This window comes from Lytechinus variegatus, chromosome 11 (assembly GCF_018143015.1).
Source record: "Lytechinus variegatus isolate NC3 chromosome 11, Lvar_3.0, whole genome shotgun sequence".
Classification (NCBI taxonomy): domain Eukaryota; kingdom Metazoa; phylum Echinodermata; class Echinoidea; order Temnopleuroida; family Toxopneustidae; genus Lytechinus; species Lytechinus variegatus.
In genome coordinates, this window is record NC_054750.1 from 17,726,493 (window position 1) to 17,870,671 (window position 144,179).

General features: G+C 36.3%; 3 protein-coding genes across 3 annotated transcripts in view; 1 reads left to right on the forward strand and 2 right to left on the reverse strand.

Moving 5' to 3' along the window:
• Positions 1-11,958: 11,958 nt before the first annotated feature.
• On the reverse strand, positions 11,959-89,010 carry LOC121423459 (dual specificity testis-specific protein kinase 2-like). The gene is made up of 11 exons (XM_041618800.1): positions 88,879-89,010; positions 76,901-77,307; positions 71,979-72,100; positions 56,089-56,137; positions 34,434-34,583; positions 23,241-23,317; positions 20,882-20,966; positions 19,842-19,925; positions 15,920-16,006; positions 14,753-14,852; positions 11,959-13,873 (listed from the first exon to the last, which is right to left on the reverse strand). The coding sequence occupies exons 2-11, from the start codon at positions 77,243-77,245 to the stop codon at positions 13,239-13,241; spliced, it is 1,734 nt and encodes a 577-aa protein (XP_041474734.1). The 5' UTR covers positions 77,246-77,307; positions 88,879-89,010; the 3' UTR covers positions 11,959-13,238.
• A 6,034-nt stretch (positions 89,011-95,044) lies between these two features.
• On the reverse strand, positions 95,045-117,729 carry LOC121423648 (PHD finger protein 24-like). Its single transcript, XM_041619064.1, has 7 exons — positions 116,196-117,729; positions 102,781-102,966; positions 101,421-101,499; positions 100,703-100,902; positions 99,280-99,452; positions 98,566-98,670; positions 95,045-97,508 (listed from the first exon to the last, which is right to left on the reverse strand). The coding sequence occupies exons 1-7, from the start codon at positions 116,772-116,774 to the stop codon at positions 97,397-97,399; spliced, it is 1,434 nt and encodes a 477-aa protein (XP_041474998.1). The 5' UTR covers positions 116,775-117,729; the 3' UTR covers positions 95,045-97,396.
• Positions 117,730-121,092: 3,363 nt separating this feature from the next.
• LOC121424539 (transmembrane prolyl 4-hydroxylase-like) overlaps positions 121,093-144,179 on the forward strand; it is a 27,503-nt gene continuing 4,416 nt past the window's right edge. Inside the window, exons 1-6 of the mRNA XM_041620257.1 lie at positions 121,093-121,446; positions 122,242-122,323; positions 122,940-123,094; positions 126,403-126,464; positions 127,165-127,199; positions 141,212-141,377. Of these exons, the coding sequence (XP_041476191.1) occupies positions 121,171-121,446; positions 122,242-122,323; positions 122,940-123,094; positions 126,403-126,464; positions 127,165-127,199; positions 141,212-141,377 (776 nt within the window). The 5' untranslated portion in view covers positions 121,093-121,170. The remainder of the gene's footprint in view (positions 121,447-122,241; positions 122,324-122,939; positions 123,095-126,402; positions 126,465-127,164; positions 127,200-141,211; positions 141,378-144,179) is intronic.

Genomic DNA, 144,179 nt, shown 5'->3' on the forward strand with positions numbered 1-144,179 from the left:
TTTCCACCTTCATGTGTAAAAATAATAAAAATGTTTATTTACCATGTGTACAATTTAATCAAGCATTGATACATAAGGTGGGTCCCTTAAAAAGCTAAGAGCTTATCACCAGGGGCCCAAGCATATATAGCATAACATATGTATAAATTAACAATGAGAAATGATTACATTGAACAAGAAAACAAAATGGATTATAAGAAAATAAAAACAGTTAAACAAACAAGACTAACAAGAATTAAGAAGTTATTTTGAAATCACAAAGAGACACCTCTTAAGGTATTTTTTTTATATTTGTGAATATGTAAATCTTTTAGTTTTCTTTTAAATCTGTTAATTGTTGAGCATTCTTTAAGGTCTTCAGATATGTTATTTCATATTTTCGGGCGGTAGAATTATTATTAATAACTCTTCCGCTGGAACGCCATGAACTTTATTTTGATTTATTGATAACTCCAGCCTGAGGCTTTCTGTTCCAATTCCAGTGGAAGCAAAAATTATTATAATAAATCGTATAAGCCGAATAAACATAGGGTTACCAATTAAGCAATATACGTGTGTAAGTAAGTCTATTAGCTGGTCCGTCGGAAAGGACGCAATGCTGTTGTTCCTCTAAATACCTACAGTCATTATTTTAGAACACCCCCCCCCCCCTCTCTCTCTCTCACTCGCTCTCCTTCAAATTCTGCTTCTCTTCTTGTAGTCATTAATTTCAATTGTACTAAATTCATCCAATCACTTTTTTTTCCCAAATGAGCCTTATATTATTTTTTTCTTTACTGATGTTATTAGCTTTTCAATATTCCATCATGCATAAAAAGGTATGGAAGATTTTTGGTTAGATGAGCGTTCCTGGAGGTGTATATTTCTTTTGGTTTTTCTGTTTTCCTTTCAGATTTTATTGTCAATAATCCGAGAAACCCCCACCTTTCAAAGAAAATAAAGCTTTGATTTCAACGTAAAACTCAAATATATAAAAAAAAATGACAAGTTGTCAGTCATTATGAAATTATTTATAAAAAACGTCGTTATAATTTTAGTAGTCAGTTGTCCTGATTAGATTCACCCCAGAAAGCTTATACGCCCACTCTATTGGGAGTGAAATATGTACCGTCGAAGGATTAACTTTAATAAATTTAGTAGTATTGTGAGAAACTATAATCATGAGGAAATTTAAAATCATTTTATATAGTAGCACCCGCACCGCAGTGGGTGGCGTGCAAAGAGAAAATATAAAACGAACTTGAGGGGGAATAATAAGAAATTACGCTAACGCCCAGGAACCGGAAGGGATAGGAGGAAGAAGATTAGAATATTATGAATAAGGACGAATATGATGATGGAGGCGAGAGTGACGATGGTGATGTTGGTGAATATGGCGATGATAATGATGATAGTGATAGTGGGGGTGATGGTAGCGATGATGACGGTGACGATGAAGGTGACGAAGAAAGTGATGATGATGATGATGATGATGAAGGTGATGATGAAGGCGACGATGACGACGTCGACGATTGAGATGATGATTATGATGATTGTGGTGATAATGATTATGATCACAATGAGGAAGATGTTTGCAATGTCGGTTATGGTTATGGTGATGATGACGACGACAACGACGGTGGTGGTGGTGGTGGTGATGATTATGATAGAATGATATGGATAGACTGAAATTTTCACTTTCATACAATTGTTTGGGAGACATTGTTCTACTTCACATAAAAACAGCAATAAGTAAATCTTCATAAACAGATCACAATCAAAGTCATAATCTCAGTTTGCAAGAGTGAACAAAAATGCACCTTTTTATTATTAATGAAATTCATCAAAATCAAACTTCTTTGTAATAATCACCATATATGCTATAACAATGTATTGATTGCCCAAACTATATAGTCATATAAAGAAATACATAGATATTCCAAATCATCTTTGTGCACAGCACAAAGATGTGGCTTTATTTTTAATATTCTGTACATAATTAGATAATAAAGAAAACTTTCACAACATAAATAAAATCAATTAAATTTGTTTGACTCTGAACACACCGAAAAAAACTATTTGAAAAAACAACTCTATTAAAGATGACAATGAAAGTTAGATGTATCATATTCATTTGAGTAAAAGTAAAAGTTTCAGAAACAATAAACCACTGAATCTTCTACTTCATTTCATTTCATACATTATGACGATTGATTTTCTATCATTATTATTGTATTATTCATTTTCTTTAGTTATTTATTCTTGGCTGTAACAGCTTAAAAAGAAAAAGAGTGCTTTTTTAGTTTCACTCTCCTCTAAATACTTATATATTAAAACATACGTCATGTATTCAGAAAAGATAAAGATCTATTAGATCTGACACAAGAGGGCAGCATCCAAATAATTCTACAGGGCCATACCAGAATTGTCTTTAAATTCCTTCATGGCATCTGACATTCAGAGGGGGAATCCAGGTTATTTGACATCTATATATAAAAAAAAAAAAATCAAACATGATCACAAACAAAAAGTTTGATTCAACATATAGAGTATCTCACTCATGTAACTACTGAAATTGCGTCAACACAATTTTTTATGATACATGAATATAAAAAGAAAATGGTAAATTATCAAATACATCACAAATCAACCAGTGTAATGAAAAAATACTATTATTGCTTTACAATCTTAGCATGATCAAGATATTAATAAATCATAATTCTTTTGTGTGTGTATTGATATATATTTTATGAGTCAAAAGAAATTAGGCAGAAAATTTACAATGAGATGAGAAATAGAAAAAATATCTAGCAAATTATATACCATCAGAAAAAAAGAAGCATTTGGAAATTATGATTTGTGATGAAAATTATACATTTCTATAAGAAATAACAGAAGAAAGAAACTTGTAGACTGTGTGAAGCTGTTTAAATAAATCAATGAGATGAATTTTAAAGTTTTCGTAGAAAAGGTGATTCATATTAAAATATTCATATAAAATGTGATCTAATTATTAATATCCAATACTAGTATATCCCCATAACAACCTCCTTACACAGCTTTGTTTTATTTCTTTCATTCTTTCTGTTGATAAAGAAACAGTGTATGCCTCACTGATGTAAGATTTTGACACATTGGGGTTTCAATAGTGCACACATGGCTTACCATAGACTAGTTCACATATGGCTTACCATAAATTCTAACTCTTTGTAAGACATGGCAAAAAATATCTCTCACAAAGGAAAACAGAGTCATTCATTCAATAATTCATATATTCATTACCAATTGTTTCAAACAATCTTTAAGAAAATGCAAAGAAACAAATGTCATCAGGTAAAATAAACCGAATGCTGAAAGGTTTAGCAAGAATATATCAGAGTGGCATTTCCAATATCAAATAGTGTATATGTGGATTATATTTCATAAATAAAACATTAATAAAAAGAAATCATGCATCCCAATTTTTTTAGAAAAATTATTTCATATCTCACTTTTAAAGAAATTCTCTCCTTAATACTCTTTATCATAAAAATGTACAAACATTTATTCAAGCAAATTATACATACTGGTACACAAATTAATATTTACAAAACATTTTTGGCAAGATAAAACAAACAAATGGTATAGGTTAACTGCTTTAGCCCATCAGCCAATTTCATTAAACATTTAATGATTTGAAATATTTTCTACTTTTCTACAATTACCCAGAGGTACAGCGTGTTTTCTCATGTTAATAGTAACTGAAATCAAATTAAAACACAAAACTTGAGCTAAGTTGAGTTACAGCTAGTTGTGACAAAAAATACATTGTACATAATGAAAGATTCTCAATTTAGTGTATTCACTTTTTAGCTACAAGCAACAATTACACCTACAATATCCAGTGTTCTAATCAAATAGCAGTAATCATGTCCTTTGGTAAGCCATGTTTAGTAAATGTATACTCAATAGGAATGGATTCCTATAATACTCAAGTACCCAATCAGTGTAGCCATGCTAGATGCTTAGAGGTGGTTATTATACAAATGATGCATGGGTTAGAGTGGGTCAGTAGGAACTGTGTGCACAAGGTAACTTTGGCATGGTTTAACCCACGAGGCGCAGCCGAGTGGGTTTAGACCATAATGCCAAAGGTACCGCGTGCACACAGTTCCACTGACCCATGAAAGAAACCCATGCATCATCTGTTTTATAGAATGGAAAAAATTTATTGAATAAAATACAAAAATTAATGATTTACCGGATGCATGATAATTTCATGCGTCCGGTAAATTGAATTTACCGGACGCATGAAAAAATTTACCGGACGCATGATTTTTTTTACCGGACGTATGATTTATTTACCGGATGCATGAAAATTCCAAAATGTAATGCAGACACTTTGATAACCCTGGACAACATAAATATGGGCTTAACTGCATAATATGTTGGCACAAAGGCATTATTATACCCAAAATGCCAAATACAGCTTTGCATTGACAAGATCTTGAGGCAGCCTCCGACCTCCAATTTAGCTGTGTGTATGCCCGGGCCGCGCCGGAGGCCAGCGCTTGCAGCTGCCTGGGCCTGCAGTGCAGTGGAGCACTGGAGAATTAATTTGGCTGTTCACAGCTCAGGGCAGTAGATCTAACATTAGATCGTATGTCTGGACTTCTCAACTAACAAGTATGCGGGCAGTTTTAATCCCAATGACAATTACGGTACCAGATTTGTACTTACAGATCATTTTGCATCCTTTATTTGATTCATTCTGCCTTGATCGAAAATTCAAAATTTTGACGTAAACAAGCGTAACAGTACATGCGCGATGACATCACAATGACCTTTTCGGGCGATAGCTTGTTTACAGTGGATATCGTTTTGATTATCGGGATATCGTTCGTGCAGCCCAGTAAAAATTCTTGCATAGCTCTCAACCAATCAGATTGCGGGGATTTTCTCATCCATTCTATAATAAACGACTATAATTTTATCATTGTTATTATTAGTATTATTGTTATTATCATTATAATTATTATTAACATCATTATTATTATTATCATTATTGTTATTAATATCATTATTATCAGTATTATTATTATTACTATTATTATTTTTATTATTATTATCATCATTATCATTATTACTATTATTATTATTATTATTATATATTACTATAATTATGATTGTCATCATTAATCACTATCATTATTATTATCTTTATTATTTTATTATTGTCATTAATACCATCATTACAATAATCATTATTATCATTACAAATGGTATATATGCAGTAAATAGTGCGACATTAATCAATCATATGTAGGAACAATATGACTTATTTCCTTAGAATTGTATTTTAAATTTGCTCACTAACTCCAGAAGGATAAGGAGAAGTATACACCTACATGTATTATTTGCTGGATATGACATACGCTAATAAGTTCTACCTGTGTATCTACACCAACACAATATGCATGTACATATTTTTTGTATATCATAGACATGTCATAAAACAAACAATTATCCATTTATACCCTGCATCAGCTTGTGATGAATTTTGAGAGAGTTTTGATTAAGACTTAGTAACTTAAGAGGAAGGAAAATGAAAAAAACACAAAGACATTATCCATGATCACGACCACTTTACAGAGAAGACATGGAACATTAATTGTGGTCTGGATTGTCATTTAGGACGTTATGAATCTACATTGTCATTTAAGCTGAGTTCCCAAGTAATATATTGAGCCTTGCATGACTTTCTGAAATATTTTCCAGTTCCCTAGAAAAAATTAACACTGTACTGGGAGTGCAGGCATGTTAATAATGTTGAAGAAAGGTTAGAGAACTGAATTTGGACAAAAACCAACAGGATACTTAAATTTTCATCTGAAAAATATAATATTCAGATTGATTGGAAAAAAATGATTGAACACTTAATTGTATGATGATTGTAGTAAGAGATAAGCTGATTAATTTCAAAATAAGTAATACAATTCCTTATTTCAGTAACATTTAATCTTTAATAATGAATTATCCTCAAAATGAGAAAAAACATAGATTTTACAAAATATGGTTTCGATTGAATAATTCCTTTGTTCAATTTTTTGTATGCAAGCGGTTATTTTGGAATGATTGTCAGTTCATTGTAGTAGTATATAACTGATTGTATCATCATTTTATATTGTTTTTCATATATAATTTCAAATGAAATTCTTGTGGCGGAGAGATTGTCCTGGGAAAAATTGATACAGATGGCATTACTGAAAAATAAAAAGATGCAAAATCTTTCTTTTCTTCCGGCTCGTTCTATTACCAAGTGCAAGAGTTGAAACGGAAATTATATTTACAAGATTCCATTATCTGGGATTACACGGCCTAAATAAGTCCACCTCCATAGTATTAATCAGTATGAGCTATGCTACACAGCTTGATGAGATCTATTTAATTTCAAACATTGCCTCGTCTCATAAGCATATAAACCTAAATTACAAAGAAGAAATGTATATAGAGACCCTTTGATGATAAATCATATAATATGAAAATTATTTTAAGAGATATTGCACTTATTACACTAAATAATTTTTCTTTCATACAGTGTTTATCGATATAAAGATTATTGAATATTACAAAGTTAATCCACTCAATTATAAGAGAAAAAACATATTTTCATTAGCTTACTGGCTTAATTAACCGATCTGAAGAACACCTTGCACAGATTCTTTTTTTTCCAGTGTTGGGTGAAGTAAACAGCGCATACATTCGTAATTCCGAAGCTTCATTATTCCGAAGGTTGGGATATTCCGAAGGTTCGTTATTCCGAAGGTTCATATTTCTGAAGGTTCATAATTCCGAAGGTTCGTTAGTCTGAAAACGAAATGAGGTTCGTAATTCCAAAGGTTTGTTAGTCCGAAAACGAAGTGAGGTTCGTAATTCCGAAGGTTCGCTAGTCCGAAAACGAAATGCTTAACGAACCTTATTTCGTTTTCGGACTATCGATCCTTCGGAACAACAAACCTTATTTCCTTTTCGGATAAACGAACCTTCGGAACAACAAATCTTATTTCATTTTAGGATTAACGAACCTTATTTCGTTTTCGGATTATTGAACCTTCGGAATAACCAATCTTCAAAATAACGCCACAAACGTTCAGATTAACGAACCCTTTTACGTTTTCGGATTAACGAACATCGAGGTATAGGGAATTTCCGTGTTTCGGAATTACGAATCTTCGGAATAAAGAACCTTCGGAATTACGAAGTGTAACCGTAAACAGAACCTGAACAGAAAGTCATGATATGCGACATTTTCGGCCATTATCATAGCCTACAAAAGGCTATTCATATTTGAAATACCTAGTGACAAAACTTATCACTAGGCCAAATCATCAGAGAGGATCCAAGCCATAATCGCCAAAACTTGGAGAGGAAATGGAATTCTCATAAAATACCTGTCTTCAATGTCGATTAGTTAAGTCATGCGTGGTGTAAGAGGAACAATGGAGATATCATTGAAAATTTGAGGAGTTGCTCTTTCATATTCTAGTAAATTTCAAATGCAATATTCAAGTATATATTAATATCAGCCCTCTAGATTTGAATAATGTTTTTATATGCACACTGCTAGACCTTTTCCTATATGTAATCTGGGGGATGTTTCATGAAAGAACTTGTCGGACGTTTTATCCGACAAGTCCCATTTTATCCGACAGCTACCATAGGAACAGTGCCTCTCAGGCAATCAAAATCATGGAAAGATGTCAGATCTGACAACTTGTCGGATGAAAATATTGATGAAATGCTCCCCAGAGTTTCATACACGCATAGATTGTCGAGGGCATGCTTTAGAAACAAATCTTTGACCGCACAAAAAATTGAGTAAAAAATTCAGGTTACAGAAAATTCAAGAGTAAAATTTTTTTTTTAATAATTTTACAGAAAGAACAAAATATAAAACCTTTTCTTCAAATCAGTCTTTCTGACTTTTGGCAAAAGATTAGTATCTCTCTAGTATCTAAAGTTAGAGGATCCTCCTGATTTAATACATTTATCATGTGCTTACCCCGAACTGAATTATCATTTGGCAGAATCAAAATACTATTTGTTTATTCCTGATCACCAGTAACCAAAGTGGAATCAGCTGCTTTATCTCAATGTATCATCGAAAAATAAAGATAATCTATTAACACTCGAAGCACAAGATGCATCGTTCATACTTGGGGGCACTAGGCCTTATTCCTTTGTGTTGGCACACATTGCCCCATCCATATTCATGGCATAAAATGCCCCGTTCATACTTTGGGGACCTGTCTATAGTGACCCAATGAAGTCAACTGTCATTGAGGCAGATTACATACGGTGTGTATAAGAATCTGACTATAGCAGTATCTGCCTACAATGGCGACATTTTGTGTTTCCCCGAGGTGATCACTATAGACAGGCTTTACTTTTTTGTGAAGCGTAGTCAAGCCAAGCCTGAAGAAGACTAAAGAAAGCTGATGAATTAAAAATTATTGAAACAGGACATTTCTCACATGATAAATTCATATGGTGCTGGCCATGCAAAAGGTGACCGCAAGGATTGAAAGACAATACACTACACACGTGAAACCCATAGACCATGCGGCACTACGTCAGCGGTCACATGATTCTCCGAATGACATTCTGAGATTTTTTTGGTGGGCGGGGCACATTGGTTAAAAAATAGCCAAGACATTACCTTAAAGTTGGTTCTGAAATTAAAATGTGATATTTTCAAAGCGAAAAGTTAATGGTTTTGTCCTACAAGACCTCTTCACAAATGAGTAACAGTAAATCATTGAGGCCTTCATGGAACCTTTAAATCATCCTTTTACCACTTATACAGATTATTGCAAACAGAAATGAACATTGTTATGAAAAAAAAATAACTCAATTGATACATAATGTCATTGTGTTGTGCAGGTATCTCAAGTATTCCATGTTTTCCTTCTTCTTTTCTCTCAAATACTTGTAACTTGAAACTAAAAGCTATCTTCCCATGGCGTATTCCAACTGCTTGAGGTACGATGAATTAAATGAGTCTCCACTATTTTGTGAGGTACATGTACTACATTTAAAATATAAAAACACCACCATTTTTAGAAAATAAGCTCAAAAATATAAATCATCAACCAAATTAAGGTATCTACCCAGAGAACAGACGAAGCACACCGTATTAATGTTAGGTATTGAACAGATTTTGACATTTTGAGGTACATATACAGTAATATAAAATGAAATTCTCACCCGAAATATACCAGTAATACCCAAGTGTATGTTCTCTACATGACATATCATAAAAGGTAGGGAACCCTTTAAAAACCGTGTAAAAGTATATTAATTTTTTTTCTGCTGCCGCTGTTAATTTTGTTTTCTAGCACTATTTTTCCACACCTGACCATACTACAAAATTGAGATTTCTGTAGCCTATGTTTTCAACTGTTTGTGTCAAAAAGTTGATAGATGAGAAGTGAGATGTGAAAACTGTTCAACAGTTAAAATGCAAATATCTACCCACAAGTAAAAGGTCTTACTGATCAACCTGTTACAGATATCACTTACATAGATTATCAATTAAACAACTTACAGTTTTTCTTGAAATAATATTGCATTTACTACTGTTATTATAAAATTCTTTTCTTCTTTTTTTTGAGTTGTAATAAGATGCTGCATTTTTATGGACAATCATCAAGATCTCACAATAAATGCCAACATCAAGATCTCAACTTAGAGGGATGGTCGGGGCTGAAAATATTAGTATCTATATGAAATTCATATAATAAAATACGAAAGAACATGTGGGAATATGACATCATCAGCCCACTTCATGAATATTCATAAAGACATGCCTAGAACTGTTCCAACTGAATGATGCAAATCTTTAAATTTCAATAACTTTGTTATTTGTTACACGATTTTTGATCAAATTTTCAGCATTTTGCTCTGTGAATTTTACTTTATTTTCCAGCCTGGACCATCCCTTTAAAGGTCAACATCAAATCCATGAATAGGTACACAATGAAGTGTGATTATTTCATCCCTCAAGGGGCATGTTTCACAAATATTCAAGTGTGATTTAAAGTCACTCTTGTGGGGTAATACTGGCAATCAATAGCAAATTTATACTAAAATATAAAGATACGGGATGAAACTTTGGAACCTGAACTTTTTAACGAAGACACTGTTAAATAATTTGCTCTCCTTGTAGGTGTACTTATTGCTGGTTTAAAAAAACAATTCTTTAAATGCGTTTTCTGCAAAAGTAACTTTCGCATCGAAGTGCGCAGAGAGGACAGTTCGTGGTGCGTGCGACGATATGATCAACCTGGGAACCCCCAAACACATTTGTAATTGATTTTAAGTAACTTACATTCTACTTGCATGCTTTGGAACCTGAACTTTTTAACGAAGACACTGTTAAATAATTTGCTCTCCTTGTAGGTGCACTTATTGCTGGTTTTTAAAAAATCTTTTCTTTAAATACGTTTTCTGCAAAAGTAACTTTCGCATCGAAGTGCGCAGAGAGGACAGTTCGTGGTGCGTGCGACGATATGATCAACCTGGGAACCCCCAAACACATTTGTAATTGATTTTAAGTAACTATTCTACTTGCATGCCATATACAAGGAATCATCTACATTGGGCAGACAATCCTCAGAGAAAACTTGTTACTGCACCCAAGAACCTGTTGCAGAAAGAGTTGCTTTTAAACGCAAGTCAAAGTCTCAAGCTCAAGTCCCGAATACAGGTGCTTCATTGGCTGAAAATCAAGTTGCACAAGATTTTTTTAGTTACGTTTGATTACAACTCTTTCTGCAACGGACCCCGGGTCATCAATGGTGTTAAATGTTCAATTAATGTTGGCACTTCAGAGGATTGACTTGATTTCAAAGTCAGTGTTAGGATGATTTTAATTCACACTTGACGCTTTGTGAAACCCCCTCCAATTTAATACAAATAGCATACAAAACAAACGTACATTACCCATGGTATTCTGAATGTAAACCTTGGTGTCAGATACCTGGTAATAAAAAATATATTATGCAATGCCCTGCCATACCACTCTCTATGCCGATGTGGGGAAGAGAAGAAAAATATATTCCTCACATCCAATACATACATAAATATATATATACATTTTTTTTTTTCATTTGGTGAAATTTGCTTTCTATCTAAGGCATTTGTTTTTATTTGTATCTGTGTACATGAGAAAATATGTTGATTATAATGGAAGTTACTGGATGTGACAAAAGAACAAATGGCAGTTTCAATGATGATCATGAAATATGACCTTGGTTAATTCAAAAGTTGATTTACATTGGAAAAAAAAAATGGGAATCAAAGTCCTATTTGGTGAAGAGTAGAAGCTATCAACAACAAGAATATTTTCTTTTTTTTCTAATATTTTCTGATTTTGGAACTAGAATAATTTTGTTTTGGAACAAACATGAATTGGCTGTGGAACTAAGATAAGATGGTTTTGGAATTAATTGGGATTGGAACCAGGATAAATTGGTGATGAAACTAAGAGAAGTTGGTGTTTGATAAAAGATAAGTAGCCTCATTCAGGCTTTCAATACTCACATCCAAAACTGTACCAGAAGTAACCAACTAGCATTTTCAAAAAATTAAATTGAATAATCTGATCCTTTTTTGCGAATAATTGATATTAAACCCAACTTTTGAGTTGCTCCTTATGTAATTGATTATAATACCAGCTTCAAGCTGCTAAATTTTTTTTATGTGATCGTGGAATGAACTTCAGCATTAGATGAATGAGTCATGCAGGGGCCTGTTTCACAAAGCTGTTCGTAAGTTACGAATGACTTTAGGCACAACTGGTGATCATTTTTTGAGTTATATGATATATCCCTATGTAGCTGACTTATGTAAAAAACAACTCCAGTCAATCGTAAAGTTGTGCGTAACTTTAGGTACAGCTTTATGAAACACCACCCAGGTATGTTTGTGAGTTTGGTCCAATCTAACTTGGCGAGCACTGCTCTCTAGAAGGCGCTTGTACTTCCGTCTAAAGATACCATCTGCTTGTTCACGTCTTGCAATCTTCAACAGGAGCCCATTTCACAAAACTTGTTATAATACCAACTTTGCAAGAACAGTTAAAAGCTACTGAAATCTTTCAGTTTGATTGGCAGTTAGTACACTTGTCATTGAAATTTTGCATTTGTTATTATTTCAAGTCCTTGTGAACAGGACCCTCATGCTGTCAACTGCAACTGCAAATGCTTTCGTACCCATTCAATCACAAAATAAAATATACCTGTTAAGTGTTTCATTAAGCTGTTTGTAAGTTATGAGTGACTTAACGAATGACCGAGGAACCTTTCTTAGGAACTACATCCACACCAATGAAAATTTGGTGCACACAACTTACCTCAGAGAAAGGATCACCAGTCTTTCGTAAAGTCACTCAGAACTTACGAACAGCTTTATAAAACATCCCTCAGGGAGGTATACGTAACTGTCTTTGTCAATTTTTTCGCTGAAGTATTTTGCTTTACAGTACTCAGCCACCTACGGCAATCAGCCACCTACATGAATGGAGTCTGGCCTGCATGCAGTTTACATACGCACTCATACACACTGCACACAGGCAGATACATACTTTGAACGTTATTTGGCATTGGCTTTATGAGTCAGATTTGTTTTTGGTGATTGTAGCAATAAAATGATCAAGAGTTTGAATTCAGCCAGAGTTCATAATACTGGCTATCTAGTGCAGATATTTTTACAGCCATTATCAGTTGACTCTAATGCCAGACTCAAATATACTGAATAAGCAGAATGCACCAAATCATATGCAGCGGCTCTTCAGTTTGATGCATGAAAATTTACTTGAAAATTTCAGATGAGAACCCTCATGATTAATGTTCTAATACACGAGGTTATACCATAAGAGACTAGATAATTAGTCAAATACTTAATGACTAATGTCTGTCTCTATACAAAGATCTGCATATATTCATGTCAGTGGTAAAGACTTAACCTATGCCTGTCTGCATAGAAGATACACACACATAAAGTACATGTATAACCCTTGAAACTCCAAAGACTTATCCCTTAGATACGAACGTAACATGGTTAATTGCTTTTTTTAACATTTGGCAAATTTTGTTAGTAATTTCAGCCTAGATACAGGGTTATCATCGTGGATCTATAAATCCACTATCCATCCGTCTCTTGGTTGGCTCATCCAGGCCATAGTTTCCTCTGGTTAGAAGACATCTATTCCTCGAGTCCTACCTGATGTTGTTATTGACGTTTGGTCCCTTTCTATTGCTTTCATGAAACTCCCCTCCATCTGTGCTACTATTCAAAATGGTATCACCCTGTGCACTGCTACACGATGCAGACTCGGCCGACTCTCCCACTCCACACAGGGGTGACATGTCATCTGGAGGGGGAGGTGTTCTACTCGTACTGAGTTCAAAAGTGTCCGAAGAGCTTGGCCAGCTCATGAGGTCGTCGAAGAAGTCATCGTCCTCTATCGACATCTCCCGCCGATGGAGCTCCGGTGATGAAGGCAAGGAAACGGAAAGTCTTCTCTTTATTGGCTGTTCAAAGATATTCGTTATGTCCATCCTCCCAAACAGGGTGGACAACACTTGACCTATGTCCAGCGACACGTCCGGAGATAACTGCTTCAGCTGGTCCCGGCCCGAATTCACAAATTTTGTCCTGCCACCGTTCAATGACGGCGTATCAAAGGGATTTGTTTGGTTCATTTGGCGTGAATGTCTTCGATCGCGGGCGCCTCTGTCAGAGTTGCTTCTCACAAGAGGATGTTTCCGTGGTTGCTGAGCTGTTGGAGCATTAGGTGCTTCAGGAACGTTGAGATAAACAGTGTGACGCCGAGACCTCTTGCTTTTATCTCCTGGAAAAAAAAGAGTGCAAAGGTTTCAAATCAGTCTGTAGTCCAAAGTTTTTAATCTGGTTTTGTCCACATTGAACTATGGGTAGCCAGATTCTGCTCACACTAATAGCAATCAGTCTTACCCCCTCCCTCCACGATTCAAAGAGTGGTTTGATATATTCAAAGCTTCATCAGCTGTTCTTATTTAGGCAAAGGTTGCAAAGTCACCAATGCAAGACAAAGTCAAATTCTGTGATTAAGCCCAATAACTTTTGTTAAATCGGACAACAAAAAATTATTCCAATTATTTGCTGCCTACTTAGAAAAATTAATTTGGTCTATTTCATTATTCACAAGGAGATGTGGTATACCTCTCATTTTTGCTGAATACAAATTTTATTTCTTTAGAAAAAAATGATTCATTCCCTTATTTTAAAGTTACAACTCCCTTGGTCTTCCATCATGTTTTCTAAAGCATTTCATGAAACAAAGTAATCAGTGGTTATTCACTGAAGACTCTTATGAGTCGTGTGGTCCAGTGGTTAGAGCATTGGACTCATAATCGCAAGGTTGTGAGTTCAAATCTCAACTCTGCCATTGTCTCCACTTTAATAAAAAGGCCCATATCTGTCGTCTATTACGTCAGCCACTATGACTTATTAACCTAGACGTAGAATGTTTCCAAGGTAATTGGTTATATACCAGCTTGGCGTTTACCAGCAAAAATGCTATCCTGCTGAGTTCCTACGGGAGTTACCACAAACAGAAACACAAATAGAAACTACTTAAACACTTGCATTTGCTTGGCTCAGATTTAGTCAATGTAAATCACTGACTATTTTTGCTTCATAAAACAATCCCCCAATGTCGAATTAAGAAGATTTAAACAAATCCACAAACCCTTTCCTGTCATCAATCTGTCTTTCCTTCCAAGTTTGATCTTGATATGCTGCAGCTGAAACTCAATATCTACAAACGCCGGCCTAATCCTCTTATCCATCTGCATGGAAACGAATAGGAAAACAAATATGAAAACTCCCCAATAGGCATAACATACAGGGGGTTCGTTGCATAAAAACATTAAATGAACTTCTTGGATATCTCATAGACACCTGTGTCAAAGAACTAGCCAATCATATCTATGGGATGTGCACACATTCACACTTGGGATGGTTTTGTGGAACAGACTCCACAAGAGACACATCATTTCAGTTGCTTTAATACAGAGGAACCAGGTGGTTGTTGGATTTTTCTTCTTACTTCCCTTGAGAAAAGATCAATTTGGGCTGGATTTCACTTTGAAAGAACTTAAAGGAGAATAAAACCTTTAGAACAAGATAGCTTGTGTGGAAACAGAAAAATCAAAAGAAACAGACCAACGAAAGTTTGATAAAAATCTGACAAATAATGAGAAGAAGGTTATGAGCATTTGAATATTGCGATCACTAATGCTATGGAGATCCTCAGATTGGCAATGCGACAAAGATGTGTGATGTCACTTGTGAACAACTCTCCCCATTAGTTTAGTATATATTTCACTGAAATTGCCTCTTTTATCACATCTATCAGTAGATCATGTAATCTTTCTACAGGAAGGAATGTAATACAGGTTTTAAAGAATGCATCATGGATAAAGAGTTTGTATCAACATAAGAAAAAGCAAAAAGAGACATTTGGGGGTATTTCACAGTCTATCAAAGGGAAAGTTGTTCACACATCCTTGTCACATTGCCAGTGGGATGATCGACCTACTTATTCCAAAGGTTTCCCTTTAAGAATGTGTTACAATAATTCTTCATTTTGCATTTCTTCTACTTTAAAATCAATTCTTTACAGCAAATAGTATCCCCTAAAGTTGGTGCTTTATAAGTCTAGTTACCGTTATTCTCATTGATATTGCACATTTATTATTTATGCCATTGTTTATTGTATTCATGTTTGTAGCTTTATGCCCGAAAACAAATTTTGTGTATTTTTATGTATGACAATAAATTATCTTGAATCTTTTTCAAATCAAAACCATTTAACATCAATTGTGAATCAGTGAATGTATTACACGTTACTTACTTTGCAACATAAGAAAGCAAGCTCTAGCAGAGGTTCAGGACAATCTGAGCTGATGGCCTGGAAGCCCACTTCATCAAGACCAAAGTTCTGAAAGGTTAAAGAAATATTGAGAGTCAACACAAAGTATGATTTAGAATGGTATTTAAAGATATATTCCAGTTGTGGCAACGATTTCAAAATGAGTTCGTACAGAATCCAATGAAATGACCACCAAAGTGTCTGTTCGTATAAATAAAAAATATGTGCCAAAGGATTCTCGAAGAAATTGTGTAATTGCTGAGAAATTAGCAAATAAGCACAGGATTCAGGTCAAGCGTTGGGCCGACATTCAAAGCAATAATAATACACTGTCCCACGTGAGCTTATCTGTGTTGGTGATCTTCAGTGTGAACATTTTTCAGCGTAGATTTCAAGATTTCACAAAGTTCAGTTCGAATGTAACTACCAGATCTAGATCCTCGATGATATAGTGACATGAGTCCACTGTTTGAAGAGTGGACTCATAAATAAAATAGCGTATTTAACCATGGTAACAGGCGTCAATTTGGCGCACTGTGACAAATGCGCGCATCAGCATTAGACATATTTTATACATGCGCCCGATACGCGCTAAATTAAGCGTAATTTATACAGGAAATCTGCATAAACCATGGACTCAACCGTGGGTTTTCAAAACCATCTTTGTGAATTCGGGCCATTGTGTTCTACACTGAGAACACACTATGAACACATTGTGGGACACTGTGTTATTTTTAGCAGGACTACAGCATACCACGAAGCAAAGGGACTTTCCCTACATGTTGTCAAGGCCAGCTTCATCAACGCTTTGGTGTCCCCTTAAGGCCTTGACAGTGGCGGACCGTGACCCAGAGGAGACAAAGTATTGGAGGGGCACAGCATTGTTCACAAATAATACAGTGCCCCTCCAATGCTTTGTCTCCTCTGGGTCACGGTCAGCCACTGGGCCTTGAGAGTAAACTCCACAAGCAGTATTTTGGGTGACATGACATTTGCTCCTGCGACATTCGCTCCGGTCTTGATATCTAAGAGGGCATAGGGTCAGAGTTAGGATTGTCATAGAGTTTTTGGTTTCACAATAATGTAAAGATTAGCATTAGAGTTTTAGTTTTGGAGGTTAGGTTTTGTTTTGCTTAATGTGCAGAATTTCCATCGGAGCAATTGTCGCCAGAGCAAATGCCATGGAACCATAGTCTGTAATTCATTCTATTTTATACATATTATTTGACAACATTACAAAAAAGAAAGACAAATCGAAAGTTTAAAATTGGAAACACAACTGAAATGTGTAACGCCGACCTCCTTTGATATAAAAATAAGCTGGTTGATGGCTGTTATTCAACAGGATGTAGAACATGACATAAAGATATAAATAAAAATTTGGAAGAATTCACTTGGATCTCGATGTATTGTGCAATGTACCCTTCCAAGCCCCACAACCCAGGAAACCATGTCACAATTCCTCTAGTCAATGTATCCCTCAAAAGCTGAAGTTGGCTGGAAAAAAAATGACAGCCAAGAAACAAGATCCTACACCAAGCAAGGCTATAAACAACATTCTAAAGATAGAGCTTAGATACACTGCCAAGAAACATCAAATGTCTTTCCCTTGGCCTTTCCTTTTTGAATTTCACCAATAAAGTAGTAACTCTTTGCTTCCTCTTCCTTTTGCTGTAACACGACACAGATTTCAATACATGGGGAGCTTTTTAAACAGATGGCTAACTTAAAAGGTCGACACACTTTCAACTTGATGGAGTGGAAAATGAGAAAGAGCATCACTTTAATATCGCAGATTATACAGACTGACAGTCATAGGCAAAGAAATGAGTTAAAAGGGTAAAATAGCAAAAAGGTTCTGGTTTTTAATTTTTCAAAAAAATCCCCAATTATTCCTTTATATAAACTGCCATGGGAATAAAATGTGGGTTCAGTATGAATTGATAGAATTGATAGAATCATGCTTAAATCCTTGGGGGCAAATTTAAAACTGATGTTCTTCAAGAGAAGCACAAGATAGTTAAATGGAAAAAGGAACAAATATTTTGCTGTAACACGACACAATTTTCAATACATGGGGAGCTTTTAAACAGATGGCTAACACATCGAATCCCATGGCCATCGTGTTGACATCAACAAGGTACAAGTGCTGGACAGGGAGCCGCGGTACTTCGAGAGAGGTATGAAAGAGACCGTCTACATCCGGGCGTTCAGACCTTCTCTCAAGAGTGACGGGGGGCGATACAAGCTTCCGAATGTCTACGACCCGATCATCGACCATTACGTCACTAAGGTCAAATCGGGTCTTATCGCTGACGAAGGTTGCAGTTAGCAGCAGAAAATTTCGAGGTAACTCTTCGTTATTTTCTGTTTTTTGTGTTGTGAACCAAAATTCAACAAGATCGTAAACAAATATTTTGTAGACTTTTCGTACTTCATACATGGAGCTAGTGGCTCCATGCTACATACAAGCACTAGCTCCATGTTACATACAAGCCAAGTACTATGGTTACAAGGCAGCCAATTACCATCCACCCAACTTGTCCAAAACACTCCAATAACATTCCAGGTTTAGCCACATGTACATTCCCGACTACCGTGCTCAAAGCACCTAATGAACGGTATCCCTGTTTGACTATCTGTATTCATCAGTCTACACTTGGGTATGGAGCGGAAAGAAAAGATTCATGAATCTTACAGCCGGGGTAATAATAATATACCAAGTATATTTCAGCGCCTTGAGCACATAATCAATGTGGATTTGGCGCTTTATATATTAGAAATACTCTATGTATTATTAGTATTATGAAAGATGAATACAGCCCTAGCTTTCTAAGACCCCAAACAATTATTTCAACCTACTTCCTGCACTATCATACCTTCCGTATCCTCACTTTGATTTCATATCAAACGATAACAATCTGAGCCAAGTTATGTCCTCTAAACTTGAATATTATTTAGTCTTTCTAAAATCTAACCAGATAAGATAACCAGATTTATCAGGCTATTTAGAAAAAAAAATTGTTTTCAAGATTGAGTATTCCTAGGGCAGTCAAGCTTCAAACCGCATAGACAGGAAGTTTACTTCCTAATCTTTTCATATTTTGGTGTTGGAATTCGCCAATTGAGGCTCCACGTACACCCACTTCCGAACTAAAAGGAAACCAATACCATTCCAGGATCCAATAGCTTGATTGATTGGCCAATGCATACCATATCAATGATCCTATCTTCCTTTGACCTTGGCCAGAGATACATAAATATGTACCAAATAAAACTTGGGGGGGGGTGTTTCACAAGATTTAGAAGTGACTTCACAAAGAAGTGACTTAAAAATGAACATAGATTTCAGTTGCGTGCCGTATACAACACATCACCAGATCACGAGCATGGGACGTGCACTAACATGAACCTAATCAATTAGGTTAAGCATTAGACCGTATGTGCGTGTTGACGATTAAGCATGGCCCTAAGTCACACTTACACTTACCCCCCCCCCCCATCTCCCCTTGGTTTAAAGCTCAATTGAAGTAATGCAGCCAACAATTTCATGAGAAATTCTTTAAGATTAGGGTAAATTGTCACCATATCATCTCAGATCTACATAAACATATTTGTGAAATCATGATATCTAAACTAAAAGCGAGCTCACTGTAGAGTGCCAAAAGACATAAGCCAAACACGTTACTTGGAAAAACACCCATCACCGCATTCATGTAAGCTTTCGTCAAAATACCGCAATCTCGTTGCAATAATGCAGTATTTTGAGGTGTAAAAGAATGGAGGGTTTGGGAAAGTACTAACCATAACATTGCAGTGTTAGCACACATGAATAGGGTAAAAAGTGAAAATGAACTTTAAAACATTCAAAAGTTAGGAAGAAAAGGGTTGGAGAGCATAATACCTGCAACCTCGGAAGTTCCTCTGGGTCTGCCGTCACTCTCGCTATGATCTCACAAAGTACAATACCAAATGAGAAGACGTCAATCTAGACATAGAGGGAGTAATAACAATAGAAATTCATGAGCAATAGGGATGAAAAATATCTTCATTCTAACTCCAGCAATAGAACTACACTCATACCGGTATCAAAGGTCTACCTGCCTCTAAAGACCTCCGATTGGATTCCCTTGAATAATTTACCCTTTGAAACATGTGTTAAATAAACCTTTCCAAGAAGTCCAGCTGATTATAAAGATCACCTTTCATGTCTCACTTTAGTTTTTGTTTACCGGTTTCACTTTATATTTAACATGAATCATGGAAACATGGCAATGAATTCCTTGGAACGTTTAACATAATTTGTTGCTCAGTCGGTAATGTGTCGAGCCAAATATTGTGGGTTCCGAGTCCACCCCGAGCAGATGACTGAAGCCAGTGCGTTGTGTGTAAACATCTCTTCCCTGTTTCATACATGTAGATGCAGGCTATGTTACAATGGAAAACACTCTGTCCCTCAGATAGGATGTTAAATGGAGGCCCAGTGTAGAAGAGAGTCACCACCTTTGCACTATTCATGTACTAGTAGGGGGAAACCCCGGTGTAGTGGTCCACCTGCATTCCCCCCAATCAGTTATATCGGGAGGAGAGACCTGCGGGTCATAGTGATTCAGTTTGCTTTTCGTCTCCCAGGCACAGGTGACACAAAACAAATAATAACTATGTCAGAAAGATCTCTCTTCTTTTCATATGCAGATTCTAGTCAGTTTTGCTCACTGAGCCTGAAAGAAGTCAAAAACATATTGTTCCTTGTCACTATTGTACAATATTAAGCCTGAAATCAAGCAAAAGCCTGAAGATCAATCTGAGGTATTGCAAATCGTCTGAAGTATACAAGACGGACTTGAGTGAACACAATTCTTTATACAATGTCTAGCATAGAAATGTTCCCGTTTCCTTGCAAAGCTTGACATAGTCTGTTGCCATGTCAGGTAAATCTCTCACCTTCTCATCATATGGTTTGTAGTGCAAGCACTCGGGGGCCATCCAGAATGGGGTTCCAACTGGAGACTTTAAACTTGACAATTCCCTATGTGAACAAATAAGAAACATATACATTCTAAAATGTAAAAGAGGGATTAAGAGCACGCAGATATAATTTTCTTTTGACACTGACTTTGAAAACAGCACAGTGCTAGTACACTTGAATCATGATTGAATTCAATTGATTGAATGAATGCTGAATGCTACATCTTGCTTAGTCTGAACATCTACAAAGTGATTAAATGGTATCAATTGGGTCAAGCTTTTCATTCAAAGTCTCAGATACATTTTAATGTCACATGACACCTAAAATAAACATGTAAAAGGTTGAGGCCATTTACATGCGGTTTCTTCTTTAACCAGACACGATCACAATCAATTATCACTTCAAGCTATCAATATTTATGACCGATCTTTCAAAGACCTCAAATAAATGACCTCTAATTATTGGCCTGAAATACAATGACCCAAATGAGGAAGTGGTATTGTGTTGCTTCAGTATCAGTCATTGAATTTATAATGGTAGTTTTATAACCTTACTAATAATTCATCACTGGTAGGCTTCTGCATATGAAATAAAATTGCAGAAATACAACATAATGTGTGGAGGAGCCGTGGTGTAGTGGTTCTGACTCTCGCCTTGTAAACAGAGGGTCGTGTGTTCGAATCCATTTAATAATCGATTAACATCACATGACATATTAGGGAATTGCTGACATGTGATGTCACCAAAAAAAATACTATCTGTTATTCTTTAACAGATTTTCGATATATTTCTTCTGTTGAACTTCCCCATCAATAACCATCTACAGGAGTCATTTGGTTACAGTCCATAATTACGTCATCTGAATACATGCATATAAAAACACTTATACTCCTTTCATAAACCCAATTATGTGGATAATAGCCGCATAATTTGGTCGTAAAATCGGAGGAGGACCAGAGTTATCCGCATTACTTTGAAGCTGCCATTATCTGCATAATAGCAGCATCGGGACCAGATTTTGACTTTATGAACGCATTTCCAAAGTAATGCGGATAATTGCCATGGTGCGGTCACAAGTTACCCTTTTCCAACGCAAACCCATCGGAGGGGGAGTGTGCAGTTGCCATGACAATTATCCGCTTTTTTTCAGGTCAGGAGCTCGTAAAAAAAAGTGTGAATTATTTTCAGAGTTTGTGAACGCAATTTTTATTGAAATATCCGCATTACTCTTAGGCAGATAATTGGAGGATGGGTTTATGAAAGGGGTATTAATTTGTATAAATGAAGTCAAATCTTCCATTCACCTAACCATACCAGCTGATAGGGGATTGGGAACTACAAAGCCATAAAACCAATAAAGAATGGGTCAATGAAATTAACATGGTTTTAAGGTCAATGTTACATGAGTATTATTGTGGAATTGTGGCTTTGCTTGCTTGGATTGTTTTCTCATTGTAGAGGATTTGAAGTAGGAGCTTGGTTTTTTCTATAAATATTTGTCATACATGTATGTGAGTTGACCAGATTGAATGGAAGTAGACCTGACTCGAAAGAAACAATACATTTCTGTTTTGACATCATTGAACATAAAAAATTTATTTATACATGCCTGATCAAAAAAATACCCCTAAATGGAAAAAAAATGGCCCTAAAAATAACTGATGATTTTTTGTATGTGTGCATTCACATCCATCCATACCAGATAAAGCTCTAATAGCACTTCTTGCTATGCAGTAAAATATGCACATTTTCTAGCCTCGTACACAAAAATCTCTTAGTTTGCATGCATGCTGTAAATAGTACCTTGACCTTGGAGAGATCCCCGAGAATAAACTATATATTTTGTAAAGTTCCTACTAATTCACTTTTTTTAAGTATTGAATTATTTTACTTTCACATTGGCGAAGTACCAAATGCTTTTCAGGAATGCCATTTGTACATTGTAAGTGATTGACCGCAAAATCAAAAAAATGTTTAAAATTACCTAATTACATTGGCTTAAAAATTACTAAGGAATTCCTCTTTTAACATTGTACTGTAAGTAACCATAACAACCTTCATATTGATTGGACTTTCCCTGAGATATCAAGAATGGACTTTCCTTCTAACGGGACAGGACAGTGACCATGTTGAATAGCGCCATCTCGAGGTGAAATTAGGAAAATAGATAACATGATATCGACCAATAATTGATCATTCTCTACGGTACATACGTAAAAATGTTCTCTATTAGATGCATTTTAAATTGTTTTCCTTTGACACCTTAAGACCCCCTTTCCCAATTTCAACTCATGATGGCACCGTTCATTGTCTTTTCTAAAACATTTGTGTTACCTTGGAAACCTGCAAGAGAGTCCCAGATCACAGATGATGGCCTTGATATCCAAACCAATTCTTTTGATGAGAATGTTCTGCGGAGATTGAGGAAGAAAAATGAGCGAAAATTAAACGCTGTACATGAATTATTGGAAAAAATAATAAAAACAGTCCAGAAAAATGATCAATTCCACACTGTATTATCATTTTTTTTCTCAATTTACTTTAGCAACAAAAATACAATGATTTCCTATCATACAAACATAAATAATGATTGATAATGCCACAAAATCATGAAGAATTTTATAACTTGATGCAAACTTTTGTAATCAATTGCTAATTGAGTATTTTCATATTTAACAACATATTGTGGATTTTAAAAACCCTTTTCATCTTACAACAAAATCTACAGAAAAACTTATTGAAGGTATCAGAGTAAAAAAAAACAGTATTAAGATCCATTTATCAATAGTATTATTTGGCGAGGTGAAAGGAATATTTTCATAGCTTTTACGTCTGTTCGGTTAATAAGAAAACAGAAGCGAGTTAAAAACTGTTCAAAAAGAGAGTTCACAAAATATATATATATATAGCTGGATTTACAGAAAAATACTAAGTGTATCACTTGTAATGTCTTCTGCTTTTGCTTAAATACAGTATATGCTCCACATCATGTATTCTTCTTTCTTATTTGATAATCAATCATAAGAACAGAAAAGACAAACTAATGAAGGTTGGGACTAGGGAGAGAGTGAAACTAGATGTTTGTGGTATGGTAAAAACGAGAACAGGTTAATACATTTCTACATTTGTTTATCATTATCTCGCAAGCATGTTTGAAAACCAGGCCTACTGTGGTTTAACCCACTCATATCTGTACCCACAAATCCAACTAAGAGTGAAATAAGGAAATGTGGAATCACTGACCCTTCAACAGTGAAAATATAACTTATGTCAGATAGATATACTGGCATATATTCACTGGACTGTTAAAACCTCACATTTTGAGGGCAGCTTCAAAAATGCTAAATTTGAGAATGGCAACAACGCTCATATGTGACTAGCCACCCTTAAACAACAAGTCGCAAGGGGAGGTTCTCCATGTACATGTATAGCCCAAATAGTAATTTGTACTTCAAAATTAAAAATGAGAAAATTAGCTCAATCTGAAAGTTATTCTACTTCTTCATCCTGTAAAAATTTGAAGTTAACATAGAAGTCAGGATGCAAGAGCTTCTTAGAAACCACTTTTTCTGGACTGTACAGAAGTTTCACCTAGATCGTACACTGTGCACATCTCATGCTTGAGTGAACCCGAACTTGAATTTTTTTTCTCTCTCTCCTTATTCTTTAGAGCTCTCACGTAACCTTTTTTAAGGCGCTGTCACACCTTGGCGTTTTAGACAGCATATGCCCGACGTATGAGGAATTTGGCGAATACGTTGGCGTACGTCGAATACGTTACGGGTAAGTTTTGCATACGTTAAAGAGTACGCTAAAACACGCTGGTATACGTCGTCATACGGCGAGGTCGTCGAAAAATTTTGTGCAAGCACAAAATTTTTCGACGTATGCCAACATATGGCTCATACGTCCTGCATACGCGGGCAATAAGTTGTAGGCAAGTTACGCGATCGTTGATAAACGTTGACACACGTTACTCGTAAGTTACTCATAAGTCGATGTACGTCGAGATAATTTCCAGCGTACCCTAAAACTTACTTCTAACCTATGAGTAACGTGCTTTGAACGTATGTGTAACTTAACTCCAACGTATCAGAATGCTCAGTAGTGAGCATATTATTTACTAACAAGCTATACTTACCTATACCATCTCATCAAATTGCTATTCGTTACCCTGACTCGAATAGCCACCGGTAAAAAACTCCCCGAAAGAGGCTAACTGCAAACAGATAGCCTGGGAAACCCGTCACGGGACGAGACCCATAAAACCCCCTCGCCACATATAAGCCTCCTCTTTCGTTGCCAAGGAGGGGCGAGGTCTGCTGGGGAGGACGGGTGGGGAGCTATAGGTAAGTATAGCTTGTTAGTAAATAATATGCTCACTACTGAGCATTCTGATTTACTACACTGCGCTATACTTACCTATACCATCTCATCAAATTGCTAGAATAGCACGGAAAAACTGGAGGAGGGGCAGAAACGAGACCCTTTCCAGACAAGTAGGCATAACAATGATAAAGAAACTGATTTACTATAAAATGGAGTAGTCTCCCAACTGGAGAAGCTACTCTTGTAATAAAGGGATAAGAATCATCAACCACGTTAATGAAAAATATCAACTGGAAATAGCCTAGGAAAAATTAGGACAAGACAAGAACCGCCAAGGCAAAACCTGTGTCTTGGCTATTACATCAAATAAGTAATAAGATACAAAGGTATTGAATAGGTCCAATAGGATGCCTGGAGGATCTCCTCCAAAGAGGTACCCTGAAAAGCGCCCAAGATGCTGCTATGCCCCGTGAATCGTGGGCTCTAAAGGATCCTGATAAAATGGCATTTTCTCCATCTGACCTGATCCCCTGCACTAACCTTCGAGAAATTGTAATTGGATTAACAGGGCTGTGAGGTTCTATTGAACTAATGAACAGTTGGTGGGAAGTGCGAATGTACTTTAATCAATGTACCACTTTAAGGCACGTACAGGACAACATAACCTATCTTCGGAAACTGACGAGAGACTGTAAAATCACATTGTTCACCCCAGGACTTGAACCTGGGACTCCAAGGACGCTAGTCAAGTGCGTTATCCATTCAGCCATGATATCCCCCTAATGGTTGGAAGAACAACATCACAGGATTTAGGGGTTTCTTTTTCTTAGCTAGGAAATCAGGTCTAGGGATCAAGCGGACTCTGTCCTTCTCCCAACGAATATGACCCGGTCTCACCGTGGTGCATGAAGCAAACTACGTCTTAGACTTGAAGCTATAGTCAACAAGAAGGCTGTCTTAATGGAAAGATCAAGAAGGGAGCAATTATGTATGGGTTTAAAGGGGAATTTGGCTAGGGCACCGAAGGACTCTTGGCAGGTTCCAATTGGGGAAGAGTCTTCGGCTGGGAGGAATCTGTTAAGAAGGATCTTGTTAGTCTGGTAAGGACAGCTGAATTGAGGTAGTTTCCCTATTATAGAAGCCTGAATGAATGGCTGCTATGGTTGACCAGTAACCCCTTATAAAAGAGACTGATAAACCTTCATCAAATAATAAAGGAAATAAATCTGCTATCTGACTTAAAGAGGCAGAAATTGGATCAATTTGTAAACTGCCACACCATCTGAAGTATCTCTGGAGTCTAGAATCATGAGTGTTCTAATTATGATGTATATTCATGCATTCATTGTTATCTTAAAATTTCAGTGAGCTTCTCGTTTACAAATGACATTATGCAAATTTCCTGTAGAAAAAATTTTATGACACTGATGGATTTCAATATAGTTACGATTAATTGGACGATTGATTGGATCAATCGTAACTCTTTGTAAGACAGGGCCCTGGTTTGAGAACAAACCTGTCATATCATAAGATATAACCTTTCTGGTGGAATCCCTAACAAATCTAGAATTGTCTTTTCTATCCTTTTCAAACAGTTATTTTGGATGGAAACCTCTTTAAACAGCACTTGCTCAACCCTTTGATAGTTGTTGGATTGCTGCAAGGTCCATAGCGACTTTTTGATATCAGACAAGGGCTTCATGATCAAACCAATGACATTTGCATAGTAATGAATATCATACAGATGATGTGGGGCTTTGTGGCCCTGTGGATTAGTCTTCCAACTTTGTAACAGAGGGTCGTGGGCTCGTATCCCAGTCATGGCATAATTACCTTCAGCAAATTTTTTTTTTTTTTTTTTTTTTTTTTTAATCCACATTGCGCAGCACTCAATCCAAGAGAGATGAATGGGTACCTGGCAGGACTTTATTCCTCGAAAACCCAGGGTAATAATATCCAGGTCTTTGGAAATAATGTGATATGTGCTAAACAAGAACTGATTTAATATCATTAACCAATTCCTAATGAAAGTTGCAGGCAAAATATATGAGATACCATATTGGCCTTCAATTTGATATAGGCAAAAAATTGACCACCCCTTGTACACTTTCAGAACCAGTTAGTTGGATCAGTTGGTAGAATGTACTTCTCACAAACAGGTGTGGGGGGGGGGTATTTGCTACCACCCTGTTCGGCGTTCAACATTTAGAGTATAGAGCCTCATCGGTCTGGAGCTGCACAGTGGCTGCCGGGCTCACAATAAATTGGGTAAAAAGAATTTTGGAATATTTCTAAACTCAGATTTCTATTACGAACATTAAAATATTATCTTAATCACAATCCCTGATTGAGAACTCTGGGATTGTATGGGAATCTTTATCATTGGAACACACAGTAGATTTATGTCATAAATATTTCCAAGGAGAAGCTGATATCATTATGGCAAGTGTGGTAGAAACTGATGGACAATAGCAGCAATTCTTAAGGGTTCACCACCCTCAGGCCTTGGTTTGAGATCTCAAGACTGTCTGAGCATCCAAGGACCACTCCATAAACCACATCTACAACTTACTTCTGTCATTGCTTTATAAGCCAAAAATAGTGTAGATATATACCTCAGATGCCACAAAATTATCAAGAATATTACTAGGTCTACATTCTATACAAGTGAACGCAACTTTGTAAGTAACCCAAGTTTGGCAAGTTTTACCATTATGCCTGTATGATTTGCCTGGTATGATTTTGACAACCTCATCCATCACCACTATTTCCTCCTTTCTATGTTCTTCTGATATGAAAGGATTTTTTTTTTTTTTTTTTTGGGGGGGGGCACATGAACACCTCAATATTACATATTGCTGTGGGCTTGGAACAGATTTCAAATAATGAAAAGTAAAGGCAAAGAAATAGTCTTCTCCCTACTGCTTGTGGGGAAGGGTTAGTGTTAGATTGTCATAAGTCTGTGAGTTTGTGACTCTAGCAATAAGTTCTTGTCATTGGTAGAGACTCAGTCCAAGCCGCTCAGCCTCACTACGAGCGGATATCAGATACCCCTAGTACATCGCGAAAACCATACCGCTCCGGGCGGCCACGGCCACGTCCAGCGCTGCAAACTGTAAGCTGATAGTCGGCTGAGTGGTAACCAGTGCCGCGGCGAGGGTTACGGCCCGATCTAGTCTACCTCGCTCCCGCATCCCCGACACGGAAAGCAACGACCGGGGCCGAAGGGATGCACAAAAAATCCTCAAAGTCTTGAGCGGCAAACCGATAAAAGTTCGAGACTTCTTTACTGATGGGTATAAGCCGAGAGTGTTGCTTATCTGGGAGCGGACGTCCCGAAAGCAGGATCTATATACGGAGCGTCCATCTTGATCGCAGACGGACGAGTTCAGGCGGAAGATTGACTTCTCTCTCGCTCATTTATTCGCTACGCTACTGGTATACTGTTTTCGGCCCGCAGATGAGGGCAGTATTTAAAATGCATGTTCCCACTAGTCGGAGTATCGCGTTTGAGTAAGCCAGAACTCTCTCGTACCCCTAATGGTGAATCTCTTCGATCGAATCCCATTTTCTGGGCAGCTTTCAGGGAATGCAAGGAGCTGCTATAAGAATTTGATGGGGGGAAATCGCCCCCAATCTCTTCTAATGAATTGGGTCGGTGGTAATCGAATTCCGAATCAGATTCTCCCACGATAAAAAACTCCTATTATCTACGGCTAGTACGAGGCGAGTTATCATTAGCCCCAACTCCGCGATCTGTATGAGGCGATCTAGGCCTCTCTCTCTACGTCTAGAGCATTGAATTATGGTCTAGAATGAGTCGAGTTTTCATTAGCCCATTGTCTCGGGCGGCTCGGGATGGGTCGATTGCAGCACCCGATGGGGGAGGACCGCCTACAAGGCTTCCAAGATCCAACTACTACAATTGTTAATACTTCCTCTTTATTATTATTATTTTAAACCGCATGTACGTAGAATAGATCTTAATTCCACAGCACTGTATGAACTCCTGCACAATTCTACAAGTACGATGATACACCAACCTGGTGGACTGTACTATAGATAACTGATGATGACCCGTCTCGGCGGGGTCTGGCAATGAATGGACTGACCGGTCACAATCCCGGGCCAGTCGAAGCTTCTTATAAGAAATATAGGGGTTGTAGTGGGTCGTTAACTCGAGCCTGATTGTCATTAGAACACGAGTGGTCATCGCGAGGCTTCTTCTTGCCCGCCCTAGTCTTTGATGAGGAGCTACCCCGATCGGAAGGAGTGTAAACAGGCTCTTCCGATTTATCCGTACCCTTGTCTACCTCCTGCCTAAGGGGCTGGGTGTCTGATTGTGTAGTGTCATTAGCCGGCGTTGTCTTGGCCGGGTTATAAGTGTTAGACTTCCTATTCTTCGGCTTTATCTTGGCCGCCTTATCATCGTGCTGTTATTATTTCTCGGCTTTGTCTTGACCGAGATAAAGGCCCTCGGCTTTATCTTGACCGAGTTGATCTCCCCTTTTAATTGAGATCTTTTGGGTTGGGGGAGGCTTTGGAATTAATAATGTTTAATTCAGTTATTTCTTCAGACATCGTGATTCATAAAAAAAAATTGCGCGGTGGCTAAACGTTTCGAGTGTACTCAACGACGTCGCGGTAACGAAAGAGGAGGCTTATATGTGGCGAGGGGGTTTTATGGGTCTCGTCCCGTGACGGGTTTCCCAGGCTATCTGTTTGCAGTTAGCCTCTTTCGGGGAGTTTTTTACCGGTGGCTATTCGAGTCAGGGTAACGAATAGCAATTTGATGAGATGGTATAGGTAAGTATAGCGCAGTGTAGTAAATATTGACGTATGAAGACGTGCTCCGGACGACCACAAAACTTACTGAACGTGTTTATAACTTACAGCTACCGCATAATGGCATATTGACAACGTTTATAGGAATTGGTATATAAAGGTGGGGTTCACAGGAGTTTTCTTCGGCATGGCGGTGGTGTTGATATGGTGATGTATCATGCGATTATGATTTGAATAGTCGAGCGGCAGCCTTTTTATATGCTACGACACGTTTTCGTCAGCGATACGCTGCCGCGCGCTATGCGTAAGTTAGGCTATTGTAGGGCATAAGTTGTGTACGCCAGCAAAACGCTAAGCATTCGTTGGAATACGTTACTTATAAGTTAACGAAGCGTTCGATATAAGTTACTAATACGTTATGTATACGTCCAACTCGTTATGAATACGCTAAGTATACGCCCAGAGTTGAAAAAAAATATCAAAGTTCAGCATATGCCGACGTTTTAGAGAAATTTTGATACGTCGGGCATACACTGTCTTAAACGCCAAGGTGTGACAGCGCTTTTACATTCAATCAATTTCTTGAGTGAATTATGGTAAATCAATTTTGAGAGTTATATATCATCTTAAAGGTTAAGAAGTACTCTTTCAATCTCAATAAAAATCTAATTTGGGGCTTTAGTGTTGGTTTTGGGGTGTCAGGTCACATTCCTTTACCACAAATTTTCTTGGCTAAAGAAGGTTGCTACTGATGTTATAACTCGAAATTCATGCTTGTTCCAAGCTGTTCTCAAAATATAAACTTTGGGAGATGCGAGGTTTTAACAGCCCAGCGATGATAAGCTATTTACAGAAGGAATATAGTTTCACTAATCATTTAGTGACATCCTATTAATTTCAATTTCATATCTAAGCTAGGTAAGTCTATAGTTGCATATCCTTGTACAGTACGTGGTCTGTTCAAATATTCCTACTTCAGTAGATTACAGGGCCCCAATAACAGTTACTATAAGTATTAAGGCAACTTTGACATCCATGGCCGGTTCCATGTAGTCCTTGATATTGATTGGTTATTGGACATTGCTACCATGTTGTTAATTGGATGGTAAAGATATCATGCATGTAGGGGTTGCTCGCTTTTCATCAGGAGTCGTGAGAAGGGGTGCCCCCAGTCCCCCAGTGCCCCCATACCAAAGCGGGTCATTGAAAAGGGGGGATGGCTGGGTAGGCCTACTGATAACACTGTACAGGAAGGATATTTAAACCAGGAAACTGAGCGTCTCATTTTTTTTAGGATTACATTTCCACCTAAAATACTCAAGATCATTATTCAAGGTAACAGAGATACTCAGTTTCATAATCCAAGAAATTAAATAGTATGTCCAAGAACTACATGTAGTACACCCGGAAAGTGAACAGTACTGAACACTCAAGCATTCCATATACTGTATGTACTACCTAGTACATTCATTCTCATTCCTTATAGGGGAATTTCACCCCGAAATATTTCTTTTTTCTTTCAAATAAAGTAGAAAAGTGAGAGGGTTTTAAATGTTCTCCAAATAATTTTGAATGTTCTTATTTTCAAAATTTTCAAAATAGAATTCCCTTTTTCCCATTTTTTACCCAGTGTCAAATGTCAACAAATCTACATCATGTACATGAAGATAAATTCTCTTCTGTACTTTGAAAACATCTGTGTGTAAAGACATTTATTCAAAAGTTGTAACTCTGCTGGTAGACATATAAAGGTGTATGAACCCAAGCCAAGCTACTCGAAATTGTAGGGTGCACTTGAGTCGATTCTATCCCACCAGCCTGGCAAAATGATTTGGTGTGGTTTGGTTTTATTCGCAATTTAAAAATACATGAATATAAACAAAATAAACACGATCAAATAATTATATACAATATATTAACAAAAATAAAACTTAACAATGCATTTAATACAAAATTAAATATCGCAGGGATAACCCCATTTCAAATAGCCAACCGTTCTTCCCCAGGGTCATTGCCAAAAATCAGAATGTACCATTTTGGTTTTCCTAATGTTGATGTACTCCAACAATCAGGGGGGAGGGTTCATGAAACAAAAAGTCAGTTATTTTCAATGACTATTGTTATAAGCTACTGAAATCTTTGAATCTGATTGGCTGAGAGCAAAGTAGGAAAAGAAGAAATCACTGGCTAAACTCTTCACATAATGCTCTCAAAGATGTAGGTGTGCAGCTGTAATAACCATTCAGTCCCCAATGTCACTGAGCTATATTTAATATCAAAAGGAAAAGGGTTGTACTGAACAAAATATTTCAAACATCATGCCTAACCTTGTATAACAAGCTAAAAAGAAATCACATATTTACACTACTAGAGATGGACTTTCCAATCACATCATTCTTTAATTTATTCAAAAATTGTGGCAATCCACACTTTGCCACTCACCACCCAGTTGTTATAAATGGGTCCCCGATAGGATGCGAAAGCCTATGTAGTATGCCTAACAATCGAGTCTTGTTGGAATGCTCCCAAGGGAGTGGTGACGGTGCATACATTGTATGCGGGCATGCAAAGATCCAATGACCGGGTAATAATCCATCTGCAAAGCGCTTAGAAACATCATTCTGATGTGTTAAGCGCTATATAAATGTGGAATATTATTATACTCTTTTTTTCAACCCCTTTTTCAATTGGTGGAGGGGCAGTCTTAATGTTGGAGGCTAAAAGCCCATACTTGATACATGTAGATCACTGCACATACATTTCAGCTTTTCCTGTATAACTGCATGAGCACGAACATTTCCCTTTCATATCCATGGACTTAATCAATTAATCTCTGAAAACATATTGCACACATAACAATGACAGAATCCCATGCCATTAAATATGCAACCAAGCAGAGCAGTATCAGATGCAAACAGTTCCCAAATATAATACATTCCAAAATTAACTGGAGAAAATGTTTTTCAAATAAATGATTTTGCCTGTCGAAAACAGGAAGAGGGGTTGTTAAAACTTTTCTTTTCTTTACACCTCACTTGAAAAATATTCACCTCGGTATGTAATTTGTATTGGAAATGACAATTACCTTTTCTTTTGAATAACATATTTCTGAATCTAACAAAACATACTTGTAGTTTTGTACGAATGTGTTCACATGCTAACAATATGGCAGAGCAGGAAAATTAATCTTCAAAACACTATATGGAGTTTTGGAAACTACATGATTTACCAAATACCATTATTTAAATAATGCTCTGAAAGATGGTTATTGAATATTGAAATTAAGGACTGATTAGAATCCTGGAAAAATCTGAAGATGTCCGAATTCAGAAATAAATAAACTTTAAATCAACAGATATAAGATTTGTCTGCTGATTTAGGTAAACAATATTTTTGTATCAATTCACATGAAAGAAATGTATGTGAGACTATTTCATAGCAAAGTTATAAACTTCAAACTGCTCTAACTTCAGAATTTAGTCAGATTGAACATTGTTACTGTTTTGCAGCCAAATTTGGCAAGAAAACAATAAGGATTTCCCCCTGTATGGTCGTCCATTGTGACATTGTATTCTTGGGAATCCCCAATCAGCGGTTCTTTCAGTTTTGACGGAATTGCCCTGTGGCTCTGATATTTGTCATATTCTGCTTCAAAACTGGATTTTTTGTTTTTGAAGTAGAGGGATTTAGATTTGAGACAAAACTTCTGCACGGCATTGATTGGTCAAAAACATTGTAAATATCGAAAATGCTGTTATACTATAGTAAGCTTGATCTGCTTTGGTTGCCCAGATGCCCAATACGTTAACACTTTTTCTATAAATCGTTTCATTCTCAGTGTAAAATATTATCAATTATGTATTCTTGAGACCATCAGTAATCTTTCAGTTCTTTTCAGAATGGAAGCGCTGTGGTGTAGCGGTTCTGACTCTCGCCTTGTAATCGGAGGGTCTTGTGTTTGAATCCCACCATGGCCTAGCATCCTTTGGCAAGCCATCAATCCACAGTTTGGCACCCTCACCCAGGTGCTAATTGGGTACCAGTAGGAAACAACTGTCATTGCTGTTGGGTTAGCAAGTGTGCGCCTAACAGACTGCTTAAAATGCTATGAATCCAGTGACCTGGTAATAATAATTGTGGAGTGCTTTGAGCAGTCGTAGATTGATAAAGCGCTATATAAAGGCCAATTATCATCTTTATTCTGTATTTGAGCAGGGTTTTTTTATTAAAAACATCATTCATAAGTTTATTTTATCATGAGATAATAGTACACACATATACCTGATATGGACATGTTTCGTCTGTCATATTTCTGTAAAATGAATGAATTGCATTTGTGTTCCAGTTTGAATTAAAAAAAAATTAAGAAAGAAACAAGAGAGAGCCTCGCTCTGTTCCTTTCAACCAACTTACTGAAGATGTTAGATCCCTGTGCATAATAGCTTTCTTGTGTAGGTAGGCCATGGCTCCTGCAATGTCCGACGCTAAACCTATCCTAGCGATCCAAGAGAGATAGACTTGGCTGTCACAGAGCAGATCTGTTAACGTTCCTCCATTGACATACTGGAATTATACAAGTTTGAGAAAAAGGATACATCAACATAAAGGCACGATAAAAAAAATTGAGATACTGAAAACCTTTATACAAGCAAAAAAAAGGAAATCATTACTACATGTAGCTACTTTTTTACCTGATTATATGCAAATAGCATAAATAATTGGTACTGCATGGACGGAACTTGAAAATCTTACAAGCAAAAAGAAAAAAAGGTTATCACTAATCAGACACCAGTTTTATTCCTCATTAATTTTTTCAGTTTTTTTTAAGTGTCTTTCAGACACGGGTGTAGATCAATCATTTTTATTGAACAAACCTCCCCCTTCCTTTCACTTGTTCTCTTTCTCCTCTTTCCCTTTCCACATTCCCATTTTCCGAACCTCAACTTGATCTATCAACAGACTGGCCTCAAACTTTCTTCTGAAAACACCCATCATGTCATGAACACATTGACATTCAAACAAGGAAGGCTCCTGTTGGATGTCAACATCAATTAAATGTCATAAGGTTCATATTCCTACGGTTCTTGAATAATATACACTCAAGCGAGGTAAAAAAAAAGTAAAAGGAACTCTTTGATCAAAGAGTAATGAAGAATATCATAGTCCCATCAGTCAACTCCCACGATAGCTCAGTCGTTAGAGTGGGGGTTTCGGATTCCGGTGACCCGGGTTCGATTCCCACTTGGTGCGCTTGTGCCCTTTTGATAAGGCATTTATCCTCATTACAAGGTCCCTCGGAGAGGACCTTAAGTCGTCAGTCCTCCAGTAGCTTGCTTACAAGCATTCATGCTTTCTTAGCAATCAGGTAACCAATCAACACCATTTACCATTCACCATTCACCATTCACCATTACTTCCCCGATCAGACGACACCTACAATATGATGACTGTTTCAGTAGACAATAATGGATCAAGTCTTGTCATTGATAAATGACTTGCCCAGCTTGAAGCCAGGACTAAAAATTAAAAATGAAATCTAGCTCCATATTTTGGCTGGGAGAAATATAATTTGGGCCAACCAAATCCACCAAACACAAAAAGTCTTTCTACAGGTGTAGATCACTAACCTTGAGATATAGGCCTACCAAAAGCTTTGAACCCTTTTCCACCCAAGTTAGGTCAGCCCCTGTCAGACGTGAAACACTTCTCTTTTATTAAACTGTAACTTCTAAGCTGCTTCTTTAAGATCCCACTCATACCATGTTGATATTTTTCTTCATCAAATTAGGAATTGTAAAATATTGGTTGATCAATTGAAAAGATTAAACTTGAATTTGAAAAATGATAATATCTGAAACAGCATCATACTTCTGTACACTGGTGGGTGTTTCATAAAGCTGATTGTTAAGTTACGCACGACTTTACACACGACTGTAAACATGTTCTTAGGTCCTAAATCAATTACATAGGGATATCACACAGCACTAGAAAGGATCACCAGTCGTGCGTAAATTCATTCCTATTTTTAGAACAGCTTTATAAAACACCCACCTGGTTTCATATTTTGTTTGAAATGTTTTAAATTATAAACTGCCAACAAAGAAAATATGTTTTGCTAACAGAAAGCTTGCTGCAGGGATGGCTGACATTGTCACAAGATAATTCAGGAATGGATGGAAATAGTAACCAAGCCAGAATATTGAAAGTGAAAGGTATGCTGGGGAGAAGGTGATTGATCATTTGACACATATGCATCAGAACAATTTACTAATCTCTGAACATATTTATTTCTGGAAGACTGCTTGATTGCAAAGTGTGATGAATTATTGATGGACAGATTTAGAGTGTGAATTAAAAGGGGCTGAGCGAGATGTTCTTAATAAGTTTGTGTTCCATAAAATGAGGAAATAGAATTGATTTTACGAACAAAACAAAACACTCAGGCTTTTTAAGAGACTTACAATTTAATACAATATTCACAAGAGCAAACATTTCAGGCTATAATAAGACATTTAAGTAGTTAATAGTGACTGTTCAGTTTGGACTTTTTAAGAGCAACTGCAAATTTTCTATTGTGTCCTCAAAAAGTTGATTTTATATTTATTTCTTAGGTTTGAAATAAACTTACAAAGTGATAATTGCAAAAGCAATTATGTACATAATTATATGTCATTGTTATATTATCTAATAGCACTGGACAAATCAATTTCAACAATTAGGTTTGAAATGAAATAGACAATATTAATCGTAACTTTTGTAAATAAGGCACTAGAGGAGGATTTCATTTCAAGGCCTATATTAGCAAGACTTCAAAATAACATTCATTATTCAATTATACCTTTAACAAGTTTAAAGGCAATGGATGAGTTAACGGTTCTTTGAACATTTTTTTCTATTGCACAGAAAAAGACAGGATACAACTGAAATGTGTTAGAAAATAAATATCAATTTTTGGTAGAATGGGGGGTTCACTTCCTTTAATTATATCTGACTTAAAGCTTCAACCAGTTTTAGCTAATATACCAGTGAGCTATGATTGACAGTGAAACTATAGGGATTTAAAATAAACTCTAGGGTAGCTTCAAATAGAAACAAGCTGAATATCAGAATTGTATTTCGACTTTGTCGATTTAAATTAAAACCAAACAGGTTGGAATTTAAATCATTTAAAAATTCAATTCTTTTAGGTTTCAAAATAAAACCAGTTATTGGCATATTCTGAATTCTTTTCGATTCCTTGAACATTAGAGTGTACGCTGGGATGAAAATTGAGAAAAGAAACTGCTTTTAGAAATGATATCACTCCCAGTTATTGAATTACTCCAAGGGATTTACCTAGTCCTAGTTCTGTTTAGATGTGTTACACTTGCCTTGTTTACAAGATGTCATTCAATATTTTAAAATCATTTCCTGGAAAAAAAAATCATTTCCTGAAAGGCGCCAACTGTGCTGTGCCTATTCTTAAGGAAATGAAGGCATCAATTCAAATCAGACATTCTCTTTCTTGTCCATTTAAATTTTATTTCCTTTTAAATTTTATTGCCTTATATGGTCATGATATTCAGATCTGTCTATGATACAAGCAAATCAGGCGTAAAAGTGCCTTATAGGAACATATAGGACCTTTCATTAATTCTTGTGTGAGGACTATAGGCAAAATATTTCTCTAAAAGCTAGAAGGGTGAAGACCAAAATAGTCTGTGATATTTGAATGCTGCTATAACGTATAGGTGCACCTGGCCCCGTTGTACAAAGAGTTACGATTGATCCGATCAATCGTAACTCTATGGAAATCCATCAGTGTCATGATTTTTTCTACAGGAAATTTGCAAATTGTCCTTTGTAAACGAAGGGGAACACACTGAATTACCAAGAAAACAATGAATTTATGAATATACATCACATCTGGAAAATACTTTGAACAAACATGCATTTTAGGTGTTGACCTTGCTGGCTTTCCATACATGCGATTGATCGGATCGATCACAACTCTTTGTAAGACAGGCCCCTGATCTCATCTCGAAAACAATTAATGGTATCCTCAAACAGTGCAAACTCTGCAGTCAAGGGGCACCCATTTCCCCGCGCACTATCACTGCACTGCGCGCAATTGATCGTATTCATCATAAAATTTTGCACGCTTTATCACTAGTGGTTACCGTGACGATTATCCATGCTATTTTCTCACTGCACTCATAAAAAATAGCGCAGACTACTTCAGAAAAAATGAACACGATTTGTTGATGGGGGGTCTCCGCTATTCTGACGCAGGCAATTTGAGGGCAAATTAATGTACACTATTAAAATAAGATGAGAATAGGATCTAAACTACCCAGACCTTGATACACAAGATATGATATCAGGAAGCACTGTCATTTATGATTCATCAGCTTGTTTATCAACTCAAATATTTCCTTTCTACAACAACTCTTAATTTCACAAATTTGTTTCTATAAATATTCGAGGACAGGAAAGCCTACTCCAATACATGTATCAGGTTGGTTTAAACAGAACAGCAAAGATGAGAGGAGGAAATAAACATTGGTAATCTATATAAGGACTATACTTCCTACACTTCTGTTTATTTTTGAGTTAGATTTTATATCATTTGAATGAAATATTTGCAAATGCTATTTAGCAGTTTACAGGAGCCAGTTTGAAATGTGGGACATTTTGCTCATTGCCCTAAAATATTTCTAGATCAAATTAGAGGGAAAGACAACAAAATAACTAAATTTTTGATAAATATGGTAAAAATGATGTTGATTAGGAGCATACATACTGTATATATAGTATGGGCTGGAAATAATCTGTAATGTTCTACAATGGGCCCATTTATTCACACTAGGGCGACTGCTGAATTTTGGGGGCTATTTCGTTACCTGAAGGGCTACATTTTCACAGCTACTGTGCAGTAAATGCAAATATCATTCTGTCCTATGTAGAATCGATTTTCTAAATGTCCTTGAATTTCGCTTGTAGCAGATCATAGGGCAACTCTAAAAATTATTATGCTTTTCACACTGCACTTTTTGTCCTTAACCCCGGGAAATTGGTGGGGCTAAGGGGGGTCTTAGCCCCACCAATTTCCCGGGGTTAAGCTTAGCCCACTTCGTTTTCACACTACATTTTAGCAAAGTGGGCTAGCACGGTAAATAGTACGGTATTCACTGGCCCTGCAAAAAAGCAGGGTTAGCCTGCTTATTGTGGTGCTAGCACCACAATTGCAGTGCTAAGAGATACAGTGTGAAAACGAAACAGGGCTAAGGAAAGTGACGATAAGCATTAGCCAATCACAGAAGTTGAATTTCATGTTAATCACGCTCTGTATGGTAAAATCATCAATATTCATGAGCTGAGGGATAGTCCGGGGTGAAGGCATTAACCCTGGTTGAGCAGATACTATGGGGTTAACAAAGACAGTGTGAATCGAAAAAAAGATAGTATGGGGTTAAGGATAGTCCGGGGTTAAGGATAGTATGGGGTTAAGGAAATGCAGTGTGAAAAGCATAGATGTTGCTCCAGAACAATTCATTTGGGAAATATCAAGGCCAATGTGGGTTGTGATGTGAGTGAGATCACCCATCATCTTGATGTATTTCCTACGCTAAATGACATGTTGCTGATCATCTTTGAAAGTAATGAAACATTACTGATCACCACTGGGGATAGTGCTATCAATCACAAGTCATGAAAATATCTCAAAGCCCTCATCTTTATCTGCCATTCTCCACCCAGGCAATGGATTTCAATATATTTCAGGATATAATCTTTGTCTCTGGCTTTCTAACATTCCATTACAGTACTGCATTTGTAAAATAAGAGCTCAGAGGTTATTTTTAAATATAACTACTAACATTACCTAGAGTGCCCAATACAGTAAAAACGCTGTTTAAGATTTTATACAACACTGCTTACTATACGAACCTTACAGTATTTGTTTAACCGTTTAATCAATCATGTTTAATTTATTGAAGATTAGATATCTAAAATTAAACTTGGGGTGCGTTTATCTGCCACCTTTTTACCCTAGAATCATGATTCAAATCATGATTCTGTAGAATTACGATTGCGTTTTATAGTCGAAATTGAATATAATCATGATTAGAATCACAAACATGAAACATGAAAAAAGGGACATTTGGAAAGACGTTTCTGCAGAATCACGTACGAAAATGTTCGAATAAACAATATCGTGATTATAATCATGATTCTATGACCTCACTGTTGTGTCGGGCTACTTTCGGTTTGACTCTTGCCAAGCTCAAGGCACTGTATATTCTCAATGTATGTTCATGATTATGTACTATTCTTGTCATGTTCAAGTTCTTTGTTGGTCATCGCATCGTCCACTACTTTTCATTTTTTGGTCATGTTTTCAACTCCAAGTTCTAGTAAATGAATTAACTGGACTGACAATGATCTCAGTTGTTGTTGAATATATAGTATCAATATTAAATTGGATTTACGCTGAAATTCACTTCCGAACACCATTTTGGATAAACCAACAAGACGAATAGAAGCATATGGACCCTATGATAGAAGTAAACAAAATGAGGTATAGACTGAATTCTGGAAACAAAAGGTTTTTCGAGAGCCGAAACACGTGCAAAAAACTTCCTCTGTCTAAATGCGCACTAGTGATGCGCACTGGATTGGCCCGAATCTGAGGAGAAACAGCATTGGAATGAAGGTCGTCTGAACGCTGATTCTGTGATATTGTGATTCATGTTTGTGTTTTGAATCATGATTCAAATCATGATTCTGGCTTGAGGTCGAATAAACGCCGCCTTAGTTGCTTCAGATTTAAACACTTGTTTAAACTGTTTAAACAATTACTGTAAGGTTCATATGGTCAACAGCTGTGTACTGCGTATGTGCCAAATTTGAATTCAAACGGCTGTTATCAATGCCAAAGTTCAAAACATTCAACTATGACCAATACACTTTTGTAATATAGGAATGATAGATGCTACTCAATCATTATTTACTTTGCTGACCCTTGACCAGAGTTCTTGTCAGGTTACCAGTACAGATCACACTATCCACCCATCCTAATCTTAAAATTTGACCCACAGGGCCAAAGACATATAATTTGATTAAAGACTGCATTATGCCTATTGCCTTATCTACAGAGCTTCTGTGACTCATAGTATACTGAATATCAACATAAAATGCATTGTCATATAGACAGATAAGAGATGGACCGATTTGAGAATTCAAGGATGACCAACTAGCCACTAGATCCTAAAAGCCAAGCAATATTTGCGATGCAATACTGGCTTGTTTGCAAATTTATTGGACTTTGATTGAATTCTGGGAGGCTTCGGAATTCTAAATCCAGTCTTTCTGGCCGTTCACTTTGTCTAGAGTATTTATTGGTGTCTCTTCCCCCTCCTACCTAATACGGCAAGGGAATTGTTCACTGTTCATACAATAACTTAGGGACTTATAGGACCGAATTCACAAAGGAGGTTTTGAAAACCCACGGTTGAGTCCATGGTTTATGCAAATTTCCTGTACAAATTACGCTTGATTTAGTGCGTACCGGGCGCGTGTATAAATCATGTCTAATGCTGATGCGCGCTTTTGTCACAGTGCGCCAAATTTACGCCTGTTGCCATGGTTATCCACGCTTTTTATTCATGAGTCCACTGTTTGAAGAGTGGACTCATGAATTAAATAGCGTGGATAACCACGGCAACAGGCGTCAATTTGGCGCACCGTGCCATAAGCGCGCATCAGCATTGGACATTTTTAAACATACGCAGTAAAATAAGCATAATTTTTACAGGAAATCTGCATAAATCATGGACTCAACCGTGGGTTTTCAAAACCACCTTTGTGAATTCAGGCCATAGATTTCACAATTTACCACATGAAAAAGAATTTTGGTCTCCTCCCCCAAATCAGAAGATTACATGTATGCATCATTAATCAGAATTTGGGGTAAGCTACCACAATCTACAGATACACTATACAGGATAGAAATATGACATCGTTTTTTTTTTTCAAATATGACAAAAATATGACAAACTTTTTGAATTTTCAATTTCAAATTGACAAATTTTCTATTGAATTCTAGAATACTCTTCTTTTATTTTGGTAATTTGAATGAGTTGTATGTAGCTGTAAATGAAAAAAATTAATCAAATATCAATGAATTTGTGAAATATAACTCTTCAAGTACGTGAAATGTATGTACAACTGGAAGTGGGCTTTAAGCCTATTTCAGTACATGGAACTATGTGAGTGGGAGCCCTTCGGCTTCTACCTTCCAAAGAAACCAATACTTTCAAACCTGACATGATGTAAATTCCTAGCATCACTGGCATCCTAAAAATTCATTTTTGGCATTCTAAAGCAACGAGGTCTCTGGTATTTAGCCTAGTTCTATAAACAGGTTGAATTTTACTGATGTGCAAAGCAGATCAAAACTACACCTTGTGCAAAAAATATAAAAATAGATACAGGAACAAGTTTGGACTTCTGCCTCCAAAACTCCATGAACAAGCGAACATAGAAGAGAGTTAGAAATATGAATAACATCATTTTAAGTAAAGCAATGACCACCAATAAATAAACAATGAATAAAAAAAATCATTAGACAGAAATATGATAGAATGAATATAAATATCATACAAAATCAATGTAAGCTTATATATTATGCACAGTTCTGAATTAAAACCGCAAATCACAGACATGTAGGCAACATTTAATCAGATAGGAAGGCTCATAGGAAAGGAGAAATTTTAATATACAAAAGAATAAAATTTATTTTGATAAGCTTTGAAAAATAGTAAGAAGTCCTGAAAGATAGACATTAGACAATCTTATACCCCTTTCATAAACCTATCCTCCAATTAGCAGCCTAAGAGTAATGCGGATAATTCAATAAAAATTGTGTTCACAAATTCCGAAAATAATCCGCACTATTTTTACGAGCGCCCGTCCTGAAAAAGGCGGATAATCATCATGGTAACCGCACACACATCCACTCCGATGCGGTTGCGTTGGAAAAGGGTGACCTTGTGACCGCACCATGGCAATTATCCGCATTACTTTCGAAATGCGTTCATAAAGTCAAAATCTGGTCCCGATGCTGCTATTATGCGGATAATTGCAGCATCAAAATTATGCGGATAACTATGGTCCTCCTCCGATTTTACAACCAAATTATGGTGCTATTAGCCACATGATCAGGTTTATGAAAGGGGTAATAGATACATGTAATCTGCAAGAACAGACTCACATGTGACACTTTAAACAATTATACATGTACCATGTCTTGGGTGAAAACTAGACACCATTGTGAAAGTCAAGGGTCTGCACCTGCAGACTAAGCTATGGATTTGAACTTTGTTTTTCAAAATTACGACTTGACATATCATTCTTCCTCCTAGTACTGTAAAGTTTGACCAGATCATTTTTATAGGTATGCAGGGCAGGGATGGTGCTACAGGGGGCCAGCCCCCCCCCCCCCATCTGCATTTAACAAATGAGAAAAGGGGGAGGGGAAAGAGAGGAAGAGAGAGAGAAGTATCAAAAAGGGAAGTCTGGGTGAAGGAACTCTATATTATCCTGTTCTTCAATTGAGAAAATGAATGATATCACCTTTAAAGTCATCCCCCCTCCCCCCCTTGACGCCACCCCTGTAGTCGTGGATATCTTTACACGTACTGACCTCACAGATGTTATTGGATTCGTCTGGCCTGACCTCTTATGATATTAAATCTATTTCATAAAATGATATAGATATATCTAAAAGATACTCCTGTGAATTTAGAATTCAATTTCATGGTTATTACAATTTATCATTATGGGGGAAAATGCCAATTGTGATCCATAATTACCGGTAAAAAAAGCCTTGAATAAAATATCTGATGAAAATAATAAGATTAAGACTGTTAGGGTCAAATTACATGTTTTCATTGAAAACTATTCCATTCCACGTATCAGTCAATTTGATATGCCTAATAACTTTTCAACTAAAAATACATTGTAACAAATCTAGATTTTTCTTCTACTGACCCAAATTGGGAAATGGTATGCCAGGGTGACCTGAAAATGCACTTTTAAAGGTCAAGTCCACCTCAGAAAAATGTTGATTTAAATCAATAGAGAAAAATGAGACAAGCACAATGCTCAAAATTTCATCAAAATCGGATGTAAAATAAGAAAGTTATGACATTTCAAAGTTTCGCTTATTTTCAACAAAATAGTTATATGAACGAGCCAGTTACATCTAAATGAGAGAGTCGATGACGTCACTCACTCACTATTTCTTTTGTTTTTTATTGTTTGAATTATACAATATTTCAATTTTTATGAATTTGATGATTAGGACCTCATTGCCTGAAGCACAAAATGTTAAAATAATGGAATTCCACGTGTTCAGGGAGGAATGAAACTTCATTTCACATGACAATGACAAGAAAATTAAAATATTTCATATTTCATATAATAAAATACAAAAGAAATAGTGAGTGATGTCATCAACTCTCTCATTTGGATGTAACTGGCTCGTTCATATAACTATTTTGTTGAAAATAAGCGAAACTTTAAAATGCCATAACTTTCTTATTTTACATCCGATTTTGATGAAATTTTCAGTGTTATGCTTGTTGAATTGTTCTCTTTTTATTCAAATCAAGTTTTTGTTGGGGTGGACTTGTCCTTTAAATCTGTTTCTGAAGAATAATGACAGAGGGGGATCTTTATACATCAGTCTAATGTTGCAGTCACATTTACCCTTTGGCAGCCATACAACGACCAGACAATAAAACAGCTATTTCAACATTTTTAGTAACAGCTACATGTAGGTGGTTTGAATAAAAATGAATAAAACGGATGGTTTCGACTCGCCGTAGGGGTAATGTGACTGCAGCATACATGAAAGTGATGGAAATCGATTTTGATATTAGAGGAACAAGACTGATAGTTCTTTATCTACTGTAGGCCTACATGCAAGTATTTTGATGCAATTGATTTTTATGCTACAGTCTCTAGATGAACTCACCAATGTGAATGCACAAGACAACATGCTTTTCATCATTTCATAGACATCATACTATATTGGTTTATTTAAGCTACAAAACAAGGAAGAAGATAAGATAAACATATAATCCTATCAACTACTAAAAGGGGGAAATACAAGTATTGTGTGGGCAGCTAGATGTCCAACTTAATTAAATTAATACCAACTGTTCTTATTACTTTTATCAGGGACATATCCCTGCTTGTATTGAACTACTTGTTGTCATATTGCATCTTCAAGTATGTTTCGTAATATAGATTCACAACCTAACTTTAATTTCATATCAAGTAGGTACTCCTTTTAATATAGTTATGAGTTTTCTTTGATAGACTGTTTCCTTTTTTTTAATATCGCATCATTTATTTTTTTTTAATTATTACCAAGGTTATCTACAGCATCCGGAAGCTCTTTAGGGCAAGAAGGATGCCTACAGTTTGATTGAGTGAGTAGTTTAATGCCCCTATGATACTAAACTGAGAAAAGATTGTGTCAAGAGATTGTTGAGACGAGGAATTAAACGCAAAGTAGAATAGTCAATTGACATGGGAATGAATGAAAAGTAAAATCCTTGGGGTGTGTTCACACACAACTTTCATAATTGTTCGCAACATGGAACTTGAGTCCATTGATACTAAATTGTGTGTATATTCAAAAATACTGATCTCACTTCTAAAATAAATGTGAATCTGTTCAAATCTGAGCTGTTTCATCAGGTTGGGGCACTAATTACAAAATGTCCATAATAGTTGTAATTTCTCAATATAGAGTGATTCAGATGTGTCAATATGAGGAAGGTCTACTACCTTTAAATGTATGAATTTGAAATATTTATAGATTTGTTGCAGTTCAAATTATTACATGGACATTACATCATTGGTAGTCAACCCTCAGGTCTGAAATTGCAATACATTTTCATATTTGAAAATTGGGACACCAATTTCTTGTTGGTGAAGTGATTTATGGCATATATACATGTATTTTCCAGTTTTTAATATGACTCATTTTTTTAAGTTCTGCCCCAATCCAGGAATGACCCATCTGTGTTAACCAATATAATGTTTTCAAAACATTCATTTAAGGATGTATGAACACACCATATAAGACCCACTCCAGGAAGTTTATATTCCAACACAAGCAGACTGTGATAGTAAATGCAAATAAGATTGCATGGGACTGTGTGATAGCACATTGTTACAGAGAGGATTGTAATCTACTGGTAATTCAGAATAGAAGGAACAATTACAACCTTGGACACACATTTGAAATATATAGGCTTTTATTCCATAATAGAAAATGTTTATACAAATTAAAGTAAAAATATTGTAAAAGAGATTGCTTGGGGTCAAAATCTTCAGAAGAATTTTGACAGCAAGCTCCAATGCTATGGGAAATTGAGAAATTTTCTTTTAAATTGTTACGTGAATTTCCAGTCTAATCATTCATTCATCCATGCATTAATGCATTCATCCATACATCATTCACCATCCACAGAGGTGCCAATTTTTGGAAATTTTCATCAGAGAGGATTTAAAACTGACATCAAATTGTGTGTGTGAAGCTCAGTGGAGAGCGCTTGACCCTTGTGGCCGGGTCCAGGGCCTGCCCTAGGGTGCCTTCAAACTCTTGATTGCGAGATGCTCTTTAATCTCAGCCTTAATTTGCAAAAGTGGACATGTTTAAGAAATAAAGTAGTTCCCACTATTTTAGCAAAAATATAACTAAAATGTTTTCATGCACTTTTTACATAATTTCCAGGGAGAATTTAGGCGGAGATAGTTGGAAGAGAATTATTATATTGGATGGTTAGCATCTCTGCATCCATCCAGCTATTTGTTTACATCCATGATACATGATCCATCCATTCATTCATGTATTTGATGCTTTACCAAAAGAAACAACATTCCACGTAGGTTTCAACTGGAATCTCTATATAAAAAGAAGGGAAAAGTCTGAAGAAAAAAATAGTTTTGAGAAGGAAGAAAGGGGGGGGGGAGAGACAAACTGACAAGAAAGAGAGAGATGAGAGGAAACAGGTAAATCACCACACACAACTTCCCTCCCTAATGATGCATGTCCAATTTCACACCAACGCCAAGGACACAGACAAAATCTATTTTCCATTTCTTGTGATTGTTTTGATTTTTCCCATTATAACCACAACCTGTAATATGCACATCACCTGTCAAAATTTGTATACATCATTTGTTGTCATCTAGGTTTTATTTTTGTAAGGTAATTTAAAATGTATATTATTAAGGCAAAATTGTAACCTTGAATGCCGTTGACTCAACTCAAAGTTCAAATACTGTATTCATTTTTTTTTACTCTGTTCCACACAAATTATTGTTTATATCCATAAAATTACATCCATTGGAAGGAACCTGTTGCAATAATTGTAGTAAACACTGCTCAGTCAGTGACCAGTAGAGAAGAACCAATTGTCTAGAACACAGAATTTAGTTTCCTTTTATAAGAGAATTAGCTATTGGAACTTATAAGCCTGAAACCTGTCCGTAATGACCAACTCATCATAACGGCTGTTTTTTTTTCTTGTTAGCAAATAGTTGATCTTTGTTTAACAGTTTCACTGTATTCATTATTCATGCATACTGTAGGCCCTACAATATTGCAGGATTGACATGAAACATTGAGAACAAGATCCGGCCCCTGAACAGTGTTTTTTAAACATAAACTATAAAGGTACAGAGACTTTAATACCCTTTTCATAAACCCATCCTCCAATTAGCCGCCTAAGAGTAATGCGGATAATTCAATAAAAATTGCGTTAATAAACTCCGAAAATAATCCGCACTATTTTTACGAGCGCCCATCCTGAAAAAAGCGGATAATCGTCATGACAACTGGACACGCCCCCTCCGATGTGGTGGTGTTGGAAAAGGGTGACCTTGTGACCGCACAATGGCAACTATCCCTATTATTTGGAAATGCGTTCATAAAGTCAAAATCTGGTCCCGATGCTGCTATTATGCGGATAATAGCAGCATCAAAATAATGCGGATAACTCTGGTCCTCCTCCGATATTACGACCAAATTATGCTGCTATTAGCCGCATAATTGGGTTTATGAAAGGGGTATAAGATACATGTAAAGTACATGGATATTCATTTCATGAATGAAAGGGGGCCATGCCCTGTAGGTATTAACACATATCATACAGGCAGAATGAACTATAAAACCTCCACATAATACCTGGGACGAGGGAGTCTCCCTCTCATGTACCTGATAATACATATATTTGTGAAGGGAGAAGACTACAACACCGTTTTCATCATACTTTCTAAAACTGGTTTACTGGATGGAAGTTCGCTTCGCTAGCATTCCCATTTTGATCACCTGACAGTGGTTTTTAAAACCACTCCAAGTAAAAACTTTAAAACTACATCGCGAGGTGGTTTTCTGAACTAGTTTTGAAGATCACTTAGAAGACCGCTTTGACCGTTCTCATGAAATATTAAACCGGTTTCCACTGGACTAGTCTCCAATAAACTAGTTTTAGGACGGTAGTGAGAACGGTGTCTACAATGTCATTTTTCCACGTTTATTACACAAACTTTACATGGGAATTCCCCAGTTTCTTCAATCAATGACATCATCAGACATTTTCTTGCTCTTCAAGGCCTTAAAAGTTGAGACTTGATACTTGATCTTTTGTGAGGTGATACAGGTCCTGCGGAAAGATTGTTGACTTATGCAACACTTGTTTCTTTTTTTAAAGGAAGGGGATTCCCATATACATGTACAAAGGTTTTGAAAGGTCCTGTTAACAATGTATGGTTAATTTCCTCTTTTCATGAAATCTTCACCATTTCCATGATGTGATAAGACAAAACCAAAAAAACAATATTTAAATAAGTTTGGCTTTGTTTTGTAGCTATTTTGGAGAGGGAATAATAAATTCAAATATTTTCATTACATTACAGGACAATATCTGAAGAATCAAGTGAGACTGATAAAGACTGTAAAATTTTGAGTTTAATAAAAATTAATTTAAGATCAAGAGGCTAGTTAAATTGGATGATCAGAATATTAATTTTTTTTTTTCATTTTTCATTGGTTTTAGCCTCTTGTGACACAATGCGAAAACTGGTATTAATATTGCATAATGACCAAATTTTACTGCATAGCAAATGAATGCTGAGCAGACATACAATCTTGTATGAATTTTACACTCAACATGATACATAAAGATTTTTTAAAAATCCTAAGAAACAAAATGGTATAATCATTCTTTTTCTTTCCTCAGTCATTGTGGATTGTCATGAATGATCCAAACAGCTGCTTCCCAAGTTTATCAATCCCCAAACTTCTGATTAAAAAAAAAACAGGATGATCAGATTTCAAAATGATAGGAGGCAGTCAAAGGAAATAATGCTTTACATGTATATTCTTCCCAAATAATGGGGGGGGGGATATTTTCAGGCCAGATCAGAATATCTGCTGGTTGAAAAACACCACAGATATAAGGGAAGGAAATTAGGGGGTTAATTGGAGGATGGGTTTATGAAAGGGGTATGCACAAATGCACAAATGTTTATCACACATACTGTACACAAATATCACATAGTAAAGGCACCTGACTATATGGTATTAAAGAGGATGAAGTTATATCGTTTTTTTTTAATGTCAGACTGGTCCCAAATCATAATTAAAAATGTGTATATTAAACCATCAAGCCCTATGTCAGAGTCATCTCAAGCAAGGGTCTCTGGGAAAACATTATGGCACGTATTCTGAAGTTGGGTTTAACTTAAACTCAGGTTTAAAGTTGTGGTTTAAGTATGGACAGCCAATTGTTACATAATCACTAACAGTAGAGATATCACACTTTCAGCTCATTCGGCTCTCAAATCATTCATAATTGTGTAGGAAGTATAAATAGTTGATTGTTTTCACCATTGATGAATCAGGAAAGAGCACAGTAAACAAAAGAAACATACAACTTAATAAAAAATGTGATACTTTTGGCTTCCCATACTTAAACCTCAACTTTAAACCTGAGTTTAAGTTAAACCCAACTTCAGAATACGGGCCAATGAAATCAGATTGTGTTTACAATGTTTTCATGTACTACATTGGCAGCAATGATGTATATTTCAATGTGATCAAGTTTACAGTGCAATACATTTATGAAAAATTTGGTAAAGATGAATAATATTTTATTTGGAAAAAAAATCATAGACTAATACAGGGATCACTGCCAAACACCATTACCACTGGAATTTCATACACCATGAAGTTATATATTTTTCAAATTTCCTCCCTCATAAAATGATCAATGCACTTGCATTGATAATTATAAAATGGCAAACATAATAGCGAGGAGGATGGTTGCTTTATACCCCCCCCCCCCACAACACACACACATGCACACAAAGGACCTCTGATGCAGTCTAATACATGTAGTGTCCATAAAGATACATTCATACAGCTAGAAACAATGACAAACGATATATGAGGTGTGAAAGACCCCTGTACAAAACATTGTACAATTTGCAATGAGTAGGTGCAGACAAGACAAGTCGTTGGGTGAGATGTGTCAAGTACACAGAGAGATACATGTAGCTGTTCATATAGCTTACAGGCAAGCTTACAGCAGGGATTCGATTTTAAGGCGCGCGAGAGCGATCGCGCGCTACATGCGCGCCTTAATCCATTTTTGGTAGCGCGATTAATAGCGCGCCTCGCGATCGTTGACCTGCGCGGAAATGCCTAAAGTCGCCCTCGAAATCACCCAAAATCATGCTTATTGCCGAGTGAATAACAACTCAATATGCTCAGCTCCGCTTACCATTTAAAAATCATCCAAAATCCAACACTCAAAGTCATGAATAATCCTTAAAAATAGCGAGTAGCGCAGTTTCAAATTCCGACGTTGCGTTATTTTTTCTGTACCACGTATTTCCATACACATGGTACCAAGTACGGAAAAAAAAAATCAATGCAACGGTCGGGAAACAGTTGCATGTATAGGGGATGACTACTACCGTTTGCAATTTCGAATGCACATGTTTCCCCTAGAGATATCACGATTCTGTGATTAAATAATTCAAATTACACAGGAAATAAATCCCTGAGACTTGTAACCTAGCATTGGTGAGTTGTCATTCGGCTTTGCTTTTCAAAACGGCTTATTAACTTCCAAAATAAGTTACCTTATTTATTAATTATAACTAAAAAATCATTTATTTTCTTTTTCTAGGGGATGAGGTATTATATCAAACAATAAATCATCAAACAAAGCTCCATCTATTTTACAAGGCTGGCGGCAGGCTCACGCATTGGCGCTTTTACTAGCTAGCCAGTTAGAGCTCTGTCTCTGCCAGAGCTCTGGGGGACAATTCACTCAGTAAAGGCCTCAATGATGGTGATTTTCTGTTTCAGAGTTTACATTTCATGAATATTATTCAAAACTGCCAATAAAGTTTGATGATTTCTTCATTGTCATGTATATTTAAGTTCTTAATGAATACATTCTCACCGAATTTAGACTCCCCAATAGAGAAATGAAATTTTCATGGAGATCTGCGTTTTCAAAGAACTTCAGGAAAGTTAGGGTATGTGGGCCTTTATTACATGTACATGGCTGAGTACAGGGTATTGTACTGGAATAGATGGAGTAGAAATTAGATATTGAATTCATTTATATCCAAGTCCAACTCACAGTCACACACACACGCACTCACCCACACACACCCACATCCACCCACACACACCCACATCCAAGATTCTAAGCATGAAAAATAACTTTAAAAATCATACAATATTGAACAAAAAGTAATAATTCATTAATAAGTGAACAGGTATATCCAAGTCCAACTCACAGTCACACACACACGCACTCACCCACACACACCCACATCCACCCACATCCAAGATTCTAAGCATGAAAAATAACTTTAAAAATCATACAATATTGAACAAAAAGTAATAATTCATTAATAAGTGAACAGGTATTCCTCAAAATACAAAAAAGTAGCATTTAAAAAGAGCCCCCGAAATGCAAAAAGTAGCCCCCGAAATTTGACAAAAAATTTAAAATGGAGCCCCTGAAAAAAAAATTGTTAGTGACTTAACTTTAAGCCAAAGTCAAAACCTAGCTCAAACAGGTTTTGATAACACACAATCTAAGATTTACAAAACATTGTAAAACGATTACAAATACTTCCTTTGGTTGTTGATTGTAACTTTATAGTACATACATTTCCTCCATCTGTTTTGTTAATTGGACAAAAAGCTCCCCTTGTATGTTGAAGAGCTTTTTGCAGTGCTCCTCTACCGCTCTCCTTAAAAGATCTAGGAGAGCTATTTATTGCTCCCCTCATAATTATAAAACTGAGTCCCTGCTTAGAGACTGTGATGACATACACTACATGTACATAGTAAATGTACAGTGGTCTGAAATTTCAGACTACAGTAGTACAAGATGTGAATGGGGATTGGGTACTTTTCATAGCTTCACAAAGCAATCTGGAACTTCTCAAGACCAAGATGGTTAATGTGCAGTCTAAAAATTTCAGACTATACATAAGATCTTATTGACACTATTACACTGGTGCCCTTTTTTCTTCTTAAAAACATATGGTAACAGTCTGAATAGAAAAGGCTGAAGAGATGAAACTAGAACTTGCTACTGCTAGAGTCTTGCAGTAGCAAGGTAGACCATGGACCTACTAGCATGGTTAGACCAAGACCTCTCCCAAGTCCAAGACCATGAAATTGATCAAGTTTAAATCAGAGTCTGCGACCGTAGACTAGGATGGGGAAGCTTGCACAAGTGATACTGTCCAGTATAATCTCATTAACATCATCATCATGCCGCTTCAACTTTATTCATAATTCATATTATAACTAACACCTAAGAAGGTGGATCCAATTACAAGCTACCGTGCACTACCATGCCTGTACTCATCAGCCCAAGTTTTCATAGTACTGGGTTCTTCAAATTATTTTTGATCAGGGCCCCATCTTACTAAGAGTTACGATCAACCCAATCAGTCGTAATTCCATGGAAATCCATCAGTGTCATAATTTTTTCTGCAGGAAATTTGCAAAATGTCATTTGCAAACAAAGGACAACACACCAAATTGTCAAGGAATCAATTAATTTAGGGATATACATTCATATCTCAATTTTTTCTTAACAAACATGCATTTTAAAAGTTGAATTTGCTGGCTTTCCATAGTTGCAATTGATCGGATCAATCGCAACTCTTTGTAAGATGGGCCCCTGTTAATCTATAGGCCTACAAATGAAATTATGCTCAAGATAATTATTCATGGTTTATTTATTCCAAAAACAATACACATTTGGCAGCCAATGGCTAAAAAAAATATGTGTTTACAAATGGTTCACATATATATATATAAATGTATATATACATATAAAAAGATACACATTTAAAATGATACATGTATTAGACTTCGTAGACTTAAAATTGTTGATATGATGACAATGTTGGGTCTGTTGAAAGTAGTAAAAAATTCTAATGAAGATATATTCATTTGCACAAACTAGACCATACTATTAGGTTGTGTTGTGTATTTTCTCAGAGGAGCATTTTATGAAAGGACTAGATGTTTTATCAAACAGTTACCACAGTAATAGTCACACACACGTCAATCAAACTCATCCAATCAAAATCCAAGGAAAGTTTTCAGATGTGACAACTTGAAATGTGGATTTGTGGATTTGAAATGTGGATTTGATTTGTGGCAGGCTTTGTGGATTTGAAATGTCCAGGCTACAACTCCCACTATTTTTTGTTGTTCTTATGCAAAAATTAACAGGCTTTAGTTTAGGCAAGTCATCCAGCAAATCCACAGACAAAACATTACTAAAGGTTTGGCTCACGAAACTTCATTCATGACACCAGAACAAAGAATGTTATCCCAAACATAAAGCATAGATAGAAAGTGCCAAGGCCTATGGAAACATTCTATGCTTCAAGCAGAATTACATCCACTCACAAAAATGGAGATGGTTTTCTTAAATCTTAAACATTGTCTCAAGGAAGGCTAATTTTGAGTCAGGCTGATGAAGACCTGGCTACTCAGCAGTTCAGCACAACACCACTTCATTACCGGATATCACATAGGAGGTCGGTTCTATCTAGGCCAACTTGGCCAAGCCAAGCGGAGAGGCGATCGACTGATTGGTATGCAAGCTTCCTCATGAAAATTCATAAATGCCTTCAAGAGTACAGAGAATCTGGAAAGAAGTGCAGCGTCTTATCATGCAAGAAAAGGGGGTATCAGGACCATTTACAGCAGTATCTTCCAACAATTGCTTCATGTTTTGGAAGCAAGTAACATCATTAAGATTACTTTGTGTGAAATAATGACATCATCATACACAATGTCCATCAAATATGTTATATAAAAAGTATAAAGTAAAGTAAATATCATCTGCAAAGAGTACCTGGAGGCCATTTCATAAAGCTGTTCGTAAATTAAGAGTGATTTTAAGAACGATTGGTGATCCTTTCTTATGCGTCTTGGGCTGATAACACCCTGCATCTGAACCGGCAATGCAATTGCACATTATTTGCCGCAAAAAAGTGACTTCGCAACGTTCCTCAGTAAAGAGTTTGGCTTGTCGAAATAAAGTGCTAAGTATTTACAGCATTAATTGATCAAGTAAAGTAAAATTTTTACGACACCCTGCATGCCATCCCAGGAATATCAAATCTGAAGGAGGTGAGCTGTTTTATAATCATCATTCAAATTTCTGTCAATATGATCAGAAACGAGAGGCATAATACGAGCGTGTCAAGTCCCTCACAATCACACTCCTCAGGGTCTCTTTCGAGAACATCATTCTAGATCATAACCAAAGAAAACATTCTCTTGGCGGAAGATGCTGTTCACTCTACCATGAGCAACCTGCCTCCTGACTGAGATGTGCTTCTTTCCCCCTCTCTTTATTACGGAAGATAACAACCCAATATTCTCTTAGCGAGGAAGATGTTCACTCAACCATGGGCAAACTGCCTCCTGACTCACAAGCCTCAACGGATCATCTCTTGTTCCTCCATCTCCATCTCTCTCTCTCATTCTCTCTCTACCTCTCTAAAATATACCCGTCTATATCTCTTTCTCTATTAAACCTCCATAGATTTATTTCTCTTTCTTAGATCCTCTGGGTTTTCTGAACAAGGAACTACATCTACATGTAGATCATAGCAAAAGAAAATATTCTCTTAAAGGACAAGTCCACTCCAAAAAAAATTTTATTTGAATAAAAAGAGAAAAATCTGAAAGGCATTTCATGAAAATTTCATCAAAATCGGATGTAAAATGAAAAAGTTATGACATTTCAAATTTTCGCTTAATTTCACAAAACAGTTATATGCACATCCTGGTCAGTATGCAAATGAGGAAACTGATGACATCATTCACTCACTATTTCTTTTGTATTTTATTATGTGAAATATGAAATATTCTAATTTTCTCCTCATTGTCAAGTGAAACTACAATTCATTCCTCCCTGAACATGTGGAATTAGCATTGTGTAATACTATATGGTTCAGTCAAGTTGGTCCTTATTGTCGATCTGTAAAAGATGAAATATTGAATAATTCAAACAATAAAAAACAAAAGAAATAGTGAGAGACATCATCAACTGTCTCATTTGCATATCACTGTTTTGTGAAAAATAAGCAAAACTTTAAAATGTCATAACTTTCTTATTTTACGTCCGATTTTGATGAAATTTTCAGCATTATGCTAGTTTGATTTTTCTCATTTTTCTGGGGTGGACTTGACCTTTAATAGCGGAGGATACTGTTCACTCCTCCATGGTCAAGCTGCCTCCTGCTAACACACCTTAACACTTCACTTCTTCCTCACCTCCATCTCTTTCTCTCTCTCTCTCTTCAACCTTCCTCCTTCCCTCTCTTCCTCCACCTTGCACTCCTTCTGTATCTATTTCTGTGTATTCACTTCAATGAATTTCACTTCCATTCTTTATCTAATCTCTACCATGTAGATCTATATATTCTGCTTTCTTACCTCTAGCAGTGGATGCAAAGTGCCCTCATGGATGCACAGCCCCATGAACCTGAAAAATAACAAAAAACATACTTTATTAAAAGAATATTCAAAGATATAGACAAAAAGGAGGAAGTAGTGGAAGAAAATGGAGCATTGTTGCCCCATGGATTAGTCTCCGGAATTTGAAACAGAGGGTCATGGGTTCAAATCCCAACCATGGCTTAATTTCATTCTGAAAGAAATTATCCACATTGTGCTGCATTCAACCCAGGTGAGGTGAATGGGTACCTGGCAGGAATGAATTCCTCGACATGCTTTTTTTGTGCTCTAAGGCCTCTGGGCTAAAGCCAGGGTAATGATATCCAAGTCCTTTGAAAGTACATACATGTAGAGGACTCATATCATGATGTGACATCCGCTATACCATACAAGAACAGTTTATCGTTAGAAGTATTATTAGAAGTAGTACACATGACTATAGAAGCAGTAGAAGTAGTAGTAATAGTAGAAGTAGAAGTAGTAGTAGCAGCAGAAAGTGGTATTAGTAGCAGCAGTAGTAGTAGTAGCAGCAGCTGCAGCAGTAGTAGTAGCAGCAGCTGCAGCAGTAGCAGTAGTAGAATACTCTACATTATCTGGCCAAGTCAAATTATGTCTACATGGCGAGATATGTTATCTTGCCTAGCAAACTTAATGTATAAAAGTGTTAGATAATGGTGACGTATTTTATCATTATAACATATCAAGTCAACGTGATGAGAATAACATATCATGCCATGATAACGTTTAACTTTCTATAAGACATCTCGGCAAGATAACATATCTCAACATGACGGGCATAGTATTGCTATCAGGTCCACATGGCAAGATAAAATATCTCATCAAGTAAAATGCCACTTTAAAGCTTCCGCATCACTCTCGCAATTTCATAAGATGACAATTCCAAATTCTGTTGTTGATGCAATTTACAACCATACACTACAGATCAATATGGTATCTGGAGCAAGGCAGTAGTAAAGTGCACACCAGGGTCCTTATATTGGCATACAGGAGTACACTGGGGACAAAAGCCTCACTAGCACTATACTGGTGATAGAATTTTGATGAAAGTTGGAGATCAGAGCAATTTTTCATCGCTTAGAGATCTGTTTACATTTATTACTTCTTCTTTGAGCACTGCAAGATGCAATAGGCAGAGAGCATGTGCGTCACAATGTAATTTGCCTGGTTCTTCCGTTATCTACAGATGAATGACCGGTTGACAAATGGTCTTTCCGCACTGTGATATTTTTTGTTTGCAGGGTTGAAATGGAAGACAAGAAAAGCAACAGAACCTCTGACAATCCTGAGACAATTGGTATAATTTGAAGCTTGGTGTTTGCCTATTCATGTTGGTATTGGGTCAACTTTAATATCGGCACAGCATCAACCTTAGAGATAAATGAAAGTAGAACTTTGCAGTAAACATTGATTTCACGAGAAAGTCTGTAAAACCAGGCTTAATTGTCAGAATATCATCAGGATCTAGATCTGGTACCGTTACATAAACTGAACTTTGTGAAATCTCGAAATCTTCGCTGAAAAATGTTCACACTGAAGATCACCAACACTGATAGGTACATGTGGGACAGTGTATTATTATTGCTGGAATAAAGACCCGACGGAAGTGACCGAATCTGCGCTTATTTTGCTTATTTCTCAGCAATTACACAATTTCTTCCAGAATCCTCTGGCACATATTTTTTATTCATACAAACAGACACTTGGGTGGTCATTATATTAGATTCTGTCAAAAGTCATTTTGAGATCGTTACCAAAACTGGAATTTATCTTAAGATGATGCTGCTCCTTGCCTGGGACACAGCTCACAGGGTGTTATTTCAAACTTAATTTTGATCATTTTGTAAACTTTACATGTACATGAGGTGTTAAAGCTAGGGACAGCAATTTTATTTACACTTCTTACACCAATACCAACAGCAACACCAACAATGACCACTAGTATCCCATAATTAGTAACCATCTGGAATAAAATTATTGGAAATGGTTTTTTGACTGATTTGGGTAGGTATGGGTGTCAACATTTACCAAAAAAAAGTTAGGAAGAATACGGGCTGGGGAAAGTGCTTTTTTTCAAGGTCAAAGGTCAATGACCTTTTTAAATATACTGTATCATGGTATCTCCCAGATAAAATACTACAAGTTGGTGATCATGGTGTCAAAATGCACAGATTCTTACAAGAAGATCAAATAAAATCAAATTAAGTACCTACAATGCTCATTCACCGATGAAATTCAAGGTCAAAGCCTTTCAAAGGTCAATGACCTTTTTTACACTATATACCATATACGGTATAGTTGTATCTCTGAGATGAAAAGGCACAGGTTGGTGATCTTGGTGTCAAAATCCAGAGGTTCTTACAGGAAGATCAAATAAAATAAAATTAAGTCCCCAGAATGCACATTAACCAAAAACATTCAAGGTCAAAGCCTTTCAAAGGTCATCGACCTTTTTAAAAATGTATACCATATACGGTATAATGGTATATCTTAGATGAAAAGGCACGGGTTGGTGATCTTGGTGTCAAAATGCGCAGATTTTACACGAAGATCAAATCAAGTACCCACAATGCTTATTCACCAATGAAATTCAAGCCCAAAGCCTTTCAAAGGTCAATGACCCTTTTACATTATATACCATATACGGTACAATGGTATCTCTGAGATGAAAAGGCGCAAGTTGGTGATCTTGGTGTCAAAAATTCACAGATTCTTACAAGAAGATCAAATAAAATCAAATAAGGTACCTACAATGCTCATTTACCAATGAGATTCAAGGTCAAAGCCTTGCAAAGGTCAATGACCTTTTTACATTATATACGGTATAATGGTATCTCTGAGATGAAAAGTCGCAGGTTGGTGATTTGGTGTCAAAAAGCAGTTTTTGCAAGAAGATGAAAAGGCACAAAATAATCATAAAGAATTAACCTTCACCTTTGATATCCAGAGTCAAAGGTCAAAAGTTAATAAATATTTATACATCCATGCATGATCCCCCCAAAAAAAGATAGTAATTCATAATTATTATATTCACATTTTGTGAATTATAGAAAGAAAGATACCTATTTGTAATGAAAACTTGGATGTTTAATAATATTTCACTCTGAAATAAGGATAAATAATGGCCATGGAAAATATATTTAAGGGTTAGAAGTCAATCAACTATATCAATAACGTCAGGGAATTTAAGTAAATAGGTCAATAATTTGATAACTTCATTGTATATAGTGATTCTGATGGTAAAAAGACTGACCTGCATGGAAAATGAACACAAATTTAATAGTTAATTCCTTGACCAATGATGACGTCAAAATACAAGTTCGAGGTGAAATCGATATCAAATAGCACTTTTTAATATATATTGTAGTAATGCATTGCCAAAAGTGTAAAAAAAATCATGTATGATATAATCTAAAATGGTGAAGTTGTCTAAAGTAGCAGCATTTACATATGCATTTTATAAATCTAAATCAAGGTACTAATTTTTCTGTAGCAATAGGTCACTAACCTCAATTGCTACAATCAATACTATAAACTATAACTTAATCTGTAAATGGAAAGGATAGGCCTAACCCTAATGGCATGCATCATCTAAGAACATTTTCATATAGCCAGGGGCAATGATGAAGAATTAAAATAAGGCAATCATTAGAGCTGCAGCTTTTGTCATAGTAAATGAAGTTAAGTGTCTCAACTTCAGCAAAGAGTAATTAAACTTTTGAAAACCTTCTGACATTTTCAGGACTTTGATCTGGCCCATTCAATGAAAGCCTAATAACGTTCTGTCAAGGGATATCAGACCAGGGTATATATTATTGCTGATATGTTGCATAGCTTGATTCTCAAGAACTGGACGTGGTGCTGTAGGAGTTTTGTTAGGTCAATGGATGTGTACTTTTAAGCTATTATCTCCTTTTGAATTTCATTATATCATATGCCTAATTTGTGCATGATAACACTCAGTTATTCTGGACCAAATAATGATCCTTGTATATATACAAACTGACACCTAGTAGAAATAGCATCATGGGTGACGTACGGCAGAGAGCAGATATGAAGTTTTGTCCTGCAACATTAGCATCTCAAGAGATTCTGGCAGCTCGCAATGAGAGGTATATTAATAATAATACAGGAATTCATCTTTGTTGAAGTTGATATACATGCAGCTCTAATGATGGCCTTCACTTCATCATCATCCCTCTGCTGTTTGGAAATGCTCTCAGATGATGCTAGCTGTGACAAGAGAGTTAGACCTATCCTACCCATTTTCAGAAGATTCTTGTACAAATCTTTGCATTTTGGCACCAAGATCACTAACCTGCGGTGTTTTATCTCAGAGATACCATTATTATTATCTAATGTCAAAAAGGACATTGACCTTTGTCTTTGAATTTTAAGGGTGAATGTGCATTGTCGATACTTAATTTCATTTCATTTGATCTTCCTGTAAGAATCTGTGTATTCTGACACCAAGAACACCAACCTGCACCGTTTTATCTTCGAGATACCAGTATATAATATGGTATATAATGCATAAAAGGTCATTGACCTTTGGCCTTAAATTTTATGGGTGAATATGCATTCTATGTCCTTAATTTTATTTTATTTGATCTTCTGATCAGAATCTGTGCATTTTGACACCATGATCACCAAGCTGTGCCTTTTCATCTCAGAGATACCATTATACAGTATGATATATATATAATGTAAAAAGGTCATTGACCTTTTGAAAGCTTTGACCTTGAATTTTATTGGTGAATGTCCATTCTAGGTACTCACATTCATTCTATTTTACCTTCTTGTAAGAATCTGTACATTTTGACACCATGCTCACTAGCCTGTACCTTATCATCTCAGAGATACCATTATACAGTATGGTATATGATGTAAAAAAAAAGTTCATTGACCTTTGAAAGGCTTTGACCTTGAATTTCATCGGTGAATATGCATGCTAGGTACTTAATTTTATTTTATTTGATATTCTGGTAAAAATTTGTGCATTTTGACACCATTATCACCAACCTGCGCCTTTCCATCTCATAGATATCATTATACGGTATATATAAAAAGGTCATTGACCTTTGACCTTGGAAAAAAACACTTTCCCCAACCCGTATTCCTCCTAACTTTTTTTTGGTAAATGTTGACACCCATACCTACTCAAATCAGTTGAAAAACCATTTCCAATAATTTTATTCCAGATTGGCTATTTTGAGGTCTAATTTAGGGATACTACACTAAACTTTAAATCCTTGAAGTGTACAGTGTATAGTCTAGTAATAGAGTATTCTTCAAACTTGTTCAAAAAGTTTCAAAGTACGTACTCTGCACTAGTATTTGCATGATATCTCACTCGTGATTTCAATTTTGCTACATGTACAGTATTTCATATACATCTAGCACTGAGAGTAAACAAATACTGTATTTCTTTTCCTAGATTCAAACAAATTTTCGCTTTGTTTTTTTTTCTTTCTTTGCTCTTTCCCTACTAAACCTACAGTAAATAAAATACACTTACGAACTAATTACCAATTTTTTTCAGGGAAAATTTAATCATATCGAAATGTATTAATTCATCATACTTCAAATGTGAAGGAAAGCACTTAAGGCTGGCTCACGCCTCGCTTCATAATCCAATCATAATCAAACGCTCTTTTTCGCCTTTTATTTCTCCCTTTGAAGTGATGATGACAGCAAGCGAGTAAGGTCATATCCTCATTAATAGAATAATCAATCATTTTTCATCATCTTATAACGAAGGCCACATATATTGCTTAAGACAGACGTACAGCTGTAGGCCTGTAAAGCAAATTGGCAACTAGCGCCTTGAGCGCTCAGCAGAGTGGATAAGAGCACTTTCAAAATTTTAATATCATTTTTATCATTGATGAATTTATAGAAAAACTCAAAAACGGACAATAGATGTATTTTCCAATTATGTTGCCTTGTGTGACAAAATCCAATTATGTTGCTAAGAAGCCTTTTGACAAGGCTTCATGACTCAGCTATATCCCTCATCAAGTGTGGCTGAGACGAGGCTAACAGTCAACAAAAAGAGTTGGCGTAAATATTCATATCTGAATGGCCTTAAAACCCAAGAAATAATAACGAGTCTGTGAGACCCAAGTGAATGGCTAAATGCGCAATCAATTATGAGCATGCTGATGTGCCTATCAGCACTTGTCTAATTTTTTTGCAGGGATTTTTCCAAAGTCGCATGTATTTTGACAGTTTGAAAGCAAGTTATGAGAACTCTCTCATCCCAGCGAGTAGTTGGGCGTAAGCACCGTAGGGCTACTAAGCTGACGATTCTGAATCATGCGCCTTTCCTGCTAATCAGTCCATGTATGCTCATAACTTCAAGAACTTACCCTGAAATGGTCTGCTACTGGTCACTGCAGAAAAGAATTTTCAGGTATTTTTAGCCTGAAAAAGATCTTGTCACTTGAATGAAAAAAATCCATATTTTGTTTGAAATAGAAATAAGAAATGAAATACTCCAAAAATTTGTTTCGCCCAATTAATCATGGGCCTGGCAGCGACTGTGCAGCACCATATTGAACTATCTATCCCTTTAATAGTCAGTGTAGCAGCAACTCCTGTTGAACGTCTTTTGGTCTGACGCAGCCAGAGTTTGAACTCCCAACCTATCAGTTGTGAGACAGATGCTCTACCAACTGAGCCAACACACTGGAAACAACAGGTATTCTAGCCATCCAGGTGGTCTGACTTCACCTTATTGAGGTTTATGAAATATGTGGGTTTATATTTTTTTAAACATCACATATATAGCAGAGGAAATATGGCAGATAGAAATACATTTTTTGTGAAAATTGTATTATTGAAACCAAAAGTGTATCTCTCGTAATGCCTTTTCTCTCTCTGTCTGTTTTTCTCTCTCTCTCTCTCTCTACTATTTTTTTAATTTCCTACTCTTCTTGAAGGCCTATATACTGCACTACACTTGAATAAGAGTCATCTAGCGTAAAAAGCAATAAACTTCAACTTCGAAAGGGCAGATGCAAAGAACTCAATTCAAGAATCAATTTAAAGACAAGTACTGTGTGGCTTCTTGTAGGGCAATCTGTTTTATCGAATTGTACTCCAAGTCAAGATTCAAATAATGTAACTTTTATCTATAGCGAATGCTACTTATAAAGCTTTAACGCTTTCATTTGGATAAAAATATGGTTTATAAACCAAAATTCCAAGACAGTACTGATTAGTTTATAGACAACATAATGCACCCAACTGACCTATCGTGTTCTTTTTTTAGAGTAATGTTTTACCAATGTGAACAGAATGTTTTTCTTTGCTAAACTTAAATGTGAACTCGACCTTGCGAGGAGTGTATTAGACTTGCAACATTATCCAAGAATATACAATATGCCTATAATGCCACTCACACCCAGCTGTACCTTTAATCTACTTGCAGTGTAATGTTTAACACTTCTATCAGTGTGAACTGTACAACGTTTTCATTTGCTAATCTAATTAAATCTGAATTCTACCTTGCGGGGAGTGTATAAACCCGCAACATGATCCCAGGGAGGGTTGGGCAACTTAAATCATGATTGTGGGTTGTTTAATCCTCTGGGCGAAATGTAGCACACATCAGCAAAAACTACATGTAACCATGCTCGAAGGAAAATAAGATTGGATATTATTGAGTTTATTAATTAGAAATGCCAAACTCATATATCTGTAGATGCTATATCATATCAATAATAAAAATCAATTGACATAGCGGCTAAAGGACGAAGTATTTCGTCTTTCTAGGCTTTTTAAAAATGGCAAGTCTTTCTGAAAGATGAAAAATCTAAAAAAGAATATAACAAAAAAAATTCCCAACAAAAAAAATGCAATAATCCAACATGATGTACAGCCTTAAATAACTTATGCTTTCTTCCATTTTTCTGCACTTTCAGCAACCCTAAAAAAAACTTCTAACGTCAATAGAAAATTGAAAAAATAAACTAATGCTTTCGATGAAAACAAAATATTTGCATGACTGATTAATTCTTAAACTAAATTACGTTTTTTACATAGTTTTACAAATTAACATAGCAGGGCTACATGTAATATAAATGAATTTCCTATCTATTTCTCTTGAAAGTTTGAAAAATTTAATCAATCTTTATTTCAATTCAAAATAATCTGAGAGAAAACCACAATAGTAATACAAGCACCTACTATAATGTATCAAGGCATAATCAACAACTGAACCACAAAGTGTGCATTGTTTGTCCATTTTGTAATTGAATACCCACTTAGTACCCAATCGACAATTATTAGGAAGTAATTAATTGATTTGGACCATCAACCCCAACAGTGATGTGTAAATCGCTGTTTGTTGATTGTTGCATTGAAATTGCGTCGTCTTGTAAAATGTCAATTTTTATTGCTCTCCGTCGCATCTTTAGCATACAAGTACATGTAGTATGATAGTAATGGCATTGACGCGGGGGGGGGGGGCTATTACGCAGGTAGTTGTCAGAATGCATGATTAGCAAAGGCTTTCTTGATGAATGAGTGAAGACGTTGACGTTACCCAATCGAGTCGGACATGAATGGATCGATGAACAGCTGGATATCCTGCTGAGCGATGAGTATGCGCCATTGAACATGTGACGTCATAATTGCGCTGATCGTTCTTTTTGTTTTGACTTAGCGCAAAATCACTCACAGACGAAAGCACAGCATAAATGTTTTTATATGCCATCCATTTTTTCTAATTTTGCAATAAATCCAGGGTTTATTTTTTATTCCTATTCCACAAACAAGTTGAACATGCATATGATAAACATACATGAATATTTACTTATCCCAATTGTTAAAGTTAATATGGATAAGTGGATTTGTTCATGGACATTTTGTTTTTAACATTATTCAAATCATATGTTTGGTCACATGATGCTGGTATTTAAACCAATCACTAGACAGAACTATCTAGGATATCATCTACATGTACACCTGCATGTATTTTCATGATGCTGACAAGCATCAGAAATGTACATGAAGAATCTCTTCAAAGGAGAATTATACACACTAAAAAAATTTGGTTAAGATTTTAACCAGCACGGGCCTAATTATGTGTCCGACCAATTTGGAGCAGTATTTTACCCAATGCGGGAAGTACAATTGTCCAGTATAAAGGTTAAAAAATAAGCAGTGATTAACTTTAGAATGGGCAAAACTTTCATCACACTGGATAAATAAAAATGCCCCAAAGGAATGCCCAATGTTGGTTGGACACATAATAACCCTCATGGAGCATTTTTTACCCAATATTTTTTAGAGTGTATCCCATGGTTTCACCATTACAACACTGCTTGGACACAAATCGATCCAAGGGGCTCCAGAAACACTTGCCCCTTTAATACAAAATGCATGTAAAAATATGCCTCTAATAAAACAAAGGAAATTTGCATTGGGAAAGTTGGTATTCCACTTGGGAGAAGCATTCTCTCATCAAGTATCTTCATTCCTGCCGGCACAGCAGGTGAAGCCATGTACATGCCAGCTTGGTATTAATGTCTGTGGATCGGAAATGCATGGCATCGTGTATGTGGTAGCCACCAGGCATGCTTGGTATGCTAATCACGACAGAGGGAGAAAGAGATGGACGGAAAGATAGATAGGCCTAGTCGATAAAAAGATTCAGTCCTCTATCGAGCAGGATTCCATGCGCGATAAGGCAGAGAATGCAAGTTATCTCATGAATGTTTTCAAGCAAAATATGGTGCAATACACAAATGTATGCTGTGGATCATCTTCTGTGTTGATATATCTCAATGGTTAACCACCCCTGGGGAATAGAAAGAACATAGTGGTGCACAGTGTGTTCACACTTCACAGTATGTTCACATAGTGGATGAGATGAGAATGTGATTCACACTCTAGTAATGGTCAAATTTAACAGTGTGGAGATAATTTCACACTGTGGACATCTCTATAATGTGGTACGCGTAACTCACAAATGCGATTTATTGTGTTAAAATGCTCAAATGTTAAAATTAAATAGTGTGGAGATAATTTTACACTGTGATCATTTCGACAGTGTGAGTGCTATTAGTATGTTCACAAAGTGAACTGTGCGAAGATGAGATTCACACCGGTAATAATGCTCACATTTTATTGTGTAACTTAATTTCAAACTGTGTACAACTCCACAGTGTGAGTGTTCACAGTGTGTTCACATAGCAGACTATGTGAAAATGAGCTTCATGCTGTTCAAAATGCTCAAATTTAACAATGTGAAGATAGTTCCACACACTATGACACACTGTGCCACAATGTAAAGATAATTTCACACTGTGAAAAACCCAACAATTTGAGCATTCCACATCGTGTTCACATAATTGACTCTGAAATTTGATTCACACTCTTAAAATGATCAAATTTAACACTGTGAAGATGAATCCACACTTTTTGTTCCACACTGTGGAACACACTGCAACACACACTGTGGTGCTCTGTGTTCTCTCCAGCAGGGACAGTTGAGAACATGGAAAAAAGGCAAAGTGCATTCTATACAAGATCCTTTTGTATTTCAATCTTTACCCTGAATTCTATCAATCGCAATCTCACCAAACTATCCTCACATCTACTGTAGATTGCAGGGGAGTGTTCCATGATCAGGGTTCCCACAGAAATTTGAAAACAGATTTCCATGACTTTTCCATGACTGAAATGCTGCTTTCCATGACTTCCCGGGAGTAATGTAGAATTTGGGAAGTCACAAAACTGGGGAAAATGAAAATCATGTTATATCATAGCAGAGTATATGTATGATCACAGGATTCACAGAGTACGAGAGTTGCGAAACACAAAAAAATGGAAAGCTGCCACAGCCAAGTGGTAAATGCGATTCCATGACTTTTCACAAATTTTTCCAAGTTCCCCGACTTTCCATGACCACAAATTTTTCAAGGATCTTCCATGACTGTGGGAACCTTGATGATACTTGCTTTCTGCCAATCAAATGAAAGGATTTCCAGTAGCTTATAACAAAAAATCATCATTTGATTTTTTTTCTTTTTTAATATAATTTCATGGGCTACTTTTCGTGTGCATTGAACAATATGAGGTACATGTATGTGCAAATACCATTACTTTGCCACATAGAAATTTTATTATTTTGCCACATAGAAACGTAGAAATTTTACTAAATGTAGAGTACACATTTTCTGAAAATAAACATGTTCGTAGCAGAACTAAAAAAAACAGGTCATCCCAAAGCATTCAATTCATGTGGAAATTTTAGGCATGTTAGGAGCAATTTTAGCTGTAATTAAGGCAAATTTGCAAATCGCCCTCATGTATTTACTACGCTGCTTTGAAAAATGTTGGCAAGCTTGTCAATAAAGCATATGCCTGTATTCTGAACTCAAGTTTATATCAAACTCTGGTTTAAAGTTGTGGTGCAACTATGGATTGCCAGTAGTGACATAAATCATTAATGGTAGATGTATCAGCTCATTTGACTCTCAAATCATTCTCAACTGTCTGGGTAGGATAAATAAGATTGTTATTTTCAATATTATAGAAGCACATTAAACATGTGAAGCATCTAATGTAAATGACACTTTGACATGTTTAGGTTTCAATAATTTCAGCACCGACAGTTATACCATGGTCTATTAAACTTGACTTCAGAATACAGACCATGGTATCTGAACACGGCTTTACAGACCTAGTCTCGTCCTAGTTATGAATTTCAAGTTCATGAGAAAACACCCATCTACTGAACATCTTATCCTCCTGAAACAGATATCAACAGATTTATTGGGGGACAGTTTCATGAAGCTATATCACTTTCACTGTCGACTGTTATAAGCTACTGAAACCCTAGCATCCGATTGGCTGTCGGGTTCTGAAGATCAGAGAGAGCATGTTTACCTTTCAGATCACTCCATCATAATAACACATGTCCGTTCACAAACAGAAAGGTGTGAACAATTACAATCAAAACGTTGTTTGGGGTGTGAATGGTATTTGAGAACCTAGACTCAATAGTTTATTTCCCAGGTTCATACTATACTGAATTTACGCTGTGTGACAGGTTTGATTGAAGGTGACAGTTACACCATCCACCTTCATGGATCTACTGATTCTCAGCTATAGTGTGTATAACAATGGAATTTATCATTATTAAATATTCCCCTTTTGATACTTAAAATTGAAATTTAGCTAAGACCCTGATTATCAAAAAATCTTTCTCATTCATCAAAACCAACTTGACACAATGTTGGGCTTTCAAGGTTTAATGTATATTAATGCAGTGTCACAATGGCCATGAGTGCCCTGGGGCCTATTACGGCCTATTTTGGTAAATTACCAAATTGAGCAATTACCAAAATATACACCTGTACAGTAACAGCACCTAGGGATTGGTATCATCTGGTGCTGTCAGATGCACTCCATCACCAAATTACCTGTACATTTCAATAGAACTTTTTTTAAAGATAATTTTGATTGAACTTTTTTAAACCTCCAATGCCCTAATACCACTATAAAATCTAGAAATGATTATAACCCCCCCCCCCCCTTAAGTTCGAGACACTTTTGGGTGAGGTTCCAAAGTGAAGAGCATGCACAATACTGTCTGGGAAGCCAAAAAAGCACACACTTTCAAAGCTGTCAACTTGCATGTATGTACAACTAGTGGCAACCCATGTGCACCACAGCGCAGGCGCGTTGCTTTATACATGTACATGTAAATACTCACTGAGATTGGAAAGTTCTCATAATTTGCTTTTGCACACTACAAGAATATTTTGACCTACATGTATGATAAATCCCTGTGAAAGTCCTCACAATTTCATAAGTACCAACAATTACCAGGTATAAAACTGGGACACTCCAATACCTTGCTTTCCTATTGGCAAAATACACCAAGTATCTTCTGATTGGGTTGGATCATTGATCCTCCTGGGATCCCTGGTTGGATTGGGATAAATTCTCCAAATATTCATTTTTAAAAATGTATTTTCAGGTTTCAGTGTGTATGAAAGCAATAATGCCCCTCTCATTGGCTTGGATATTTTTGAACCCTTGGAAAGTATAGTACGGAAATATGCTTGAAACAAAAATTGTCTTGCTCTCAAAATTAAGACCTTTTATTGGTCCACAAATATCAGCAGAGTTGATGAAACCTAGTAGGGCCGTCTGCACCATCCTGAGTTTTTAAATTAGCGCGCTATTTCTGATCTGGCAAATTATCCCGATCTGAACAATCTTGAGATTATTTGCAATGGAGACGCAATTATCGCGCTAGTTCGTAGGATTAATCTCGAATTGCAATCCCAAGTCAACTTGGGATTATTTGCAAATTATCGCGCTAATTCGTAGGTGCAGACACACTCACGATTATTTATTCACGGCGTCAGACCATAATGCAGGGCTCGACACTAGCGGCGGTCCGACGGTCCCGGACCGGTAAAAATCGCTGTCGGGCCGGTAGATTTTCAGAAATAGGAAGATTTACTGGTCCGACATGACCAGTAAAAAATATCATTGTCGGGCCAGTAATTTTTCCAAAAATAGCAAGATTTTAAGGGTCCGACATGACCAGTAATAAAAACCATTGTTGGGCCAATAACTTTTCCAGAAATGGTCAAATTCACTGCAAACCATTCCCCCCGATAAATTCTGTCATTCACACACAGAATGAATCGCACGTAATTGCTACTAGAGCATGCAGATACAGTACAGTGTACATATGTAGCTAGCCAGCCACACAACTCACGTGGTAAATTCTTTACTGGCTGCGCTGTGTGAACGAAGCTTGGCTAAACTCTGGCAGAAATCTCTCACAGAACTGTCAAAATTCGCGGTTCATACTCATGAAAGGCTCTTATAATGTCCATATTTCCTAAAAATTGGAGTAACTCTGTCATTTGTAAGCAGTAAAAGGATAAATTTTCACTTCTGTTTGGTTCAAACAGATCGGTGATATCGTCTGAATACAAGTTAGCCCCACAAATGCATTTACATGTATGTGTGTTGATACACTTGGTTTCTGACTTTCTTTCGTAGCTATTTAATTAATAGTCAAACTACTACTGTTCATTCAATTCCTGAACAAACACCATTGTGTACGTTGAGTGATGTTTGAAGAAAAAAAAATGCTTTAAGGAATGTGTAAATGAAAAAGAATTACTGCACATAATGTTTGAGTCTTGACAACAAATGAAAGGTCAAATGTTTCAAAAGTGAAGTATGACATGATTCATCATAAAGAAAAGCAAAGTTTGGAACTCTTCCATAATTTTTGATTGATGATGTTTGAAATGTTTTGTCACAAAGAATTAATCAGAGTTTCAGTTATGAGAATGAAGAATAGGAAAGACAGTACTTGTACTGTTCTGCAAACCTTTATTGACAATTCACTTTGTCAGATGCACTGTAGGCCTACGTATTCCATTTTTTATGTATTTGTTATATTTCTTCAAATATTAACCACCTTTATTTCATATTTCATTGTACATGTACTGGGAATAATTTTCCTGGTATCACATCACAATTTGCTCCACATATTTGAAAGACTGCTATGCATATTGTATAGCATATTTTTACATAGGACTGTACATTAGTTAGTTGAGAGCTTTTCTCTTTTGGCCAAAAATGCTATTCAAATTTGTAAAGCACAGTTATTCCCTGTAAAGCACAGTTATTCCCAAATCATATTATTTTACAGTACATGTGTGTGTGTTTAACATGCCTATACATGTAAATAGCATTATATACTATCACAGGGGATGTGGAGCGGTTTGAAAAGGGGGCTAACAATGCGAAAAAATCACAATCAAATGGTCATTTTTATGCTTTTATACAGTTATTGAAAAAATTGGTGGAGGCTGGCCGACCAGTTATACAGAAGACCACATTAAATATTTTAAATTCGCAGTGTCGGGTCAACACTCTTTCCAGCATTCCATGCATTCAAGGAATCAATCCTGCTGAGTACCCATTCACCTCACCTGGGTTGAGTGCAGGCGCAGCACAGTTTGGTTAAATTTCTTGCTAAAAGAATACATACCATAGCTGGAATTCAAACCCACAACATTCTATTTGAAAAAAAGTTCATCAATTTTATAAAAAGAAACAAATGGTAGTACCTGTTGTTTTTCAATATTGTTACAAACAGGGGGTGTGTCACAAAGAGTTCAGTACGACTTTAACTAAAAAACTTAGTGCTGGCACAGCCTGACACACACGATTCCTTTATATTAATGACTTAATACTGTATTGATAGATGCACAGTAGCACATCCTGATCTTTTAGCATGATTTGACCAATGTGGCGATTCCTATTATTTGGCATGCAAATGGACATTTAAGTGCAACTGTAATACCTTTTTGTGAAACATCCCCAGGTATCACAATTTACTTTATATGATAAGGCTAGGTTAGTCCAATACCAACCAAGGCCACGGTAATAGTACCCTATTGACCTGCCTCAACACTCCTCCCATTAGTATTGGAAATTTTTGGTGTCCTTTTAAAATGTCCCATTTGTGCTGTAATATCGAAATGTTGCCTTGGCCCTTAATTTTTGAAGCGTACATTATGTTGCAGTCACATTTCCCCTACGGCGGCCGCACGGCGAGTCGAAAACAGCCGTTTCAAAAACTTTCAATTCATTTCCATTCAAACCACCTACATGTACATGTATATGTAGCTGGTACATTGTTTTCGACTCACCGTACGACCACTGTAGGGAAAATGTGACTGTGCCATTGAGGTCAATTATCAAAATATTATATTGGACATTTTTTAACATTGCAATATTTTTTAATTATCACGTTTTTAAAAAAGTAATAAATCCTCACAAAATGGAACCCTTACCTGTTGATGTTTGGATGTACCATGCGACTAATGAGTTGTATTTCATGATGAACATTATCCCAGTTGTTATTGTTTGTGTTGATCTTGGCAGCCATCAACTGACCCGTTTCTCTGTGCTGGAGCTGTTCAGGATATAAAGAAAAAAAGGAACATATAAAAAAAAGTCAGATATGTACATTCCCCAGGGATTTGCTAATCCAACTCTAGTCTTTACCAACCATAACGTAAAACTTGGTTCAAGGTTTACAAAGCAGTTCAAGAAATACAGGTTTATGAACATCTTCAATGTCTTTTCATTGACCATTGTTTTCACCATTCGAAAATGCCTCTCAAATAACCATTTGGCATAGCAATCTATAATACTGCACATATATGTATGCATAACAAAACTGTATAACTTCTATGTAGAAATTGGGTAACTATTAAAGAAATATCCCAAACTGGTGCCGAAATAAGCCTTTGCAATAACAAGCGAGTCCAAAATCAAATGTAATCTGATTTTAGCCAAACAAAGTACTTATTCAGGACTTGTATTTTAACCTTTTTTTTAGTTATTGTAGTACAGTATTTGAATCATGCAAGTCCTACAACAGACCCCTGATCTTAATCATTCATGTAAAAACAATAAGAATAAAATAAAATAGCAGAACAATGAAGAACAACAAAAGGTAATATCAAAAGTAAACTATAAATAAAAAACAACAATTGAAAATAGATCCAAGAAATAAAATAGAATCAACATATCTTCTAGAATATTCTTGACAAGTTTAAATCATAAATTTGATATATCTTTGGAGGCTGAATGAAGATAAACCTATTATTGAAATGTCAAATGATTACTTCACCCCTCAGGGGTCTACTTATTGAATTAATATGGTAATCTGTGTTGACTTTACCCAGTCTGAAAAGTCAAGGACATGCTTGAAACATTTTGCCTTTAGCTGACTTTCCTTTTTTAATGTTTACAAACACATGTAGCCTTCATTGCAGCACATGCATTATTGATGTTCACTTAGACCCTGTTCTCATTACCACCCTAAAACTAGTTTACTGGAAGCTAATTTTGGAAACTAGTTTGAGGTGTGACGAGAACAGTTGAAGCGGTCTTGGAAGCGATCTCCCAAACCAATTCAGAAAACCATCTCGCAATGTAGTTTTCAAGATCGCTTCTCTTCGTTAAACTGGTTTTAGCATATACAACTGTTCCTCGGGAAGCGATCTTTGCAAATTTTGAATGCGTTACTCCACACACTGTGTGAACATGGAGAATGTCTACGCTGTGGTTTAAAATTTCACGCGAAACATGTCACCCCCACTGAGAGCATTCCCATAGCAACAAGCACACTTTGAGTGAAGTGGTTTCGAAAACCAGTTTCAGCTGATAAAATGGGAACACTAGCAAAGCGATCTTCCAACCTGGTTTCCTGAACCAATTTCCAGTAGTTTGAGAAAGTATAATGTGAACAGTGTCTTAGACTTGTACTGCACATGCAGGCCTATGCAAGTAGATTTGGTGAGGGGAGAGTTAGCCCCTCAAGCCTCAACAAGAGTGTACCATGCTGTATTAACATGGTAATTTTTCTCAAAATATTCCATATCAATGTACATGTAGGGTAGAAGTACAGCCACATGCATAACGTGAACGGGCAGTGGTTTTCCATTTCAAACGATGGTCTTTTTCCAAAATGCAAATTTTTCTGTTTTGTCATAGTGTAGGCCTATGCAGCAAAAACATGAATTGTGTTATGAAGGTATTAAAATCCAACAAATTTTCACTTGTCTGTAAACAACCAAAACAGATTTTCTATTTCATAGATTTTCCAGTAAATGAAAATCCACTGTCTCTGCACATTACATTATAAATAGTGTGTAGGGGGTACCGGTACAAAATTTTAGAACTGTCTACTACATCATGCAGCCTGCCATAAAATATATTTTGATCATTTTCAAAACACAAAAGGGCCTACATTGTAGTTTATAAATAAAAGAAACCAACTCATGTGATAAGTACCTCTTCAGGGTTAGATTATTGGCTTCAGGAGTGCATCCCCATTGGAGCCGAATCTGAGTACCATCCAACCCCCCCCCCCTCCCACCCTCCATGTACATGTATCCCTCATCTTGAGCAAGGGACCGTTTTAAAAATTGGATGAAATAAATGATAAGTTTTCATAAACTTTACAAAGTTGAAATATAACTACATCTACATGAGGCCCAACTATGTAACATGAGACATAGCACTGAGAAAATTACAGGGGTCCTTGTGTCTTGCCCCCTTCAGTGCTAACCTCTGACATTTAATTTGCAAACTCGAGTGTATTCAAATGTCATTGATTGTCAAATGCTGGATTGACTGATTTATTTATTGGACTACATACAGAGGCCCCAAGCATTGCTTCTCAGTACTGTAGTGCACAGTATTACAACATAAAATAATGTAAATATTAAAAGTGCATCTTAAGTTTTGGCAATTTCCCGATGAACAGGTGTAAAGCCGAAACCATTCAAGTTCATTACAAACTTATGTGAACACTGGCATACTAAAATGATTCAATGGTGTGGATGCTATAAAATATTCATGTTTCATGATACTTCCAACATTTCAATAGACATTATCAATAACATTTCATTATTATGGCTTCAACACATATTTGTGAAAAACTACATGTATGCCCTTCTTTCACAACAGTTACAGTTATGAGGTTAAAGTCTATGTTTGTATGACCTGGGTTGTGTGTACATGTAAATAATGTCTCCAGATTAGCTCCTGTGTACACAAAGCATGTTTCATTCAGCACTGTAACCCCAAACAAACTACTAGGTAAAACTACAATAGTATAGCAAGTACATGTATGTTGCACAGCAAATGATTTCATGAAAAACACAGGAGTCTTGAGATTGAGGTTAATTTTCAGTACATGTATATCCTGTTTTCATACATGTACATGTACAGTACATCCAACTTTGCGAAATCATGAAATCTAAGCTGAAAAACGATCACACTTTATAAAGATAACCATCATATACTGTCAAGGTGTAAACAAGTTGACGAACTTTGATGGCATTCTCAGACCAAGTCAATCTCCAGAATACCATTAAGTCTATGAGGACTTGGTAAGGGCTTAACATACCCCACATTATAAAAATTACCCACCCAAACTAGATACATGTACTTTCAGGGTATTAAGTTCTGGAACTACATTGTAACTAAGAGGCCGTTCTCATTACGCTTTCTAAAACTAGTTTACTGGAAACCGATTCAGGAAATCACTTTGGAAGATCGCTTTGCCAGCGTTCCCACTTGATCACACGAAAGTGGTTTTCAAAATCACTTCACGTAAAGCGCTCTTGTTGCTATGGAAACACTCTCAGTGGGGTGACACATTTCGCGCAAAATTCGAAACCGCAGCATAGGCATTCTACACCTGTCGTGTGGAGTAGCGCGCTCAAAATATGCGAAGATCGCTTCCCGAAGAATGGTTGTGTCCTCACTTAACGCTAAAACCAGTTTAACGAGGCAAAGCGATCTTGAAAACTACATCGCGAGGTGGTTTTCCAAACTGGTTTGGAAGATCGCTTCCAAGACCGCTTTGACCGTTCTCACTACACGTTAAACTAGTTTCCACTAAACTAGTTTCCAATATTTAGGAACGTAGTGAGAACAGCCTCTAATAAGCATGCTGGTTGGAATAGCAGATGAGGCTCACCAGCCCCACAGTGCCCGCCCCCAACATATGTAGGCAGTCATGTACAATGTACATTGTACTTTCTGGGTTGGGAGAGTTCTCGTATTTGCTTTCATACTGCCAAAATACTCATGACCTTTAAAAAAATCCTAACAAATTTTCTCATGATTTTAAAATATTATGAGACCATTACAAGTATTTTGCTTTCATGTTGCACACTCATTGTTTTCTGTTCAGGGTATAGAGATCAGGGAAAACTTTCCAATCACACAAAACCTGATATTCTCAAACTGCGAGTCGGTCTGAATACACCAATAGCAATCTTTTAGAACTCAGCATCTGTAACTGAAATTATGACCTTGAATATGCATGATGTTGAATGTATAATGAATCGTAATTTGTAAGCCTTCATAGAATATCCACTTGTAGGACCTTCATGGGTTCACATTAAAGAGCAGATTTCCTGGGCATTACTGTATCAAATCAGGTCTTGATGCAGATGTTGGGTTTAGAAGAAGCAGTGTACCTACCGATTCCAAAGCGAAGGCGAATGGGGTATGTTGGTATGGGCATGTGCTAAGGAGGGAAGATGGGCATGTCTTACGAAGGGCTTTTGAGTTCAAGGCGGATGGCTCTAGAAGAAGGGGAAGGCCAGAAAAGACATGAAATAGGCGAGTGGAGGAAAGTTGGAGGGTTTGGTAGAGGATGGAGGATGCACTGAATCAGGCAAAGTGGAGGAAGGGAATAAAGGGCAATTGCTGTGAGTGTGAGATGAATCAGGCCATCCCCTTTCATGGTGACATAACCAGATTTAAAATTTTGGATTATGTACTACTACTACTACTGTATATAATGACCCAAGTTGATTCAGGATTGTAGTTTTACCTCATACGCGCACTTCCCAACTCCCAATTCAAAGTATAGTTTTTAGCTTTATTGTAAGCCTACATATATGTATACAGGCCTACCGTTTCCTAGTCTGCTGTGCAAACCCTTTATTCGAGCTACTTTAATAGGGTCTGAATGTGCAGCCTACTCATGCCTTGTGTACTGAAGGCCCTCTTGCTCAGCAAGTTTTGTATAAATACATGTGCTAGTCTTTGCATGGAGACACACTTGCTGATCAAAGTTTCAATCAGGGTCTGTGCCTGCAGACTAACCATTTCCTGGGGAGGATTCATTGTCCAGTCACATCATACATGTAGGCCTACAAAAAAAAACATAACCTCTACATACCTTATAAACAGTTGCAAAGAAGCCACGTCCGAGCTCCTCCTTGATATAATCATCCAGGAAGACTACATTCATCAGAGGAGACGTCCTTGAACCATAGACAGAGCTGGTGGAGTCTCCGGAGGATGTACGACTTCTCATCCTCATATCTTGCGGTTGGGCGGATAGCCTCCGGTGAACTTTACCGGGGTGATGGGGTAGGGTGTGGTTGACAAGGGGTGCGGGGGCGTCCTCTGTGCTTTCCCCTTCCTCGTCGTCCCCCTGGATGCAGGGTGCGCTGCAGTTGGACGAGTTGGTGGCAGTTGACGGCATTGCATCCAAGGTCACCAGACGCACGTCTGTTGTCATGGTGACGGATCAATAAATACCCCTACAATCCGGTTACAGGAACTCTATCCAGTAAAGAGAATCTGGACGAGAAATAAAGGAAAAAATAACCAAAATGTTGATATCAAGGTACACGCTACAAGACTGTCTTCATTCCCAGTATCCCACAAAATAAAAAAATGATTACAAAGTCATTAACTCACTATGGGTAATTGCTTCGTGTACATGTACATGCAAATAAGTGTGTAGGCCTACACATGTATGCATACAACTGAGATCCCAAATTATAATTCTTTTTAATACTATTCCCTTTTACTTTTTCCCTGTGCCACTTAAAATATTTGTGTAGTTTTGAAATCAGCAATGTTTCATGGGGTGCATTTAATCGTCACTTATTTTAACCCTAAAAATGATAACTTGAAAGACATTTTTGTAGAACTAGGGTTGCGTCAAATCACAATAGACACGCGGGTTGATCAAACGTAAGGCGATGGTGATGGGAATCATAATTCTATGATGACAGTGTCTCAGCCTATTTCATGCCAAACTGCGCGCTTACATTTTACAAAATAGCCGTACGTGTGTGTTGACTTCTAAGTCCCTAAAATCGTTTGTGGATGGAAAGAATCATTTAAAAGATTTTAGTATGGTTCCCAAATTTTAACATTCATTATACTGAATGTACATATGTTGCTGTGCTCCAACAGTATAAATCAAGTTCAAGTTATTATTTATCTAAAATCAAACCTTGGTTATAATACATGTAAGTAAATAAACACATGTAAACAACATAGACAAATTTGTTTTAAATGTAGAACCTCTTCAGAAGCAATGCTTGTGAGCAGGGTCAATAATGTCAGCTTTCTTTCCAATTAAAATTAGAAATGGCCCTTAAAATGGGTAATTTTTACTAATAATAATAATAATGCTCAATTCTTGTATAACGCATCACACATACATGTAGCATAGCATATCCCTATGCACTTAAAGAAGAAATAGTGAAAGGTAAGAATAAAGTAATCAAGATATTTAGATAATTAGATTGGATCATTAGTTCAAAGTTGGTATTTTATGCATTGAAAAGATATGTTTTGAGGGATCTCCTGAATGTAAGTAAACATATCACTTTGATATCTCAATGAATTAGGTAAAGCATTCCAGAGGACAGCAGAGGCATGAGTAAAAGCACGCTCACTATATGACTTTGTAAAGACAGGGAACAACAAATAATAATGCTTTTGAGCTTGATCTAAGATTTCATAGTTTCAGAAGCCCCCCCCCCCTTCAGATCTCCACTTCCCTACACCCACCTACTCATTAAATTCCCATCTAACCCCCCCCCCCTCCCCCCCCCCCATTGCTCATGTGCTTTTTCTTATTCTTTTGATTCCCGTATTAAAGTGATTGTTTAACATTGGTTTGACTTTTAAAAAATCTGAGCTAGAAGGTCACACTTGTCACCTGTGTCTGTGATATGTTCCAAAAATGAAGCCCCGAAAAAATTGCGTTCGAAAATGATTATTTAGTGCTTCAAAAATTGAAATATAAAGTGACCGGAAACACCATCTTAATTTCATCCCATACACTTATGTGTACTATTTAGGTGTCTATAAGACGCCTATTTACAAAATCGAGGTTTGCCTTGTAGTTTTGGCTTTTCATTCTCAATAATGGTTGTTTTCAGGGTTTATTAGTTGTAATATATGCACTTGTACACATGTTTCATCTTGGTTTGAGAATTTTTAAAATCAGCTGCTCACAAAGTTAAACAATACCTTTAAGTATGTACTGATATCATCATGCAGGCCTTAAAGAGGAAGTTCACCTTGACAATAATGTTATTTAAAAAATAGCAGAAAAAAATAATAAAATTGTTGCCGAAGGTTTGAGAAAAATTCATCAAAGAATTTTAAAAAGTTATTTATAGAATTTTAATTATTTAATTTGTGAAGTCATGCGAGCATGTTTCCTACGTATCATACGGTTTTTAAAAAAATCAATGAAATGTCATTTTCTCAGAGAATTGAGAATGGTTTTTACTGTACCTTCAGTATAACAATAAACAAATCATTTCACACCTGTTCCAACATTAATTACCCAACAAAATGAGTCAAAACAAACCATTAAAACCTTAAATTTATGCATTTTCACATACATGTACAGGGCAGCTGCTTGTTCCTGACATCACAAATCCAATACCCATACTTAAAATTGTAATTTAACTTTCTTAATATATGGTGGATTTTCCTCAAACCTTCACCAATATTTTTTTTTATTTTACAACAAACTTTTCTTTAGGGTGAACTTCCCCTTTAATACAAATGTTCACTGCAGGTATACCGGTACTATTAAAATGAACTGCAGGACACTATTCACAGAATATCTCACTGATCATTATATTCAGTACATGTTTTCTTGGTGTCACACCCACTTTGGACAGCCTGCAGTAGAGATATCTGGATAAGATATCAGTCAGCTGGCGCTAGGCCAGGATCTTCATCACATGGGTGGCAAGGTCACAACTTCTTTTTACTTCCTTTCTCCTCAGATTATTTCCTTTCAATACAGTCTCAATGCAACATTACACTCACATTCAAGTTCAACATACACGTATAAAACAGATAATACACAATAGTACATGTATGCCTTAAAAGTAGATTATTAGGTGGTCTGTCTACGACAGATCACCTCTTGATTTCGTCAGAATTTTCTTTATTTCTTTATTTCTTTATTCATAGTACCTATTTTTTGTCGCCAACTTTTCTCGAAATTGGCTGAATCAATTTTGTTCATTTTTTCGTCATATATAGAATCTATCATAGAGACGGCAAAATAAGCTTTTCAAGGTCATATGGTCATGACAGGCGCGTACGCAGGATTTTTGAAAGGGGGGGGTTTTCGAGCTGATTTTTTTTTTTTAAATCTCCCGCCCAGTCTCTAAAAAGTGATGAGCGGGGGGGGGGTGATGATTTTTTTTTTCAGCGCTGCAAATAAGACAATAACATTTAAGTGGGGATGGGTATGAAATAATGCGGTCATGACCCGCGAGCGAGCAGAAATGTTCTCGTTTTTGCGTTGAAAACATAACCTTTTTGTCAATAGTTTGTTGGTATCATAGTCGATGCTACATGTCCTTCGGTTCGTAGCACTCATGATATGGCCAACCGCGTAGCCAGGATTTCATTTTGGAGGGGGCGGTAAATGCACGCGAAGCGCGCTCCCTAGGGGGTGGGTGCAGGGAGGGGAGTTTCCCCCTCCCGCGCGAAGCGCGAAGCTTTTAGTGTTTCATAAATTAAAATGAAAAGGAGCCGTTTCTCTTGTCTCTAGTACCTCCAATTCGGTTGACTATATTGCGATTTTGAACCTTGTTTTCGAAGTGATTGTAAAAGCACAAAAGAGGTATACAATGGAGGAAATTAAAATGATAATAACTCCGCGCGAAGCGCGGAAGCTAAAGTGATTTATCAGTTTTTCTTGCCATAAAAATGGTCCCGAGAAAAGGGTATTCTCAAAGATATATTGAAACTTTCTTTGGAAAGATCAGATTTGATTACAAACAATTTAGCATCAGTGCATATTTTTAACTCGCAAAACAGAGGAGAAGATTGGTAGAGGAAGATATTCCTCCCCGCGATGAGCAATGAAACTCTGAAATTTCAAAGGGCGGACGTTTCATCAAATGTAGATATCTTTAATACCCAATCGTCTCTAATTCAACTGATTTTCTAAGATTATTGAACTGCATTACAAGGAAAATAATGCGCATAAAGTTGAAACTTCTGTGATTTATTGAAATTATCTATCTATATAATAAAGGATTATTTTTTTTGACTTATCCTGAAGCGCCTCATTTTGAATATAAAGAAACTTAAGTGTCATTCAAAATTTCAAACTGAGGGCGCAAAACAGGACAGGAGATGAATGTATACAGGGAAATGACATGAAGTTTAATACAATTTGATAAAAAAATGTTGTACTTTTTTATTTAATACGACACGAATTCCATACCTTCCTCTTTTTAAATTAGGAACCTGTTTGCCCCCAAATTATGGTTGTTTATAGTAATGAGCTGAAAAGCGGGAGAAGCTGACTTTATGGAGGTGACGGCAGAAACTGATATAAAGATTTTACCCGCTCGGAGCCGACCAGACCAGAAGTTGCGCGATCAATTGAAAAAAAAAGATAACTTCATACATTTACTTCGGCCTAACCTTACTCAAATTCATGCCCTAATGTATACAATTTTAACTTTAACTGGCAAGAAGCACATAGCTGAGGTGGAAAAACAGGGTTAGAGAAAAGGTGGGGGAACAATGGAGAACTTCAATATTGTCATTTAACCGCGCGCAGCGCGGAAGCAAAATTCATATATGAATTTAAAGCAAGAAGAGTGAAGGAGTTTCTCTTTTGAGAAAAAAATAAAGAATAAATAGAAAAAACACAAAGCTACCTTTCTTCCCTTTCCTTCCTTCCCTTTTCCTTTTCTCCTCTCCTTTTTCCCTTCTTTTTTTTCTTTTTGGGGACGTTTGGGGGGGGGGGGGGGCGACCGCCCCCCCGGCTACGCGCCTGGATATGGCCTTGATCAAAACACTAGAAACTTGAGAAATGTCATGAATAATTACGAGCGAGCGGAGCAAGCGAGCCGAAATGTTTGCGTTTTTCCGTCAAAACATACAATTCTTCTCAATAGCTTGTTGGTAATGAATACATATTAGTTGATGATACATGTCCTTCTGCTTGTAACTCTCATGATATGGCCTTGATCAAGAAACTAGAAACTTAAGAAATTTCATAAATAATTACGAGCGAGCGGAGTGAGCGAGCCGAAATTTTCGCGTTTTCCCGTCAAAACATACATTTCTTGTCAATAGTTTGTTAGTAAATCAAGTATTAGTCGATGTTACATGTCCTTCTATTTGTAACACTCACAATATGGCCTTGAACAGGAGACTAGATACTTATGGAATTTCATAAATTATTACGAGATAGCGGAGCGAGCTAACCGACATTTTAGCGTTTTCCGTCATTTTGGTTTTCATATTGGTAAAACATATTTTGTAAGAAAACGTATGTCTTTGTCTTGGTTCACTTGTATTCATAAGTATACATCATGATAATCATGTATGGCCTTGTTAATGGCGATACCGTGATCATGTCGGCGACATGCGGAAATAAAAGATATAATAAAATGGAGCGAGCGAAGCGAGCGGAAATTTTTTCTGTGTTTTTCGTCGGAAACATGAGATTCTGTTCATTATTGCTGACATATACATTATTGGGTAGGGGAACTGTCCGTAACCAGACCAAGGAGTTATCAGGCGCTTGCCCGATAACTCCTTGACCAGACCGACCTCTGGGGAGACAAGCAAAAAAAAAAAAAAAAAAAAAAAAAAAAAAAAAGGAAACGAAACGAAAAGGGGGGGGTTTGAACCCCCGAAACCCCCCCCTTGCGTACGCGCCTGGGTCATGATGACGTCATCTACGCGCCATTTTGTAAAATTCTTCATTTGATCATATCTTCATTATCAATTGTCAAAAATTAACAATATTTACATGACATTAACTTCATGTCAAGGGTCAAATGTCAATGTCATCAAATGTCATGTAGAGGTCATGACGCGCGCGTACGCGCGCGTCAAAGTTACAAAAATCGTCCAAATGACCTATAAAATTTTTTGGGTACGTTTCAGGTCATTTTAAGCATTTCAAAAATTTGCGCGCGCGCACATATGCGCGCGCGTTACACCTTAACGCAACGCAGAAAAACCGTTTCTTTTAATATCATTGCATTGCTAATAAAATTCTGAGCAATTTGATACCTTGATCAACCTTCTACAACCATTAATAACGAAATTAACACCCGTTAAACTTTGCAGCACGTGTGCGCGCGAGCTCTCACTATAGGCCATATATGGGCAAAAACATGCCTATTGCAAATTCACTGTAGCTCTTTAAATAGTCCATTGACCCCCAATTTTTTTTTCATATATCGATAGATTATGAGTTGTAGATTTGATTTCATGTCACCATTGTCCCTAAATTATCTCGTGACGTCATCAAATAGGCGCCCAAACTAAAAATTTCATTTATTCAAAAATGACGTCATCAAATTTATGCAAATTTGGCTGTAACTTCTCGAATATAAATCATTTTTCGCCCGGATTTCGATATGTTGTAGTTTAGAAGGTACTCTTTCTCCTCAGTTAACATGAATATTCGTTTTGAGGAACGCATCATTGCGTAAAACAGCGATGAAAACAGGCATGTCATTTTTCCTCATTTTGCGTGTAATCTCTATGGGACATGACTTTTTCCCAAAACTAGATTCGACATTCCTCTATTTCGTGAGCCATATCTCCATTTTTTCTTGTCAGCTTTCCTTGAGCTTTAAACATGTTGTAGCTGAGATTCTGGGCTATCGGAAGTGTGCCCTTCATTTTTGGATCAGATGCCGGGATCATGCCCGTATTTCACTTGCAAAATTGGAATTGTAATTTTCAAAATTGCTTACGTGTAATCTCTATGGGGAATATCGTGGCTCAATGGATAACGCATTTGACTTGCTTTCTCGAGGGCGGAGGTTCGATTCCTGGGGTAGAAAAGATGATTTTTTTTTTCATTTTTTTTTCTTTTTGCCACCTCTTACATGATCCTTTATGATAATTAAAAGGTATGAAAGTTAAAATTTAGCAAGATAAAACAGATTATAATTGTTTTTTTTCATATCACATGTATTTTGTGTGTAATCTCTATGGGACATGACTTTTTCTCAAAACTAGATTCGACATTCCTCTATTTCGTGAGCCATATCTCCATTTCTTCTTGTCAGTTTTGCCGGAGCTTTTAATATGTTATAGCTGAGATTCTGGGCTTTCGGTACTGTGCCCTTCACTTTTTGATCAGATGCCGGGATCATGCCCGTTTTTCACTTGCAATATTGGAATTGTAATTCTCAAAATTGCTTACGTGTAAAGTCTATGGGAAACATTAATAATCACATTGAGCAATGGTCAAAATTTATTCTTAGGATGTCTAGAATCAAGATTATCAATCATATCTAAATTAATCATTTTATACACTAGCCGACTCTGAATGAAAAATCATGACAGACCACCTAATTCGTCCGCATGACGAATTAAATTCTAGTTATTTTTATTATACAAAGTACACATGCACAATGGTATTTATATGAGGCATTGCAAGAAGTTTAAGTTCCAATTCAAGTGTAAGTCAAAATGTTATCAAAGTGACATACCCTCTGATTTAATTACAAGAGTGGTTGAAACACTTGCAAATTTTGCAACTCCACTTGACGCATCTTCCCATTAATTACACTTGATTTGGGATGCATGATTTGCTATTAAAATTGAATATAAAAAGTTTTTTGCAATTGCAACCCACCATTAGACCAGGGAAAGTGGGATTGACTAGACTGATAAGACAGGCAACACAAAACTTTCATGTGTTCATGAACCTGTTGTTCCATAACATGTGTTTAAAATGATATCATTTCTTAAAGGGATTACCACCAATAAATACTCAAAGGAAACACCTGGGAACTGTTTCACGATCAAGAAGATACACATGGCTTTTATGAACAGGTTTATGCATGACTTGTGACCTGTTCTTGGGTGCCAAATCAAACGCTGAAACAGGTAGATTCCTGTCAGCTTAAGTAAAAATCCAATCTAGATTAAATTCTTTTTTTTTGTTATTTAACAAGCTTCTGCATGAAGTATCTTATAAAATTTTTCAAAAGTTGATTATGACTTGGAAAGTGAGAGTAAATGAACTCCCAGAAGGCTCACAATTTAAAAAATAAATAAATTGGGGTACATTTAAGAACATCACCAGTCAAGCATACATGTAAACTAAGGTCATGAGTAACTTATGAACACCTTTAAAGGGGAATGAAACCTTTGGAACAAATAGGCTTCTGTAGAAAAATAAAAATCAAAGAATAAAGAAAGTTTGAGAAAAATCGGACAATAAATGAGAAAGTTATGAGCATTTAAATATTGCAATCACTAATGCTATGGAGATCCTCCCATTGGCAATGCGACAAGGATGTGTGATGTCACTGATGAACAACTTTCCTTTTGGTGGACTATAAAATACCCTCAAAATGTCTCTTTTTGCTTTTTCTTATGATGATACAAACTCTTTATCCATGATGTATTTTTAAAAAAATATGTATTACATGCCCTCATGTAGAAAGAACACATGATCTCTGGATAGATGTGATAAAAGAGGCAATTCAAGTGAAATATATACTAAAGTAATGGGGAGAGTTGTTCATCAGTGACATCACACATCCTTGTCGCATTGCCAATGGGAGGATCTCCATAGCATTAGTGATTGCAATATTTAAATGCTCATAACTTTCTCATTTATTGTCCAATTTTTCTCAAACTTTTGTTGATGTCTTTCTTTGATTTTTCTGTTTTCACACAAGCTATCTTGTTCCAATGGTTTCATTCTCCTTTAATGACACACTACTCTTGACAACTTTCAAGTTCAAACTACTACATGTATAGATATGCTTCTTTAACTCTTTGCCCGCCACGTACACTATCCCCCCTGCGCCACATTAATTTTGGGGTGCCTTATGCACTGTGTGCGATCTGTGACTTGAGTCATCGTTGGCAGTCCGCTGTTTGTTCCGCGAGTCGTCCGTGGCGGGCAAAGAGTTAAAGGTCAATTTTTCTCATTGGGGGATATTACGGCCAATTGCTAAATTTCTTAGGCCATTTCTTCAGGGAATAATTTTCATGGTATCGCATCACATTTTGCTCCATATTTTTTTATGACTGTAAACCCAAATATTTTTTGGACAACAATTTTTGTTGTAGGATTGTACAGAACAGAGTTGGAATTTTTTCTCTCTCAACAAGAAATGCAAATAAAATTTGGGAAGTAATATATTTCCTGTTTTTTTTAATTTGAAGGACTACTTTTTGGTACACAAGCAATTATGAATTATGCAGTAATGGTTTTCTAAATATTAATGAATTTTGTTAGCAGCAGATCTTGGAGTGCATGCCATTTGGAGAAGTATAGGGGGTATTTTGTGCTGTGATAAGGGCGATTTTGCCCCTTGCCCTTCATGTATGTATTTCCAATAAAACTGATATATGCCTTAGTCATTATCAGAATATCAAAACAGCATGCCTTCCTAATCTTTCATTTGATGAATCATCAAGATTCGCACTTCAAACTTAAATCAAAGACAAGGAAAAAAGATCCCAGTGAGTCGTCAGGAAAGCAATATTTCAAAGAGAAAATACAATTTCTACAAAGTTAATTTGCTGCCCATTCTAACTATTACACTGTACCTCTATGGTAAAAATGATCCAAGTATGACAGTGTTTTACACATCTGAAAGTGGACTGAGACCATCTCCAGAAGCAACTTGAGGTCTGTACCTGTTGATGTGTATCAACTCTTTTCAAACGCTTTACATCTCCATGTGGTTCCAGGCCGGCCTCAGTCCAAAAAGTAACACCAAAGTGAACTTGATGCCAACGATAATAAAGTGGAAGCCGGAAATGACACGATACCCACAACAGGGGCTAACCATTTTATGTAATAGGGTGGAGGTCATGAAAAAAATCTCAATAAAATTGTTTACACATTAAGAATTGAACTGGTTTATTAACTCGGATCCTCACACATATGCATGCGATGTTTTGAAATCGACAGCGAAATATTAATATGTGTGAGGAACTTAATGTTGCCTTGGCTCTAAAGACTAAATCACCAATTTTGAGGCTAACCGGAGGATGGATATGGAGTGTGAAATTAGGATGAAAAGTAAGAAATTAAGCTTCTTATTCTTGATCTTGTTAATCATGTTGAGCTAGTCTTGATGTAGGTAAATACATGTATGCATTTTTCCTACCTTTGCCACTTTATCAGATCAAGTTTTGGGGCTCGATAGTATTGTTTACTATGATGGGGTGTCCAAACAAATATTAAAATTTATTTCGTGATCATAAATAATTTATATATATTAATATGAATTATTTATGATCACAAAATAAATTTTAATATTTGTTAAATAAGATTTTTTATCTCTAAATTGTTCGTTAAGACGGCATTGCTTTCCGGAAGTACGTCATACATAAGCGGTTCAAGGGTCGACGCTATTGTATTTCCGTTGTTTACATGTGGAACGAGGGGTCTACGCGGCATCAGTTAGGTAAGAAATCTTCATTTTTTTACATTTTGTAAAGTAATATTTAAAAACTTCCTACGCATTAGGCGTAGGAAGGTGTAAGAATTAATAAAATTAACAAACTTTTAGTGACTTCGGTTTAAAAAGATGGATTTTTTGGGGGAATCCATCTTTGTTTTGGTCCTTCGCTGAAGACACTATGGAGAGAGTGTCAAGACGTCAATGATGAAGAAATATACTACATATCTAAAAAAATCATCATCATTGCGTCCTCAAGACTACTTAATTTATACAAAACCAATTCAAGAAATAGTTACCATATCGACGGCAAGATCATAAATTAAAAAATCATGGACAGAAATGTAAAGTAGGTCAAGTGGGTTTCGCCGGTATCGCGATCTCAAAATTCTATTCCGATCGGCGAATGCGGGCTGTGCTGGAAAACCGTTCAGAAAAAGTGCAACCTAACTTTGCGCATCAAAGCTTTTGTGGACTTGACCTTTAAACAATAACTCAAGCTCAAAAAGTAAAATATTTATATCAGATTGATGGCAAAATGCTAAAGAATCGGTTAGTACCACATTTAAATCACATTTTTGATGATTTCTGCTTGGAAAATGGTGATATCGTGATGCATGTTGAGAATATCAGTTTTCTTCAAAACGGGCGCTGGCGGTGACAAATTTGCCGATTTTTTGCCAATATTTTTATGAATACTGAACTCATCTTAAAGAAACTTACACCAAAAGGTAATTTTAGGTCGCTTTTCATGTTTATGATGTCAGATTTTAAGGATATTGGCTAGTTTTTGAAAAAAATGACCGTCCACGAAGTATGGACACGCGCAAAGTTTGGACTCACTGCCATATACTAACCTCGCAATACATGTGAGTGGCTCGGTTTGAGAGTTGAGGTAACAAGTCATGACATTAGCAGAGATGCCAAGTTCAAAGACCAGCTATGCGTGAGATTTTCTGTGAATCTGAGTGAGATCACACACATTGTGTACAATGTATATGCGGAAAGGCTGTGATAGTTCAGTTGCGTGAGACAGAAATTTGAGGGGATGAAAAAGAGTCCAAAATGCTTGAGTCTCACGCATAGAATGCGTGAGACATGGTACTGGTAGCTGGTAGGCTAGCTCTGCATTTATTTTAGAGTAGACTCCTATATTTTCTCAATTTTTAGATGTATGTTCTTGAAACTAATCATTCTGGCTGGCGGTGGTAAAACTTAGTTTTTACACACTAACGCTCCAATCAATGAATGCAGGTATATCTCACGTATTCAGGTTCGTGTCTGGAATATTTCACAAATTTCGTGGAGGCGCGGCTAGCTCCAGCGGCCAGCCTAGTCTCAGTCACCCGTCAGATCCCGGGCGGGATCCGGGAGCAGAGTCAGAGAGAAACATGGCCGTTTCTTTTCGCTGTCTCACCAGTGCTCACTAGAGAAAAATACTAAATTTTCTAAAACTTACCAACAGTTTAAGACTCAGACATCGCCAGCAGATTCGCCTGTATAACCAGTATGAGTTCCAAGTGATGAAAACGCATATATATAAAACGTTAATCAGCTAAACAATCGACAGCCGAGCACAGGCCACAGCTCACAAGCCGAGCATCAATGTTGTTGTTGATAAAAAATATTGATGATCGATGATGATCTTAATCTTGCAGCGGCAATTGACAGGAGAGGGCGACAATCACTTTTTCTTTTTAGATACATTAAAAGGTCAAAACAGATTGAATATGAAAAGGCAAAAAGAAAGGATAAGTTGACTTTACACCATACAAAATGGGAAATTTTTTCCCAATTGCCGTTTTGAGTCACATTGTACACTCATGTGTTTATTTTTTTTTTCTTCTCTCTCTTTTTTTCTCTTTTTTTTTGTCTCGCCCACCAGAGGTGAAGGGGAGACTTAGGGATCCCAATGTCCTCCGTCGTACGTTACAAACTTGTAATGACACATAACTCCATAACCGTAAGTCGCTTTTCAACCAAACTTGGATGGTAGATGGACTTGGGGGACCTGCATGTTATGCTGCAGTCTGAGGTCACATAGTAAGGTCAAAGGTCATTTTCAGGTCAACGTTATAGTTTACATGCAAGACTCTTATGACACCTAACTCCACAACTGTAAGTCGCTTTTCAACCAAACTTGGATGGTAGATGGACCTGGGGACCTGCATGTTATGCTGCAGTCTGAGGGGACGTGCATGCTATGTTTTGCAGTCAGAGGTCACATGGTAAGGTTAAAGGTCATTTTCAGGTCAACATTAGAGTTTACGTGCTAGGCTCTTATGACAAGTGTTATTCCAACCCAGTCATTTCACAATGAAGCTTCGATATAATTCTCTTGCCCGCCCTCGCAAAGCACGATATTTCTGGTTATTTTTATAAGTGGGCGAGACACAAAATTGTTTTTGCCTTGTTTTCTTTAAACTCTTTCTCCCACTGATCCTTACCCATCAATTTAAAAAGATAAAGAAAATGGGTTTTAGTTTGGCTGCTTCCCCTTCACATTCACTGTTTTCTGTTGTGTTTTGTTGTTTTGTTTTTGTGTGTTTGGTTGTTGTTTTTTTTGTGTGTGTGTTGATGTTTTTGTGTGCTTAATATATAATTTCTTTATTCAGATCGTGGTACATTTTTTAAGTATAAACGTAGAGACCTATTCTTTTTTGTAATTTATTATAAAAAACAGAGAATTTTTTTTCCTTTTTTTATCATGGGACAACTTATTTACATCTTTATTAAGCAAAGTATTATACATATCAATTTCATTATTTGCTCAGAATTTTAAAAAGTCTTTATGTTTGTTTGTTTGTTCTTTTTAAGTATACAATACCACATTATTATACAGAAAATACATGTGAAAATAATGGATTTCTTTGCATTATGGGTTGTGATAATCTTTGTTTAAAAAATGATCATCATAATGTATATTTCATTTCTCATATTGCGACATGTATTTCACTTTACTTTGTATATTTTATTTATTACTTTTGTATGCATAAATGTGATGTTATCTGAATAAAGGCTAAAAAGCATTAAAAAAAAACAATGGAGGTACCGTGGCCGAATAGGCTCCTGGCTATTCATGGAAAGTCCGTATCCTCGGCAGTGGCACCGATGCCCGTGAGCAAGGCATTTAATCTACAATGTTCTAGTGAATATCAATGTGTAATTAATATTAATGAATAAAGCATTTAATTTTCTTTAAAATGATACCCTGATTATGGTTCACATGGTGCCTTAAAATGTGGGGCAAGGTCAAAATTCAAAAGTTGCAAAATCACACAATATCGAAAATCACTGTTCTTTTATCGGTGGTGAAGAGTGAATTTCTCAGCGGTTTCTTTTAATTATTCCCATGCACCTTAACATCAACATTAACATGGAATCAAACACACTTCTGCACAAGCAAACAAATAACGAACAAACATGAATGGGCAAACCACGACTCAAACCAAGTTATCTCACAGAACCATCACTACTAACAGAAGCAGGGGCTTGATTTGAATGGATTTTCATCTGTATTGACACAGACAAAAGAATCATGTTCTGCATTGACGATTCATGACTATTTCTGCTCGTTTTGCAGCTTTTCGGTTCAGACCTCATCCAACACTTTTGAATCCTGCTCCGTGATAGCATGATCTTAACAAGCATTGTATCATTTGAAAGAAAATTAAATGATCTTTTCAATGATGTAAAATATGCATTGTGTAAAGTTGAGAGTTTGGAGAAATAAATGGCCAAACACAGATTTCCAAACTTTTTTGAGGGGTTTATATTGCTTTGCAAAATTGGTGGACACCCTATAGAGATTGAACATAACACCAAAGAGTATGTTCTAATAACACCTATGGGTGTAAAACTAACACCACCAATTTAACACCGGTGTAAAATAATTGGTGTGGTCCTCTATGTACACCGGTTAACACCACAGTTTTTGCTGTGTATTGGCCTACATTTGGTTTTAAACCATGACCCGGTGGTGCATAGTTCATTTCTACACGATTAAAATTTGGCCTACTGGGCTTCTTTTTTTTTTACGGCGACATTTTTCACGACGATCACTGTCCGATGTTTAAAAAGCAAGCACAAACAAAACAAATTTGATGATTCCAGGTATATGGCATGGAAATTCGGGGAAATGGGATTTACTTTTGAGAATTTTTCAATTGAGTTGTGGAAACCCTGCATCTGATCTCTAAAACTGATCGCATCAAATATATTAAACCTTTACAATATTACAGACCTTGTCAAAAAGTATAATCGGAACGAGAATTCATTTTCAAGAAATGAACCAGGCAGGGTGGGGATAGGGGGGGGTATTTCATAAAGCTGTTCGTAAGTTACGAATGACTTTACGCACGACTGGTGATCATTGTGGTAAATAACAATAAGTTTTGATATACATGTACATGTAGAATACTGCAATTACGTTTTTATTCATTTGCTTTGCTATATTGTACTTGATGAACTTTTGTAAATTGACCCTTTCATCATGTGCTGCTGATCAACTTTATGTGCATAAACAGTCAAACCTGCATTAGCGGCTACCTGTCTATAGTGTCCACCTGCCTATAGTGACCACTAAAACCGATTCCCATGGAGGCAGATTGTGTGTATAATATAGCAGCCACCTGTCTATAAAGGCCATATTTTGTGTTTCCCTTTGGATGGTCACTATAGACAGGTTTCACTTTATACCAATAAATGAATAAATAATACATCCCTATGTCATTCATTTGGGACAAAAGAACATGTTCCAGTCGTTCGTAAAGTATCAGAGGGGAAACAATGAGAATCTTAAGTTGACAGCACACTTTTTTCTCAATTGAACTTTAGGAGTTTTACAGGGCCCAGGCGCCGCAGAACCGGTGGGCGGGGGCTGGGAGCTTTAGCCCCCTACTTTTTTTTCGAAAACCATGAATTTAGGCCTACAAAAACGTACAAATGACCATCTGAATGTGATTTTTTTTGGCATGTTCAGCCCCCACCGCCCCCCTCCTTCTCCTACTTTCAAAACCTTTCCGCGACCTCTGCGGCCCAACTATAAAGCTAGGCATACATTCTCTCTCTTTGGCTCCCTCTTTACTTTTTTTTTCCTTTTTTGTACTACCTGAAAAGATCATTGGTGATGAGAAAATGATTAACAAAATCGTATACTTGCAGTTTGTTTTCTAATAAATTACAAAAGTTGTGGCGATATTTAATTAATTGAAACACGCGATTGTATCTTTTTTTTTAATCATCAGTAAGTACACGACCACAGCCAAAGTGGCTAAGTTAATCAGCCCCTATCAGCCATCTCTGACACTCTCTTACAAAGGGCAAGGATGGTAACCCAAAATTTGATCAACTGACCCCACTGAACTATACCACGACAGTGGCTGACTCCCCCCCCCAAAAAAAGTGAAACCATCTTTCAAATTCTTAATCTTTTCACACTATAAAGGCACTATAGGCCTTTTCAGCCTATCATTATATGCCTATATTCCGATATTTTTGTGTGTCTTGAGCGATTTGCACGAAATAATTATGACAAATATAATGTGCATAGGGGAAGGCGGGGTAAGTTGAGCATAGGGGCAAGTTGAGCCACCAGCCCCAGGCCAATAATGAATGAGTCAGACATTGTGGTGGTGTCATGTATTGATGACCCATAGCATAACACCTAACCCCACCACATTGTTTTCCACTTTGAAACAAAAAGTAGTTTTTTAGAGGGAAAAGTATGAATTTCAGCCAAAAAAAGTAAAAAAGAGTGTGAAATAGATAAGTGCTTTATGATAACAACATTGTTAGTCCAGGTATGGATCTTCATTCTTGTTATAGTCTTTTATATGATGGATGCATAATAAATGTGTGGATACAAAATTATTGCACTAAGTTCGGACTGGGGTAAGTTGAGCCAAACAGCATGGGGCAAGTTGAGCCATGGTAATTCTTATGGTAATATATCTTAAAAAACAAACAAACCATAAAAATTGATTGAAATGCAGGCTGAAAGGAGCAAATTTACATGACTGCTCTTTTCCTTTTAAAGGACGTTAGTATTTATAGAGAATTAGCAAGTGAAAAGACTTTAAACAAAAAATTGACATGCTGGTTCTCCCCCATACATTTTGTACGTAGTTTTTGTGGCTCAACTTACCCCAGACGGTGGCACAACTTACCCCATATATGGGGCAAGTTGAGCTATTTGACATCGGTTTTTTCAAAGGTCACGATGACTTTCAGTGTGGGGGTAGAAAGTTATCTATAGGTGAAAAAGATTTCCCAAGAATCAAATTTAAAGGCAAGGTACTTAATTCTACAATAGTACTAGTCATATCAATTCTAACATGCAAAATGCAAAAAGTGTCACAACTTACCCCGCCTTCCCCTATAGTAGTCTTCATATACTTTAGTATCCAAAAGAAAAAGAAAAAAAAAAACAGGCAAGCACAATTATTTTTGTCAGGGGATCAGATCATATTTTTTTTACATGATCCTTGATATGGGAGCATTAATTAAGATTTATGTTTGGTTGATGTAATATACCTTGTAAAACTGGGGTGTTAGTTTTAGCTGTATCCCTATCTGAGGTTTTAAAACATTGAACATTACTCCTCCTTTTTGTCTCCCTTTTCTCTCTCTCTCTCTCTCTCTGTGAAATATCATTTTTTTATTCAGAATGTTATGATAACACCATGGATCTAACACTGGTGTATAATGTTTAAGGTATGTTATTGTGTTATGTTAAAGCACCGTTTCTGCAGTGCGCTCGATTGCCTATATTACAGCCTATACAGCCACACACAATTAAAAATACTAAAAGTTGAAACTGAGTTTTTATTTTTTGATATGCATGTCATATCGACAGAGTATGAAATTTTAATAAGAGAGTCATTTTTACATTATATACAAATATATACAGCGTAGTGTATTATTTCTTATTTGTTAATTAACAATTTAATTTATATTAAACCATGCATGATTATCGTCAATAATAATTGAGATCAACGAACGCAGAGAGCGTGAACACTTTGCAGTGTTGCTGCAATTTGTAAAAAGGAAAAGTCCACCCCAACAAAAAGTTGATTTGAATAAAAAAAGAAAAATCCAACAAGCATAACACTGAAAATTTCATCAAAATCGGATGTAAAATAAGAAAGTTATGACATCTTAATGTTTCGCTTCATTTCACAAAACAGTTACAGTATATGCACATCCTGGCTGGTATGCAAATGAGGAGACTATGATGTAATCCACTCACTATTTCCTTTATATTTTATTATATGAAATATTCTAACTTTTTCCTCATTGTCGAGTGATACAACGATTGATTACTTCCTGAACATGTTGAAATTAGCATTGTTTAATACTATATGGTTCAGTCAAGTTGGTCCTTATTGTCAAATCTATTAAAAAAATGAAATATTGTATAATTCAAACAATAAAAAAAAAATAGTTAGTGATGGACATCATCGACTGACTCACCTATTGTGCATAATTATCACTGTTTTGTGAAAAATAAGCGAAAATTTAAAATGTCATATTTTTCATATTTTACATCCGATTTTGATGAAATTTTCAGCACTATGCTAGTTTAATTTTCTCTATTTATTCAAGTGAGCATTTTCCTCGGTGGACCTTTATCGGCCTTTACGTTCGTTGATTGAGATGAAACAGACAAGTGATCTCTAACAAATTAGTAACGAACAGAATGAAGAACAAATCTACAAGCGCATTTTCCTTTCCATGATAAAAATATTATAGTAGCTGAATTGTGGAACATTTCTACTGTATATGATACTTAACTGACTATCGTGCACCTATATATTTCATATAACAAAACTTAATTTGATAGTGTAACTGCATAAGGCAAACTGTGAACTCGAACTAAAGTCAGGAGAGCATCTTTCGTAGCACAGTTTATATTTGATTTTGGTTTATTAGTTTAAGCTCGAGCCTCGAGGTTATTCAAAGTGGGGGAACAAATGGGCTTTCTGCAAAATAAGCTAAAATTTATCAATTGGAGAATTCATGAGAAATATAAAGCTAAATTGGTCTTTCTTATAAGGCACACATCAGATGCGATATTGACGAGTAAGTTGCATAGTCTTATTTTAAGGTGCATACAATTATCACTGCATGCACTATTCATTTAACTACAAACAAAAAAACGCGCACATTCCATATAATGATTAATACTGAACACTTTGCAGAAAGAAATACAAACAAAAGAAAAAATAAAACATACAGCAAAAGTATGGCTTATGAATGCAGTAAGGAAACAATCGACCCAAAAAAAATATATTTTCTGTTCCTGTTACGCCTTTGAAATGAGTAAATCTAGATCGATTTTCAAAATTTATTGTCAGATAAAATGAAAGTGTTTATCACATTAAAACACAAATTGTGTTAACGATGTATAATATAAAATATGATATTTTGGATCATAATTGTTTTTGTGGGTGTATGAGGGTGTGTGTTTGTGTGTTTACATGAAAAGCTTTATACGGCCAGTCATTACTATGAGAGTGGAATCATAATTCACAGTAACTCACATTATCGAACATTTACCAAATTAATCTTCGGCCAGTATATTTGATATAATTTTGTGTTATCATGACTTTATTTCATTTCTGTTATTCGTTTAGGTTCCACAAAGAATGGCTCACATGCATGGAATTACAGTTTTTTTTTTTTACTATATCTTACTAGTAAACACACATGTTTGTCGTGTTTTGTCGTGAACACCAACAAACAATGCAAGTCCGTTGATGTGGATGGAAAATAAAAAATGTAAATATATAAAAAATAAAAAAAACAATGAATTCTGTTCCAATGATTTAGATAACGAGTATAGTTTTACAATTTACTTGACTTTTCAATAATTTTACATGTCAAATCAAATCATGCCAATATTTTATACATAACAAGAGTCAACGCAAACAAAAAGAAGAATTAAAAAGAAATGTACATTACTTCAATGTAATCTTTATGATAATGCCCTTCATTATCCTGGAAACCATATAGTTTCTTTTTATATTTTCATATTGAACATCTCTTTGCATAGCCTATAACTGCGTTTATCTTAAAGGCAATTTCGAATAAAAACAGTTTTCCAACCACCATGCTAATAATACATTCATGTGGAATCTTCAGTGTTCTCTTGGTCTTTAATCAAGTTGGTCTAAACCACATGGGCTAATAAATCCATTTAAGTCTGCTATCAATTTAGTCTAATGCCGTTTGGTCTGCCGAAAAAAATTGGTCTACCAATCGCGGAAACACCATCGCGGAAAGGACGAAGAGAAAGCGAATAGAGGTAGAAGTGAAACGGATAGGCGAGAAAGTGGACGATGAAAGTTGAGTTTCTCTTTCGGAAAAGACTTGGTCTAGTCTCAATGCCCACTTGATTTTATTTGCACTTCACTTCTTTTCTTTTTGAATTTGTAAGATGAAAAATTGTTTCATAAACAGTTCAACTCACCAAATAGAACGAGTGGTGCTAGACCAAGTGTGTGGTCGAAAAAATGATATAGCCATGCAATTATACAAATGTTACATGCATATAGGCGGCAGAAGCGGGGGTGTCCCCTCCTAAATTTTAGGTGGGGGATGATCCTCCCCCCTAAATTTTTTGTTGATAACCTTTTTTTTTTTGCTTGTCAAAAATTGTAGAGGTCCCCCTAAAGTTTTGGCTTCCGCCGCCAATGGGGACATGGTCTAAATGGCAATTAGATCGAAAGTTTAGTAGACGGGGTACAATTAGACCATGCAGGCATGTGGAATTATACCAGACGGAGCGTATAGGCCTACGCAAAGCACGCGTAGACCAAAGAACACTTTACCAAAAAACTTGCGTACATCTCTATCCGTTTAATTGGAATAATGGCAGTACAACAAATTACATGTACATCCAGAGCTGATGACATCGTCTTTCAACAGTGTTGAAATTCAATTTTGAACAGTTCAAAGATATCATAAACGGATCTTCAAAATGAGCAGAACGTAGGCCGCCTGGATATTTTGACCGGTCCGATATTGGGTCGCACAGCCAGTGTGTAGAGCGCTTGTTCCATAACATACTCCTCCCACGATACAGAGCTGCATTGAAAGAAATCAGGAAAGGAAATGTCATTTTAAATGTAATTAAATGGAAATGGAAACAGAATTGTAACGGTAATTTTCGGCTACAGCTCGTTATCTGGAAAGCCTTATTATGAAGGTTCGAAATTTTCGAATGCTTGTTAATCCGATAACGAAATGAGGATCGCTATTCGAAGGTTAGTTAGTCTAAAAATTAAGCAAGGAATAGTTCATTAGTTATTTTCGTACTAACGAATCTCATTTCTTAGACTATCAAAACATCAGATAATGAACTTTATTTTCTCTTATAATTTACAAAAAAACTTCGGATTAATGAGACCGATGTTCGGATTAACAAACCCTTTGTCATGTTAGGACGAACGGATATCTCGGTGTAATTAAGTAGTTCGCACGAATTTTTCCAGATAACAAACCTTCGGAATGATGAGTATACTCTTCTTTCATGGAATCTTTCATGAATAAGGACATAAGTAGTTTAACGAAGTCTGTCACTTAGTTTGAATGATGGAACAGGGACCGGTCCAATAAAAGTTGCTATCGAAAACAATTTGCGATTCAATGACATATAGGCCTACCACAGAAACAATGCAACATATTCCATGTATTTTTCAGGAATATTGATTACTTGTCAGTCGTTGATAACTACCAGTATAATAATCCAGGGTTTTTCACTTCGTCAGAATAGCAAGCAGATATAAGCCATTAAATTACACGAATATATCAGGAAATGAAGGTTACTGCTCTTTCGACTTAACAAATTTAGTAAGTGGAAATGACGACATATTCATATATTACAATGTAATTAACCAAATAGCAAATAGACTTCTAGAGAATACTGTCATCATGATGTGTGAAAATAGCGAGCCTAATTCCGATATGTCGATTTAATTTTGTCAAGTCGACTGATCAAACTGTTTGTCGACGTGACGACAGCTAAGTATATTTCGCCAAGTCGACTTCTAACAAAAAAGTTATATACGACTTGTAAATATACCTCGTGTCGACATGTCGACTTGCGAAGTAAAATAAGTCGACTTCCGTATCTGTATCTTACCCTGAACGGTCACTGTCAGCCCCCATCAGCATACCCGTATTTGTGTTTACATGCGACGCTAGCTCTGATGACATACGTAGTGAGGTCTGACTTCCCAGACGACGTCTGTAATGTGATTCAAAATAACAGAGAAGTCAAAGCAATAAGATTGATAGTGCGTTAATAAATTATGAGAGTATGGTGTCAAAACTGACTGAGAGAGAGAGAAAAACTTTTAGGATTCGAATGTTTTGCTTTATAATTACAGTTTTTGTATTTCTTTTCAACTTTCATTTTTTTGGTTCACTCTAAAAAATATTGGGTAAAAGTGCTCCCTGAGGGTAATTATGTATCCAACCAACATTTGGCATTTCTTTTGGGCATTTAATTTATCTAGTGTTATGAAATTTTGCCCATTCTAAAGTAATTGCTGCTTATTTTTTAACCTTACGGGACAATATTCTTCCCGCAATGGGTAAAATACAGCCCCAAATTGGTCGGACACATAATTACCCTCATGGTGGTAAAAATTTTACCAATTTCTTTTTTACAGTGTTCTATTATTATCTATTCAATAATGCAACATAACGTTTAAAATAACATTGACGTCGTGGTATCGTTGAAATACGGGGATTATCAAACTGTAAACATAAATAAATTTAAAAAAATAAAGGATGGTAAAAATAAAGAAACTCATACAAGTTACACTTCTGATTGTCGAAAGAAAACTCTTACTGTGCATCTGGAGACATTTCGTAAGGATCCTCGATGAATTTAGAGAACCAATTTTTAAATGCTCGTCTGGCTTCGTACTCCGTCACACACCCATCGCCGTCTGTATCGAATACTAGGAAGTTTGTTCGCAATGTTTGAATCTCCTTCGGCTTCAGTAGTTGCACCAACTTCTTCTGTAAGATAAAATCATTTTAAAAACATTTGAATTCAGATTCATTCATCCAGGGGAGCGTTTCATGAAAGGACTTGTCGGACGTTTTATCCGACGAGTACTGTTTTATCCGACAGTTACTATGGTAACAGTGACTCTCAGCCAATCATTATCAAGGAAAGTTGTCAGATCTGACAACTTGTCGGACAAAAATGTTAATGAAACGCTCCTCAGGAGTAGATATTTCCAGTGGAGGGAGTGTACCGATGAGTCGCATTATTCCGTACCCATTTCAAATCGTAATTTTGACCATTATGCCCACGCTCTGATGATCTGAAATTATGTGAACTTGAAAATGTGTTCCAAGATTTTCGCCACGGTTTTACATCCTATGACGAATAGGGCCAACTAACTCTTTTGAGACGTTTTAGAATCCCGTAACCCCCCCCCCCTTCTAATTTCGCAATTGTAAGTATAAATCAGATCAAATAAAACCAAACCAATCTGTAGCAGTCGCGCAGTGGCAGTATACAAAAACGTATAGGGCGAGTACCCCATTCGTGAGGGGGGGTGAAAAATCCACTCTCGCGGTTTTCCGAAGGACTTTCTGCTGTCTTTCTCCACCCCCCCCCTTCCCCCTCTCTCTCTCTCTCCCTCTCAACAAAACATTCTATCAGTAGGTCCACTTGACTCGATGCTAATCAATAACTCAGACGTGTTCCCGCAAATACACAGCTCAAAACATACCCATGTTTGCTAGCCTACTCAAATACAATGGTTTATTATGGCGAATCAAGGCCATGACTAGCGTAGACAAAGATATTTTCCTTTCAATATTAATTTCAAAAGGAAAAACAGTAAAGACTGGGCTTCATTCCATTAACCGTGTAAGTGGAGAATTCTTATATTAGGCTATATATTCCTCATTATGTCATGCAGAAAAAAACGCGCTCATTATAATTCACTAAATTTTAGTTGATAAATAACTGCATCTGCATGATCTATTCTTGTATGAATTATGATTATTATTATTATATAAGAAAGAAAATCTGTGCAAAGAAACAATCTTGGAACAGTCATCATGTACATGTATATGCTGGTGTATGATGATGATGATGATAATGATGGTGATGATAGTGATGATGATGATGATTATGATAATGATGATGATGGTGATGATGATGATGATGATGATAATGATGATGATGATAATGATGATGATGATAATGATGATGATGATGGTGATGATGGTGATAGTTATATAAAACCGACCTTTGACCTGGTTGCTAGTCTTCTGATAGCTTCATGATTGAGGAACTCCCACCAGGATAGCGTGCCTGTTCTATCGGTGTCCATGGACTTGAAGTTCCGTGTTTCATCCTCGACCTCGTCCTTGGTGAGATCACGGTTCTCGTGGTCTTTGATCACAAGTCGCCGGTACTCGATGAATTCCTCGAGCGAAATCGTTGCATCTATTATGGGATGGAATGAATGGGATAAACCGAGATCGTGAATGTCAATGTTAATATAAACGATTTTTTTTTGTCTTGGATCATTCAAAATTCCATTAGCCTATCATATAGGACAATCCTGGACGACAATGAACCGCTGTATGACACCAAAATTGGGGGGCTGAGTTTTTTAACACGGCATTATTTCAGAAAATTCACGCCAAAGAGTATTTCAAAAGATTGAAGAGACCCTATTTATTTTTTATGTCTTTTGGAGCATGCAAAGGATGTCAAGCCGGCCAAATAATATCTTAAGAAATTCCTTGACAATTATTATCTTAAAAATACCAGAAGATGGTTTTAATACAGATGCATCTTATAGGGAAAATTGAAGGTTTCCAATTGCAAAATAGAAAAGAAATAATATATGACATAGTCATTATAAGAAATTGATTCCATTCCTTAGACGGTAATGTTAAACGGCAGAGTGACCGGGCCTTAAAGAAATGGATTTCTTTTTTTTTCTTTTCTTATTTTACCTGAATCGACATCACATCTTTCGAAGATTTCCATTAGCTCAAACATCTCATCATCGCTAAGAAGCTGACCTAGATTCTCCTGAGAACAAAACAAATCAAAACAAATAAATAGTAAAAATCACACGGATTGCCATTTTATTGTTTAATAAAAGATAACACTGAAACTGAGGGTCGATTTGTAGGTTAATGTTCACTTTCCTTAATTCATCTTTGAGCTACCTTCGGGTTCCGATTTTTCAGTCTACATTTCATTGGGGTGACTGTGGACCTACCTACCATTGTTTCTAGAGTTTGTTCTCTTAATTGCTCAAGTCCATTTCCAATCAATCATGTTTCGATTCGAACTTGCTAAATGAGCAAACATTGACCACTAGAACTGACGTTGCTACTACTCAGGTTACAAACATTTCAGAATCTTCATGATCTTGAGAGTCGCTAAAATTACTTCACCTGGGAAGCCCTGACCAATACCATCAACGCTGGATTACAGAGTGAGGGCTTCGAGTGCGAGACCCCCCTTCCCTTCCCCAAAAAGTTCCACCGCCACAAAAAAAATGAGAAAAGGAAAGAACAATTGTGTCCACAAAAGACTCCACATTATCACCAAATAATTAGATTTTCATTTCATGAAAGAACATGTCAAGTGTTTTATCAAACAAAATTTGATTTATCTCACTGTTACCATAGAAACAGCTAGACATTGGAGAAAACCGTGCTTCTCAGCCAATCAAAAAGCAAGGAAAGTTGTGACATCTTACAACTAGTCGGACAAATAAATGCCCCCCCCCCCATTCTATTTAACGGTCGTCATGAAAATTCATTAGGTGGGCTGATGATGTCACATCTCACTTAACGTTTTCTTATGTCTAACCCTAACCCTTATGTCATTACGTGAAATCACATTTTTGTCATTATTTGTAAGTTGCAGCAATGAATATCTAATGTGCTAAATCAATTGTCAATCCAATTTTTCTAGTTCTTGGAGGAAAAAATTTGAATAAAGCCAATTTCATATAATAAAATACAAAAGAACAAGTGGGGATGTGACATCCTCAGCCCACCTAATGAATATTCATGACGACTATTATCACAAAATATTGCTAAACTTTAAAATTCAATAACTTTGTTGGTTGTTATCCGATTTTGATGAAATATTCAGCATTTTGCTCAGTGAATTCTTCTCTATTTATCAAGCTATAAATACTTTCAGCCCGGTCCGTGCTTTTAAGTCACTATCATAAAGACGTGTTCCAGTGCTCTGACTCGGCTCTGACTCCTCCAACAAGTTGCAATATGCAGCAGGATAAGAGGAGCGCGCCCACAACACTCAGTGCTGTCACAGTGACAACAGCATACTCACGCATTCGTTACATGACCAGCCGATGTTGGTATTTGCCTGACGTAGCGCTTTGACGGCCTCGCTGTCGTGGAGTTGTCCTTTTCTCCTCATACAATGTTCGTGGAAGACGAGAGTACAGATACGGCAGGGGAATACCTCGTGTCCAGAGTTGGTTTCACAAAGGGTACATTTTTCCTGAGATTCAATCTAAAAAAAATAATAATAAATTAAGACATGTGATTTGATTCGATTCGATGCAATTCGACTCGACTCAATCTGACTTGACTTAACTTGAATTGATTTGGTTTGATTTGTTTTTATTAGATATTTGGTTTGGCTTACTTTCCTTTTTTTAACAAGTGCACACTTAGTTACCAGTAATGCTTATAACATTTCCATTTATTTGAAAGCAGGAGAAAAGAGCATAGTAGGTTAAATGCCTTGCTCACGGACTTAGGTGCCGCGGCCAGGGATCGAACCACGGACTTTCCATATATAGCCAGGCGCCTTATAGACCACTCGGCCACCGCACCTCTTTCCACGACCATTAATCGATACAGAACTTGCGATATCAATAATGAGAATATATAATTCAACAACAATTTGAAAGCAAATTGCAATTTTATAACTGTATAGACTTTTTTTCAATCATTGCCCATTTTGACATACGCACCAGATATCATTATTTTTTTATATGAATAGTACATTGATCTCACTGCCATTGAAAAAGGGAAAAATCACACGGTAGAATAACTGACGTAACATAATATGTATAAGACACGAGATTATCTATTCACAGTGATAATTTAGGTTTATGACGGCTATATAAATCAAATGCGAAGAAACATACAGTATACATTTATATATACAGTATATATCAAATGTCATCTCACTTTACACTACACAGATGCCATGTTCAAGAACGCATCAGTGTGGAATATATATAAACCCACGTGTTTTCTGAAATAAAGTTAGCGTATATGTTTACGGCTGAGCGTGCAATTATATTTCTTATATTTGTATTCACGTCATTTATTGTTTCATACAAAAATCACCTCCCGCAAAGACGCTAAATGAAGTTCACTTGACTGAGCGTTAAGACATGCTGACTGAGCTAATTGTTTAATTTCCCTGCACTAAATTGATCATAAACAGTTATGAAAATGAAAATATAGGAATACAAAGAGTGGCATTTTATTGAATAACACGTGAGCGTTGAATAACACGTGAGGGTGCAGTATTACTGGAAACTGATACATCGTAGATTTTAGAGACACTTGCAGTAAGGAATAGCAAAGGAAATTATATTGTTAATGGCAACGATGCTATATTTTTGTAAATGATCCTAGAGGAAAATGGTGATGATGATGATGGTGATGATGATGATGACGATGATGATGATGATGATGATGATGATGATGACGATGATGACGATGATGACGATGGTGACGATGACAATGATGATGACGATGATGATGACGATGATGATGGTGATGATGATAAAAATGATGATGACGTTGATGATGATGACGACGATGATGATGGTGGTGGTGGTGATGCTAAGGATGATGCTGGTGTGATGAGGCCCGCAACAAACCGGTGTCAGCGACGACCCCCCCCCCCACCCCAAACACACACAATAATCCACCCCTCCACCACACAAACCATGGCTATACGAGTTCTTGTCATCACCAAAGTTTTATTGATTTTATAAACTTGACATCAGCTCGTGTTCGCGTCGAATCAATAAGCGATTCAAGCGAAAGTTCCAAGTGCTTCCTAAGTGTGTATCGTTGGAATCGAAATATCATCTAACAACTGAATAACATACAATGCAATAAAATAATTTCAAATCGATGTTTTACGCCAGTCAAAAGATCGATCGCTGATTTTAGAATTTAAACATTGATGAATTTCAATACAAGCTTTGCAACTTCAAATAATCCAGATAAAATTAGATATTAATATGTTGCTTTGTAATTCAAAATATTAAGAAATCTAATAATTTTCATTTAACCCAGTGGATAAGTTAGGCTATATCAATGCTTGTATAAATCGGATATTGATGCAAGCTAATGTGACTTAAGAACTGATAAAGCAAACAGTCAATAAACAGACGATTTAAAATTTAAAGATTTCTTTTAAATTTTGTGTTGTATTATTGTCATAATCAAATGATGTAGAATTTATGAGCAGAAATTGTATTACAGTAAAACGGAGGAGGAAGGGAGGGACTAGATAATGATGATTCATTTAAAACTTACTCATATGTCGTCAATTAAAATAATTGATCTTGTCACAAAATACAAAAAAAATGTTTTTAAAGATATTCATATATACAGTTAAATGAAAGTACACGTCCATTATTATTAGAATTTCTAGATGAATTTGGTTAAAATTGCCCTTCTTTGTTTTAGTTTAACAATTCGAATTTCCATACTAGCTAAAAAGGTACAATTACATGGCATTCATGAACTATTGTTGAGTAGTGTAGTCGATAGTGCGGATGTAAGTGATAACCGTCACGTTTGTTGTTGTTTTTGTTGTTATGTTCGTCAATATTTGGCGCGGGGATTCTCTATTTTTCTGCCTTTAATTGCTAATGATTAAAATCGACCATGCAATCATCAACATCAAATCTTCATTGAACACGCGGCACCGTTGCTGGGCAGCAAACTATACCCCTGTTTTTCAGTTCATTTTCATAAACACGCTAGTAATGACATCCATTACCGTAATGAAATAGCTTGTTTTTATCCGACTCGTGATGCCAATCAATCGATCGTTAAAGGACAAGACCACCCCAAACAACAGAGGTGATTTGACTAAAAATAGAAAAAACCGCGTAGCACTTAAAATTTCAGTAAAATCGGATTTTAAATAAAAATTTTGACATTTTCAAAGCTTCCTTTAAGTTCACAAAACAGTTGACCTGTAAACGTTTATAGCGATAAAAACGATGCAGACCCCCCCCCCCTCTCTTCCCCCTTCTTTTCTCCCCTTTTCTCTTTCTTTGCTCTCTACATATTTTCTGTGTGATCTCTCGAGTAATATAAATTTATTTTCTATCTAAATTTCTACTGTTTTTTTTTTTGGGGGGGGTGGGTCGTTTCTTCAATCTAGCTGCATTTTTATGTTCTTCATATTCGAATTTCGATCATCTATCGTTCAGTACTTCCCTTGTTCCGCTTTTTCTCATCCCCTCCATCCCGATCTCTTTTTTAATTCCTTTTTTGGGGGTGTTTTATATTTTATAGTCTAAATTTGCTAATGTCATTAATAATTTGTCTATTTTCCAGTTTTATTTCATAATTCTGAGCTACTTTCTTCACTTTAGGTATGCTACTTGACCATGCTACATACCCTTACCCCCCCCCCTTCTCTCTCCTCCTCTGCTCTTTCTCGGAGAGCCCCCCCCCCCCTTCCCTTTGTTCTTTTTTTTTGTTGCGCTCTGCAAATTTCATTCTTTCTCTTGTACTCTCCCTTTCTTTCTCTCTTTCTTTCCTTCATTCTACTCCCGGATTCTACTACACTGTAACAATTTTACTACCAGTATTCTGTTCTGTATATTAATTTCTTCCATTATAAGTATCCGACCCTCTTACCATTCTCCATCCTTGTGTCTCCAATATACTGTACAACTAGCGATATCCATTCCATCTCTCTATCGTCCATGTTAATTGCTATCACTTAATTAAACACACTCAGTCATATACATTCCTAGAGATTACTACTAGAATGCATTGACCTCTCACAGTATTCCATGTGGTCTAATAGAAGCTACACAAATGCGTGCAACAAATAACCTACACCAAACCAATTTAAAACATGTAAAGAGACATTTTACATCGACTTCTGAAAAATTGTTATGTTCAATAGATAGATACATTGTATTTGCATCTAGGTTGTTATTGTTGCATGAAAAGATAGTAGCACTATCATTACCTGTAACATGTATTAAATGAACATGAAATTATGCGACTTCCTGGGTCTGAGGCGCAAGTACAAGATGAACTCATATATATAGCCCCCCCCCCCCCCATACCATCCCAGTTCCCATGTCTTACAGTACCACTTGTTAAAAAATGGTCTTCTAATGGTCCTTCGCAATTTACAAAGTCATTAATTGAAAAGCTTTTGAAATCTCCATGGTAATAACATGTGCCTATAATTATGTTTCCACGGTAACGCTGGTCATTAAGTGGTTAAGCCAAAAAAATAAAAATAAAAATCTAAATCAAAGTGTGAATAGTATCCTGAATCGTTTACATGTTGTTTTTTGTTGTTGTTGTTGTTGCTTTATTTTGTTTTTTTATTATTTTTTCGCTTGGGATACATTTTTCTTTATTTACTTCGTTTGTGATATACCATAGATTTTACGGATACGTGATGATGACAACCATTCTAGATTCAAATACCCACTCAAAGACATTGTCATAAAATCCTTGTACGTCAACAACACTCTAGAAAATGGAATGTTAAATCAACATTAAACAGGTTGGAGGAGACACAACCTTTTCCAAATGTTACCTCCAACCTTGTATAAAGCTAAATCCAACATTTTTAGTGTTGGGTAGAACCCCTTAAAGTGGTAAATGCAACATTTAGAAAATGTTATCACTCCTCCAACCTTTCAAATGTTGATTTAACATTCATTTTTTTTTAGAGTGAAACTGCTTGCTAACAGCATTAATTCTTCCTGTATTGAAACCCACCCGTCTTTAAAAATATCAAATTCTCCATTTTCACAATTTTGATAGGATCACCGACCTTTGCTCCAAGGTTCAGTCTCGAAGCAGACGACATCTCCTCGCGCGCCATCATTTTATGCTAATCCAGCCATTACCCCATTCGGAGTTTGTTGTCTCCCGTCGCCAGGCAACAAGAAGCCAAAGTTCCACGCGTGCATGTATCATTTTCTCGGAGGGCTTAGATGTAGAGGCAGTGTATGACGATTATTTTAATAGACCTGTGTATCTAATTGCTACTTGTTTCTGTTGGTCCGGCGCACTGGTCATCAGCAATTAAATATGACATCCTGATAAATATCACAATTTCATTATGACAATTGTCTACTAGAGTATATTATAATGTGACCGAGTGGTATAACGGATGAAAGTAGAATTAATGAAGACATTGTTTCGAGATGTAAACATCTCTAAGGACTCTGCTTATTCTGATTCGAATAATATCGTTCATCTATACATGCATATATAGTGCCATCTACTCCTGGGAAGCACTAATGATATAATTTCATAAAATATTATTCAGTGATTTTCACCGACATCTTGTTAGACTGTACTTTGCATCTGATTGGCGCAGAGGAAAAATACTTGGGCTTGAAATCACTATTTATTATATACTGAAATTCAGTTGAGCTCAAATTACCTTAGTTCATCAAAAAATCATATTGTTACATTGTAGGTTACTTCGTACACTCTTAAAATGTTGGGCAACATACTGTCCAAACAACAATTGGTAAAAAGAAAATTTATCCAACTCTGGGTAGTTTTCAACCAATACTTTACCCAAAACACACATTATTGGTTTAAGACTACCCAGAATTGGATAAAATTTTAACCAATAATGTTGTGTGGACAGTGAACTATGTTGCCTAACATTAATAAGAGTGTAACAATTCAACATATTTATTATACAACAATTTTTAAAGAGAAAAATCGCGTATATGTGTTTAATGTTTAACAGTAAAGGAAAGGGGGGGGTCATAATCCACCCCCCCCCCCAAAAAAAAAAAGAGATGAGTCTGTAGAGATATCTCCCCCATTAAAGCAGTTAAACAATGTATAACTAACATTCGCGTAGTAAAATCATAAACATAAGCATACAGAATCTATTTAATTTGATAGATAGTGTGCTTCACACGGAAATACTATATGTCAAAATCTATCACATAATCATATTTTTCTCGCTCGTTTCGCTCACTCTCATTTTTTAAAAGAACTTTTGTCCAACATAACACGTCTGGCCCCCTATTTTTTATTCTTTTTTTTCCATTACACCACTTATAATTATATGAGTCTGATAGGGATAAAGTCAATTATATAAATGAAATTTGGGAACGTTGTATGATCAATCGAATGCTGGATACGAAATGACACTCAGTAGTAACGACACGGAATATTTTTATTCAATCAACCCGTCATACATGCAGAAAATTACTTTTCGATTACTAGCGCTTCTTGCTTTGTTGTGTTATATACGCTTAAATTTATTTCGAAACCAATAATTTTTTTATAAATCAAATTCATGCTACTATTATCATCATTACTATTACTTGCTTATTCGTAGTAGAAGTAGTAGTAGGAGGAGGAGTAGTAGTAGTTGCTGTTCTTGTTGTTGTTGATGATGATGTTGTTGTTGTAGTAGTGGTAGTACATTAATAGTAGTAGTAGTAGTAGTAGTAGTAGTAGTAATAGTAGTATAGTAGTAGTATAGTAGTAGTAGTAGTAGTAGTAGTAGTAGTAGTAGTAGTAGTAGTAGTAGTAGTAGTAGTAGCAGTAGTAGTAGTAGTAGTAGTAGTAGTAGTAGTAGTAGTAGTAGTAGTAGTAGTAGTAGTAGTAGTAGTAGTAGTGGTAGTATAGTAGTAGTAGTAGTAGTAGTAGTAGTAGTAGTAGTAGTAGTAGTAGTTATCATTATTCTAATATATCATCATTATCATCATTATAAATATGATTTGATCATCCTACTCCTTATTGTCAAAACAGACAATATAAAAATAATAAATTGATATTCAGGAACACATGGTTGTTCTTAATAATTATGTCCAACTTTAATGAACTAAATCCACAAACTTATTAAGTTATAGTGACAATTCCACAAACATAACCAAAGTTCGTTGACCCTAACAGACCTTTGACCTTGGTCAAATGACCTGAAACTCGCACAGGATGTTGATGGATACTTCATTGCTCTTATGTTTAAGTTTCATGAAATAGATTCATAAAATGTCAATGTTATGATGACAATTCCAAAAATAACAGCAACATGGTCAAAGTTCGTTGACCCTAATTGACCATTCACCTTGGTCCTGTGACCTGAAACTCGAGCGGGATTTTCAGTGATACACCATTACTCTTATATGTCTAAGTTTTATGAACTAGTTTCATATAGTTTTTAAGTTAAGATGACATTTCAAAAACTTAACCTTGGTTAAGATTTCAATATTGATTCCCCTAACATGGTCTAAGTTCATCGATTCTAACTAACATTGACCTTGGCCATGTAAACTGAGACTCAGGTAGGGCGTTAAGTAATATTTGATTACCCTCATATCAAAGTTCGTTGAAATAGGTCCATATACTTTCCAATTTATGATGACATTTTAAATACTTAACCTTGGTTAAACGTTAAGTCCACCCCAGAAAAATGTTTGATTTTGATTTGATTTGATTTGATTTATTTTATTTCCACATTTCAAAACAAAAACAAAGTTTATACAAGTATAATAATTTTTTTCAATATTACATAATAGGCAAATATTTTTTCAAACATAATGAATAATGTACATAAATCATTATAAAATATCAACTGTACTGTGAAAATTATATCTATACATACATTTTTCTTTAATTACTGAACATAAATATATAGAAATGTGAAATAGAAATCTTAAGCTTGGAGCTTGAAAGTGATGGAGGCCTCGAAAGGAAAAGGGATAGAAAACCAGACTGTAGAGTGCAATAAAAGAGACTTATCTTTTATCGCACAAAATAATAGGAATATATCAAAAGTGGATAGGGAAGGAAAATTTGAATGAGAGGAGATGTTGATTTGAAGAAAAAGAGAAAAATCATACAAGCATAATGCTGAAAATTTCATCAAAATCTGATGTAAAAGTTATGACATTTTCAGTGTTATGCTGTAAGATTTTTTTCTTTTTGTTCAAATCGATTTTTGTTGGGGTGGACTTGTCGCCGGACAAGTCTCGCTTTGCTATGCAGGTAATACGAAAAATCGGAAGAACTAAATCTTTTTTATATAGTCAAGACTCATGTTTATGGAAGCACTAGTAATTTGGGGCACCATCCGAAGGAGTATATACGCGTTCATCATCGCCGGTCTTCAAATGTTTGTACGGTTTCCTTGACTCAAATTCTCTATTTGTTTATCCGGTTGTTTGTAGCCGTTAATCTGCCTTTGGGCTCAGCGGGCCTTTGTAAGCTTTCTCATGAGGTGTCCTGAATGGAATATGTTATTTACTCATATTATGTAATTCAAATAGACACGTCTGTTACTGACGTGTGGTACTGGTGGCGTTACACGACGGGAATGATGCCAGAGAGCAAATGCAAAAAAGTACACTGCCGTGGGGGGTTTTAAGCCTATAAAACAATTAGATTTGGTAAATATAAAGCATATTGATTTAAATTGCCATGAGATGAAAGATTGTCTTAAAGTCGCATATGCCTACTTCTTGAAAATCCAATCTAAAAGCTGATACATGAGATTGCGTTAATATTCATTATATTGCGTTGAATTGAAAGAAAAATATTTATACCCAATACCATTTGGGGTTTTTATGCTCTGTTATCGTGGTTACAGTAAGCAATTAAAAAGCATTTTCAGTACATACAGTCCATGTGTGTCTATCAAATAATAATGGTAATAAGAATAATCATAAAAATTATAATAATAACGATGATGATGATGATGATGATGATGAGAAGATGAAGAAGAATGAGAAGAAGAAAAAAAAGAAGAGGAAGAATTGCATTAGTTCATTACAGATCTCTTGTATATTATAAACAAGCTACAAATGTAAACAACTCTACAAATTTACCTAAAATCCTATTTAAAAAATCCAATATGCAAATAGCTTTTTGTTACAGACATTTCCATTCGTGATTATTTGAATATTTCTTTTGGAGTGGAATATCTTTTGGAACGAAAAATTAAAAGAAGAATAATACGTCACATTTTTTCCCTTTCTGAGAGGCCAACTTGCTGAAAGCTTTACCTTACGTCCTAAATTCCAAGGATTAAAAATAAATCGGAATCGACTCTGAATAGTCATGATAGCGACATGCAGATTTTACAAGGATTTAGATTTCCACATTGTGGAGTTAACTGTAAAGCTTACAGATTTAGGTTGTAATCTGTTGATATTCAAATTTTCTGCTTCAAAGCAGTAATATATTTTCACAACGCCTCCAGGGAAGAAAAATTTAGAAATTTAACCGACATTATTGGAACATAAATATTGACCAAATTTTTATACCTTTTTTTTTAAATATATGAGAAAATGTTGAGGGTGTTTTGTGTGTGCATGTGTGTGTCATGATGGCGCAAATGATGGTGTCATTATACCTCCTTTTCTCTTTTTTGTAGTTGTCAAAAATCTTGGCCCTCCTTGTGAGGTTTTCAAAGTACGGTACACCACCACTCCTTACCATTTTTTGTGTGTTTTAAGATACCATCGTGGCCACACCCATCAATCTGATATAAAAGAATTCAATTTACTAAGTGGTAGACTGAGGAGAAAAGTCCAGAATATAAAGTTTAGAATATAAGTGCACTATTTCAGGAAATTGCGAGAGAATAAAGCGACTGATCCCAAAGGATTAATAGGTCGTGGTCTTACAAGACACTCGTCTTTCAATCTGAGGGACGTGGTTTCTAATCCTAGACACGGCGTGTTTTCTTTAAGCAAGAAATTCACCCATATTGTGCTGCACCCCACCCAGGTGAGGTGAATGGGTAGGAAGAAACTCCTCAAATACTTGAGCGCCTAGGTAGTAGAGATAAAGCCGGAGTGATAATAATATCAGGGCCCGCTGGGAGAACAGTTTTCAGAACTGAAGTAGTGGCTATACCCTGGGTAAATATACCGTTATCATTGTTATTATTACTATCATATTTATTATTATAATTGTTATTATCATTAATATTATTATTATTATTATTGTTCTTCTTATTATTATTATTGTCATTATTATTAATATTGTCATCACCATCATCATCATTGTTATTATCATTAGTAAGTGAAAAATTCTGTGGCAAGTTAAAAGGTAAAAAGTGTCGGATATTCAACTAATTTTGAAGCAAAATTAATCATCCGAAATATTATTATACAATTTTGCAACATCATTTGGGTTCTCCAATCCCGCTATACCGCCCCAGACCCCCCCCCCCCTCCAAAAAAAACCACCAGTTTGTAAACACGTCCCATATATACGCATCTCCATTCGCCTCATCTTTTCTACATCATGTACACAGACATCGAACGTATTATGTAAGTGTTAAAAGAAATGTTAAATCGTTATGTTGAATGTTTATATCGACAAATTAGCAAACAAACGCCGCTACTTATGAGTCTCTTTGTCCCATTCTTCGCCCAGCCCCGATGTCCCTTTGCCGCCCAACTCAAAGCTCTCATGGATCCATGTTTGCACTGGCTTTATCTCACCTTAAACATCTTCAAGTGGCTACATTTCGAGAATGCATCATGAAACATTTCTAAATATAGCACGAGTTACTTCCAGACGATTGTTCATCTGGCAGCGAAGTTGCTTTGTGTCGGTAACGTAGGTGTCGATAAATATCGATTGTATCGGATTTTTTCATTTTCTTTTTTTATTTTGTGGTGGAGTTATTGCCGGTCATTCTAAAAATAGAAAAAAAAAAATGACCCGGTTGCAAGGCAAACAATCTTTGAAAATAAACAAATATCATAAGTTAATTTTTCTCTGTAACCCTCCTTCTCTGTAAACGCGGATCCAAAATTATTTGTGACTTCCGTCCAGAAAACAAAAACAAAGGGGGGGGGTCATCACTCCCAAATGCAGGGTCTTTGATCTCCAGAAAAAATTGAAAAGCAAAAAGAAAAGAAAGAAGTTATCACTTTTGGCTCTTTTGGGGTATATCTTTTTTCTGTGTAAAGTTCAAATTTTACACCCCCCCCTCGACCCCTGGACACTTGCCCGAGAAAGGGGCCCATGTGAGACTAAGCCTCTGAAGTTAGGGTCCCCAAAATATGTTGATAAAATATGATGATGGGTTAGAAAGGGTGTCTTCCGGCCGAGATGCTGGTTTATGGTAATTTTACAATTTGGGAGATGACTCTAGGGGGGTTATAACAATGTTTAAGCATGGATCCTTGGTTTAAGTTACCATGGAGATATATATAATTTTTTTTATTTTGTTTTATTTAATGTAAACGCTATGCTTCTTTATTTTCATATGTGTTTCCTTTTTATTGTACATTATTATGCACAGTATTGTCATGTTGACAAAACTGAATATGGGTTATCCATCTGTTTTGTATATATTTTTTTCTTTTTATATGGAAAATAAATACTGCACTACTATAAGGAATACTATACTATATCCATGGTTATACTATCGAATACAAAAAGATGTAAACGTTTCGTATCATGTTTGCTTTTCTTCTGCTAAAAATTAACATGTGTACGAATTAAGATTTGAAGATCATTTATATTCTGACATAGCAACGAACCTGGCTCATTGCATAATCAATTAATAATGATTTTATTGTTCTTTGGAAACCATCATTCTGTAGCCGCCGCGAGTTACGGCGCTCTGATATTGGATTCATCTATTTACCGCTATAAGCGGGTCTAGAATGATTACCATCTCACCGTTGAATTGTACGATACACAGAAATTCCCCTCTGGTAATGACGAATAAAAAAAAGATAATGCCATTATCATGGTTTGGCTGAAATTCAAGTCAATTATTTGCGAGATTATGCACTTGTTCCCATCTATTCTACCGACCACGAACAATAATTGTAATTTGTTTAATGGCAAGCGACTGGCGAGTGGCCACGCACTCCCCAACCCAACAATATACAACTTACATGCTATCCACTTACTGTGCGTGGTAATACTAATAAATGCACTAACTCTAGACAATAATTGAGATATATGAAAAGATAAAATAGGACAATAACCGCATAGATGAATTAAGGTAATGCGGGGGGAATTATTAGTTGATGAACACGCTTAAAATTTATTATGCTAATTTAGTTGGGATAATTTTACCACCTAAATTAGACGATGCCTATATAGAAACGGGGGCGGAGTCAAATAAAGGGACAGGGGTGACTGCCCTCCAAGTAGTGAAAAAAGAGGGAGAAAGAATGAAAGTGGAGTTCTGGTTCGGTTCATTTTAATACCCCTCTTACATGAATGAGGAAAAAATGACGTCATTTTTAAATATCTAGCACCTCCACCCCCTCAAAAAATAAATAAATAAAGTAATAATAATAATGTGACTTATAAAGCGCCAAATCCACTCTGTAGACTAATCAAGGCGCATAAAGAGCTAATAATTAACTAAAAAAAGTTTTTAGAAGATTTTTGAAAGTTTCGACAGAGGTACATTTTTTATGTCTCAAGGAAGGCTATTTCACAAAGTGGGGCATGCAAAAGCAAATGATCCCCCTCCCCAGGTTTTTGAAACTTTGGAAAGTGTTGACGAACTGTGACCCAAACAAAAGAGGGATAACTTCTTTACCCGAAAACAATTCAAATTTGACAAATATGACGTATTTTACATCATAAAGTCAGGTCAAGTCCACCCCTTCAAAATGTTTATTTGAATGAATAGAATTTTTAAAAATCAAGCTGTAAACATTAGCAAAATATGATGTAAATAAAACATTTATGAATGCGAACGAGAAAAACGATGGTACCAAATATTTCGCATTTTGTATTTAATATCAAATAACGGGGGTCTTTATTATAGATTTAGTGACAAAGATGCTGATCAGTTTTCAGATTCAGTATGATGATGACTTTTGACATCAACTGTTCATGAAAACCATACAGCTTTACACAATTTGATATACTTTTACATTTAGTTACAAAGAAAAAAGGGATATAGATGAGTGACATCATCGGCTCATTATTTGCATGTCGCCAATGATATTGAATATTTTTGGAGAAAGTAAGCGGACTTGGAATGGACTTGATCTTAATCCTTGCTTCGTAAATATATTGTTGACAGTGGTTATAACCACAAATGGAAGTGTTCAGAAAGATAACTATGTAGAAGCACTTATCCTGTTATGTTGCTATTCTCGTCAAAACATCATTGCACAAAATCGCTAACTACTGTTTTCTACCCCCCCAAAAAAGAAGAAAAGTTAAGTCTTGAAGACTCATAATGATCATCAAACAGTATTTCATTGTAAAGTAATGTAAGATGCAGATTTATTGTAAATCGTATTAAAAAATAGTGATGTTGGTGTTTTCTGATGTTGTTATACTGAATACACAAAAATTAACATTTCTTTTTCTTAATGCAGATCAAGTACTCGATCATTTTTCTTAATTATAAATAATGACGAAAACGATTGCTTTTACACATCTGCCAAGCAATAAAACATCACCCGACCCAGTTGTTGATACCGTGTAACTACTATGTAAGACCATTAAGAGTTTATACTATACCTTTTCTTTCCATCCTTTCGGTTCGACACCGTCTGAGAAAGGGATGGTGAAATCATCGTCCCTGGTCGATGATAACGATTGTTCCCTTACACTCCCTAGATACGTCGAATCGGTCCCGCTGTCGAACTCCCCATCGCTCGTAAAATGGTGACTTCCCATAGCTCCTCTGGTTTTCTCCACAGTTTTGTATCCTCCGAGCGTACTTTCAACCACGCTTATTTCAGTCTCCGGTATCTCCTCAATATTGTCCACGACCGTCCCCGCCCTGAGCGCCGCCCAAGCATCGCTGGTGTCCTTATATACAAGCGTATGTCCCGTGTCGTCCCCGTCGTAGAACTGCGCGACGGACGGTCTTCGATACGGGGTCAGTTCTTCCCTGGGTTTGAGATAGGCATCCACTTGGTGTCCATTCGACACCGAGGAATCCTTGTGGATGGATTCTTCATTTTTCGTTTCCGACTTGAGCCGGGCTTGTCGGGCTAGGACCCCGATCTTTCCCACCCTTGTTGACACTTTCTTAAAATCCTGAAGTGGTTTACTTGTCCGCGTTTCTTCATTTTTACTCACCGTCACCCCCATGTCGGCAGGGTGCACGCTGCCGATGAGATCTGCAGATTAAGACTTCTATTAAAACTCCAAACTCTAAAATTTCCAATCAACTTGATGACGGACAAACGCTTGGTGAAAGTGATCCGTTGTTTTCCTCCATTTAGATCATCAACCCATTCCCCAAACTGCCAGGCAACGATTCCAAACGAGAGAAGCCTTTAGGGGTCGACCAGAAACCAACCAAAGAATGACAATGCTTAAGAGGCTTATCGAAGACGCGACGATGTCCTAACTGGTTGTCAATTGGTATTAGTATGGCTGGTCATAAAAGTGTGAAGTGTTGCGAAGCGTTTGTGACCTCTCCTTTGCTTAGAAATACAATACTCCTGGATTTAGATGCAGTACATGTTACGTCAATGCAATAAACAGAAAAGCAAAGAAATAGAATTTCAGTCAGATAAAAACAAGGGCTTCAAGTCCGGAGAAAATATCCTTAGGTCAGGAGTTAGTAAACATGCTCTCGAGGATCGGACATGGTAATGGTTCCAGAGTTCAGGTGAACTAGGCACTTATCTCGTTTCCAAGTTGTTAAATTACCCACGACATCGATCTATGCAAATTTGTTTAGTCATCAAACCACGATCTGAGGAAACTGTATCAAGTGCGGCAGATATTTCTGAGAACTTTTTTTTTCTCCAGATTATCCAATGATAAATTGATTACAAGCAGTTATATACATCACGATTCTAGCATAAATATACTGTGTTTTATTTAATAGATGCACGTATAAAGGGCAATGTTTTCTTCTACCGGTCTGCAGTGGGAGTCTCCGCTTCAAATGATTGTGCATCACTTTTTTGCTCAGCGAAATTGGAAGGAAAATAATCCACCAACAATAGCGCGCGCCCGTGACGTCACAATTTCGTATGGTCGTCTGCTCATCGAACTGCGTTGTCGTGAGTTCACTAAACGGAACAGGTTTGTGTTTTGGAAGGCTTCATCGAACCTTTTGATCTTAACCTATTTTATTCATTCTGAGGTGGTATCCATAACCGCTGGTTCTTTCAGTCGACTTATCACTTTACTTAGGAAAATCGATATTAACTTCATATATTCTTTGATGACAGATGACATAGGTGTAAAGGGCTTACGTAAGAGTTTTCGTTTGCGGTTCTACGAAATCAATGGATGTTTATCCCCATGTGATGGTTACTACGGTTCAAAGGGAAAAGTGATAAAAATGGAGGTCTATGTTTACGTCATTTCAACGTTACTTATCAAATACAAGCCCATTATTTATGCCATTTATTGATCGATTTCAGATTTGAAATCATGTTCATATGATTATGGGGAACCATATATAGAAATAGACGTCAGTATATTTTTCAAAAATGGCAAATACACGATTTCAAAAAAGTATACCACATGCAGCTTGAATTGAAAAGAAATGACAGCTCTTCCAGCTAACATTGCTTCTCCTACTATCACTATTTTAGTTAATTTAGTTTATTTCGGCAGTGATCTCAGTTAATGAGTTCAGTCTTTTCAGAGCATGACACTTTCAATGGTGCACCCGACCATGGTACGCTCTTTGTCAAAACCCCGCTCCTTGGAATTAGATTTCTTTGTAAAGTTCACGATCTTTTCTTTGATAAAAGATCGATAATTACCCACAACGAGTGTACACTCTATTGCTACGTAATCATAATTAAGCCTCAAGCGAGTCTGACGACATCCTAATGGTCTATGGTTTACAAGGAGTTTGTCTACTTCTCAGATTGCCCAACATCGGCTTTATTCATTTGGTCTCCTATAAATGTGGTCTAATTGACATTATTTTGGTCCTGGCATTTAGTCTACACTACACTTGGACTGTAGAATACCCACTAAGTCTATTTCTCATCTAGTCCAATGGCAATGCCCAGTTGGTCTTATTACCGCTTCTTCATTTATATATTTTTTATTTATTTTTAACATAGTCGAATGAAAATTTGTTCCTGTCTATCCAGCCATCGTGGTGTGGTGTTTGACCAAGTAAATTAGACAAATAGTAAATATTAAATGGTAATTAAAATCCCAAATATTATTACACGAAATACTTGGCGACGAAATGGGATTGGACCATCTGGGATGAGACTAGACAACAGTCAGCAGTGGACGACAATGAATAGACCAATCGACAAACTAACGTGACTTGTTAACTGCATGCTTAAAAATATGGGATTATTATCGAAATTATCATCGCCCCCTATATATAATTTCTTTTGGTCAGGTTCAAAATTATTTTGCAGCCGTCTGAAATCGTCTGACGGAAGTATTAGACGGAGATGATATTAGATGTTTACAAAATCAATTTGAACCCGACCAAAATATGTAATTATTGAGTGAGTGTGAGTTTTGTCAGAGACGTGTATCAATCAGATATGATTATTTACGTCTGGGACCGACCTTCAACGTCACCATCCGAAAGACGTGATCAGGGCTCGAACCTCTGCATCAATTTGAACTTCCCCACAGCTTGGGTTACAGGCGAACGCCACAACGCCCAGTTTTGCCATGGATCCTACTAATTCTAGTAGGATCACTGATCTCTCCCTTATCAGTGAGTAGGATCCATGGTTTTGCGCAGATGATAGACGATGTCGATAGATGGCAGTATATGACTCGGGGCTTTATTCATCTTCCATTAATTTCAATGTCCATCTAATCTAATCTGGAAGTATTACCTACATAGCACCAAGTCTTACAATTCATTCCTGACCCCCTTCTCTAAAGTGGCATCAAGTCACCCCCTTCAGCATACAAATACTACTGACATAATTATAGGGCCTGTGTGCAACATCCCAATAATCAAAATCTAGTAGAAGGTATTAACTCATTTATTTCAGCAAGAGGGAGAGCGGGGAATAGAGTCATACAAAGAGGAGAAATAGGGTTTGATTGGAGGGAAAGAGAGAGGGGGAGGTAAACTTAGATATAGGCAGACACATAGGCGGTGGAAGCGGGGGGACCTGTCCCCATCCCCTAAATTTGAGGTGGGGGCGTTCCCCCTAAATTTTTAGTAGATAACCTTTTTTTTGCTTGTCAATTTTGTTTCCTACGTCCCCCCTAAATTCACGTGGACCCCCTGAAATGTTTGTGGTCCCCCCCTAAAATTTAGGTTGATAAAAAAATAAATAAAAATAATAAAACTGAACAAATAAATAAATAGATTGATAAATGAATAAGTTCCTAGACAAACAAATGAATAAATAAATACATTTTGCCATCCAAGAGGTAAAGAAATACCATCACCCAAAAAAACTGAAGATGACGGTGACTCCTTTTTTTTGGGGGGGGGGGGGGTGTACACATCGATTCAAGTGAACCCCGGTGCCAGCTTCACTTGAAGTTCTTTGGTATAAAAAGAAGTATAAAATATATATGAAGTATATACATGTAAGTTGACCCAGCAGAGAAGAATGATGGCGCTCTTCTCTAAAGATAATAAGAACAATAAATTCATTATCAAAATACCCGTAGGCCACCTTATCAATATGCCTATTTGCTTTGACTGCACGGGAGGGGGGGGGGGGGTGCGGCAAGACTGGACCCCCTAAAGTTTCATGACCGACGAGAGTGGAATAGATAAGTGGAAAGTAAATCAGATTTGTGTTAGTTCGCAATTAAGACAGCCATCTTGCACTCTTCAGTCCTTATTTCTCATTTCGCCATTGCTAAACTTCATTTTGCTGAGATGCCAGCAGCATAAATTAATCGCAACAGTCACATCTCCATGTTACGTATTAAAATATTGATGTTAACTATTTCATGTGGTAGACCCCAATGGGGAATAAATACAGGACATTGCAAGGAACTAGTAAACATGTCGTTGTATATCCTGCACACTGGCGGATCCAGGGGGGGGGGCAAAGCCAGCCTCCCCCCCCCTGAGAGGCACAATTAAAATTTGTATGCCGTTAAAACGGAAGTTTGGGCCCCTTTTGAAAGTGAAGAACCTTTTTTTTGCTTGTCAATTTTTCGTGGAGGAAATGTCCTTATTTTTTATTCAAAACCTTTTTTTTGTTTTGCTTGTGAAATTTTCGTTGGGAAGATGCGCCCCCCCCCCTTAAAAATCCTAGATCCGCCCTGACCTGCATAACCTAGCTATATAAAAGACTAAAGAACCTGTCTCTATCATAATGATGCACTTTATTAATGAGATGTTTTTCACCCAGAGAAATGACCCTGAACTATGAAAACCCCTTTTAGTTGGCACCCCTTTCTACTGGAATAATTTTCCCCCTTTCTTGTCATGCTGGTTTTGGAGTCTGCCAGCATTTCAGGGGCAACGCCCCCAAACAATATCACACCGCACATCTCTGTAGCAGCAGTGCACCTGCGCCCGCTGGTCGATTGACCGATTCTCGTAGTGTAGGCGATCACCATGGGAGGCGCAGGTTGTTCAAGAGATGTCGTCTGCTCTGCGCTACTAATTATTACTATCCTCCTCGAATTTCACTCTACAGTGGCGAACGATGACATACCTGGATTGAAAGAACACGCCGAACATTTCTATGGATCCAACCAAGATGGTGATTGCCAAGAATCGGAGGGAAGAGATGGAATATCTGGTCGGTCCGATACGCTGGAAAAAGAGGAGGAAGTACTGCAGCCAGCAGCACCAGTTCCAGTCAAGTTGACGAGGCTTGACGGTGTGGAGGTAAATGATACAGCCCGAGAGTTCCGATAGGAGGCTAGTTATTTTCACTGAAATGACACCACGTTGTATTGTATACAGTATGTGAATCCCGTTGCCTTTTTCCTGTTGTTTGCCAATGATTGATAGGCAAACAAAATTAAGCGCCATTTGTGGCAGTGATCATCATTTTATTTGTATACAGCCTGTATTACAGGTTCAGGGGTGTTTGTAACTGAGTGTAAGATTACAAATTTGTTAATTGATAAAGAAGTAAGTTTGTGATAGCCTGCTAGTGCTAATAGTAACCTACTATTTGAGGCCTAGTAATATACACTACTACAAGTACTTTTTTGTTTGTTCCGTAATTATCTGGAAGTATTAAAGTTGCAATGTCAGAGTGACATCAGAATTTAATTCTCATTCTTATGCTTATATGTATTGTTATTATTATTGATATTATTGTTACTTTTATTATAGTAGAAGTAGTAGTAGTAGAAGTAGTAGAATTATTAATATTATTATGATTATTATTATCATCAATATGATAAGTATCACTATTATTATCATTATTGTGATTATGATGATTAATATACATATATATCTATTTAGTAAATTATTCATTTATTTGTTCATCACTACTTCTATTACTCATATGATCATTATCTTCCCGGCCAATTGTTACCACCGGTCACATCATCAGCATGTGACAATATTTTCAATAAGTGCTAATATGTTCATTGATATTATTTCTTTTAATTGCATGAATGTTTAAAAATATTTGTTTGAAAAGTTATATTATTTCTTCCATCTCTTTAGGTTGGTCATGTTCAGGAACTCAACCTCACTCCCAATAGATCTCATTATTTACATACTATCAACATGAAACCATTGATCTTTGGTAAGAATTTAGAAAGAAAGGGGTTATTATTCTTTGAATAACACATCAACTGATGGGAAAATAAATGTTTAGCATCCTTACTTTCAGAAATTAGTTTTGCAAAGGTAGCGAAAGCATAAGTATGACCTGATAGTCGTGATTAATGGTCCCATTGGATAAGAATTTCTGCTTAAGGAAACTGTTGCCTTGGATGTTTGATGTGGTTGCCATGGTAAATTGCCATTAATTGCTTAGTTACCATGTGAGGTACTTTGTAACTGAGTCCACTGTCTTGTTCTGCCCAGAGTCAATTCCATATATATTTTTTTACTTTGATGAGCAGTTAAAAAGGATATAAGTAATAATAACAAAAACAACAAAATTGATAATATTTTAATAATGATACTAATATTGATGATGATGACGATGATGACGATGATGATGATGATGATGATGATGTTGATGATGATGATGATGATGGTGAAGATGGTGTGATATTGAGAAAATTAAATTATGTGGGTGATGCATATGGTGATAGATATGATACTCAACAAATAAAATTTCAAGGCACAATGAATTTGAATATTCTGATATTATCTGATAACCACGATCATTCCTCTTCCTTGTGTAATGGCAGAAATTCCAGACTTCTTTTCTGCAGAAGAATGCCAGCACATCATAGAGCTAGCAATGAAGCAGGGATTAGAAGTAAGCTCCACCCATCAAATCACTGCGGACAACACCCTCCGCCTCCTAGATAGCAACGGAGACCAAAGACTGAGTCTACAAGAGGTATTACATACCATCTTTTTATTTTGTTTTGTAAATACATCCACGGTATCATGCAGTATATACCACTTTCTAAACAGAGAAGGGGGGTCACCAACTGACGCCAAGTCAGAAAGTCAGATATATGGAACAAGGGCCGCGGAAACGGCGGGGGGGGGATGGCTGTGTGGGCTTCAGCGGTCACCCCCCCCCTCCACTTTTGTCAAAAACTGTACAAAAACAAAAAATATGACCATCTGATTGAAATTTTTTGCACGGTCAGCCCCCCTCCCCCACCCTCTTTTGGCTAAGCCCCCTGCCCCCCACTTTCAAAACCATTCCACAGCCCCTGTAAAAGTGTTCCTAATGTTCTTTTCTTATTAATTTTATGACTTTTCACAGGACAAAAAATCCTGTAAGGTGGGTATGATTTATGATTGTGCTGCCTATTCTATTGTAGATATTTATGCCCTTTTCATTGCCAATGTGAACAAAAGTTTTATTTCCAAACCATAATAGGTAGGGACCCAAATTAACATTAAAAATTGTTGATGAATCATAGCTTTAGCATTTGGGAACGTATGTCCCCCCCCAAAAAAAAATCCCACATTTGCCAAAAATTCTCCCTCTTCTGTAGCGATACAAATATATGCAACATTTACATAGCGCTCAATACAAATGTTTCTAAGCACTGCATACTATTACCCTGGCTTTAGCATGGCTATCCTTATTGGATGCTTGAGCATTCAAGGAATTCCTACCGGGTACCCATTTACTACACCTGGGTGAGAATGGCAAATGTAGATAAACGCCTTGCCAAAGGACGCTTGTGCTGCAGTGGGATTTGAACCCCGAACCTTATGGTTCAAAGTCCGGAGACTTACCCACTGAGCTATAACACCCCTACAGATAAACCAAAATGTAGATCTAATATTGGCAACTTTTAGGTAATATAATGTTACATTACATAGGTTATGTAGATTCAAATCAGTGATAGCTCAATATATCATAATGTAACCATAGCTGCGAGGATCGCATTTGATATATTCTAGGATTTGACGTCACATCAGGGAATATACTGCGTAGTATTGTCAATCGCTGCATTATATTCACAAAGGTGACATCACTCGCTGCTTACAAGTTGCATGATCCGGTAGTTTATTTGATGTATGCGCTAGTGTTAACGTGTTAATTGCATGAAGAACACGCTTGATGTATTTTCCAAATTTTTTCTATTATGACGTAAATGGATCAGAGCTGCTGCAAGAATTTCGGGTTAATCAGATAGCCAGATGATGAATGCAATCTCTGACGACGAATCAACATAGACTATATGATATAACAGATATTGCCTAGTCTAATTTTTTAAATACATAACATTTCAACTCCCCTCCGAAGCTATATTTTTCCCTCAGCACTGTGCACTTCGGCAAAATGTAGTCCTTTGGGAAGAGGAAATGTTATACTCAAACTCTAGGTAGGCAATATCTGTATGATATCTTATATCTTTTTAAGTATTGTCTATTTATTATTATTATTGTTATTACATTATTGTTGTTATTATTTTTTTATTATTCATCATTATCATCACCATCATTACCATCATCATCATCATCTTCTTCATCACCATCATCATCATCATCATCATCATCATGATCACCATCACCATCACCATCATCATGATCACCATCATCATCATCATCACCATCATCATCACCATCATCATCATCATCATCACCATCATCATCATCATCATCATCATCACCATCATCATCATCATCATCACCATCATCATCATCATCTTCTTCATCACCATCATCATCATCATCATCACCATCATCATCATCATCATCATCATCACCATCATCATCACCGTCATCATCATCCTGATCATTGTCATCATTTGATATTTTTTTTATATGATGTTCATGAGTTTGCGTTCAGGCCACAAGTCCATCATATAGATTTGTTTTTGTTTTTAAAGCTACAGCATTCTAGAAGAGTAAATTTGGAAGTAGGAACACAACCTACTATGGTGTAGGTGACAGTACATGCCCTACAGAAATAGTTGTCAATAAATAATAAGATTGACAAAACAACCATTAGCCCACCACACTAAGTGGCTTGGTTTTTCTGGAGGCACATTCTCGGCCGTGCTCATTCCGCCGTGACAGTTGATGTTGTAGCCATCTTCTGAAGTCTGCTACATAGACAGAGGCAGCAACGGCGAATTATTCATGGGCGTGAGCTGTGATTGCCACGCAGTATTTAAACGATGGCACCCCAGAGAGTTCACACTCGGGCATTATGGGAGTCAATATTGCATAAGCGTGGAGTGCAAGTGTGAACGTTATCAATCAAAGTCAAGAAAGTTTAACCCGGTTTGTCCCTCTTTACGTGTTCCTCATGCCAAATGCCTAAAAAATGGTTGAAAAATACTAGTAATTGATAATGATTATGATATATTTGATATTTGCTTTGGCCTTCCCCTAATAGGAAAGATACATATCTGGGATGAAGTGCGTTAAAGTTATTATAAAATGGTTATATCATGGTTATATAAAATGGATATATAAAGTGGATCCTTTTCAAATGTCAGGCTGAAATCTATAATGTAACCAGTCATATGTAACGACTGGTATTTATGACAAGTACTATCTACCGTTCATGGTTTTGAGATGTAGAGGGCTGATTAAATAACAAGGATCCACATTACTATCTTGCAAAACATAATACACATCATTTTGCTTCTAAGGCATTCTATTACCCACATACTTGAAACAGTCCAATTGTTTCAAACGTACCTCATGGGTGTAATTTTTGTTATGGTAATTCCGTCTTCCAATAGTAACAATGCTCAACGGCCATGGAAAATCAAAGAGTTTATAGAAATTACTATTGGATGTTACAATAACAGTATAACTGCAATGTGGCCCATACAAGTTCATACGGTTTCCATGGCAGTAATTGGTGATAAGGCCCAGCAGCCAATCAAAATCAAGGTTTCCCTTGTACTTTCAATGATAACAAATCTACCATAATACCAGGTCTGACATGTCAGAAATAGTCAACAAAATAAATGCTTTGTAGTCTGTGAAATTGTTTGTGTTTCTTATCGGTATGAAATCATGAAGCATTTTTTATCAAATGCAGATGAAGATATTAACACAACTTTTCAGTGTTGCCTTTGATCACATGGCATACAGTTGATACATAAAGAATGACAATAAGAATCATTTTATTTGCGTTTTTTTTCTTCATAACTTCTGAGATAAGAAGAGCTGTGGCAAATTGAATTTACAATGATTCTTTTATTTTTATTTTACATTTAGATGAGGAGAACTATAGAGGATGGATATGATATCTACTTTAATGATGAGGACATTAGAGAAATGTAAGATTTTGTTTATCTTTCTGTAATTTACAATATTTGTATTTACAAAGTTCAAATTAGATTTGGTAAAAGTTAAAAAAAGCTAATTCATTACACAATAAAAACACTGTTTAAGATTTAATATAACGCTGATTACTGTATGAACCTTACAGTATTTGTTTAACCGTTTAAACAATCATGTTTAATTTATTGAAGATTAGATATTGAAAATTAAACTTTGTTGCTTAATATTTAAACACTTGTTTAAACTGTTTAAACAATTACTGTAAGGTTCATATAGTAAACAGTGTTGCATAATTTTTTTTTACTGTGTGTAGTGTAACATGAAAGATAACAACACACAAGTGTGAAAGATAGGATTTCAAATCAAGGATGATGGCATCCGGGGGAGGGGGGTAGGGATGCATGGGCCAGCTACCCCACCCTATGATATATCAAAAGGTGAACAACAGTCAAATTGAAGAAAAAAAACTGAGAAAAAGTAGAAAAAAGAAAGAAGAATATAAAAAAGGAGTGATTGTGCTATGTAATTGAACAGAAAGAATGGGCCACACTTATGGAAAATGGTTTTAAGCCTGAGGATAGATAATTTACTAGTATGGTAATCATAATCGAGTATGATATTTTTTCTGGGATGAACTATATCATCAAGCCTTAAATCAAATTATCCATTTTGAAACATTGCTTTTCCCCAACTCAGGTACTCACATCTCAAGTTAGATTTGAATCAAGATGGTAAGAATTCTCTCTCTATCTTGGTTGAATTGACTGGTTTACTTCCACAAACATAAATTGCTTCATTTGTTCATTCATCAAATAATTGGTCATGCCATTCTTTCATCCGGTCATTCATTCATTCATGTAATTATTTATTTATGTATTTATTTGTTGGTTTATTTATTTTTCTATCCATCTATCTATCTACCTACCTATCTATCTATTCATTGAATGATTCAGTCATCTGTTCATCCATCAATCCCATTTATTCATTCATTCATTCACCTTTTCATTCATTCATTCACTCATTCACTTATTAATTCATTCAATCAATCAATCATTCATTCATTTTAACTTTAATATATTTTCTTAATGGCTTTGTGAGGAATTAATGGGACATTATTGAAAACCTTAGATATATTGAATACAATGCTGAACAATCCATATAGCTATGTCAGACCACCCTTGATGAAGCTCTCAGCTTAATCCAAACTGGGGCCATGGAACAAACTTGTGAGGGCTTAGGAAGCTTCACCCCCATGGCCACACTCCCCCCAGCACTTTTTTCAGTAAACCTGTATGAAAAGGTTGAAGGAACTTTTTTTTGCAGTGTCACCACCCCCTCACCCACCGCCACTGGCTTAGCCCCCCCCCCCATGTTCAAAACTTTTTTGCTGCCCCTGCTAAAAACATATTCTGCTCCATGATTAATACTATATATCATGTCAATATGGCCTTGAGTATAGATGTAGCAAGGTAAGTATTATTTGCAGACCAATTCATCTCCCTTCTGTATGGTGCGAGGATTCGGTTGCTAACTGGGGTACAAGTTTTATATTTGCTGGGAGCGTTCTCCTGAAATTAATGCCCAATTAAGAGGAGCTTCTTCATTCATCAGATATTAATGATTCTGGTTTGGTTCGCTGGAGCGTGTGTGTTTGGACCCATAGGGGTCATGGGAAAGTGCCCCTTTTTTGCAACAAATTGACATTGTTCCTTTAATTTTATGTAATCTACCCCCAACCCCTCAATGTGATAACCAAAAATTCCAAGCAATCTGTTGGTTATGGGGCACCATTTGCCTATAACCTCACCTTCCCCCTCACTTCTCCTCCTTACCCTCCCCTTTCCAGTCCCCCTTCCCTTTCCCCTTCCCCCTTCCCCTCATCTTCAACTGCATGTAGCTCTTCGACCACCATGCCCCCTAGCCTTTAGCTACATGTAGCTTGCCATAATTTATCAGCAAATGAACTTTTTGTTGATTGAAGGATAATCAAATGTGATACCCAGTAGGATGTGTACGATTCCTTGGTTAATGAAAAGCTGTCCATTGGATGCTCATCTGAACAAGCTAAATTACCCTGCATGCCTGTGCGGTAATTAATCAATCCATTTGATGGTTTCCCTTCAGCTGCAGCGAGAGTACGATTGACATCAGCACAGTATAAGAAAATAACTCCAGTTGAATCTGTAACCAAATATTTTCTGTATGGCATTTATAGAAACGTATTCTTCCTTTTCTGTGATTGGATTGGGCAAATATGAAGACATTTCCCCTAGGTAATTTGATAATTATTGCAATATTTGAAAAACAAAGCAACAATTGACACAAATGCCATGTTTTTTTATTAACTTTAGGTGTTGTAGCCACCCCCTACATCCTCCACCCACTAGGAATCAAATGCTGATCACAATAGACAGACAGATAGATAGATAGATAGATTAGATAGATAGATAGATAGATAGGAGATAAGATAGCAAGAGAGAGAAAGGATGAATGAATATGAGGAGGTAGAAAGGTACGTAGTTGCATTTAGAGGGGAGAAAGATTACTTACCTGTAATCAGAAATACCAGCCATCAAATGTTTGACAAGGAAAAAGTAAACAGATTTCTCCTGCCCTTTATTTCGAATCCATTTTTTTTATGGAAAACTTTTCTTTTTTTAATTTGTAACTATGGATTTTCAATTAAGACCATCATGATTTTTCACATGATATTATCATTTTTGAAATATTGAATTGATTTTAATAAGGGAGTATTGAATCAATGATAAGGGAGGTCTATTTATATTTTGGTAGATTGAAGTCTGATCTTGATTCAAATTTTTAGGTGTTATTGCTAACATTTGTCTCATGAAACATGAAATTAAGTATTTTTATGCAACTGTCATTTACAACTGTTTCTGAGACCCCGCTTTCCCATGTCTCTAGCGGATTCTTCAGCCTGATTGGAAAAAAGTAGGTCTACTACATCTTACCTATATTTTTGGTGTCCTTTCATCTGTGCTCCATTTGCTAGACATTACCATTCAGCCCCCTCTATTGCTTTTCTCATTCTTTCTCATTTTGGATGTTTATATGATGGGTTCTTGCTTGAATTTGTTAAGAATTTCTCCACGAGATGTCTCCTTTAAAGATTTAGATTACATTTAGACAATCCCATATGTAAAGCAATGGAAATTTGAGTAACTTGATACGGCCCAAAAGCACAAAGTTGGCTGTGCAACTGCTTCATTGTACAGGAAGCCACAGATTCAAATCTCTGGCTGATCCAGGGGGCACAGCTGGGCCGTGCCCCCCCCCCCCTTTTGAGAAGCAAAATTAAAATTTGTAATGTAAAAATGACATTAAAACAGAGGTGTGCCCCCTCTTTTGAAAGTGTAGACTTTTTTTCCTCCGAAAAATGTGCTTCCCCCCTTTTGGAATATCCTGGATCTACCCTTGATTCAAATTATACCAAAGACTTTAAAATGACCTCTCATGTATAAAGGAATGGAGATGAGTAAAGATAAATAATGATATGCAGGGCCTACTAGAAGAACACCTAATTAACTGATTGAAGTGGCTACCCTTGGCAAAGAAAAACTATTGTTTTATGCTTGCACATTAAGGCCTGTATTCTGAAGTCGGGTTTAACTTAAACTCAGGTTTAAAGTTGTGGTTTAAGTATGAATAGCCCATTGTTCCATAAATCACTAACAGTAGAGATATCATATTTCAGCTCATTTGGCTCTCAAATCATTCTCAATTGTGTAGGAAGTATAAATAGATGATTTCCTTCACCATCGATGAATCAGAAAGGAGCACAGTAAACATAAGAAACATACAACTTAATAAAAATTTTGATACTTTTGGCTTCCCATAATTTTAGACCATGGTCTAAGTTAAACCCGGGTTCAGAATACGGGCCTAGGAACTTATCGAATGTTGTATCATCTGATAGGTATTCTTTTTGCCTGTTTCAACAAATTTTTTAGAGATATTGAGATAGTGATCTTCATATATTCATGCATCCAATAGTATAATTACTCGGCACACACATGAAAAATTACCAGTATTTGCTCGAGCTTACAGTGATATCGGCAACATATCCGATAGTTAATATGTCTTCCTTCACTGAATAATATTACCTTTAATTTTCCAAACGAATTATAGAGGAAAGTGATAGTGCTCACACTTTGCTTGGAGCTGGGGAGTACAATGTTATTTGGAATGGTAATCAAGTACACTTGATGTACTGTATTTCAACCTGCCCAGTGAAAGGAAGAAAAATTGATTAATCAAGTGAGCGCTAGAACAGGTGTCGGAGTGGTGTGATATTTTGGAGTGCACAGTCTGCCAGTGCTCATTGTTAGGAAATTCATAGCACGTTTCCACGTTTCCAAAGATCATTTCAACTTTGCATAGATCGTTTCACAATGAATGGGTTGTCATTAGGAACGGCCTCTTAATTCATGATCACAATAAATTACTCTGTCCATCTCTTGAAAATTGCAAGTAGAGTAATTACAGTAAGATACTGTTTCTATTTGTTCCCAAGTAACTTTTGTAATTCTATTTTATTCCATTTCCAGGAAAATACAATGTCAATGATCAATAATTCAATTCAATTAAAGGTTTACTAAAAACATGAGTTGCAGCCAAATGCTTGAATTGGTCATGTATACAAAGTAAAACAATTAAAAGACTCATTACATATTTCAGACATTAAAAGCAGTAACCTTTGTAAAAACTGACATGAGAAATATGTGTATAGGCAAGAATACGTAGGCAATGAAAATTTACATACATGTACATAAGATAATGAGGAAAATGAAGAATAATAAAAACAAAATAAGTAAGCTGTAAAAGATCAATAAAAATATATGGATAGTAAATAAAAGAGTTGATTTCCTCATTCAATACAGCAACAATGGGCAATTCAACTTGCAAAATAATGGTTGATGCAGTACGATAACAATATTTAACACAAGAGCAAACTACAATACAGCATGACTTCCCCTACTAGTTTAATATTTCTAACAGATCAGTTGTACTTGGCTTGCATATTGAACAATGAATGAACCAATATTGGTAAATTGTGAATGCATGATATTCATTTCAGGAGAAAATATGTGAAAACCAAGAATCATAAAACAACTTCTCAAGGAACCATTATTCTTTTGGAGGTTGTTATTCAGAATGCGTTCTTGGTGAACAACTTCAGATCTAAATGACTGTCCATTCATAAGATCTTACCAATCTTTTTTCTCATTGTGAATTCAAATTCAACTTTGGACCTCAGAGGTTAATCACGTTGATATATTGTTGTTGTATGTAACGAGGCACTTACCCAATACAGTGAGCGTGACAATAATTTTTCCAAGTAGCCAGGCGATGCGGTTTATTTTATTACAAAGACCCATGTGGATGCCTTACTTGCAATCAGGTTCCCCTGGTGTACATAGGAGATGCAATGTGGGTGATAGAGTTTTCTACAAATCCATTCACACTCACAAAACAATGATATAAACTTAGTTTACCAAACCATAATAAGTATAATGGCGGTTAAACTACCAGGTTTTGCACCCCCCCCCCCACGTGATGAGAACATGACACTTGCATATCCATGCAGGCAGGGGGTCAAGAGACACCATCCCCTCTAAAATAGGTAAATAGAAAGAAATCATCATCTGTGCCCCTTCATCCAATGTTTTGTGTCCCCTCTTTTTCAAAAGCCTGGATATGCCACTGCATGAGAAAATAATTAAAGAAGATTTCCAAATAAAAGTACTTGTAAAGGTCATTTCTCTGTTTGTAGCCTGTCTAAAGTGATTCATTATGAAAGTTGCTGATATCATTTTCAGAGTTTTAGCAAAGCTATAAAACTATCCTTATATATCTTTGATTTTTGTCATTTGCACACAGATTTATCTTATGCCTTTAAAACATTGTTATTTTATCTGTATTGCAAACTTCTGCTGCTTCAAGAAGATAAACCTTCAGACGGCAGCCTTTATAATGTCACCCAACCATGATTTTTAAAACAGTATTTCAATTCTATGTGAAAGTCTCAAAGACCTTTAGTTCAGCATGCATGCTCTAATTTGTTTGAGTGTGAACTGGGCCTTGGTTGTTTGTTGGCTGGCTGCAGTGGTGTACCTAGGATTTTCCACAGAGGGGGCAAAACCGTCCGCCTAAAAAATCTGACAAGCCCAAAAAAAAAAGTTATCAATCACAAAATAAAGGATTTCGTACCAGAAAAATAATTGACAAGCAAAAAAAATGGTTATCAATCAGAAATAAAGGATTTCGTACCAGAAAGATAATTGACAAGCAAATAAAAAAAAAATGTCTTCAAGCTTGTCAGGAGGGGCAATAAAGGTCTTCAAGCTCGTCAGGGGGGGGCAAAAAAGGTTTTTCAAGCTCGTCAGGGGGGCATGGATACGTCCTTTGCATGGGTGGTGGCTCGTCGGGGGGGGGCAGACTGCCTCCTCCCCCACCCCCCCTAGGTACGCTAGTGGCTGGCTGGCATGTTTTGGTTGGGGGTAATCTGTAGAGCCCAAGGGGGAAGCCCCTTTGTGACACACCCATTGCATTATTAAGATGGAAACCTACCTCCATCTCAAGAAGAATTCATCAACCATTCACCAGGTCATGGCAGGTCATGCTTGACTGTGGAGAGGGTGACTTAACGGGGGCATGTTCACACGAACCTTGCGATCAATAGCAAGTCAATAATAAAGTCATTCTTCTCACTTATATAGTGTTTTTAACACATACTCTCTTGGGACTCGTTGCAGAAAGAGTTGCGTTTAAACGCAAGCCAAAAAACAATCACAAGTCCCAAACGCGCACTGTTGATTGGTTGAAAATCAAGTTGCGCATGATTTTTTAGAGTTGCGATTGATTGCAACTCTTTCTGCAATGGGCCCCTGACCTCTATAGTGCTCTATAAAAATGCAGCATTATCTTGGCTGTAAAATTTACAAATTAATCACAAAATGCTGTAAGGCTTGCAATCAATCGCAGGGGTTGCAGTTGAACACAAAGAAATTAATTGCAAGTACAAAATGCGCACTTCTGATCAGGGGAAAAGTTTTAATGTGAATTACATAGAATATATTCTAATTTTCCAATTAATGCAGAAAGTGCTTTGACCGTTACTTTTTTTCCATCCGTTGATTTATTTTTAATTGAATTTTTATTAAAAAAGGTTTATTTTTCTTTAAAATGGACCCTTTGAGTACTTATATTAAAACTATGGTCATTGGATATCAGAATGATACAGAAAAGGATTACATCATTAAATTTCCAACCCATTTTATGCTGGAGAAGTAGTATATATCAGAAATGAACAGGGAGAAATATATACCCAGATATTTTGATTGATCGGAAAATGTCCATGTGTGAATGTTTTCAAAATCAAAGCTCAAAGCACAAGTTCATGACCATATCTGAAGCTCTTGTATAGCATGGTGGATTGTGCACTTTAGTGCTTGGTAGTTGATGTTTGAGTTTGAGTTTATTTATTTACTTAAAACAATAACGATAACAATGTGTTAACATCACAGCACAAACGTAACTTTTCTAGTATACAGATGTAATTGCTAACATTATGTACAAAATGAGAATACAAACGATAAATCTGAATACATAAAATGTAACGTGCGTGTATAAACCTAAAACAAATGTTTTAACATTTTTAAAGATCCTAGCCACAGTTTCCAATATTGATAATCTAACAAAAAGATATTTATATGGTTGAATGTTGTTGTTTAGAAGGTTACAGAAGGTATCACAAGTGCTAGTCGAGACTGACTCCTTTCCACAAATCTTTGGTATTTTTACATAAAAGAAATACGTGTGAACAGTGAATAATAATCTAAATGTTGTTTGAAAATCACCATGTTATATAAAAGATATAATCAGAATTAGAGATTTATCTAGAATACTCTTATATTCTATTGAAATATTTTCTATTCTCTTGTCAAAATTAAATTAGAGGGTTGGTTGTATTTACGTAAGCAAATAATTCCTTTCTGAAAGTGTTCCTTGATCTCCTTTCCTTTATATAATTTGGTATACAATTCCAAATTTTTGATCCCATGAAAGTAATTGAAAACTGGCCCTGTGTGGTTCTGCATATTGGGAGATATAATTGATCAGCATCTTTACTCCTTGTAGTATATTTATGGTCTATGTGCTCTCTGATATATCATCATTATTATTACAACAATAATTTTATGGTGGTGGAATACAATATATTCAGCCTTCGATGAAGAGATAAATCTTTTTGTAGCATAAAGCAATTAAAATGCACCTTGAGGCATGAAATTAGTAAAGCAAAGCTTCCGATATGCCCCCGAGAGGGGAATGAATGGCTGCGAAGCCTGCATTGTCAATTACATGAAATATTTACAGCGCTTGCCTTTTAAAAAACGGGTGTGTTTTCCTAACACAACAACTGCATGAATCTGATTGCTTGTTACTAGGTAGTAATGACCATAAAAAAAACATGTTTTCCGTAAGTTTAAATGGGAAGAGAGTTGTGTAATTGGTGTATAATATTGGAGGAAATCACCTATTTTACCAAATAAGGTAATTTTTGTATATTTTGCTACTACCTTTGAAGTTTGTGACATATCTTCTTGTATGCTTTCCTTATATACACTTAATTCATTGCCGTAACTTGCCCTTTCTTTTTTATGTATTTGTTGCCATAACTTGCCCTTTCTTTTTTACGTATTTGTTACATGGTCTTGTCAGGGTCAATCTTCTCCTCTCTGATGGTTTTTCTTCCTTTTTTTCTACCTAAATTCTCTAACCCTGTACTCATTCTTTGCCTTCTTCTTTCCAGAAATCTTTCTTGATCCTGACAACACACAGTTATGCATGAATGTAATTTTAATAGTTTTACTTGTATCACAAGATCAATGGTATACAGTATACTGTATTTTATCTACTTTAATGAAATGTATACTTGTATTTTTAGCTTTGTAATTCACATGCAATTCAGTTTGTTAAATGCAATATGTTGAAAATTTTAATAAATAGCATTTATCGATCTATCTATCTAAGTTCTCGTAAACTAATTTGCTTTATGTTCATACCTACATCAATAACAGGGGCTACGACCCACCCCCACCTTTTTACTAAAAGTGTACAAATACATTAAAAAATGACATCTGATTGTGATGATTTTGCGTGGTCAACTTCTTCACTGTCATCTGTAGGAGCAGGGTTATCAGAAATTCAGCACAATGTTTGCACCCTCTATTTTAGATCCTGGTATTATTATGGACACAATAATGCCATATAGAGTGTATATTTTGCACTTTAAAGTTTATAAGAGCTGCAAATAATGTCAGATTGAACCTTGCTTTATAATATTATGTTTTAGACTGAGCTATTTTGTACTGTCTCAGTCGTACTGTAGTCTGCAGGCACAGACCCTCATTGGAACTTTGATCAACAAGTGTGCCTCCACGCGAAGACTCGCACATACAAAACTTGCTGTAGAGCCTTCAGTACACAAGGCATGAGTAGGCTGCACATTCAGACCCTTGTTTCGAGTGAAGGGTTTGCCCAGCAGACTAGTCGTACTGAATGACTATTCAACCCAAGTTTTCATATACTTCCTGTCATATTTGCAATCATACACTGTTAGAAAATTTATCCTGAAAATAAAAGAAGTTCCTGCAGCAGAGTCTCGAGAACACCTGTATTCTTACCAGATTGCGTAATCTTACAGGATATTGGTATTTGGTGTATGAATTACCTTACAAATTTCCTTTAATAAAACACCATTTCCCCTTTTTAAACAGACTTAATCTGTTAAATTGCAGAAAAATTCCTGTTTTATGAATTTACAGAATGATTCTGTTATTGCTTTTTGCAAAACCTTCTTTCCCTTTTCTGTAAAATCAGGGTTTTTTTTAACAGTGTATGGTATTGGGAACCAAATTTTCTTTAGAGTGGGCTCTTTGCTATGATATTATTGCTAAATGATTTGAACAGAATGTGAAATGTATTATCAATCACCGCTCTGTATAAACAAGCTTTACTAATATGTTCAAACAGAAGGTTTTCATGTTACATATCAACCTAATGGACAGACAAGGTAGACTGCAGTAACTGGAATTTAATTTTCGGATGATTAAAGGTAAATTCCAGTTCTGGTAACGATCTCAAACTGACTTTTTACAGAATCTACTATAATGACCACCCAAGTGTCTGTTTGTATGAATAAAACATATGTGCCAAAGGATTCTGGAAGAAATTGTGTAATTGCTGAGAAATCAGCAAATATGCACAGGATTCAGGTCAAGCGTCGGGCCAACGTTCAAAGCAATAATTATACACTGTCCCACGTGTGCTTATCTGTGTTAGTGATGTTCAGTGTGAACATTTTTCAGCGTAGATTTCAAGATTTCACAAAGTTCAGTTTATGTAACTGTACCAGATCTAGATCCTCGATGATATACTGACAATTTAGCCTTGTTTTACAGACTTTCTCATGACTTCAGTGTTTACTGCAACTACTGGCATTTCTCTTTAAAGTCTAGCCAGATTATCAAATAACTATGTTCATATTGAAATTGATTGCATGTATGTGTTAGGATCATAACTGCAATACCTTACATGGTAAAATTGAAGGTTACACTTCGTAATTCCGAAGGTTCGTAATTCCAAAGGTTCTTTATTCCGAAGGTTCGTAATTCCGAAACACGTAAATTGCCTATACCTCGATGTTCGTTAATCTGCAAACATAAAAGGGTTCGTTAATCCGAATATTTGTGGCGTTATTCCAAAGGTTCGATATTTTGAAAACGAAATAAGGTTCGATGTTCTGAAGGTTCGTTAATCCGAAAACGAAATAAGGTTTGTTGTTCCGAAGGTTCGTTAGTCCGAAAACGAAATAAGGTTCGTTAATCATTTAGTTTTCAGACTAACGAACCTTCAAAAATACGAACCTCATTTTGTTTTGGGATTAATGAACCTTTGGAATTACGAACCTCATTTCATTTTTGGACTAATGAACCTTCAGAATTACGAACCTTCGGAAATATGAACCTCCGGAATATCGAACCTTCGGAATATCCGAACCTTCGGAATTACGAATGTATGCGAAATTGAAGATAGGATTCAGTTCTGGTTGTGAATCTTAATAATGGAGATACTTGTACGGAAGAGATTGTGAAAGGCTTATTATATGTAATTGAGTTGAATTCCGCTCAGTTTAATTCAACTCAATTCAATTAAATTCAGTATTTTTCATTTCCAATAAAAAGGCAATAGAGAGAATGAAAAGAAAGTTTAGATGAATACAATACAATTAAATCAATAATACAAGAAAAAAAATTATTGAAAATGGGTGGTTATATTGTTCATAATGATGAGATCTAATATTTGATAAAAAGCAATGCAAGCACCATTTTTTTTTTGCAATAAATAACTTTGGAAGCTAAGAAAGTCTAAAAGTGGTCTTATTTAGACAAAATGAAAATATTACCAAGAGAGACCGGACATGGTGGCTCAGTGGTAGAGCATCCGCCTCATGAACGGGAGGTCGTGGGTTCGATCCCTGGCCGAGTCATTCCAAAGACTGATAAAAAATAGGACCTTCTGCCTTCTTGTCAGGCGCTCGACACATGAGAATGGAGAAGGGTATTAGTAACATTATACAGATATTGACTGATGGGGTGTGTAATATAAACATTCTTTGGACCGCCGGATTTGTATTTTCCCGAGGGGTTATATTTTCCCGAAGTGCGCAGCGCTGAGGGAAAATATGATCACGAGGGAAAATATTAATCCTTTAGGTGGTCCAAAGAATGTTTTTTTTACACATCCCATCAGTCAATATCTGTTATATTAGATAGCCTTTAATGATGAAAATATAGTTAGGCCTCATGCGTGCGGCATGTTTATGATATTCACAGTGATTGATTAAACTGGTATAGATCTAACGTTAGATCTTGATCTATAGATATCTAAGTAACGTTAGTCTAACGCAGTGAATGACCCTTTTCTAATCAAATCAATTTTGTTTAGGCCTAGCCCTAGATCTAACTCTAAATTCGAGCCCAGTCCAGGTCCAGGACCCAAGGCAGGCCGATAAAGCATGGTAACATCTAATCCACGAGAGGGCGCCATCACGTAGAAAAATATATTCACGGACCGGTTGGTCAATATATTCATCGAAGGTGGACCGGCTGGGGAAATACACGGATTTCGATCATATCACGTGACGCGCAATTGACCAATCGCGCTTGGCTATCTGTCTTGGCTATCTAATATATTATGTTATGCAGGGCCTGCTGGAAGAACAGCTTACAGCTGAGAGTGGCTACCCTGGGTAAATAAGAGTTATTATTATTATTATTATTATTATGGAGACTGGGCACTAAATTGAATTGACTGAAAAATTCAGATTTTCATAAATGAACCAGTCAATGAGAAGGGATATAACAACCATAACACATTTATATGATGAATGTAAAAGAGAATGTTAAAATAACAGTGATGTTTTCACATAAGTGAACCTTTACCTAATCTTAAGAATTATGACAAATCTAAGAACTTATCATTGTCACAAAGCAATGATTTGATGGTCTATTCACGTTTTCTCTTCCAATATTAAACAATCTAAAATCAGCAGCATATTTTTATTCTTTGATATCTTGTTAATTTTTTAAAAAGATCATAACAAAAATGTTATGATTGTTGATGAGCTGTTTGAATCCTGTTCTTCTGTTTCCCGGCCTTTATTGATGGCAGAATACAAAGATAGTACTGCTGTAATAAAGTATGGTTGTAAAATCCACCATCGAAAATCCACCTGTCAACTTATGTATCAATGATGAAAAGGGGAAGCAACAAACTCAATGCCTGTACTTTACGGTTTTAGTCTTCTATAGGGTATCTCAAAATACTAGTAGTAAGAAATAATGGATATGATTATATTCAGAAATGTTTAGCATTTATGAAAATAAAGAAAGCGACAAGCCGGCAAAGTCAACTTCTGTTCTTTAGTTTTAGTCTTCTACATACTGTCCCAAAAATATATTAGAAATGAGGTGTATATTGACGACTGGTTGATGTAATAATTGAAGGTACATGTATGTTTGGAACTACAGTGCGTATCAAAAAAAAGTTTACACTTTGAAAAAGCCCTGAGAATTTAAAAATACACAACATGTGGGTAATTCTTTCACATATAATCTTGGGTTTGGGTCTTATCTATCAAATGAAAGTAAAAGTTTTGACAGAATGTTACACTTGAGTGAGCACTGTCCATTTTTGTAAAGCTCGCAGAAATCTGTTTGCGCAGAAATGCTCATTTTTATGCTGTGTCAAGGGGAAAGGGCGAAATCAATCTTACCCTGCGGAACATTTCTCATACATTTCCCTTGCACTTTTAGTCAATTGAATAAAACGGATACATTCAAGCATTTTGTAACAATTTTGCCACCAAAATTGAAATTTCAACACTTAGTAGGCACAACCTTTACCCTTTTTGTGCCAGCTGGATCTGAAGACATAACTGAATCTGAAAAAAAGTTTTTATCAGACATCTCCAGCATTTTTTCACTAAGTTTTTATCATTTAAAGTGGGTTTACATTTCATTTTTCATTTAATACTTGTTTCTCCACACTTTTCCCGAGCTTGACAATGAATAACAAAATGAAAATCAAGCCTAAGCCATTTCATGTAAATCACAGCTCAATGTAAAGCAAATATCGTCTCGATGTGTGGGGGAATAGGATGGGGCGTAATGCACTCTTCGAAGAGTTTTGGGCAAGGAAACAAGTTAAAAAAATGTATAAGATATCTTCAAATCAATTTTACTAGCTAAATTCACCATGTTCTTCATGATTAAGGCCTACTTTTATTCGCATAACTATTTCAAAGTTCTGCGCAAATCATTTTTCACTAACTTTTCAAAAGTAAGTGGTGCTCACTCAAGCGGAAATATTTTTCAACAGTTATATCGTCATATGCTTAAATGGATCTGTACCAATGATAAAATGTGGAAAAATATTCAGGATGTTACAAATGTATAATTTTACAGGATTTTTCCTAAGTGTAAACTTTTTTTTGATACGCACTGTATAGGAGGATTATGAAATAATTACAGCTCATATTTCATGTTTAGCTATTTAAAACAATATTTGTAGATCAGGAATTACATAAGATAAGTATGATGGTTTGATAGATAGATAGATAGATACATACTGTACTAGGAATATATAAGTAGAAAATGTTAGGATGAAATGGGGCATACCATTGAATTACAAAGTATTGAAACAATGAAAATGTCTGAGTACTACAAACGATATACATCTTTAAAATTTATCTGCAATATACAATCAACATTTCAAATATGTGACAAAATTACCAATTTATTCAAGTTTTTCTGACCATCTCCATGTTTCTACTGTGCTTTGCCATCTCTCTCTCTCTCCCTCTCTTTGTTTCTCTTTAATGACCTTCTATGCTCTCTTCCCCATCTTCTTCCCCTCTTCCGTTCCTACCCCACTCCTTATTCTTCATTTCCTCCTTTTTTTAGCTATTTCCTTTCCTCTGAGGGGCCGTAATGATATTGTATTTAATTTGCAATAAATTAAGTAATAGAATATTGATGCAATTTCCTTGGAGGGTATTACAAATTCATTAATTTACCGATGGTCAGTTTGGAGTCTCCTTCGTTAGCGTGACTGCATCATAAACCACTGTATCAAATCCTTCTCACTATCCAATCAGATTACATCAGTCGGTCAGAATCATCTGGTCTTAACGTACATAAGCTGGCTGCGTACATCAAGAATTTTGTCAGTAAGAACCCCATCAAGAAGTCCAGGTACAGCGAACAGACCTGGATCTATCCAGAGAGGACCAAGGATCACCTGGTCGCCGAGTTCCAAAGAAGGTAGGAAATAGTCCAATACACTGCTGTTAAAGGACAAGTCCACCCAACAAAAAAAGTTGATTTGAATAAAAAGAGAAAAATCTAAAATAACAAGCATATCACTAAAAAAAATCATCAAAATCAGATGTAAAATAAGAAGGTTATGACAATTTTTTAGTAATAGTTATATGCACATCCTGGTAGGTATGCAAAGGAGGGGACTGATGACATCACCCACTCACTTTTTCTTTTGTATTTGATTATACAAAATATTGAATATTCTAATTTTCTCATCATTTTCCTGCGAAACAAAGATTCATTCCTACCTGAACATGTGGAGTTACCATTGTTTAAACATTTTATGGTTCAGACATGTTGGTTCTTTTTTATTAACTCAGTAAAAAATGGACTATTGTATTATTCAACAATAATAAAAATAAAAGAAATAGTGAGTGAGAGACAGTATTGACTCTCTCATTTGCATATATTATTGAGTTGTGCATGTAACTGTTTTGTGTCATAGCTTTCTTATTTTACATCCGATTTTGGTGAAATTTTCAGCGTTATTGCTTGTTTGATTTTTCTCTTTCTATTCAAATCAACATTTTTCTGGGGTCAGAATACTTGACCTTTAAAAACAACACAATACCAGTCAGTGCTTTGAATACACAATTTTGTTTGAATATAACACCAAACATGATAACACCAATGGGTTTTGGACTAAGAATCCATACATTCATCATTGGTGTAAATAAATAAAGGTAGAAATAATCCACTATACACTATAGAAATTATGGTGTTAAAAAGAACACAACACAAATAATAACACCAGTCATTGTTGTGAGAGGGCTGCATTGCTGGGTGTTAGAAATACACCGTAGAGTTTTAATATAGCAAAAATACCAAATACTGCTGGAGCATTGTGACTCAGTGGATTAGTCTTCTGACTTAAAACAAAAGTAATTGGTTCAAATCTCAGCTGGGGATAGGCATGATTTCCTTCAGCAATAAATTGATCCGCATTGTGATGCACTTCAACCCAGGTGAGGTGAATGGGTACCTGGCAGGAATTTATTCCTTGAAATGCCTCCGTTTTGTGAAAGGCTGTGGGCTAAAGCCAGGGTAATCAATTGCTTTAGAAGTGCATAGGGACTTTATATCATAATGTGATATGTGCTTTACAAGAACTGTACAAGAACATACAACAAGCATGATACCATTTGATATTGAACAAGCACCTTAAATTCAACACTAAATTCAACAATAAAGTGCTTACAATTTTTAGCATAAACCCAACCAAGAAAAAGATGTGTCTATACTGGTGTAGCATTTCTCATGGCAGTGCTGCTGATCCTGTGATAACCTATGGCAGTAGCTGTCTGCTTTGTCTGATAGCCCAAAAGGCATTAACTCACATACTTTACATTGTGATGCACAGTTAGTGCCCTTCTAGCACTCAGCCAATGTTAAGTTTGAGAATATGAAGATGAAACCAGTTGTGTGATTGAGTGGATTTTTACCTGAGTGACTCATCAATTTTGTCGATGGGGAGTAGTTTGATTGTCAAGAGGCCATGTTGTTCTTTATTTAATGTGGGATTGGGGGAGCAGTTTGGGTAGCATTCTCTGTCTTTCTCTCTCTCTCTTGCCCTCTTTGTTTATTATCTGTCTGTATGTCTCTGTTTCTCCCTCTCTCTCTATCTATCCCTCTTTCTATCTCATTTGTTCTATCACCTCCTCCCTCTCCATCCCACCTTACCTACCCCCACTCCTCTACCCCTCCCCTCGTCTCTCTCTTTCTTTCTCTTCCTTCCCTGTCGCTTTCCCCCATCTTCCCCTCATGTACTGTCTCTATCCCCCCCCCGCCTCTGTATCTTCCTCTTTTTCCTCGTCTCTCTCTTTCTTTCTCTTCCTTGTAGTAACTATCTTCCTCTCTCTCTCCCTGTCGCTTACCCCATCTTCTTCTCATGTACTGTCTCTATCCCCCCCCCCCCGCCTCTGTATCTTCCTTCTTTTTCCTCTTAGTTCTCTTCTCCTTTCTCCTCTCCTGTTCCCCTGTTTGGAAACAATAAGTCATGGATTAAACCTTTCCTGATGATTTCTTTACAGTGGTACAGTCTAGAAGCAGTGGCAGACCATGACCCCGAGGAGACAAAGCATTGGGGGGGGGGGCACGGCATTGTTCACGAACAATGCAGTGCCCCCCCCCAATGCTTTGTCTCCTCCGGGTCACGGTCCGCTACTGTCTAGAGGCATAATGTGTACACATCTTCAGTAGATAAGAATGTTATTTTAGCTAACAGAATCAATGTTGCTGCTATTCCTGATCGCTACAACTACTATGAATACAAATAATGATGCTATTACAAACTGAATATACTATTACGGCTTCTATCATTATTACTACCACTACTACCATCATTATTATTACCACTACTGCCACTGCTAGTACTACTTACTACTACTGCTACCACTGCTGCTGCTGCTACTACTACTACTACTCTTATACCACCACTACTAATACTACTACTACTTCTCCTCCTACTACTACTACTACTACTACTACTACTACTACTACCACTACTATTAATGATATTGATCATAATAATTATGGTAATAATAATAATAACAATGATGATGACGATGATGTTGATGATGATGATAATGATAATTTAAAATGAATTAATAATTTTATATCTACTCTTCCTCCTCTTACACCTTCTACTACTAACATTCTTTATGATTTCTAGGCCTACATCTACTAGTTCAAATAGTTCAAAGACAATTACTTTTACTTATGTCAAGACTGCTACTACCACCAGAA

Bases quoted from the DNA above. Each gene is read 5' to 3' on its own strand.
- LOC121423459 (XM_041618800.1), bottom strand. From the start codon at position 77,245: ATGACAACAGACGTGCGTCTGGTGACCTTGGATGCAATGCCGTCAACT. The intron at 34,584-56,088 runs GTAAGAAAGCAG...GTATAATTCCAG, and splicing joins CTTTGCATCCACTGCTAGAG to TATGTCAATGGAGGAACGTT. The intron at 16,007-19,841 runs GTATTATGCTCT...TTAACCTTTCAG, and splicing joins AGGAACTTCCGAGGTTGCAG to AACTTTGGTCTTGATGAAGT.
- LOC121423648 (XM_041619064.1), bottom strand. From the start codon at position 116,774: ATGGGGGTGACGGTGAGTAAAAATGAAGAAACGCGGACAAGTAAACCA. The intron at 99,453-100,702 runs GTCGGTTTTATA...TTTATCTTACAG, and splicing joins GACTAGCAACCAGGTCAAAG to AAGAAGTTGGTGCAACTACT. The intron at 98,671-99,279 runs GTAAGAGTTTTC...ATCACATTACAG, and splicing joins GAAATGTCTCCAGATGCACA to ACGTCGTCTGGGAAGTCAGA.